This window comes from Mauremys reevesii, linkage group 1 (assembly GCF_016161935.1).
Source record: "Mauremys reevesii isolate NIE-2019 linkage group 1, ASM1616193v1, whole genome shotgun sequence".
NCBI classification, from domain to species: domain Eukaryota; kingdom Metazoa; phylum Chordata; order Testudines; family Geoemydidae; genus Mauremys; species Mauremys reevesii.
In genome coordinates, this window is record NC_052623.1 from 84515997 (window position 1) to 84637892 (window position 121896).

A 121896-nucleotide genomic window follows, 5' to 3' on the forward strand; every position below is an offset into this window, starting at 1 on the left:
TTGGCCTGGGACGGCAAACTGCGGCCAGTGGGAGCCGCAGTCGGCTGAACCTGCCGATGCAGCAGGTAAACAAACCAGCCCGGCCCGCCAGGGCGCTTACCCTGGTGAGCCACAAGGCAAAGGTTGTGGATCCCTGTCTTAAGAGTTTGAACTCCATTACTGAGCAGCCTCAGTATCCACACCAGCAAGCTAAGCATGGAACCACCTAAGCTAGTCCAAAGGAACTAGGTGTGACGTAAGCCCTGCCCCTCAAGGGGCAGCTGGGACTAAGGCATGGGGTTAAGCACCAGGCATTAAGACTTTGGTGGCTGTGCGCATACCCACCAACACAGATTTAGGAGATTATAGGGCCAGGTGGCAGCTGAGCAGGCATCTACATTTTGGACTTGCGTACCTAAAGTGGCAGTTAAGTGCCTAAACCCCTTTGTGGATCTAGCCTCTTGTTTATGTGAGCAAATAAAAGAGAATTTGATTAATTTTATATTTGATTAACTTGACTGAATGGACTATATGCCTGGTTCCCATAGATTAGATGTGAAGGTGGTATTGACATTTAAATTACCATAATTTTGACTCAAGGCTAGAAATCTAGGCTTAGTTGTATTCACCTAGCATGACAAACCCATTGGGACCAATTTATAAACATATCCTTTAATTTTGCAGAACTAAAATGCTAGTATTTGCAAACTTAACTGACTCCTACAAATGAAGAAGGTAAACACTAGCATTTGCATCAAGAAAACTGAGCCTAAATTGAAGCTCTTAAAAAAAAATGGATGAGTCAACCACAGGGATAAATGAAAGCTTAGTGCTTAGTGGACAGTCTGCAGGAATACTCTGACCTGGATGAGATGCTCAACTGCACTCCAGCCCTTTTACTTGGTGAAAAGAAGTTAGAGTGGCATAAAGGGGCCTTAAAAGCCCCTATTTGATAGATTCCCCGACTGCAGACATTGTAGCAGACAGTTGTATGGCTGCCCTTCAAGGACCCCCTCATAAGCCCCGATATAGGGCTAGGCAGCAGAGATATTGAGCAGCACAGGGAGACTACTGTAACTTAGACAGGACCCCAAAGGGAAGCGTAAAAGTAACAAAGCTATTTTAGCCCACCCACTTCTTTGGATGAGAGTTGTATGCTGTGCTGCTTGGGAACACAACATAGAATCTCCCCAACCCTTAGTTAGCATTCCTGGATTGCCATTGTTCCACTTCAGCAAAAAGTTCTATTTTAACAATGCCAGAAACTGACTACAGTCAATATTTTTTCTACTATTATTGCTGTCATAATGAAACACTTTCAAATATCGTGAGGCAGCTGAATCAGATGACTTAGATGTATTTTTATCAAAGAACAGTAGTTTGATTCTTTAAAATCTTCAACAGAGCAGCTAAAAAAAATCCCTTAAATATCCAAATGCTTCACAGTAATGGAAATATTGGATTTTTACTAGCAATTAATGACTAATCTTCCATGAATCAGACAAAATTCACTTCCATTACATTAATGTATGCATTATACAGACATCAGCGGTAGTTAATAAAGTCACTCTTCCATTGGTGCAGCAAAGCTTTTATTGCATTTTTAATGAATCCAAACAAAATTTGTCATGAGATGCTCTCAACACCTTTTCCTCTTTAGAGGTCAGTGTTATATTAGTTACTAATTACATTAATATTGCCTGAATTCCTAATGTTAATATCTCAGCTGGCCAGTTATATTATCTTATCCAAATTAAGCTATTGAATAATCATGGTTTCTTCAAAACTGATGGATGGTGCCTATCACCAAAGTTGGCACCACAATAGTTTCTTAGCATTACTAATCTTTATACACATCATCATGAATGTCCTAAGAGAAACAGCACTATACACATACCATCCCTTGCTCCATGTTTCAGTTTTACAGACTAGTTAGGAAGCTTTGCTGAAGATGTGAACCTAATGCTGTTAAATATAAAGTAAGGGTAATGTCAGCATGCAGATTTTACTCCCGTTAGAGGCAAGGACAGTATAAATAACATGACTAAGTTAGTATCAAAAGAACGAGAATTTAATTTGGTCTGTAACATCTTCCTAGAAGGATGTCTGTATCCAACACTATACAATGTGAAAAAAGGATGAATATATGGCTAATTATCTACATGTATAAAAATATAAACATCCTATCAAACATTTGTTGTAAAGATAACATCTATGACACACATGACTGATAAAAGTATGGTACCTGTGCCTTCATTTCTAATTAAGAGACTGCCTTTAAAAAAAAAAGTTAGTGCTCATTAATAGTATCAGATTTGTATTTATTCACAGAACAGGCAAAGGGTGAGAAACAGTAATTCCAGAAATGTATACAGTGCTCCATTAGCTTACCTCCACATTAACCTGGAGAGGGACTATCTCTAAAGGCAACAACATCCACTCACTCCTTAGGCTCTCAGAGAAACAACAAGAGTCAGTAACTTGTCCAGTGGAAGATTGCCCACTAGGAATTTGACTGCAATTACCAAATCATTTTTTGCATAGACTACCAAAAACTATGGTAGCTATCAAACAGCTAATTATTTTAGGTCACCACCAACCTGTGTCCAGATTAGAACCAGTGACCTTTAAATGAAAGGCTCCATATCTCACTACTAGTCACTGGCTAGTCTTTAATATCACAAACACAAAGATTAGAAAAAAATATTAGTTTGTGTTGATTTTATTACACCTATTCTTTTTTAAAATAATCATATGCACTTTTGGGTCATCTGCTAGCAATTAGACACTGATCAAAATACAAGTATCTTCATTTTAAGGGGGCATCTAGCCAACAGGAAGTTTAGTTATAATTCACATTCAGGCAAATAAGTGTAGACAAACTTAGTTCTACAATTATGTTGATATTCATACTTAGCTTTTTCCATAGAAACAGGTATAGGAAATGGATCAAAACATTACCATAGTATATACAGAGTAATATGCAAGTGTTCAGGCTAGATATACTTTATGAAATATTTAGCACTAAAATGAATAAAAAACTAAATGATTCGTGTAAAATGTTTATATAGTGTATATACACTAAATCTCAAATTCAATTTAATGGTCCTCCATTCATAACTCTTATGATGGATTTATTAAGCAATAGTACAAGTGTCTTTTAAAAAAAAAACTAGCTGGAGCTAATTTAAACACTTACTGAAAACCCATTTTATACAAAGTTTTAAAAAACATACTTCAGAGAAAGTTACTTAACAGAAACTAGAAAAAGACAGTTCTTGACTTAAGAATGACATTGTAAATACTTAGTAGCTATGATCAATATCCTTTCACTTGTGGTATAGATAAAATATTCACAAATAAATCATCTTAGAATAAGGCATAGAACAACCAGCTTTCATTCTGTTTTCTGGTGCACTGGCCTCCCACTACTATGTTATTATTGCTCATCTAATTTGAAATGTATATTTCACTTTTAAAAATATTTTAAAATTATCTACAACTGGACAATGCCTGGTGCTCTCATGTATATTTTCAGCTTAATCACATGAATAAACTCTACCTTAATGTATAAAAAACTAAGTCTGCAAATTATTTTTAGTATTACTTTCATGCATGCTTTTAGTTAAAGATTAGGTGGTGAGAAGAGAGAAAGCACTGAAACTCAATTTGATGAACATTGCTTAAATAAAAAGGTTTCATATTATCTGAAGCTATAGCTTTGTAAAAAGGAAATAAGGTTTAAAAATGAAATCCCAATGTGAAACTCTTTGGTTAGGTTGTAAATGCTAGTAATATTTCTAAATACAATAGTCAGGCCAATCAATTAAACTGCAGCTTTATCTTTGTAACTTCAAACTTTAATATGCACCTTTAAAGTCCTTGAATGTTTAGGATGGTTAAAAAGGTGTAATTTTTGTTGTTGTTGAAGCTTGAATAGAGAACTCATGTTTTAAAATTCAAGAAGTGTAAAGTGCTTTTGTACTCAGATCCTTAGCTGCTTATTAGAAAGGGAGGCTAAACCTTCATTTATTACAAAAGCTTGTGCTTATATAGTATGTTGTTCTTCCACAGAAAGCTATGGCTGCTTCCTCTGGAAGAGAAGCAGTTCTAAACTTGTTAGCTTATATAGACCAAGTTCAGCACTACAGTAAGGAGAGTTAACTCCCATTGAAGGAATGATTGTTGCTCCTGTTTTTGTAGGGGCTGCCTTTAGTTCTGTACCTTTTTTTGAGAAAGTACTTATTATGCCTAGGAAATGTTACTTAGCAGTGTGATTTCTCTGATAATACTGCTACAAAAACCTAAAAATCAGTATTTAATTTGTTAAAGCCATCTGAGGAAGCATTTCGGTCAACTTCAACAATTATATAGTGCTAAAGTGACAACACTGAAAGTAGCAAACAGGATTCACTTGTTTTACTTGGATTTGTAAACTTGTATCACTTCAACATCTAAAAATCTCACTTTCATAGGAAACAGGCACTCTACCTCCTCTCTGACCAGCCTGGTTTATGTCACATCAATCCACTTTAAAGGAGTTTAAGGAACGTGCGATGGATTTTTATGTAGTTCCTGTATATGGTAACTTTATGTGACACTAAGGATTTTACACCACCTATGAAAGTTATGATTCACAAGCACTGTAAGTTTTCAAGAAATTGTTGCTTTATATCTAGTGAGGATAGACATTGTTCTTCCGAGTTGATTTAACTGTTCAAGTGGTTGGTAATCCAGAGTACTTGGTTGGATACTTGTCCTTGGCCATCAGCCTTCTTCACCAGCCACACGCACTTGATCCAGTTCAAGAGCTTCTAAGTTCAGGGCTTTGGGGAAGGATGGAGATGGAGTAGGAAGGGATAAGGAAGTAATTGGTCCTGGAGGATCGATCATTCACAGCCCCCAATCACACTCTTCCTGGAGGAAAATCATGAGCAAGAGGGGTAACCCATCACCACAGATAGCTGTCCCACTCATCATAGTTTGGGTGGGCAGTTGTAAATCTGCCAGGTTGCTGAAGGAGAAGTTAAAACAGGGGGATGGTATCCCTCCGCCTTTCTCAGTGGGGTATGGTGCCCAGTTCGTGGGAAGAGAGTCCCTGGGAGTAAGGGAGAGGGAGCTCCCCTCACCCGCTGGGTCTGAGAGGTGGGGAGGGGACAGGCAGACTTTGAACATCTCCTGTGCGGGGGGTGGGGGAGGAGGGGCTGGCACACAGCCCAGGGATGGGGGAGTGTAGGGAAGAGGCTGATGGAGGGCGCTGTGCGTGAGGGGCCGGGGGCGCACGGGGCGGCCAGCCCCGGCCTGTCTGCCGGCTCAGTCCCTGCAGAACACGTACTCGGTGTAGCTGGTCCAGATCTTGTCGTCGGCGGGGCCGCCCTGCTCGGGGGCGAAGGCGCAGGTGCCGGTGGAGGAGCAGGCGGCCATGCGGAAGCCGGCCTCGGAGAGGCGGTCGAAGGCCTGCTCCAGGAAGTTGAACTTGAGGTAGTAGCGGGCGGTGTAGCGCTCGGGGGGCCGGTCGGGGTCGCGGCTCTCGTTCAGCGTCTCGCCGAACACCTCCTTGGCCAGCGCCGTCTTGCCGCACACGGTGATGCGCGCCACCCGCCGGAACTTGGCGTCGGCCTGCGCCTCCCGCCCGATGGTGTAGGAGCCGCGGTAGCCGATGGTGATGTAGCCCGAGCGCCGCCCCGCCCCGCCGTCCAGGGACTGCGACGGGGTGAGCAGCGGGCCGCCGGAGGGGCTGCGGCTGGAGGTGGGCGACGGGGCCGAGGCGGCGCCGCCAGCCTCGGGCGGCTCCGCCTCCAGGTAGCCGAGCAGGGCCGGGGGCTCGTCGGCGCAGAGGGAGCCGTCGCGGTTGAGGGCGGCGGGGCGCGTCCCCCCGCCGGCCGCCCCCCGGCCCTGCGCCAGGCGGCGCGCCAGCTCGGGCAGCTGGAAGTACTCGGCCTCCCGCTGCAGGCGGCTGCGCTCGGGGAAGTGCTCGGGCAGCACCAGCTGCAGGTCCCGCAGGTAGTCCAGGATGTAGCGGAAGAGGAAGCCGTCGCGGTCGAGGAAGAAGCGGCCTTTGCTGTCCCGGGGCAGCTCGCCGGGCTGCTGCTGCGAGAACATGCGCCAGAGCAGCGAGTCCCGCACCGACACCACCGTGCCGCGCCGCGTCACATACACCTGCCCGCCCACGTTCAGCTCCACGATCTCCGGGAAGGCGGACGAGCCCGCGGCCCCCGAGCCCGGCCCCGCCGCCGGGGACACGCCGCCCCCGTTCGGCAACCCCCGGGCGCTGTCCGCCAGCGCCATCCCGGAGCGAGCCCGCTGCCGCCTCCTGCCCCTACTCCGGCGGGTGGCGGGGTGCAGCCGCCTCTCCTCCCGCCGGCCGTGGGAAGAGCCTCAGCCGCCGCCTCTCGGCCCCCTTCGCCGTCCTCGGCTCCGCGCCGCGCCGCGCTGGCAGAGCCGCTCAGTGCGGGCGCCGGCAGCGTCTCCTCTGGCCCCTTCCCTTCCCTCTCTGCGGGCGCGGGCTGAGCTGCAGCCGCGCCTCACGCCAAGCGCTGAAGGAGCCGCCGCCTCGCCTCGCTTATTTCCCCCGTCCTGGCCGCTGGGCGAGCCTCCTGGGTCGGGCTGAGAGGCGAGTCCCCTGCGCTAGCAGTGGGGCTGTGTTTATGTAGCGCTGCTGCACCTCGCAGGAGGCGTGGGAGGGTGGCTGGGAGGCAGAGCTGAGCGCAGAGACTCTCACTCAGACGGAGCGAAAGGAGGTGGATTTACACTGACGTACCCTCCCTTCCCCAATTACAAGGGAGACGACAGAGCCCCTGTGTCCCTTCCATAATCCACTGCAAAGCCGGATCCCTTTTCCAAATGTGGTTCCGGCCTGAGATTCACTGGGAAAATGTTTGTACTTGGGATCATTTGCTCATCCAGCTAAACATCATCAAAGTAGTTAGCCGCTTACCTTACACAGCGCAGGCAGGAATCAGAATTTAATGGCTGTACAGTACTTTGGATATGTATAGCACAATGTAATGCAAAGTTCCTAAATGTTATGAATAAACTTCAGACATTTATTTTGGGTTGGTACTGCAAATAATGATTCCCACTGGTCACAGCTGTTTCCATACATCCCTATACCCAATGCCTGCATCTTCTCCTGATGAAGGACATCCCTCAGAGTCAAATTTATCTCCTTTTCACACAGTTGGTGTTGTTTCGTTTTAATTTATTTACATCACAAATGCAGAATCGTGAAAATAAAATTAAAAGTGTTAATGACGGTGAAATGATTAATCCCACATCATTCAGGGAGCTTGCTGCACTAGTCTTTTTTAAGCTTTTGTCCAAACTTGTACGGTATCTCCCCCTGGGGCCCTGACACGATGAGAAGTATGTTCCTCAACCACCCACCTTTTTTTTTCTTTTTTTTTTAAGAAAATTTATTTCCGACATGAACATGTAGTCCCTATTTTCATGTATTTTTCTCTAGTCCAATGCATTTCTGTGGAGTTAAAAGACGTCATTTTCATAATAAATGTCTATTGCTCTTTAAAATGGTGGCATCTGTAAAAACACTTACTGTTGTACCATCGGTGCTGAAGCAGGATATAGTCCACAAGTAGTTCACCACATTGCTCAACAAATAAATTCTTTGATAGTTTCTGTATTTTGTCACATTGGTCCTTAATGTCATGCACACAAGTTCCAAGAAGGCCAATACAGAATTTCAGAACTGCAGCATGTTTGTTCTATTCATGAATGGTGGTGACGAACATACAGATACCAAAGGTGCCAGTCTTATGACAGAGGGAACAGAATTTACAATCTTCTTCTCTAATACATAGCACTCTGCCACTTGAATGAATGAAGAATTTCCCTTGGCTGATAGCTATGATGGGATGGGGGTAATCCTCATGTCAGTCCTTGATTCAGTCAGTAGAGAGTGAGACAATATCAAAATGATATACATTTGAGTATGTCTGATATATTCCATCCTGTAGAGGTAGAACACATAAACCAGTACTTTAATTACAAGATGACACATGTAGGGCTGTGTGAATGTATGTGTTTAATCAGGTGATGTTATAGCTCTGATTTAACCTTGATTCATTTGATTAGGTTTTTGTACAAAACATGCATATATATTTTAAATGCATTGGTTGAAGTTTGTTTTTGTTTTTCTTTTGATTGTAAATTACCTCCATTGAATTTCATACATATTGGTTTATGTCATGGGCATTGCAAACAACAGCAGAGATAGTCACTGCTTCCAGCTTCTCAGCTGTTCTCCTCTGGGAGTGAAAGTGCTCTTTCTGTCTTTCAGCAGAGAATAACTGAATAGACATGAAAGTCTGAGGAGTGTTCTAGCAGCAGCCAATACACTCTGTAGGTATCTCAGATGTAAACTTGTTTTGGGCAATCATAGGTTTGGAGATGAGGGGGCGGGGCGGGGCATGGAGAAAGAAGAGACTTTAGAAAGGCTTAAGAGAAAAGAGTGTTTAGGGGGAGGTTAGCTCAAAAGGGAGGCATTTTACAAAGGAAAAGAAAAACAGTTAAGAAACAGGTGGGTATATATAGAAAGAATGGTTAATGGAAAAACTGGCTAGCAAGGAAAATGCTGAAGTGACAAAGAATCAGAAAAGGTATTTTGGACTAAGAAAGGAATCAAGAATAGGCTTGGCAAAACCATCACTTGAAGTGAACATATAGCAAATCTAGTCTGAAGAAAACTGAGATAGGAAATGTTGAGGAAAGAAAAAGTTGAACAAAGAAAACTTTTTTTTAAAGGCAGTCCTATTACTTTTTATTTGGTAAAAAGTTGGCTACCAAAAGGTTGTTAAACCACCAATAAATTTTCATTGTTGTGGGTAACAATGCAAAATGTTTATCTCATTTTATTTTAAAATAAAGAATTTGCTATTGGTTTTTGGTCTGATAGCACTGTCATGGCAAAAGCAGGAAAAAAACCTTGAATTGAACTGATCTGCTACCCATGTAACAGTAAAATGGTTTTGGCATTGTTTTTTACGAGGAAAAAAAGATGAATTGTATTACTTATTGTATCTGTTTGCTAGTTAGAAAGGGTTTTTTCTTGAATTGTATTAGAACCATTTGACCCTGAATATATGTACACTAGATTTTCAGATTATGGTTAACTGGCAACCATTTTAGGGGATGGTTGATGTTGACTCTCCTTCTCTTAAGCTAGTATCTTCCTACAACTGCACCCTCAATGTTTTGAGGTGGCTTTCTAGAGATTCCCACTAATTCATATTTTAAACTAATCTTCCCCAGTGTAGGCAATGTATTGAGAGCCTTGTGATTGAGCTATGCATCCAGAAAGTGAGAACACATAATGCTGGCAAGGTCTATTATTTATAACAGAGCTAACAATAGAATATATAGATTTTCAAATATTTGAATCAGCATAAATGGGTGCTCAGTTTACCTTTCAATAAACTGTGGCTTTCTCCATGTTCAAGTGGGCTTTAAAATATGTTAACAAAAGCATATTGCAGCCTCTTTATTAGGTTAATAGGGCTAGAGCATAACTAATTTATGCTTATTTATCTAGCAGTTGCACAAATTAATAAATTATATTGCTCCCTCACATGCTACCTCTTATAAATGTTCATTGTTTCCAAACCTAGCATCTGCTGGGAAGCAGCATTTGACTGGTTCACTGTATCATTATATAGCACTATTTTGAGTACATGGCACTGCACACTAAGGGACGGAAGTTGTGCCAAACAAATTTATCCATATCCCTGCCACAGAAGGCTAACTGTCTCTGGATACAAGGTACAGTAAAATGTAGTATAAACCAGGACATGTGCAGAGTGTGGTATGATATCTATAAAGTGAAGAAAGAGTCTTCTAAGGGGAAGCCTCTGCTAGTACAGACTGTATCACAAAATACTGGACCATGACACAAGTTGTGTTAGAAGCCTGTCTCGGTGAAATAGCGATCGTTTTATGTGATAAATGTGCTTCACATCATGATATCTAGAGCTATAAACACAATTGTAAAGCAATGTCTGTTCAAAAATATTATACTCCGTGTATTTTCCAAGTGGGATTGCTTTTGGTTGTTCTAATACATCCTGCAAAGAAAGGGACAGTAGCTATTTCAACATTCTCTTCACTAGTTCAAGCTGGTGAACCTTGAGTAGGAATGGAGTATCATCATTTTCCATCTCTTCTCTCCCACTTTGATACATTTCCATGAAATGGAATTGGATTCCACTTCAAATAAGCTATTTTAAAAATGGATAATAAATACATCACATTGATATGGCAGATAAATATTCAGTCACTCGGTTACACAACACCATCATAATCTCAGTGTTTCACACTCATTTCATTTTACGTAGGAGACACAATTAGATTAGTAGATATAACACTCAAAATGCTACATTTGGAACAAAATGTCTTATTAGGAAATATGTATCATAATTTAAAGGAGCTAAATGTGGAGTAATGGACAGCCTGGGTTCTGTAAAGATAAACAAGTCTGTGACCTTCTTTAGTTGTATAGTGACCTGTCATTTCCAAATGAGTAACAGTGACTTGAAAGAAGACCAGCAAGTATTTTTGTTTGTTATTGTCAGTGTCGTATCAGGACTGTCTGTGCATGAATTTGTGCTATTTTAATCTGTGTTCCAATAATTTTACTGGTTACATTAGAGGAAAGATGTAACACTATGTCAAGGGATATTTATTAGTTGGAGTTTTTTAATCCTTGTATCAAAGCTTAGAAGGATGTTTCCATCATGTTTCCCACCAATAATCATTAATAAAAATCAGAAGTCTAATTATATTCAGATAGCACAGGGGAAACTAGGAATCAAGATTAGTTTTTCACTCAAAACAATCTTCTTCATAAAGCAGATTCACCTATGATAGAGAAAGGGTAGCATCTAGTGGTATGAGATTTAAGTTGCAGCCAAAATGGAAGTTGGCTCAAAGGCTCCAAACCATTGACAACAGAACAGCTATAGTAAAGAGAAAATTAAACCTTTTTAATCATAAGAATAGCTGTAAATTAGCTAGTGTAACAACATCCAGAGTTTTCCCCATTAGAATTGACAAAAAAAAATGACCCTCTGCTCCTATACCAATATGAGATTACTGTCTAACGTTTCACAAATAAAGACATGTTGCGTATGATTTTACTGATTTATATTACTTTAATTAGCAGATGGCACCTTTCAACATGCTTAAATTGCTTCTGAAGCAAACTATTTAACTTTTACTAACTACAGAAAATGCCACTAGATGAATAGGGCTATTTACTAAACTGAAGGCTTATCAAGTGTCACTTTTTAAGCTTGACAATGCATGGTTAAAGAATGAAGTGGTGGGGGTGACAATAAGGATTCCTTTATCTCCTGCAGTTCATTCAGTAACTGAAAACATGCACAGTTTAATTCCTAAAGCTTGGGGATTGTTAGAGTTTTGTATTTTGATGGTTCTGACCGTATCTGTGCTCTTGAAATATTTGAAGTTCTGTAGGTTTGACTTTTACAGTCAAAACATCCCATTATCTTCGGTTGACTAGCACATTAACATCATCGTTAGTATTCACAGATGGCCATTAAGTAGGCTGTTCATAAAATCTCTCACATTGTACCCAAGTGTTGGGTATATGGTGGCAAAAAAACTGAAGTATAAGTTATCTGAACAAGAAAAAAACAAAATAGATCACTTCTTGCAAACCCCCTCCGAAACTGCTTTATATGGCTCCACAGCTAACATGGGAGTGTTTATAGATTTCACAGGAGTAGTAGTGGAAGTTATCTGCATATTCATCTCTTGTGTGTCAATACAAAAAAATTGTCTTTATCTGATGGCATGTTGTAAAAAGGCCAGACATTATGAAAAAATATTTGACATAAGTCATGCATTGAACAGACCCCAAATATTTTTGTCACAATTGACAATCACCTAGAACTTAATAGTGGTCTGGAGCTCTACCCTCCGTAGGTAGAGCTCCCACTGCCGATGTGGAGAGGGGATGTCACCTCTGGAACATCAGCTCCTCTCAGAACCCAGTGGCGGGGAGGAGAGGGAAATCAGTAATCTTCAGGGTAGTACCGAGAGCATCCAGCCCCTCTCTGAATCACTGTCCCATACAGACCCACCAGATTTTGTGTGTGAAACTTTAGTCAGCAGTTAACACAGTTCAGAGTTGTATTAACTCCCTCTGAGTACCCTCAGTGACCACCAGACAGAATGGGAACTCCGTTCCCAGGCCCCAGTGAGATTTGCAAACTAGGCATTCCCTCATCTATCTTGCCTTTGGGGCCCAATCTAGCGGATGAGTTATGAGGAGGCCACCTTAAAACCTTTAGCCCAGTGCTTACACCACACTCACCCAGGATGTGGGGGAGATGTCTACACTTCAGCTGGGAGCAAGCCTGCCTCCATCCCTGGGTAGACAGACTTGCGCTAGTGGGGCTCGAATTAGCGTACTAAAATAGCAATCTACATGTTCCAGCTCTGAAGTTCAGCCTCTCAAGCCTAGGGTGTCAGGTGGGCTAGATAGCCAGAGTCTCCACCGTGGTGTTTGTATCACACATCTGTCTGCTGAGAGGCTCACTTCCAGCAGCAGTGTAGATATACTCTAACAAATTCAGGTTGAATTCATTCCTCCACCTGAGGCAAGGAAGGGATTTGAACAGGGATCTCCCACTGCTTATGCAAGTGCGCTAACCACTGGACTACAGACTCACTCAGACTCTTGCTAGCGCAATGCATAATTATTTATGCACAGGGGAACAGTTTCAACAGGACAGACTGATAAACCTGTTAGGTAAAAAAGCAAGTCCTTACTCACCTCTCCAGCACCCGAGTTCGTGCGGAGTTGGTATGGGGTTCACAAATCTGTCAGAGACCAGACAACACTTCGTTGATCAACGGGCTCACACTATCCTTAGCTTAAAAGCCTTCGGAGTAAGTGTGGCAAGTTTATTAGGGGTGAGCATCAATATTTATACACAGAAGTAAACAAAGTGATTAACAGATCATAATGGTCATGCATAATCAAACAAGATTCTACAGGATAAAACAGGTTAAAATGTAAATTAGAAAAGACAAAGGGGGAGATGGCTACTTAAGGGGAGGGGGGTGTCATGAGTAGTTCGCAGGTCAGAGCTTTGATTAAAAGTTTCAGATAGAGACATCAAGTCTGGGTTAAGTTTAAACTCATAAAAAGTTCAGACTCAACATTCCTCCATTTGTAGCTTTGGGATAACTATTTACCAAAAGCTACACCCCATTTTAAGGAGCCAAGGGGCCGCTTGGCAATTTCAGCCTGGGCCAACTCGAAGAGAGTAAGGCCTTTGGCTGAAGTAGGAAAAGAATAAACTGACCTACATGAGTTTATGAGGGAGGGGACACACTGAATACAGCAACACAGTATTATAAGGATTACTATGGCCCCAACAATACCCACCAAGAGTTTTTTAACCCACCCAAATCCAGGCAGCCAATTCCATAAGGCTCCCCACCAATCATAAGGTGGCTGGCCAGAGGAGTAGTTCTTAGCCATTTCCCTTAGATGTTTGGTACGTTGAAAGGTGTCAGGGTAGGTGTCGTTTACAAAAACACAGCATTCTTCATTTATGAGGGTGCAAGTTCCTCCTTGGGCTGCTAACATTATGTCTAAAGCCATTCGGTTTTGCAAAGCTAACTGGCGCAGCTGGGACATTTCCCCGGCCTGAGTCTCAAATAGAGTCGCAGTTTCATTGGTTAAAGATTCTAGTAGTCCCTGTAGACGGATGACACCACCCCTCAAGCTAATAAGACCAGCCCACCGCTGCCACGACAAACCATCACGGATATTAATATCTCTGAAGGTTTCACGGATGTTACGAACGTGGGGAAAATGGGGGGGGGTGAGGGAGATGCGAGAAGGCGGTGTGAGCCACGCTAAATAACATGACCCTGCCCAATCAGGGGAGAGAAAGTAATAAGCTTTGGGCCCGCACACCCAGTATGTTCCATACATTGCGTTTCGGGTATTCCATTTCTCAAAGTAGGAGGTAACCCACCACCCGTTGGACCACTGTTCCCCTGGTAACGCAGAGGGGTCGTTGTGCGAACTGCAGAGGCACAATTTGGTAGTGGTGTTTTCAAAGTGCAGTGTAGTACTGCTTGAGCAGTTGTAGAAGGCAATCGTATATCCCTTAACAATTAGTTGGACACCCTCGTGATCTGAGCAGGGTTTCTTAAAAGCTGGCTCTGAAGGCTTGTGGGGGATCCACATATGGGATAAGTGGGATGCGCAAGGCTTGAAGCCAAGATTTTTACTAAAGGCGGTGCCATTAAAATACATGTTGCATTTACTTGTTCCCACAAAAGTTGACCCCTTTTCTTTAACAAAACACAGTGATCCTGTCTGATTGGTTACCCTGAGATATCTGTTAATCGGCACTCCTGTTTTATCCCATGTAAGATTGTGTTGGACTGGATCTTTTACTCTAGCCGGTGGCATCCAAGTCATATTAGCAGTGGTCAGGGGAATGGGTGTGAAGGGGAGTCCCTGTTCTGCATTTACTGGAAATTGAGTACATACCCAGCAATTACTTCTATTTCCTAAAATACGAGTTTTAACCTCATGGGAATATCTAATAAAAGCATTATCTTCATAAGCAGAAAATAAACTAAAAAGGCATAATAAAAAACATACAGTTGTCAGAATAAAAGGTCCTCTCATTTTTTTCGAGTCAATTTAAGTCTGATGTCTGAAAGAGGTAAGCTGGTCCACTGGTCAGAGGCAGTGTCCTCAGTGGTGGCAAGAGCTGCTGGTCCGTCACTGTGGTCCACTACGGCTGGCTTGACGTGGGAGTGGTGGATCCAGGATTTGCGTCCTTCCAGGAACACTGCAGTCTGGGTTGTTAAAAGAACCTGGTGGGGTCCAGTAAACCTCGGCTGGAGGGTGTCGCCACGAATGAACTTTTTGGCCAGACGAAGTCCCTGGTTGGAGCAGGTGGATCTGTTCTTCTAGTGGCACGGTCTGGGAAAACTGCGAGGCTTTCCAAAGGGTACGGAGGCGAGCCTGTAGGGAGAGAAACTGGCACGCGGTCATATGATCCCCTCCCAATAGTGAAACATCAGCACATGGTAGCGCCCTGCCTTTGAAAGGGGGGGTGTCCATAGAGCAGTTCAAAGGGGGATAATCCCAATACGCGGGTTGGGCGAGTACGAAGGTGAAACAGGACCAAGGGAAGTACCTGAGGCCACTTTAACCCTGTTTCCTGACAGTATTTAGCCAATGTAAGCTTAAGCTCCCTATTCATACGCTCAACTTTCCCGCTAGACTGGGGGTGGTAAGGTGTATGAAAGGAGTGTGAAATGCCCAGTCCTTGTTCTAAACGGCCAAGGACATTACCAGTAAAGTGGGGTCCACGATCTGAGTCAAGTATGAGAGGGATGCCAAAACGGGGTACAATGTCTCTAAGGAGGATCTTCGCCACTGTGGCAGCAGTACAATTAGCAGTAGGAAAAGGTTCGACCCATGAAGTCAGAGGGCAAACCAAAACAAGGAGGTGCTTTTTCCCAAAAGCCTTTGGCATATCTGCAAAGTCAATTTGAAGATGTTGAAATGGAGCAGCAGGCGGAGGTCTTCCACCCTTAATTTTGTTAAGAGGCGGAGCAGGTCCATTACGCTGACATGTGCTGCATGCTTTCACTATTGACAGGCAGTAGGGTTGAATGCCTGGAGCATACCAAAAGCGAGCGATGGTGTCCACAAGGGCATGCGTGCCGTAGTGACCCCCCTTATCATGGTGCCAGCGAACTGCCACGGGGTATGTGGAGCGAGGGAGGCAGGCTCAGCCATCCGGCATAAGCCAGGTCCCTTTGACCAGAGTGGCTCCGAGGCTCTCCCACGACTGTAGTTCAGCAGCAGGTACCGGTACAGGGTAAAAGCATACTTGCTATCAGTAAAAATGGTAACGGTCTTACCAGCGGCCAACTGGCAAGCTCGGGCCAGGGCATAGAGTTCGGCGGCTTGGGCTCCCCAGTTGCCTGGCAGTGAGGCGGCCTCTTGAATGTCCCATTCAGAGGTGACTGCATAACCGGTGAAACGCTTGCCATCAACATAGAAGGAGCTTCCGTCCGAGAAGAGGATGCAATCAGGGTTGTCCAGTGGCACGTCAAACAGGTTGTTCCTTATCTGTAAGATGCTATAAACTACTTCCACACAGTTGTGCTGATCCTGGAGGACTGGCAGGTCAGGAAGCAAGGTAGCTGGATTAAGGGGCCCACACCTTTCAAAAATTAGGTTAGTGTCTTCTAAGAGTTCGGCCTCTAGCTGTTGCTGATGATGGGCCGAAAAGACCTGGGTTGTGCCCCTACGCAGAAGGGCTGACAAGGCATGAGAGGTCCAAACCGTGGTAAAATGACCCAGGGTCAGGCTCTTTGCCTTTGTGATCAGCAGGGCAGCTGCTGCCAGAGTCCGGGTGCAGGATGGGGTTCCCTGAGCGACAGGGTCGATCTGCTGGGAGTAAAAAGCAAGCGGGAAATGGTGGGGCCCGCTCAGTTGGGTAAGGACGCCACTAGCAATTCCGCCCCTCTCGTGGACAAAAAGGTGAAAGGGTTTGTTGTAATTGGGGGGGGCGGAGAGACATGGAGGAGGCCACACTGTCCTTGAGTAACTGAAAGGCTTGGATCATGTCTGGGGACCACTGCAAAGGGTCAGGAGCAAGGTTAGCAGTGAGTCGGTGGAGCGGTTTGCTCAACTCCCCGCAGGACGGCAACCAGGGGCGACAGAAGCCAATTAATCCTAAGAAACCTCGAAGTTGTTTCTTGGTGTTTGGCAGAGGGCAGTTTTGGATAGTCTTTATGCGGACTGGGTCCATTTGTCTCCCCTCTGGGGTTAACAGGAAGCCCAGATATCGGACCTTCTGTGAGACCCACTGAATCTTGTTAGGGTCTACCTTGTGGCCTCTGGTGTGTAGGTATAATAAAAGTGCCTTACCATCGATGCGGAGGGCGGCTTCTTCGCAGTTACCTAGTAGGATGTCATCTACGTATAGGACTAACGTGGATCCCTGCGGACTGGTGAAGCCTTCCAAGTTGTGGCAGAGGCATTGGCTGAAAATCGTGGGGCTGTCTCTGTAGCCTTGAGGAAGTCGTTGCCAGACATAACTTTGTCCCTCCCAGGTGAAACCAAAGAGATACCGAGAGTCTGGGTGCACAGGAATGCTAAAAAAAGCTGATTTTAAGTCAATAACAGTGAACCACTCAGCATCCCAGGGGATTTGGCTGATGATAGTAGCTGGATCAGGAACTACTGCATGAAGAGGGACCACATACTGATTAACAACCCGTAGATCCTGTACAAAGCGCCAACGAATAGGGTCTCCGTCCTTTTTAGGATGCTTTTTGACAGGCAGTATATGGGTGTTACAGGGAGTGCGCTGAGGGCGGACTAACTTTTGTGCAATGAATCCCTCGATAATGGGGCGGATGCCCTCCCGGGCTTCCAGCGACAGGGGGTATTGGGGGACTGACGGGGGGGGGCTAAGGAGGGCTTCACTTGAATCCTTACTGGCTCTGCCGAAAGGAGCAGGCCAACATCAGTGTCAGAAATTCCCCAGAGGGTTAAAGGCAAGTCAGTGAGGTCAGGGAAGAGAGAGGGGGGGGTTTCCCAATTACCCTGAGTTGGGGCTGAATCTCCTAACACTGTCATCAATAATCCTACCCCTTCAGGAGTGCAGGTTAAAGTAGCCTCAAGCTTACAGAGTAAATCCCGGCCCATCAAAGGGATCGGACAAGCTGGGGAAAAAAGAAAACGGTGAGAAAAACATTTATCAGCATAAATAACATTTAGAGGCAAAGTGAGTCCCAGAGACTGTGGGTTGCCCTCCACCCCAGTTGCAGTTTTAACCTCAGAGGATAGCCAGGGAGAGGGGGCATGATTTAAAAGAGAGAAAGTAGCTCCAGTATCAATGAGGAAAGAGACAGGCAGTCCTTGGACTGAAAGGGTTAGACGAGGCTCTTTGCTGGGAGGGGAGAAAGTGAGGAAGGAGCCGGCTAAAGACATTAAGGAAATAAGACCATCACATTGTTTGCCTTCGCCCCCGGGGTACCGTCATTGAGAAGGCTGAGTTTGCTGCAGCTGCTGCTGTTGCCCGTAGTTGATCCAGGCCTGAGGAACGGGCTGGGCTGGTGGTGCAGGGGTGTTTTCGTCCCTGGTGTAAGTATCTGCAGATGCGACCGGACCCTCTGGGCGTCCCCAGGGGCATTCACGTTTAAAGTGACCGGGCTGTCCGCACTGAAAACAATTCCCTGGTGGCTGGGGTTGCCAGGACCCTCTTCCCCGAGCACCCTGAAATCCCCTGCCACGGCCACGGCTTCTGCCTCGAATACCACCGTGAAAAGCTAAAGCCATCAACTTATATTCTTCCTTTTTCTCTTTCTTTTTACTACTTTCCCTTTCTTTCTCCCATGCAAAACTCCTCCCGAGGTGTGCCCCTCCATTTCCTCCTTATCCCTCTGCAGAGATTCCAATCTGGAGTCCTGCAGATTCCCCTCTGCGCTCTGGAGAGAGTCCCCCTGTGGAGGAATAGGGGCAGGTGCAGTGGGGACCAACTGACGAGTTAAAACACGCCATGGTTTACACCCTTCATCGAAATAACATGGAGGGGATTCACTCTCGGGAGAATACCTGACTGTCATAATTTTTAAAGATTTCCACAGCTCTGCTGCTGTGTCCCAACAAAACCAGTAACATAACTGTCCCGGATGGTCTTTTTCGATCTGACTCCTTACTCCTCTTAAGGCAGCCTGTTCGAAAGAGCCATACGAAGGCCACCTCATCTCCGGGTCGGCCAATACCGCGGTATACCCAGTCCAATTTCTTACACACAGTGTGTACAACTTCCTCCTAGACATTCCTGTCTGTACTGGGAGTTTCCCTTCGTTCCATAACTTATTTACAATCCCCAGCGGACTCTCAAGAGGCACGCTAGTCCCTTGACCCATGGTGTCTGACAGGAGCCCTTCCAACTGGCGTTTATCCTGCTGTCCAGTACACGACCCCTCAATATTGAATTGGCTGGGAGAAATCTCCCGTGGCGCCTGCCAATTCGTATATGAGTGGTCTGGCCACTGGACAGAGGCACCGCACCAGAAGCAAATCCCGGACGAGCCCCCAAATTGTTAGGTAAAAAAGCAAGTCCTTACTCACCTCTCCAGCACCCGAGTTCGTGCGGAGTTGGTATGGGGCTCACAAATCTGTCAGAGACCAGACAACACTTCGTTGATCAACGGGCTCACACTATCCTTAGCTTAAAAGCCTTCGGAGTAAGTGTGGCAAGTTTATTAGGGGTGAGCATCAATATTTATACACAGAAGTAAACAAAGTGATTAACAGATCATAATGGTCATGCATAATCAAACAAGATTCTACAGGATAAAACAGGTTAAAATGTAAATTAGAAAAGACAAAGGGGGAGATGGCTACTTAAGGGGAGGGGGGTGTCATGAGTAGTTCGCAGGTCAGAGCTTTGATTAAAAGTTTCAGATAGAGACATCAAGTCTGGGTTAAGTTTAAACTCATAAAAAGTTCAGACTCAACAAACCCATACCAGGATATCCCACCAGTGAGGGGATTCACTCAAGTTCATATCCCTTTTCCACTGCAGGCAGAGAGGGGGAATTAAACTCAAGTCATCTATATTTACAGTGCTGTAAACATTGGGCTACAATTGTTGCTGCTGCTATGGCATTTCTTACAAAAGAACGTCTTAGACTCATAACTCCAGGAGAAGATGCAGATTACGAATCCCAAACAAAGTTAGGCCCCAACACCTCTCATTTCCATTGGCTAGCTAGCACCTGCAAGTTGATGACAAAATTAAGATCACTTGGACATTTAATTATCTGATATGTGGGTTCACTCAGTGAGGCACATAAACTGCCTTAGCTGCACCTGAAAATAGTTGCAGGTGCAAAAAGGGAGGCCAGTTCGAGGCTGGTCTGAAAATCAAGCTATGTCTACACTACAGCTTATGATAACTTATGTCGCCAGGGTTGTGAATAAACAATCCCTTTGAGTGACATAAGTTACAACAACATAAGTGCTCGTGTGCACAGCGCTACATCAGTGGGAGAGCTTCTCCCAACAACATAGCTTCTGTCGTTCACAGAACTGCGATTCACAGAGGAGGTCGGCATACAGTGTCTTCATCAGACATGCTGTAGTGGCACAGCTGCACCGCGTCAGCACTGTATGTGTAGACATGGCCTCAGACTCTTCGTGCCTATATATACATGCACATACTCATGCCTGTGATATGTGCCACAAAATGATGTTTGATTGTATGTCACTGCTACAGTTTATTATTAGCTTGAGGGTGTTCTGTTAAGGGAAAGGCTCTGTTTTATTTTAACTTTAAAATGTTTATGTGAATGTTGTGCTTATGTAAATGCTGACTGACAGCACTGGAGAATGGAATCTTTTATTTAATGTCATTTTAAAAAAAATTATGCTACGCGCACAAATAAAACAAAAAGAGAAATCCATTCTTCTTAAGCCTTGAAACAGACTAGGGACATTAAGTCACACAGAGACAGGATGAGATTGTAGGATGGCTTCTGGTAAAAAGGAAGATTATCTAAAGGGCATAGGCTGTAACTGAAGCCTGCAAGAAAAGTGACAAAAAGCTCAAGGGATAACAAAAGAGCCTCTTCTCAGAGCCAGAAAAAGAAAAGTTAATAACAAAACAGTTGAGAACAAATCTTGTTAGGATGGAGGGAGGAGAAGGGACGAAAAGAAACAAAACATATAAAATAGAAACAGCAGCATAACTGTAGCATGTAGGCTACACACTCCTTAAATACCGGTAGTTAGCAAGCCCTCTAGTGGCTCTCACCATCTTCTATGTTTCAAAAGCCACCAGAACCCTGCCAGAACAACAGTATATGTACATAGACAGGTGTTGCATACTGTATATAGTTAGCAAAGATAGTTATTTCAATCTCATTGTGCTCTTATGGCTGCTTCATATTACTTTTATTGTATAAAGAGCAAGACGCACAAAAATAGCCCAAACACATGACCTCTCTCCTTCACTGTTCCTCTTTAAGGATCAACTTCTGCCCTTATATATGCATATGAAACTTCCCTTGACTTCAACAGGAAGTGAATACGTATGTGAGGGTAGAATTTGGCTCACTGTCTTTGGATAGAACTTACTGTTTTCTTTTGTGAGACACTGTTAGAGACAATACCTCATTGCTTTTATAGTGATAATAGTCTTCCGTCATTTAGAGTAAGCATATGCACTAGCCTATGTATTTATCAATTAAGAATAAGGGATATAATAAGTGATTATAAGAATTCCCATAGAAGGAATGATGGAGGGGGGAGAGGAATGCTGTGTAATGGGTATCAGTTGTTAAAGTACACTAGGTCAGGGGTTCTCAGACTTCATTGCACCATGACCCCCTTCTGACAATAAAAACTACTACATGGCCCCAGGAGGGGGGACCGAAGCCCAAGCCCCGCTGCCCTGAGCGTGGGGGGAGGGGGGCAAAGCCAAAGCCCAAGGGCTTCAGCCCCTGGCAGGGGGTTTGTAACCTGAGCCCCATCACCCAGGGCTGAACCCTTCAGGCTCCAGCTTTGGCCCCGGACCCCAGCAAGTCTAAGCCAACCCTTGCAACCCCATTAAAACAGGGTCAAGACCCACTTTGGGGTCCTGAGACCACTGCACTAGGTCAATTCTTAGGCCTAGTGACCTTGTCTGTAGTAGAGCTGAATGAGGTATGCTTCAGGCAGCCAGAGTAGTAAGGAGCAAGAAAGTCCACAGAAAGAGGAAGAGAGAGCTCCCTAGAGCTAGATGTGAAAGGGAAGTCCTTTAGACAGCTATTCAAAGAAAAAATATATATTTTAATATGTTATTAATAGGAAGAGTTTTGAACTTTTAAAAGTGAGTTCTGCAATGGGTTGGCTGTGTTTCAGTGATGTATAACTTGTATGTCAGTAATAAGTTTGCAGAGCAATTTGAGATCCTTCAGGGTGGTATTATATATAGAAACTATGGTGACTGATTCTATAAGCCACATTTGGTAGCAAAAAGAGCACTATATGGCCTGTTTCCCTAAGCTGAACAGGATTGTTTCTCTCTGTGTAACCCTTTTACCATCCACTGAGCAAAGCCACAGGTTTGCCAGCATTGCACTTCTACAGAACAACATTTTGACTCACTTACCCAAAGCTGAGTAATGTCAATAAGCATATTTAGGGTTTAAACCATATAGATCACCAACTTAAATTAACACTCCTATTTAGTTCTTTTCTGGCACTTCTGTTTGTGTTCCTTATCTTGGGTTTTCCTGCAGGATTTAAACTTTTATTGTACCGTTCAGTATTCAGCCTTTTTGTTGCCCCCAGACACCAATACCTGATGCTATAAACAGTGGCATGCCACTGTAATGAACTTAATTTGAAATTTTCAAAGTCAACTAGGGGATATGGCCCACAACTCCCACCGAAATTAATGGGAGCTACGTAGCTAAATCCACTAATCAGTTTGAAAATCTGAATCTTTAATTGTGTAATGCAGAGATGCCATAGTTACTTATTAAACTCTTGCATAGCATGAGAGTGTAATTAATTAATTTCTACTCCTAGAGCATATGCTTCTGTCACTTGAGCTAAAAGAGAGTCTTCAGTCTGTTAGTGGTCATATGCTCCTTCAAGCTATTCTACTGGAGAGTGAGAGAATAAGATATTCCTAAACACATGAGAGAGCTTGATACATTCTGCCTACTAGTGCTGCACATGCACGTTCAGTAATTTAACAAGCATGACTGGTGTGTTAACTTCCATTCCTCCATCTCTATGCTGCAAGTCTGAATTTCATAGTCGCGTTTCCTATTACCATTTCATCACCTATTCAGTGGTTTCTGGGTTTCTGTTTTGTTTTTTGTTGGGTTTTTTTTGTTTTTTTGGAGGGGTGTTTTGTTTTGTTTTTTTTTCATGTGCATTAGGAGACATGGGCAAGGCCTAGTAATTTTAGCTATATTGAGAGAGTCACATTGTTAGGTTTTTTATTATATTTTTGACTAGCATGAAAGGTTACTAGTGTCACCCGATCATGGGGTGTATATACCCTGTGACAGGTTGTCACCCCTGGGGTGCAGTTTGGGAGCCATAGGAACCACTCTAACCTCCCAGCTGGGCTGGCCTTTCCTACACTGCTCTGTAGGTGACTCACAGCCTTTTCAGGCCCTGTGGTCACCCATCACAACACTGGGCGACACTACAACCCAAATTAAACTACCTGAGTGCCTTACTCAAAGACAGGCAGGTGACAATGACCAATTTCCCAGCTCCTCCACCCTGCACCCTTGCTTGAGTATAAATCCAAAATTGTACCATCTTGCACTGCACAGGGATCTGTACAATGTAAGCTCATAAAGTTCACCCTCCCCTTGATGTGGGAAGGATATGCACCATACGCTTGTGTTAACCAAGCTGAGGCTATGGCTACATTTGCACTTCAAAGCGCTGCCGCGGCAGCGCTTTGAAGCGCTAAGTGTAGTCAAAGCGCCAGCGCTGGGAGAGAGCTCTCCCAGCGCTGTCCGTACTCCACCTCCCCGTGGGGAATAACGTACAGCGCTGGGAGCCGCGCTCCCAGCGCTGGGGCTTTGACCACACTGGCGCTTAGCAGCGCCGCAATTTGCAGCGCTGGAGAGGGTGTGTTTTCACACCCTGCTGCAGCGCTGCAAATTTGCAAGTGTAGCCATAGCCTGAGATTTTTCCCTAGATACTTCACTTAAAGGCATACTGGTTTAGATAAAGCAAAAACAAGTTTATTAATTACAAAAAGATAGATTTTAAGTGATTATAAGTGATAGCAAAGAGGTCAAAGCAGATTACCTACAAATAAACAAAAACACAAACTAAGCCTAAATACTAGAAAGACTGGATACGAATTAGCAATTTCTCACCCTGACTTATGATACAAGCAGGCTTGCAGATTCTTAAGGCACAAGCTGCACTGCTCGTTCACCTACTATAACATGATCTTGATTTTCTTCTGTACTCTCTTCCTTTCTGGCAAAATTACATTTTTCTGGCACTGTCCATGAAATCTTCCTTTGGGGATAATTTTAGCAGTATAAACCATAAGCCTCAATCCTGGGAGGTGTTGAGCATACTCAAATCCCACTGATAGGGTTGAGAGTGCACTGCCCCTTAAAGACTACACATTGCACCAGCAAAAAGTGTTAATGTCTAGGTGCATTTCTAAATGACAAAATAAGAGACAGGGAGCTTGCCCATTTTACTTTTGAAATGTTATAAGGGACTGTCCTGATGTAGAATTTGTCCCAGGATGTTTGGCAATGGGTATAGTTGATATTTATTATAATCATTAAAGTCTGAGAAGGGACTCCTACTGTCTGTGCTGAAGATTGTTTAACTTGCGATTCTCCTGGTAAGAGGGAGACCAATGCTTTTTTAGGACAGTAGGTGGCAGTGTTGTCTCTGTTCCCAAGTGTCAAAGCACTGAACTATCACAGCTCAGAGAAGCCATTTCATGAAATATGCTAGATAGCTAAAGTTCCAGCAATCATAGGTACTTCTGCCCACAAGTAGTGGAAAGATTCACTGGAGTAGCTGTCAACATACCCTCCAAATTCAGAGGGTATATAAATGAACTATATAAATGCTTTTAACCAGTGATACTTATGGTATGTTTTTGCTCCACTATGTAGTGTTTTTGTGTGTTTTTATTATTTGGATGAGAGTAAAAAAGGGATCCTTCAACTTTTAAAAAGGGAAAATATTATAATGCTCTTATTAATTTTATTTTTAATTGTGCTTTTCTTTACTTAAAAAATTAGGACCTTGAACAGCATTAATCATGCTGCTGGCTCCCCTCTCTGGCAACTGGTTAGTTCCAAACTCACATCCCTGGCCTTAAGGTGAAGATCCCTTCTGGAGTCTTTGGGGAGGTAGGAATTAATTCAGGAATCAGTCCAACACACATATGTTACAACACATTTATCAGCATAGATTGAATAATTGCATCCTTAAAAGCAACAGAATTAAATAAGGAAGTTTATCCCTGCTGTAGAATTCTATAGAGTGTTTTTAAAAAAAACTATAGAAAGGGTATAATTTATTAAATATATGAATTTTAAAGTAATGTGTATAGACTTCTATTACATGTCTATAAAACACTATTGGTAATGCATCTACTAAATATGCTATAGGGTAAAAGCCTGGCATCATTGAAGTTTGCCATTTATTTCAGTAGGGCCAGCATTTCACCCTAGGATTTTCCCATAGGGGAGTTGTACAAAGTTTGGTTGTTTATGAAGATAGCTAAACTGGGAGGAGTGGTAGATATGCTGGAGGGTAGGGATAGGATACAGAGGGACCTAGACAAATTAGAGGACTGGGCCAAAAGAAACCTGATGAGGTTCAACAAGGACAAGTGCAGAGTCCTGCACTTAGGACGGAAGAATCCCGTTCACTGTTACAGATTAGGGACCGAATGGCTAGGAAGCAGTTCTGCAGAAAAGGATCTGGGGATTACAGTGGACAAGAAGCTGGATGTGAGTCGACAGTGTGCCCTTGTTGCCAAGAAGGATAATGGCATTTTGAACTGTATAAGTAGGGGCATTGCCAGCAGATCGAGGGACATGATCATTCCCCTCTATTCTGGGTGTGTGGCTGGTCCTTTGGGATCAGGAGAACCTTTTATTTGATGAGACTCATTGTAAAGAACCATTCACCTTTAAATCCATTGTTTTTGGGGGGCGATACAAGGACTGGAATACCTGAGGAAACTGCTTTTCTGACTTCTTGTTAGCCAGTGTGGTGAGACAGAAGTTTACTTTTATTGCTGGCTTGGCTCTTATCTTATTGAAAAATAACTGCCAGTTTTGGGATATAGCTGCCCTATTTCTCGCAGTTTGTCCTGTTTGGTGTTCTCAGTTGTGACCCACAAAGACACGGTTACAGCAACAAATTTTCTTTTTCTCAAATTACTTGAATGTCCCTGGACAGACCACAATGTACAGTGCCTGTAATGCTTTTATGGTGTTAGGCTGTATATTGTGCATGGAGCTGCTTCTGGCATCTCATTGAGAAAATGTTTATGTTCAATAACTGTTGTTGTCCTCAGTGGACCAGAACCTAGAGCATATGTTAAAAGACTGACTTCAGCAATGTACCTACTATTGATACTAGTCAGTGTATTTCTTAAGACTAACAAAGAGTTAGGACTTGATTCAAAGAGAGTTAGGCCTAATTAACATTAATTATCTGCACCTTCTTTAGAGAAGATCAAGAAAAGGCCATATACATAGCTGAAACTGGGGAAGTAATTTATTATGATCAGGTGCAACAGTTTAACTCGGTAAGATTTTCACAGGATTGGGTTGGAATTTCATGGAATTGTGGTGTCACTTTTTGTTGTCAGTCATTGTTCTCTCAAGGCAAGTCATACTGTTCCATAAACACCATTAAATGGGTTCTCTTGTTAGTCCAACAATGCACTCTTTGGCTCACCTCAAACACACCTCTGTTCCTAAGTGAGAACCAGGTATCCAGTTCATGATATCGTCTTAAATCTGCTGAGATTTATTGCTCAGTCCTCTTTGGGCAAGATGCTATGCACAGAATGTTACATCCACATCTAGTTCCCATCTGTAAATTAGCACTGGCTATCTCAGTTAGTGCTAGTTGTAAATTTAAATCCTTTTTGAAAGATGACCTCTTTATACATATGTGCTATTTCTAAAGAGGAAGGAGAAGAACATATCCTGGACTTATTGCACTGACCTCAGTAAACACTTACTGGTATAGGGCCTGGTGATTCTGATATTTGTTTTGAAGAAGTTGGAAATGGGAAACTCAGATGTTGCAAGTAACTTGTAGATTTTGTTTCAGTTGTCTTCAGTTTCACAACTGAGTGAGTAAAAGAGCTACAAGCAGGGGAATTTTCCCTTCAGCATTTTACATGATTTCAAAAGTTAAACATGTCAGGTGGTCCTTTGTGGTGTAATCAGTGCGGGTGCCTCTTTTGCTATTCCCTTCTGCGGTTGTCTGCTTAAGTAGGCTACCTCAGCAGTTTCTCCTTGGCACTACTGTGAAAATGGGAGGCCTGTCTGTGATATGAATTAAAGAATCCAAGGATTTATAGCTGTAAGTTTGTTAACTATAGACTAATACAACTATTTCAGATCATTCACAGAGACTGTACATGAGGAGAAGGCCTAAGTGTGGCAACATTCCTACTCCTACACCATGGGTAAAATGTCCTCGCAAAGCAGTGAGTCCTTCTTTCTCTGGCAGCAAGATTTATTAGCCGCTGCCAAAATGCCACTGAAGACCGTCAGCGACTGAAGGACCTGCTGCCAAATGCCGCCCAAGACACTGACATGCCAGGTGAGTGTAACAATTGAAAAGGCACTCGCCCTGCAGCGGTCCCGATATTTTGGAGTTATCATCTGGTCACCCTATACGTACGTGACCTGGGGCAAAGCAAAATCGACTTGTGTATTTTATGCCAAAAGCATATGTAGCAGGGTGCTGGTGCAAGGGCACCTAATTAGCCCCTGCTCAGACAGCCCCAGTCAGGGGAAATAGATTGGGGCTGGGGAGAAGTCTGGTGCCTGGCCTTTAGAACTGGCTGCACCTGCAGGCCTGAGGGTTGAAGGGCTATAAAGGCTGGCTGGCAGCCAGAAGAAGGGGGAATGACCAGGGGAAGGTCAGTCTCCAGGCTGAGGACAGACTCTGTGTAGGAGAGGAGATTGTCAGGCCTGCAAGCTCTGTATATAGTATATCACCGGTGGTGGGAGAACAGGGTGTAAATAAAGCCACGGGTGCTGCAGAAGGAGAAGCCTCTCTGTGCTTTATTGGGGCAGACAGTGGGCCCCAGGAAGAGGGGCGGGCAGAGGACCCTGTTACAGAATAAGATTCAGGGGCCAGATTCTGCCCTCTATTATCTACATGCAATTCCCACTGACTGTATGTTTTGTAACTGTTAGCATTGTTCAGCCCTAAGTCAGCAGTGGTAAAATGAAGAGTAAGCAGCTTAAGAAAAATATATATTAGTAAGAGACAAGCAACTATGGGACATGGGCAGCCCAAAGCCTCTGTCTATGTAAGCAGAGTCAGGATGAGCTCTACCCTGACATCTGGTGGTAGATTATGGGGAGTGCGGAAAGAAGTTTCAAATATTCGCATTAGCATTTCAGTTATTTGCATGGGCACTCCCACCCCACTTAGCATACCGCAAAGCAGCCTGGGATGGTTATTTTCACAGCTATGGGAGCCCCAATTTTTTTGTTATTGGGGCAGGAGCAATAAAATGTTGTCATCCCGATTAAGTAAATGAGGAACTACAAAACTGTCTTATGATAGAGGGTTTCATTGTCAACTAAATAGCACTTGCTAGACAAGGGACATGGGTTCCAAAACCCATTGAAAAGAGAGAGGGTGGGGACAGAGATCTGTACTTGGTGGTGCAGGCTCCTTGTGTGAGCCAGAAGCACCAGTTCCACCTATGCCTCTCTCCACTGTGGAATGTCAGAGTTAACTTTTGATTCCCTTAAGAATCTAAATGCAGGTTACTGAGCTGAATTCACTGGTACTGGGGCTCCCCTACTAAGAGCTGGAATCACTAAGAACTGAAATCACTGAAGAGCTGGACTTGCTGAGCTCAGAGCACTGAGTACTGTGCTAATGAGTGGGGGAGCCTGAAGCCATACTGTGGAGCAGAGCAGCTGGCAGAGCAGAGTGGAGCAGTTTGTGCAGCCACTGGGTGGGTGGAGCCAAGCAGCTCGCGAGGACGGCTGGAGTGGCTCACAGGACAGCTGGTGGACCGGAGCAGCCCACAGAGCAAGCGGAGCTGAGCTGTTTGCGGAGATGACTAGTGGAAGCAGAACCCCACGAAGAGGCAGGGCAGTTGGCCCTGAAACCACGTAAGGTGCCCCTTTCTACCCAGGCTGGGGAGGGGGACCTCTGCAGAGAGACTCTTGAGCTCTGGGGCTGCACTGACCCGGGACAGAGACTTTTGGATTGTGGGACTTTTGGGATTGTGGGTGATTTGGGGGTTGCTGGACTCAAGGGCCCCGAGAGAAGGACATGGCCCAATTTGCTGGAGTGGGTCTTTGCTCATGGTTTGACCTATGAACTCTAGCTGAGGTATTTTCCCAATTTAATGCTTGTTGTTTGTCATGTAATTAAACCTTTTCTGCTACACCAAGACTCTGCTTGCGAGAGGGGAAGTATTGCCTCTTTGAGGCGCCCAGGGGTGAATGTAAGATTTTCCCAGGTCACTGGGTGGGGGCTCTAGCTGGTTTTGCATTATGTTGTGGGAAAGGGACCCCTATGTATTGAACCCGGCCCTTGCTGCTATCGTTTCGGCCCGGCAGAAGGGTTACATCTATAACAGGGATCGGCAACCTTTCGCACGCAGCCCATCAGGGGAATCCACTGTTGGGCTGTACGGGGGACTTTGGCAAACCAGTAAAGTGCTTGAACCACTATGGCTTATTGTTAAAGATGGCCTAGTCAGCAAGCTGTAGATTGGCCATTCAGCAATCTCAGCTTGACCAAGGCAGGAGGGGAGGGGGTGTTTGGATGTCACCAAAAGGGCAGCTTGACCCCGCGTCCTTCCTGATAAGAATTGTGTTGAAGTTGCTGACACATGCATTTTAAAAGTGTAGGATATGCCCAAGGAATGTCTATTGAGGTCTCAAGGCTGCAAGTTCTGGAAAAACCCACACCTGGTTATTCAATAATCAGAAGGAGCCTCTTGCTTGATCATTGAAACTGCTTACTTAATAAGGTTTCTTTAAGGGACATGTCATTCTATTACTAATGTATAAATAAGGGGACTCATTTGGGGACTCTTCGGGTCTGGTCTCTCCCTCTGGATGCATCTTCTGTTCTCCAGCGGCAGACGGACGGCTGCTGTGTCACTCTAAAGCCACACTCAGCTTTGGTAATTATCAAGGGTTGGGGGTGTTTTACTAATGTTGTTGTGGACGTTTGTAAGTGCTTGAGACTAGTAAAGTTTAGCTTTAAGTGAAAGCACTCTTGTGTTGTCCTGTTTGTGCCAACCATCTATCAGTCGGACGGCTGTGTCTCCCCTGATTTATTTCCTGACCCCTCCTCACATAGAGTAAAAGTTACCAAGAACTTTGGGTTGAAAGAACTCCAGGTAACAGGGCCAGGATGGTTTGTTTCTTTGTGGGAAGCAGAGGCCAGCACATCCCTTGGCCCACGCTGCTTCTCGCAGCCTCCATTGGCCTGGAATGACATACCGCGGCCTGATGGGCAGCATGCCAGAGGTTGCAGATCCCTGGTCTATAATTAGCATGTGACTCATGTATAGCTGTTGAAAGTTGAAATTAAACTAGTGCAGTTTAATTCACTTGTTTGTTCACTTGTTACCAATTTTCAATCAAAACTGCAGAACTGTTTCCTTTATGTCAGATTCCCTTTGTCAAAGAGGTGAGCCTGGTCAGTCTGCAAGTAATTTACTTTTATATAGCACAGTGCCACTTAAGGTTTAAAAGTCCATTTCACATAAATGGCTAAATCTGTTCCTGGTATAACTCCACTGAAGTCATTATTTTCAAAGCGTTGAACAATGTATCCTACCAGTGATCTTACAGAAGGAAGGTAAGTTATATCAGAAATCAGTGTGACTGGAGACCAGTGAAAAAGTTTACCCTGTGCCAGAGGGCCAGCACGAGGCTTATGCTCCACTTAAGTCCCATTTAAACCCTATTTTGAGAGCTTAAGTGGTGTATAGGCCTTGTACAAGCCTCTGCACAGGGAAAATTTCACCCTTTGCCTGAAATGACAGGTGTTTGAAAGTATTGTGCAGTAATATTGCCTTATAGGCTGCAGATTATGATACTTACCTTCCTTTGTAAAATCCTTCTGAGAGTCCATAGAGTTACGCTTAGTATACACCCACAGGCTGGGATTCTGTGCTGTGCTGCCTGGAGACACAACACAGAAGATGCAGCTCACTGGGAAGTGGGGCAATGGTGGCTGACACTCTTACACCATCCCAGTTTGGGACTTTGTTCCCTAGCACAGGGACATGCCCTCAGGGGGCGGGGGGGGGGCAAGGGTTTCTTGGGGAGGGAGGCCATGAAGAAATATCAGACTTTGACCCTTTTAAAAAACAAAAGTGATATTTGTATGTTTCACAGCACTTACTAGTGCCCCTTGCCACCCTTACTTCGGCACTGCTGCCTTCAGAGCTGGGCAGCTGGAGAACAGTGGCTGCTGGCCAGGGCATTCGTGTTGTTTGCGGTACGGGAGGATCATATTTTTTAATCCTGCTCCCATCCTGCCCCACAATACCAGCTCCCACATTGTTTGTTGAAATTTTTACCCTGCTCCCACTATTATGGCAGCAGGTCCTGTGGGATCCCAGTCCCAGAGGGGAAAGGCATGACAAATTCTATCAATGATAACGGGGGGCATGACTGGAAAAGTTTGCACACCACTTCCCTAGCATAAATGAGAACAGTCAGGACTGACTCTACTTTATGGTCTTCTCCTGCCCAGGGCTTCCTATGGACTAGTCATCTGAGTTCAGTATGAAGAATTCCCCTCATGACCAGGGCATGCCCTTGCACTGGAGTCATGAGGAGAGCTGCCCAGTGACTGCACTGGGGAAATTCTCCCCCATGTGGCTGTGAGGTTTTTATTGTTAGTCAACACCCTTTGTGCTGGCACAGGGGCAGAAAGGGGCCATAGTGGAAGCTAGAATTTCACTTAGATCAGACTCTATCCCAGATGGAAAGAATGAAAATGAGATAAGAGCATGGGGATTTAAAATGTCAAAAGGAAAAGAAAGAAAAGAATGACACACATTTAAGGTTAATGACCTTTTTATTTAATTCAAGCTCTTACATTTTATTGTATATTCCTGGCAGGAAAGTGGGAATTGAAAGAGGAAGAAAAGTGTGGATTGTATTAATTTAATCCTCCTAACATCCCCTTTTTCAGTCTTCTGCCATCATGAATAGCTGACAGAATTTCTTTGTTACCATTTGGCTTGATAATTTTTGACAATTTTTGAAAATGAGGCTGGTCCAGTTAGATGAAGTAGGGTGATGTGATTTGCAAGGTACAATGTTAGGACTGTAAGGACCCCTCATCACATTCAGTGGCCCATGGGCAGGGGCGGCTCTAGCTTTTTTGCCACCCCAAGCACGGCAGGCAGGCTGCCTTTGGCGGCGCGCCTGCAGGAGGTCCCCGGTCCCGCGGATTTGGCGGCGCACCTGTGGGAGGGTTGCCAGTCCCGTGGATTCAGCGTACCCACCACCGAATTACCACCGAATCCATGGGACCAGCGGACCTCCCGCAGGCAGGCCGCCAAAGGCGGCCTGAATGCCGCCTTGACAGGGACCAGCAGAGCGCCCCCCGCAGCTTGCCGCCCCAGGCATGCGCTTGGAGCACTGGTGCCTGGAGCTGCCGCTGCCCATGGGACGGTATGAATGACTGTGGTGTACTCTGGTGTGTTTAGCTGATAACTGTTCTGGCTTTTATTTAGTCTACAGAGGCAGCTGTCATTTTGTAGGGCAGAAGTGATGCACTGCATTACAGAGGGGACATACATTGTTGTGACTTTACATGTATTCATTCTTTTGTTTTGTTGTTTCCCTTTTAGCCAAAGGAAAGTCATGTTGTTCTTTATATACGGAGAGAAAAAAAAAGGCTGTCAATTAATCACAGTTATCTCAAACAATTAACAGAAAACAAATTAACTCAATTAAAAAATTAATCACAATTCATCACAGTTTTAATCGCACTGTTAAATAATACTAGAATTACAAGTAAAATGTATTATAAATATTTTAGATGTTTTTCTACATTTTCAACTATATTGATTTCAATTACAATACAGACTAAAAAGTGAACAGTGCTCACTTTATATTATTTTTATTATGAAAATAATGTAATAAAGATAAACACTGTAATAAAGATAAACAAAAGAGAGTATTTTCAATTCACCTAATACAAGTACTGTAATGCAATTTCTTTATCATGAAAGTGCAACTTAAAAATGTAGAATTTTTTTATATATATAACTGCACTGAAAAACAAAACAGTGTAAAACTTTAGAGCCTACAAGTCCACTCAGTCCTACTTCTTGTTCCGCCAATTGCTAAGACAAACAAGTTTGTTTACATTTACAGGCGATAATGCTGCCTGCTTCTTATTTACAATGTCACCTGAAAGTGAGAATAGGTGTTCGCATGGCACTGTTGTAGCCAGCGTTGCAAGGTACTTACACGCCAGATATGCTAAACATTCATATGCCCCTTCATGCTTCGACTTGTAGATAGCACTATATTTTGTTTATCTTTTTTTACAGTGAAAATATTTTTAACGGTGTAATTAAAGCTGTGATTAATTGCAATTAATTTTTTAATCGTTTGGAGCCCTAAAAAAAAATACTAACAAACTATATTCCTTCATCAAACACACTGCTGTTACTTAGAAAAATGCAGTCCCAGATTTTCAACTCACCTTGCACATGAAGCATAAGTTAGGACTCCAAGCAAAACTTGCTACATTTTTCTAAGAATATTGTGATGGGGTCTGCTTACCCCACACTAGCCCAGACAGGGTTAAGCTCATATTATTGACAGCAAAAGTCCCTACTCCCTGGCGAGACTGGGCATGATCCAAATGCTCTAGCAGTATAAAGGGAGGGATCCCAGCTCATTCTGAGCAGGAGGCCGCAGGGGAAGGACTTGTCTGGGAAGCTCCTGCGAAGGGTCAGCCACAGCCCTTGACTGCACTGGGAATCAGAGCTGCTGTGGGCCCACCTGCACCCTGGCGACTGGAGGAGCCATCAGAGGCGACCGGCCCTGCTGACCACAGAAAACCCGACATCTCATGGGAGACCCTAACGCAGACTCTGGTAAGAAGTGACCCAGGGAAGGTGATGGAGTAGTACCTCCCACCCAGGAAAACTCAGTGTATTTCGGTAGGACCCCCCCTGCTGAGACAGTGGCAAGTTGTTATCCCACTGTTAGAGCCCTGGGTTGGGGCCAGGAGGAGTTGGGTGGGTCCGGGCCCCCCTACCAGGGCTGCCACACCTCTTGGTGGGCACCCCAACTTTATAGACTCTGGCTACCAGGCCACACTGCCCTGCACCAAAGGGCTACTTTATGGACTCTAGCTGCCAGGCCACGCTGCCCTGCACCGAAGGGCTGCTTTACAGACTCTGGCTGTTATGCCATGCTGCCCTGACCGTAGGGGCATGGACTGTCACAAATATATTCATCAGTCCTACATGTATGAGCCCAGCAATGGTTCATATATATCAGTCAAGACTCCACTTTAAATTTCCTATACTTTTAATTAGTAGAAATAAGGGTTTTGTTTATGAAAGAGTCTAGTCTTCATTTTGTTCAGAAATTATTTGTAACCATATTTGTTTCAATTAAGTGTCACCATTCAGTATTTTGTTGCTTTTTTTTAATGATTTCTAGTAATTTATAATACTGTGTTATAGCTCAGCATCGTACATTTGTAATGTATCAGAGGGGTAGCCGTGTTAGTCTGGATCTGTAAAAGCAACAAAGAATCCTGTGGCACCTTATAGACTAACAGACGTTTTGCAGCATGAGCTTTCGTGGGTGAATACCCACTTCTTCAGACTTGCATCTGAAGAAGTGGGTATTCACCCACGAAAGCTCATGCTGCAAAACGTCTGTTAGTCTATAAGGTGCCACAGGATTCTTTGTTGCTTTTACATTTGTAATGTAATAAAAAGTGTCCTGGGGTATTCACCTTAATTACTTTATAAAACCTTTTTAACTTGCAATGCCACATCATATCAAGTACCCCATATAAAACAAATTGTATTCCACTGTGGTTCAGGTTTTCTGACTCCACTTGAAGCAAGGATGGTCTGAAAACTTCTGCTTCATAAACTGTAATAACACTGGACATTATAACGAATACTGCAGTAAATAAATGCCACACACGGACATTATAATGAATGCTGCAGTAAATAAATGCTGCAGTCAAATGTTGGATCCCCAATGGCAGGAAGCCACTGGACAAGATTTGCAGGAGGAGAAGGTGCCAGCAGCCATCCTCTTTCACTTGTATTGAACCAGCCAGTGCAGCCTAGAAAGTCAGCAAGACTGGTAGGTTTGGCCAGGGCAGCCAAGAGATGCCTTTATTTAAGCCATCTTCTGAACAGCCTTGACTAGCAGGACTCCTGTAGAAACTTGGAGGCCCCTACCCAGGTTGAACCTATGAAGGGGGTGATGTCAGGAATGGTCTAGTTAATACTTAAATGCCTTAAATGCAGGGGACTGGACTAGAGGACCTACTGAGGTCCCTTCCAATCCTATACCTCTATGAATCTATGGAATTAACAATGCCTGCCCTTACCTGGGGAGAGGAATCCTTGTCTGGGGTGCAGCAGCCCACTTGGGTGCAAGGGGGTAATACCCATCCCCACTGCACTCACTGTGATGACTCAATCTGCAAAAGGGTAGTTTAAATGCAAACAGCTGTCTTAATCCAACATTCTGGTTGAGCTTCTAATTGCACAAAGCTCAGAGTACTAAGTTACATAAAGTACAAAGACAGAGGAATATAGTAGGACAAAACATTACATGATTATGTAAGTTATGACTGTGCCACACACAGGACCTGATTCTCCTCTCACATGTTTGACAGTAATGTAACTGCACTACTTTCAAGTTGAGTTACTCATGATTTATGCTGGTGGAAGTGATAGCAGGATAAGGCCGACACACATTAACTGATATCTGCAATGGGCTCTAAGTGTAAATCACCACAGTTTATACTCTTATGCCCATATAACAATGTAACATATGCCAATTTGCACATGACGTATGAACTTGCCCCACACAGTGCTGTAACCAGGAGTCTCAGCAATTTATGGTGTGGAGGAAGTTAGTCAAGGAAGGCTGGAGGTTATGAAAGAGGGAAATTTCTGGGTAGAGAAGGAAGGGGGTGGGTCATGGTGACAAGTACAGAAGCCCAGAGCTGCTTATATAGAGAGAGAGCTTCCTACTAGCTTCCCCATTGCCATTCCTTTGATAGCTTCACTGCAGGGACTAGTTGTCATCCATTGCAACATGTGGGCAAAGGTATTGCTTTGTTTTTCTGCATTTTAAGTCTGTGTCTTCATTTTAACCTTTTGTATCTTTACTGTACATTCTTCAGTAGGCTGTTGTGGGGCCTGTAGTTCATCTGCTTTTGGTTTCTTATGTTCTTTAACAAAGAAAAGAAAAGATGGAGAAAATCACACCGATTTGATACACAAAAGTGTATTCCTTCTTTGTTCCATCAATATATTAGCCAGAGTGAATCCTGTTATTCTGAGACATGGATTTCTGAAAAGACCGTGGGTAAGAGGAGTAATCAGGGAGCTGCGGCTGTTGAGGGATTTTGCTTTGTTGGTGTATTGGGGAATTCTGCTCAACTGAATGATTTAATCATTGTGATGTGAATTAGACCCATCTTGGAAAACAAGGAACCCAAATCAGAACTATTTTTTGCAGAATTATATTTCACCTTTCCTTTTAAAAGTATTTTTAGTGACCATAACTCTTGGGGAAGGTACCAGGTTGGGGAAGGTACCAGCCCCAGCGAATGAAGTATGCTATTTATTCTCAAAACATCAGGTCCCCACAAACAGCAGCAATGGAAGCCCATCCACAACACCCGCACAATATCAGTCCTTTTCTGGAAAGAACACCTTAAGGGTTGAAAAGTGTCTGTGCATTTTATCACTGGCCTTTTCTACTAAGACCGACCAACAGGGTCTCAGTTCCTACCAACTGTCATGATGGTTTCTGTGATACAGACAATTGGCCTCCAAGATCTGGACTGATACCACCAAACTAGTTTCACATCTATCTGGTAGTTATAGCCTCCGTTGCCAGAGTATCTGAGCACCTCACTGTCTTTAATGCATTTATCGTCACAACACCCTTGTGAGGTAAGGAAGTGCTATTCATCCCAATTTACAGATGGGGAACTGAAGCACAGAGAGACTAAGGGCCAGATTTTTCAAGGTATTGAGATGTTGCTCTGCTCAGCATTACAAGGTCCGAGTGACTTAGGGTCTGTCTATACTGCAGCCAGCATTGTAAATTCTAATTCAGGCAGCCATGAGTGCACTAGCTTCCATTGCACTCTATCTGTGGCAGTGTAGGCAGCTGGGTATAGGAGGAACCATGAAGAGCATCGGTCCCTCCGATAAAGTGCATTTTTTCAGAACTATCGATCCTGCTATGAAAAGTATACATCGTAATGTGAGAATTTCTGTCTGAAGTACTGAAATAGCATTGAGATGCTTTTGATCAAGTGGCTCATGATGGGCAGCTGCACCTCCATGCCAAGACCTCCTGTATCACCCGAGGTTCTATCCTCACCCCCAATCCAAGTTAACACTGGGGGGAGATTGTGAAGTGTCACTGATTTCAGTGCCAACAATACCTGGATGAAGCCAATCTCTGCTTGGGACGTTGAAGGAAATGCAAACAACTCCTACCTCTCCCAGTGCTAGAACCAGATTAAGACTGAAATTAAACCTGGGCAAGATAGAGATGATGGGCTGGAAGCTCCACTCTGCTTATGCAGTGCAAAGTGAACTTAGACACCCCAGAGAAACCCTCTGGAGAATTCACTAGGTGTAGGGAGACCCTCCAGCTGGTATAAAGCAGGCAGAGGGGGCTTTGCTGTCTCCTGCACAGGATCCACCACCCACTAATGACACTTCCTCCACCAAAGCTGCATTGTCTGGCATAAATGGAGGAGGGGCCATGTTGTGGGCAGGAGAGGTGTTGTTGGCTGAGGGCAGGTAAGGTGTAGGTCAAAGGGGACAAAGGGGCCAGGTGAGGAGATATGCTGGAGTGAGGTACTGTTGCACCTGATTCTCTGTTAAAGTTACTCCCCCTGCAGCCTAAAGTTATGCCAAGGTAGGACAGAGCAAAATCAGGATGCTGACATCAGATCCCTGTCAGCCCCCCACAGTCTGCCCTGCACCTGAGCTTTGCTTGGGCACAGAGGAGAACTGAACCAATTTCTGGGATGTGGGGGGGAACCAGCCAACATCATAATCTCACCCTCAACTGAAAGGTCTGCCCTAAAGATGGCACGCAGGCTTACAGACTCTCTGTTCTTAGATGCACAAAGACCAACAACTACTAGAAAATTCTCTCCTTCCATCTAAAGTTGGCCAAGCAACTATGTTTTAGTTTGACAGATCCAGACTTGACCACAATGATTTATGCAATCACAACTGGTTCTCTTAACCACTATGGCACACTGAGAATGAAAGCAGGGGCCTCATCTCCTCAAGGATTACATTTCTATTGCTTCTCCATAACTTCCTCACAATAAAACCCATCACCTAATAAAAATAACTAACTAAAGGATATGAAAGGGACAAGGTGGGTGAAGTATTATCTTTTATTTGGCCAACTTCTGTTGGTGGAAGAGATGAGCTTTTGAGCTCCACAGAGCTCCGCAAAACTTTCACAAACAGAAGTTGATCTAACAAAAGATATTACCTCCCCCAACCTTGTCTCTATTATCCTGGACATACATGCCTACAACAACACTGCAAACATACACTGAAGTTTGACAATGAGCGAAAGAAAGAAGCAAGAGTGGGTGTTGGAAGGAGATGGAGAAAAAGAAATAAACACATTCCCATATGCTCACTGGAAAAGAGGGGAAGTGAATCAAAGCTCAGCTAACTTAAACCTTTGGTTGACTTTATGTAATTTGTGTAAGTCAGTCATCTACACAGTGATGGAGGCAATATAAATTACTGGTGAGTAAAGCCAGAACATTAAAAGTGCCATATTTTAGACTTGAAAGAATAAAAGCAAAACAATTTAGTAGAAATAAAATGTTGGAGATTTTTAATGTTTTCTTTTAAATTAAGACCTCTATTTTTTCCCCAGACCGTCACTGAAAATTTTGCTAATGTTATCCATGGTTTGAATGCGAGCCACCTGACAGATCTAGTCATTCAGAGAAGCAAACGGATGATCCTGGATACTCTGGGAGTGGGGCTGCTGGGTACCAGCACGGAGGTCTTCCACAAAGTTATACAATACAGTAAAGTAAGATGCTTGAACTTCACATTATAGAAAAGTTGTGGCTAAAAGAAAATTGAGGAAAAAGTAAATTTAAGATATTAAGGAAAAATTCCCAGTGGTGAGCTCTATTAGATGGTGGTAGAGAAGCTCCATTGCTTGAGTTACTTAAACTTATGCTGGACAAAGCACTAGAAAGTATGCTATATGGTAAATCCCTGCACAGCAAGAAGAGCATAGACTAGATAACCTACCAGGTCCTTTCTCTCACATCTGAGATAGCAAAACAAACAATATTAAGAATATTCTAAAATGTTATAATGCACAGGATACAGGAATATTAAATACACAACATGATTAAAGTCATTTCTATTACATAATATTCTGCTGTATAGAAACTTTGGCTCTGGTTCCCCTCCAATCTCCTTTCACTTACACAAGGGAAACTCTGCACTTCACTTCCTAGCATAAATGAGAGGTGGTTCGGACCTATTGTTTTATTTTAGAAGACCATGGTGGGTTAGGATTGTGTTCCAGAAGTCTGTGTGCAGAAAGGACCTTCCCAAGCTGACTGGCGCTTAGCTGCCTCTCTGGCACTTTGTCCTTTCCTTGAATCCCATGGAGGTCTCTCTGGTGGTTCAGGGATCCATGTAGGGGGAGGGACAGGGGCTTGATGGGCCAAGGGTGGTGCAAGTTGTCCAGAAGCAGGAGGCCACACATTGTTCACCCCAGCATCCAGGGGAGATTGCAAGGAAAAGCCTGAGTCTCTCATTTTTTCCCAGAGACTCTTTGCATGGGGGAATGTCTTTCAAGGGGATGGGGAAAGACCATGGGAGTTGTGGGCAGTGGAGCTTGATGGAGGAGATACCAATGACTAGAGACACTATGGAGGCACAGAATTTACATACTGATGGCTCTAGCCTCCTGCTGATCCCCTGAGATCTACAGGGTAGAGGGGTCGGTCCCACTGTTTAGTTTGCAGGACAGCAAACTTTCTCACCACATCTCCTGATTGCCTCATTGACTCCACTACAGTGTTCAATGTTCTTGGGGCTTTTCTCTCCCATGAGAGGGTGCAAATTCAGTCCCAAAAGGTCAGATTCTGATATTAGTTACAGCAGCATGGATGCAGATTAACTACATTACTAAAACTAACTCCATTACCAAAAAAACCTCTTATCTTCAAGGAAATTACTCTGCGTGTACCCTAGGGTTACTGTGATCAAAATCTGGCCCTGTTTCTGCACCCTTTGGTTATTCTGATTATTCCACGGATTTAATCTCAACAGCTGGTAAAGATAATTGCCTTGTAAATAATGAAAACAGTAAAAGTGAGGCACAATGTATTGTCTTATGCTTGAGTTCAGTATTTTGCAGTAAATGATATCAAATTACTCCCAGATCTACAATTCAGATGCATCCAGCACAGTTTGGGGTCACTCGGATTTCAGACTTCCTCCTCTGTATGCAGCTTTTGTGAACGGAGTAGCTGTAAGAAACATCTTCTTTCTCTATTCTACATCTGCTTTTATATGCTATATGCAGTGATATTTTACATTTATTTTCACTACGTTTGTTAATTTACTTCATCCTTGTGGCTGATGCCAGATTTACAGCCACTGTAAAACTCCCCTAGACTGTCCTACCAATGTGCCTCAACTTTATTCCAGGGACCAATTTTTAAGGGTGAAATAAGATACCTCATTGTCCATCTTATGACACTTGTATTGTGGTAGTATGTAGGGACCATAATCAAAGGTGAGGACCCCATTGTGCTAGGCACTGTACTTACATGTCACACACAAAAAATCTAGCTCCCATTGATTTCAATGAGATCCAGATTTCACACATAGCAGGCAATAATATAGAAATATATTATACACACACACACAGAATCATAGCAAGCACAAATATATACAAGAAAACATTCTAATCTTTAGTCACACATGTTGAGAAAAACTATATATTTTGTACATACTTCATTTTATAAATAAGTAATGATTGGTTCCTCAGAAATTTAGCCCAAATTCAGGCCCAATCTGATGTTAATGACATTTCACTTATACCAGATTTGAATTAGACCTATTTTGAATTATGCAAAGCTAGTGAAGGTGCCAATCTGGGGAAATGGTATATTAGGAATGCCCAAACTAGTGTGACAATGAGGTCATAAGTCAAATCAGATCTCTCATTTGAAATGGAGGAAAAATTATTTTTGAAATGACACTTAGCACCCCTAATGGTCTAGAAGGTATTCAAGTCTGACAGTGAATACATTCAGAATGTCCAAATCCTATATATGATAATTCCTTCATTCATCAAGGTCATAGGTCAAACATAAGACCTCACTGAACATCAAAGGGAAATTGCTTTACCAGTAGCATAAGGCATAACCTTCAGCTCCCATTAGGACAGGATGTTTTCATAGCTGACCTCAAAACTCTTCAGGGCAGGAACAGTGTCTACTTCTGTTTGTACAGCATGTAACCCAACAAGGACCTGACAGGCTCTCTGTGTTACCATAATGATAGGGGGCACTGGTAGTGACCCCTGTATTTGGATTGCCTGACATATTCCATTATAAAAGATTCTTGCCACCTTTCTTGAGATGGGCTAATACAGCCTTTGTCTGCAGCAGGCCTTTAGAATGTGGCAAGGTAACAGCCCGCAAGCAAGAAAAGTGTCTCTTGTCCCTTAAATTCCATCCAGGTTTTGCTGAGATATAAATTATTAAAAACATCCTTTCTATGTGTGGCTGAAGTTCCTGAGGGAAAACTTTGGCAGCCTGCCAGAATAACAACTGATGACACAAACATTCTAAAGTACAGGACTCATGTTGCTGCTAAAGCAGCAGCAGCACAAACTGTACCTGGGAACACCTGTGAGCTGCCAGGGCAGCTGGAGTGGGGTTGAGGAACCAGGCCAGACTGTGTTGGACCCTCCCCAGCCCCAAATGCCCCATGTAGGCAGCACATGACCTTACGGGGCCAGTGGCCCATCCTAACTCTGGGTTAACAGCCTTCTCCTGATACCAGCTGTTGCTCAAGTGGTTGAAATCTGTTGTGAGGGGCTGAAATCCCACTGATGATACAAGTTGGGGAGGCTGCTACAGTTACACATAACAGGTTTTTTTTTTACCTTTTCCCAAAACCTAAGCAATTGCATAGAAAAAGCTACATTGTTTAGAATGCAAAGCTAAGCATTCGTGAGCTAGGAGATGCCAGATTTACAGCTGCCCATGCCATTTTAATTCTAGCCTTTGTTCATAAACATGATATAGTCTTTCAGTGCATGGTCACGTACTATTCTGCTACCAGAACACTGCCTCCTTCAGTGCACAGAATGAATTCACAAGGGACAGAAATAGGATTGCACAGGCAACTGTAAATCTGACATTTCCTAACTTTCAAGTGTTTTGAAACGGAAATAATATTATTTTGGTATGTAATATAAATATTACATAAATAATGTCTGCATTCATAAGCCTACTTCTGTTGTCACTTAGGGCTGGTCTACACTAGAAACATTTTACCAGCATAGCTATGTCAGTTAGGGTTGTGAGTTTTTATAGATATACCAGTATGAGCTCTAGTGTGCAGGCAGTTATATGTGGAGCCCATCCCTATACCGATATAGCTTATTTCACTTCCTGAACCAAAATAAGCTATGCCAGTATAAGTAATTTATAACTATGCCCTCACAAAGATTTTTTTTTCTGCTTAAATTATACCCATATATTTAAACCAGCAAAGCTTTCTAAAGTAGACAAGCCTTTAGAGTTATATTGCTTTAAAGCTGGTGAAATCAAGCCCCCTTCTCCACAAAGTATAATTATGTTATAATATTCTCATTTTTCATTATCATTTTTGTGCATAGCTCAATAAAAAGAAAGCATAAGTAAAAATAAGTTGTCCTGAAAGAAAATTAAATTCTTCAATGTTTATTTATATTTAGTTAAAATCTTTTCATTTGGGATTAGTTGATCTTGTCAAGGCAGACAGTGAATCTCTGATTACAAATCAAGGCCTCTCTCTTTCCCACAAGGTTCACTCAATGGATTTTGATGATACATGGCATCCAGCCACACACCCATCTGGGGCTGTGCTTCCTGCTCTGCTTGCTCTATCAGAAGTCCTGCCTCAAAAGCAAAAATTCTCTGGCCTTGACCTGCTCTTAGCTTTCAATGTAGGGATTGAAGTACAAGGCAGATTGATGCGCTTTTCCAATGAAGCCAGCTATGTTCCAAAAAGGTACGTAAAGGATATTTGATATATAGTATTTGGGTTAAGTGGAGATGCTGTATTTATTTATTTTTTAATATAATTAAGATTAAGAGGTGAAAGCAATGCTCATTTCCAATCTCCAATTACTCTATCAAAAACCTCTCCCGAACTGCCTTTTTGTGACACTTTTGTCAAAGTCTGAATAAATTAATTTATTTCATAGCTAGAGCCAACTGGTCACTATCATCTTTTCCACTTCAGGATTCAAAGTCATGAAAGTTGCACAGCTAATCTCATTTTCTATGCGGTTCCATCCAGAAATTCAAAAAACAAGAACTGAAGCCAACCTTTAAAAACAAAACAAAACAAAACCACTCTATTGTCATTTTTGCCTTTTAGAAGCACAATAAATGGCACTGTCTTTTTAGTGTGGGGGCACTGTTTACTGTGCAGTCAGTGTGACATTTGAAAAGACTCCATTAGCCTTCATATTGATTCAAAATAGTGAAAAAAGAACGATGCTAGGGGGAAAAATCTCAGTCTGTCAGTTTTAATCGGACATGGGAATGCATCTGATCAGGTCTTAATATGCAAACAGAAGACCATCTCTTGCTCCCACAAATGAGGATTCATCTCTCCCTAGGACCAACCTTGGGCTCAGTATAATCCCAGAGTAAACAGGCTATAGACTGAAGATGGCCTCAAAGCAGTTCAGGAACAAAAAATTCCCTTCCACGAGGATGTACGCTTTGCTGTTGCTACCACAGCTTTAGAGTTCTCTTGCTGCTCTGCTGCTCACTACACATGGAGTAGGGGAGTTAGTGGTGTATGATAAAGCAGTCACAAAGGGCCACATTCATGCAGGTACTTAGGTGTTGGCCCTATGCACTGGGCTGTTGATATTCTGGACATAGATGGACACACTTTTTCGTGAGAGATCCAAGCCCGTAGGCATGTTCTGAGAATGCCTACAGAATTGGACCCCATTGGCAAGATTGGATGGGGGGACAGACCTGGTTTGAGAAGTCTGCTTCAGGGCCTTCTGCTTGCACTAGGGCTCCATAAAGCTAATTAGCTGTTGGTGGTGTCAGGACTTAGTTGGCTTTTCACATGCCTGCCAGTGGAAATTCAGATGCCTGCAAGGTCAGTTGGCATCTGAGCAGAGGTTTTTTTGAGAATGCCAGTGGTCCTCAATTTTGGTTAGATGCCTAAAGAGGCAGCTAGCCACCTCAGTACCTTGGTGAATCTAGTCCAAAGCCATTAAGTCTGCCCTAAAGACTTTGTGTTCTTCCGCCCCACAACAGAACTGCACTCCTTCCACTGTGTTTGAAGGTTCTGAAGAGCTTTGCCTCTGCATTAATAATAATACACAGCATTTTCGTTCAACGTCTAGGCAAAATAGGAGCTTCTCTGGAGTTAGACTTCCGGACTGGACGCTGAGCTTTTAAATATATGTTGATTTATGGTCTGATCCAACTCTTACTGATGTTAGTGGGAGTTGGGTGAGGCGCTTACAGTGAGTTATTTCCTAAAATTCATGTCTCTCCATCTGAAATCTGGTAACGAAGAGATGTTTTTTTGTTTTCTCAGGTTTCATCCACCATCTGTGGTTGGTACCATAGGGAGTGCGGCAGCTACTGCTAAATTGTTAGCACTTGATCAGTTTAAATGTAAAGCAGCTTTGGCTGTTGCTGCTTCTTATGCGGGTGCCCCAATGGCCAATGCAGCAACACAAACCAAACCCCTCCACATTGGCAATGCAGCTAGGCATGGCCTGGAAGCAACTTGCTTAGCGTCACTGGGCCTTCAAGGAAACAAACAGATCTTGGACATGGAGTCAGGGTTGGGTGCCTTTTATACAGACTATGCCCCCCGGTTTCTGCCAACTTTACAATCTTATTCCTGGCTCTTGGATCAACAAGATGTGGCCATCAAGCGCTTTCCTGCTCATCTTGGAACACACTGGGTGGCAGATGCAGTCTCTTCACTGAGGAGGTACCTTGTGGAGAGTGATGACTCAGTCCCCATTAGTAGAATTAAGAGAATTGTTGTCAAAGTCCCAGATGTTAGATACGTGAACAGACCTTTCCCTAACTCTGAACATGAAGCCCGGCATTCTTTCCAGTTTGCTGCATGCACTGCTCTGCTGGATGGCAGTATCTCCATTCAGTCATTCAGGGATCAGAACATTTCTAGGCCGGAGTTAAAGGAGCTGCTCAGCAAAACCAAGCTAGAGGATCCTGCCGATAACAAGCCTAGCTTTGATAACCTTTATTGTGAGGTGAATGTCACTCTTCAGGATGGCAAGGTGTTTAGTGAACGCTGCGATACATTCTATGGACATTGGAGGAAACCCTTGAGTACAGAAGATCTGAAGAAAAAGTTTCACTCCAATGCTTCCAGCGTGCTCTCAGTGGAAGCTACAGAAGGCATTATAGAGACTGTGGATAATTTAGAAAAAGTAGAAGACTGTTTTGTGTTAAGCGCATTTCTAAAAGGGACACAGTCAACCAAAGTACTTTCAAAAATGTGCTTACCTTGAAAAATAATTGACATTTATTGACATATATCCTCATAGTTACTCCTATGCGCTTAAAACAAATCAGGAATAGCGAACTCCTATCATATTGCACTCCTGTAACATAAGCAGCATTTTAAGTCCAGTATTGTGGCCATAGTTACAAAGATTATGTCTTGCTGTAGCTGTGCCTTGCCACAGGCTGGAAGGAAGATCCTGTGCTAGCAGTGTCCCCCTTGATTATCCTTATGCCATTAGTAGAAAAGTGCTGTCTGCAGGCTCCACAAAGTACCACTGCTGCTGTGGGATTCCTGCTACCAAGTTCTCTGCTATCCTGGTGCCAGAAACAAAAGCCTCTTCCTAAATATCTTGCTTCTATTAGAGGATTGGTAGTGCAGACCTGAATTTTGGAGGGATAGGGCAGTCACTGCTTCTGGGAGGGCAGCAGTTGATAAAAGGTCAGGTAGAGAATAAGCAATTTATAGCTAAAATATATAAAAATTCTATCTATGCCAAAAAAAAAAAAAAAGACACCAAAGTTGTGCTTGGTATTCTCCAAGAAACATCACAATTTCCCCATCAAACCTGGTCTTGTATAAGCCAGGCTGACAATCACATCACAGGTAAACAATAAGATACCCCTTTAGTTTCCATATTTGGCTGCTCTAAAAACATAAGGACTCACTCTTGACAATCTGTTTCTTACTGTAGCCGAAAATTACACTCCTGTTTCGCAGTTGTGTGGCACTGGCTCTTTGTAACTCTGAGGTTGCTTTCTCTATACCTTCCCTAACATCAGTCAAGTCACATTCCTCCAGCCACAGTGTAACTGACCAGACTTGTTAAGGAATGTATCCTTAGGAGGCTTCCCTTGTCATTACACAAGACTTGCATCATTGACAGGGACTTACAGGAAAGTTTTAAAAGTGAAAACCCCCTCTAAAAGGACACAATCAAGATTTAAATATTTTTAAATTAACGTAACACTGCTACTAATACATCCTTGCACATTTTATACTGAAGTCTATCAAATCAGATTTGTCTTTCTCCCATATAGAAATGTATATTTTAAGTCAGTAATCGTGACAATACAGGCAGATGGATAATATCTTGGTTCATGTGCTTAATGGAGCTTGTGCTTTACTGTGGAAGTCATGAGCACCGTTTATTTTCTGCTTTAAGGGACTAATTTGCATATTTGAGAATCTAAAAATAGGCATCTAGAGCCATATTTAGGCACCTGTAATAGCATTTGAGTCTAGATTGCATATTTAGGTATCTACATTTTAAAATCAGCCTAGTTTAGGAGGAATGTTTGATGCGCTCTTCACGTTACTGTTACATCTTGAAAAGGTGTGGATGTTAATGTGTCTGTAGTAATACAACTTTTAAAATCTGTAACTATTTGTATGATTTTACTAAATATAACAACATTTTCTGTGATGTTTCAGTTTTGTATATGAGCTATTTCTTCATAGGGGCAGATCTCTTCCACCCCTCAACCACTTTCATATCCAGCCTGCACTGATCACTCACAATGTTATGCCTTTTGGAATTAAAGCCTGTGTTTAAGTAGATTTTGTTACGGTAGACAGAGGCCTTTCAGCATAGCTACCACCAAATTAGAATCTAATCACTTACTATACTGAAAGAATGACTAGCTTCAGCGTATCTACAGTCGGCTCAGCTAGATGAGTGACTTCTGCAGGGCACCATACAAATGGCTATTAGAGCGCACATAACTAGTTACATAAGCCTGGATCCACAAAGGGACTTAGGCATTGCAACACTGAGTGTTGTGGCACCTTTTAGGCACCTAGAAAAAAAAATCACAGGAACACCACAGTGATCCACAAAGCCCAAGCTGGGCACCTAAGCTCCCTGTACAATGAATCGAGGGAGAGGGGAACCTTAGAATGCGAGCCTTAAAAGCCAGCACACTAGGCCGGGAGCTGCCTAAACTAGGCAAGATGGCAATGAAAGGTATGACCTAAGCCCCTCCTCTCTCTGAGGGAAGCATCTATCTCTGCTTAGTAACCCACACACAGGAACCTGGCTCTGGAATAGGGTGGCTTTGGTGCTTAAGCGGTTTCTTGAAGGAATGAGAGAGGTGCCTGCTTTGCTGGAGGAGGCAGCAGTAGCATCTCCCACCTTATAACTCAGTGGTTAGAGCACTTACCTGGGATGTGGGAGAGCCTGGTTCAACTGCCCCCTCTCTGCCATGGGGAAAAAGGATTTGAACACTGGTATCCCACTTTCCAATACAGTGCTCTAAGCATCCAAGGTGTCGTATATTCTGCTGTGGGGCTACTGTTACAGCTTCAGGGTAACTGCACTTGTGTGACCCCTCTGTCTCTGGAAGGCACCCACATAAGGTTTCCAGCTCCAGCTGTCACCTCTCTCCAGCCTGGTCATGGTTTTAAGGTTGCACAGCTCCCTATCTCATACCATGATGTGCCCAACAAGCCACTCTGCTTAAGGGACAGTGCCTCTGTGTTGCTTTCTCTGAGGGCTAGGAACAGGGTGGTGCCAGACAGTTACAAGTGACCACACTGCTCCTTCTAAGCAAGCACCTTTGTTCTTAAGGGAGAAGCATTACAGAGAAAATTATTAAACAAAAGACGTTTCTATACACATGCTAAAAGCTTACTACAGGTTACCAGTCTGTCTTATGGGTGCTTGGAAGGCCAAAGGCCTTCCAACCCTTCTGCAAAGGTTGGGACCCTTGGATGGAAGGTCCTGTCCATTTGCTGGATCAGAAAGAAGGTTCTGAGTTTGCCTAAGCAAGGCCTTTTTAAAGGAAAAGGCCCTTTCTTCAAATTTCCTAGTCTCTGGGAACCCAGCTTGAACAAGTATCTGTGAACCTCTACTAGGAGGTACTACCTTCTGGGGTGTCTACAATGTGAGTGATTCACCTTAATCTCCCCCTCCAACACACACTCTCTCTGTCTCTGAGGGAGCTGCAGTAACCCTCCTCCCAGACAGTGAAACACACTCAAATAATCCCTGGCCCACAGTACTACAATATACAACCACCTTCCCCCAAAGATACTGCATGTGGTTGCAATACTTGTCACTGGGATCCTTCAATCTCTTGGTGAAGCTGTTCCTCTGTGGATAATGAATAATTGCGGCAGAGAGCCTAGATCCTGGCTCTCCCATGGCCCAGCTGGGTACCCCTACCTCCAGGCTTACAAAGTCATTCTGTCTCTTCTTCTGTGGCCCAATGACTTTTCCCCTGTAGATAAATACTTTATTATTGTATTTATCCACAGAGGAAAAGTCACTGGAGCAGAAAGAGGGGTGGTTAGGGTTAGGGCACCCACATGGGACGTGGGCAACCCAGCGTCCAGTCCCCCTTGTCCAATCACTCTCTCATTATTTATCCAAAACAGCTTTAACTTGAGATTGAGGGAGAGCAACATCAGACTAGCTCAGTGATTAGAGCACTCTCCTGTTCAAATACTTTCTTCCTGTCAGGCACAGGGGGAAATTGAATTTTTGTCTCCCATATCCCAAGCAAGTGTTTTAACCACTGGGTTAAAAAGTATAAAGCGGGCACTGCCATCTCCTCCAGCCAGATTGTGAAAGGTGCTGATCTGGTAGGTGGCCTCTCACCACATCTGTCTTGGCCCCGCCCATGAGATAGGCATCCTCTGCTAATCTTCCCCAATTAGTGGGTTGCTCTAGGGCTTAGGCTAGAGATAGAGGTCCAGATACCTAGAGTTAGTTAGCGTGCATGCTCAGAGACTGAAACTTAGGTGTCAAGGGAACTTTCAACAAAAAAAACTTGGGTGCTGGAGGAAATTAGGCACCGACAGGGTTTGACAGCAGTTTTGTAGATTGCAGCAGAACCTAAACATGAGACTGAGGCACTTAAGTAGCCGTTGTGGATTGGGGCCATGGAACCCAATCCTGTCAAGTTTTTAGTACCCTCAACTCCTACTGAAGTTAACATCTCTTGAAGGATTGTGCCTATAAGAAATGCTGACTTCTGCCCCCACATCTTAGATGAAAACAGATGGTTTTGAGTTTGTATAATCCACTTGGTTGAGTAAGTCTTACCATTGCAATTTGTGTGTGAAAACATCTTATAACTGAATTAATTCCTCCTAACTGAATCCTTCACTATTTCATTTAAAAGCAGCAAAGACAGTGTAACGACTATAAAAAAGATGATTTTCAACAAAATAAATGGTGTTAAATTGCAAACAAACCAAACCATCGATGCACGAAGCTAGCTTGTCTAGCTCAGGGGTTCTCAAACTTCATTGCACGCCACCCCCTTCCGACAACAATTACTATACAACCCCAGGAGGAGGGACCAAGACCTGAGCCTGCCCAGCCCACCGTCCCAGGCAGGGGGCCCAAAGCCAAAGCCCCACTTTCCTGGGTGAAGGGGGCCAAAGCTGAAGCCCAAGGGCTTCAGCCCCAGGCACGGGGCCTGTAATCTCAGCCCCGCCACCCAGGGCTGAAGCCCTCTGGCTTTGGTCCTGGCACTGGGAGGTGAGGCTCGGGCTGCAGCCCTGGGCCCCAACAAGTCTAATGCCAGCCTTGGCGATCCTATTAATATGGGGTCGTGACCCACTTCGGAGTCCCGACTCACAGTCTGAGAACCGCTGGTCTAACTGGTGTGACAAATATTAGCTTTAGGCTTGTTTAAAGAGTCACAGGAACACAAATCCCAGATTATTTCCCTGTTTTTGCTATACTGATTTAATTCCTCTCCCTGATTTAAATCTGTCTGTCACACTTTCAACCTAGATGAGTAATTCACTCATCTTTTCTGCTGTCACATTTTACTATACTTGGGTATTACAAAAACCCATTTAGGCAAGGAGGATTCCTACCCAAGTCTCTGAGCACATTTAGACTCTCAATAAAACTCAAGAGATGCTGCTTATATTTCAAATAAAGGGAGAAAAAGAAGTGATAAAAGTTGTAGAGATGGTGGTGTGTGTGATGTAGGACTTAAAAAACAGACAAGCTCACTAACTGCATTATTTTATTAATATAGTTAAGTGCAGGTAAATGTTTTATATTTACTGGTAGTCATTTCACTGCAGGGGATAGCAGACATCAGAGTACCCTCAGCTGAGTTTCAGGACTTCTGCCACCATTGTTCCAATTCCATCAAAGATTTCATGCAAAGGAGCTTTGCACATGAAAGCACAAGTAGTGACTATTTTGTTGGTGGCATCCACATGGGATTCAGTTACATCTTTACAAATGTGCTTGCATCCAAGTTCTACTATAGCAGATGCTGTTTCAGCATCAGGAAACCTGTTAACAGTAAACAGAAAAACATTGTAGCCATATGATTTTGGCAACCCTAATAGTGAGAGAGTTACAGAAACAGTCAAACCACTTCTAGCAGTGATAACTTAGGCTACAATTTAGTCACGGAGGTCATGGAATCCATGACTTCAGCCCGTGGCATTTGGGAAATGCAAGGTTCCCCACTGCTGGGGGGGGGGGGGGGGGAAGAGAGAAGTGGGAGGGCAGGGAGCTGCAGGGTACCCCTGCTGCCTGGTGGCTCCCAGAGCTCCAAGCTACTGCAGGCAGTGAGAGTGCACTGCAGCTCCTGGCTGCCACAAGGGTACCCCTGGAGCTGCAGACAGCAGGGGTACCCTGCAGCCCCCCACCGCTGCAAGCGGCAGAGGGCCCAGCAGCTCCCAGTCTTGGGTGGCAGGGGACCATGGAACTCTGACACTCGAGCCACGGTGGGGGCCTCCGGAGCTCCTAGCCACCACACAGCTGCCCCGTTGCAGTGTGGGGAGCTGCAGATCCCCATTTCATCAGATATTTTTAGTAAAAGTCACAGACAGGTCACTGCTTCCATGACTTTTTCCTTTATTGCCCGTGACCTGTCCATGACTTTTACTAAAAATATCCATGACAAAAATCTTAGCCTTAGTGATGACATGAAGGGATCTTGGGCAGTGAGATCTGAGATTTAGAGAGGCTTCAGCAAAGAAAAGTACTCCCTCCCCACACCCTATTTACCACTGATCTGATCTATTGCCGAATCAAGATTTTTGCCATCTACAGTACAAATACATGATCTGAATAACTGCAAAACTTTAACAACAATCTTTTGATGAATTTATGAGGAGGTGCCAATCATAACAACGTTTAGCACTCAGAAGTACGTTCTCCTGAGGGGCCTGGAGGAAACGGTAGGCTCCCAGTAACTTTAGATCCTCTTCTGGGCTCTTCTAGTCTAGAAGACCTTCCACCACATCTGCGGGGAACTGATTTTGTTCGAAGGAGAGGGGTGAAACAGCTGGTTTGCCCGTCATCACTCATGGCTGGCTCTATAGAATTCCATTTTGATATCCTATCCATAGTTAACATTACCTGAAGATGCATTAACTCCTGCTAGGTTTCCTTCTCAGCTGCTACCTGCCCATGCCTTAAAACCATCCAACCAGAAAGAGCAATTCCATTCAAACAATGGGAGCAAGGAGAATGGTAAAGGCATGACATGGGCCTAAGATTAGTGTTATCATTTGGATGTCTGCCAGCAGCCAAGTTTAACATCCTGAAAACAGAACCGCCATACCGAATCAGACCAATGGTCATCTAATCCAGCAGTGACCCAGTAGCAGATGCTTTAGTGAAGACACAAAGGACAATACAAACTGGACAATTCTGGAATACCATGCCAAGAGGGGAAGCTGCTGTCTTACCATAGGCACCTGAGTGTGCTCTGAAGCATAAATCCCTTAGACAGAATTAAAAGCAACAAAAAAACACCACCACAAAAAAAAACACACAAAAAAAGCCACAGTGTAATGCAACTATGGATGTCGTTAGCAGACAAGTACTGGGCCAGTGTATTTCTTTGTTGGGGTAAATTACTATTCCCCCTCAAGTGCATAACAAGCCAACCAGCCTCACACATTCAGCCCTCTTCCTCCAAATGTGCGTTTCCTACCACTATTATGAAATGGACAGCGTAAAATCAGAAAGGATGTGAATAGTGCATTCTCTGAGGAATGCTGACATCATAGGCCTGTGGTTTTTTTGTGCACATAACAAAATAAAGTGTCTTTAACCTTTTCTTACCTTCCATCTACATTTTTATCATGGCCAACTGTGACTTCACAACCTGGGAAGACTTTAGCTGCCAGCACAGGGGATATACAGCACAAACCAATGGGTTTCTTAGCACTATGGAAAGCCTGAAGAGTGGACTTCACAAGCTCATTGACAGTACAGTTCTTTCCATCCACTGCCCAGGAACACAGATTCTTTGCTACACCAAATCCACCTTGGGGGAAAAAAAGGGCATACCTTCACATTTAAGGCAGTCTGAAGAGCAGTTAGCTAGCTGCTACAGCACCAGAAGGACACTGTACCCCCCCCACCCTTTTTTTTTTTTTAAGCCAAAGCAGAGTTTTTAATCGTAGGCTATCTACATTTTTTTAAGTTAGTGGGCTGTAACCACTCAGCGTGCAAAACATGATTGATTTACATTAACAATTGAAATCCTTGACTGTATAGGCAGCAGACGTGCAAGCATTCCCACATGTCCCAGGCAGGAGGCTCAACCCTCTTCAGGAGGTGAGAGAACAATTTAATCTTCAGACCCACCCAACAGAGGCCTCCCACCACTAGGTTTTATTACTTGATCTGCACCTACCAACACACAAGAAGGATCTAAAAAACAAAAGTGATGATACATTAAACCAAGAATTAGACAATACTTGTGTAGCTCATGAGTGTAGGGGGAAAAAAAAAAAAAATCAAGCCTTCATTCAGCTTATAAATATGATTAAGCATTCTTGTTGTGGGCTAGGCTCCTTTATAAAGCAGGAATCCTCTGTCCCATTCCCTGCTGCTTTTCTTTGGTACAAGAAGCATGAGTCTTCTAGACATTCCAGATGAAGAAAATGCAGATTGATGAAGCCAATATATTTCCTCCCCCAGAGTAATTTCTTTTGGAAGTTTTAGTTCAAGATATAAACAAATTATAAAAAATATGTTTTTCTTTGAACTCTTTTTGGCCTTTATCGTTTTTATTGAGATAACCCAGTATGTCTCACTTTTTTAAAGACACTGCAGTACTAGGAGCTTTTGGCTGTATCTCTTGTGAATTATAAAGCAATTTGCTATAAAAAAAAGTGCATCTTTGGAGATGCGCTATAATAAGCAACCCTGTGTCTGCACTTAATCCTCATTTCTTGGTAGAAACAGATTAAATTTTACTGCAATTTCATTTGCTGGATTTACACTAGTTTAATTTATCAAAGTAATAAAAAGTTATTACCAAGTGTAATCAGCCAATGATATTTGATTCCTTGTGGAATGCACACAACCACTGGCATTCCTATAATAAATGATGATAGTGCTGCAAGAACTATTTTAAGGGACAACATTTTAATTTCTTGCTTTTAGCCTATTCCCATTACTCACTGTTTTGAATATTATCTTGGAAGTTCCAAAATAAGATTTTAATCTTAAAGTTTACATTCTTCTCAGCCCCCTCCACCAGGTTTCTAATGGAGCAATAACTTCATATGGAATTTGTTAACTTGCCTATGCACCTGCAGCAGTGATGATGTTACCAACTCACCACAGCCCTGGGAAATGGGTTTATTAATACAGTAGAAGCTGTTTTGTCTAGCATGTTGGGGGATTGGGGTGGGGGGTGCCGGAAAGTGAAAAATGCCAGTGAACTAAGAGGGAGGGAGTTGGGTGCAGGAGGGAGTGCAGGGCTGGGGCACAAGCTCTGGGAGGGGGTTCAGGGTAGCAGGTTGGGGTGCAGGATCTGTGGTTCACTCACGTATGCAGAGGCGTGGCAGGCGGTTCTGTGTGCTGCCTCTGCCTGCAGGTGCTGCCCCCACAGCTCCCATTGGCCATGGTTCCCAGCCAATGGGAGCTGCGGAACTAGCACCCGAGGCGGGGCAGGGGCAGCGCACAGATCTGCCTGCCGCGCCTCTAGCTCGGAGCAGCCGGGAGCCACCCAGAGGTGAGTGCCCCAGGATCCGGCACCCCCTCCCACGCCCCAACCCGCTACCCTGAGCCCCCTCCCAGAGCTTGCGCCCCAGCCCGCACTCCCCCTGCACCCAAACTTCTTCCCGCTTAGTTCATCAGCATTTTTCACTTACCAGCACCCCCCCATTCTCCCAACATGCCAGAGCCCGCACTCTGTGCCCCCCTCCTGCACCCCAACCCACTGCTGGCCCACTGCCAACTGGACTATAAACCAGAATTTCAATGAAGATCAGAAATGCCGGTTTATAGAGCTTTCTTCTTGGTGAAATACCAGATAAAACAGCTTTTCCTGTACTGTGTTATACTTGTGCTCCCTCTACTGGCTCTACTGCAGAAAACGCTATCATGATTTAAAAATAAATGCTGCTAATGGCCAATTGAAGTGCTAGCACTTTAAATTTTGTAGAACGATTCTGGAAAGTGATCTTGAGCAAGTCACATAGTATTTGTGTGGTTTGATTTCCCCACCTGTAAAATGAAAATAATAATTACCCATATTTGTAAAGCATCTTAAGATCAATGAATGAAAGATGTTATACAAGTGCTAAGTGTTGCTATGTCAGCAGCAAAGTGGAGCTATAATTTCAACAAAATGTCAGACAGGGAATGTCATCCAGCTCGCAATCACAGACACTCTAGTGACTAAAATGGTTGCCAAAGTACAGCAAGTGATGTATAATGGCAAGTTCTATCATTGCTCTGCTCTTCCTCTATTCTTGTCTGTAGGTAGGGAATTGGGAGTTTACAAGACTTTTAGGGAGAAGGAAGGAACAATGTGACATGTATGCTAACATTAAACCCAGCATCCTGGCACCTATACATTGGGATAACAATACTTGCTTAACAATGAGGGCTATATGGAGTAATTTTTATTTAAAAGTATTTTGAGACCATCTTCAAAATTCATGTTTATAAGAAAGATTCTCAAGTTGGACAGCTCCAGAATGTCCTTTATTTAAAGGGTTTTGTAAAAACATTAGCTACAGAAAGTTAAAATAGTTACTTGTAATTACAGTGTATGGAGGTGGGGCATTTTCTGTTTATTTATTTATTTATTTTTAAACTCACCTGGAAAAATGACTGCATCAAATTCACCAACTTTCAGTTCAGCCAGATCTTCAATGTTGCCTCTTGCTAGCCTGGCACTTTCAACTAACACATTTCTCTTCTCTTCTGTTGGACTTCCTCTGAAATGATCCACTACATGCATCTGCTCTATGTTGGGTGCAAATATCCTTACCTAAAATACAGATACAGAACAAAATAGGTTGTATATAGAAACAAATTAAGACTAGGAAAACATAATATAGCTGCAAAGCCACAGGGATCATATCAATCCAATAACTTCATTAACAAACTAGAGACACTTACCCAAGAATGTTGGATTGGGAGAGAGGGGTGTCTGAGAATTGGACCACAAAAGCCAGCATGCTAGGTGGGGAAACACCTAAAATAGCCAATGGGTGATCCGAGGACAGGGGTGTGTCTAAAGTCCCAACCCTTTCACAGAGTTAGGTACCTAACTCTGGGCTTCAGGGAGCTGTCTCTCTCTGTTTGTGATTCACAGTTGGGAACCCTTTCCCAGAGGCAGCTTAGGTGCCTGTCTCACTCCACACCAAATGGCAGGAGGAGAAGTGGTCATGCTGCCCAATTTAGAACTTTTAACCCAGTGACTAGAGCAGTCACCTGTCATGGGGCCACAGAGAATGGCTCTACAGCCAAGTGGTTAGGGAACCCACCTCTAGGAACTGGGGGACCCAGAGTCTAGTCTAGTCTTTGCACCACTTCCCACAGCTTCCACTGGCCAGGAACGGCGAACCGCGGCCACTGGGAACTGCGGGGGGCCATGCCTGCAGACAATCAACATAAACAAAATGTCTCATGGCCCGCCCACAGATTACTCTGATGGGCTGTGCCCCGAAGGTTGCCAATCCCTGTATTGGAGAAAACTTTTAAAAAATATTTCTAAAATGAGTAATTTTATTGGCTGATATTTTTCTGCTTTTCTCTGTCTGAAAATGTGCTTTCTACTTCAGTCATAGCTCACTGCCATGGGAATTGCATTTTCATCCAGCAAGCTATCTTTTTGTTGAAAGATTAAAGAGGAAGAACAAAATGGTTTTAAAAGAACACATTTCTTCAACAAGCCTTTAGAAGTCAACATGAAAAACCACAAAGCCTCAAAAAAAAAAAAAGCGGCACAGTTGATATTTTTACATAACTGTTACGGAACTGCTATGGAACATGCTTTTCACACGTCTAGTTACACCTTTCATCGGTTGCATTTATTGCATTTTGTACAACTGTGGCAAATATCTATTTTTTTAGTCCATTAGTAAGTCTCAAATCTGTACCCAGGCCCCTGATTGTGATGGGCTCCCAGTGCTGTTGCCTAGACCAGGCACTTTATCATCTGTTATGCACAACGGAGATGGGACCAGTCTCTGCTATCTGAATACAGTGGTGGGGCCTAGGCCCAAAATCTGCATCAGGTTCAAATGTGTCCCAATAAATCTGACTTAGCCAAAAATACAGGCTAGCAGCAAAAATTGGATCTGGATCTAGATCCAAAGTTGGGGGGGAAGGAGGTATTTGGATCAGAGTTTCTAAACGCAGGCCCACTTCTACTTTTCACTCTTTCTGTCCCTGGGCTGGGAAGGGGGCCATTAGAGAAGGAGGCAGGTGGCAGGCAGGGTGACTTTCACTGCAGTCCCCTGGCTCACCACAGCTGAGCGTCTGCAGCGTGCAGGGAAGGGTCCCCGTGCCAAAGGCCCCAGCCAGCGGTCACTTTGGACTGAGACACGGAAGGGCCCACCCACGGCCCCAGGGCTGCCGTGGGGATCAGGCCCCGCCAAGGGGCGGCGGCCGTTCCGACGTAGCGGCCTGCAGCGCGGCCTCCCCCGCTGCGGGGCTGCTCCGGAGTCGGGGGCTGCCCCGTGCGGCGCGGCTCCGCTCTCACCTGCGCTCCGCCCCTGCTGAGGTGAACCAGGGCGGCCGAGGCCTCGTGCACCTCGCTGCCATCGAGCACCCCGCAGCCGGCCAGCACCAGGGCCACCCGCTTCCCCATGCCTCGCTCGGGCAGAGCTGCCGGGCCGCGCCGCTTCGGAGGACACGCCCCACGGTGCAGGCAGCAGGGCCCCGGACGCCGCCGTGTACACACGCTGCTGCCGCCCAGCGGCCCTTGTGCTGAGCGCTGCAGGGGCCCCCTCCAATCGGAGCCTCGGGGGCTGCGGGGACGGGCAGGGAGCAGCGGGGATTTGTTGATTTGGAGTCAAGTCAATAACAAAAGACCAACTATAATGTCCGTAACGGGAATATGGCTGTAAAGTGCTTCACCCGCTTCTGATTAGAATCACATTATCGTTTGTGTTCCTGAAGCAGCGAGCAACGCCAAAGAGCAGGGCCCCATCGTGCCGGGTGCTGCGCAGAAAAGTAGCAAAGAAGCTGGTCCCTTACCCTAGAGAGCTTATCATCTATCCGTCATGCAGTGCTCAACAGGTGGTCCTTAACGGTGTTATGGGCACTGTACGGTCTCTGTCTCATGCTACACAAACTTGTTCCCTGAGACAAATTTTGAGTATCCAGCTGCAGTTGATGCTCAGTAAATATGCATAAGCCAAATTTTTTCAAAGGGCTTCCAGTTTCCATGCACATACAATCCATGTTCACATTATGGCCCTGATCCTGCTGAGATTTATGCTCATACTGAGTTCAATGAGACTACAGAGTGCTTAAAATTAAGCACTACAGGAAACTTTACAGGTTTAGGGCCTATATGTGCAAAACTAGATCTTTCCAGTTATAAATCAGGTATCTGACTGCCTGATCTGCTACACCACAAATGGGTTTTGCATGTGAAAGAGTGAGTTTTGTAAATGAGAAATCCTTTACAAATCTGCTCCCAAAGTTCTTTTCCTGGTTACAAAATTAGAATTAAGGCAGGATGCAACCTAGTTTATAGTCTTTAACCCTGAGCCCCCATGGTGCTGGTGTCTGACATGACATCACTTTTCATTAAGATTATGCTGGTGGATTGAAATATTATACCTTTAATTACAGACTTTGTAGACAAATGAAATTTCCATTCTACACATGGCAACAAATAATTCTTACCATATGATTTTTCCACCTGCTGTGATGAGTGAGAATAGAGAATGAATCTAGCTTTTTGTAAGAAAAAAATAAATTATGCTCTTTTCCATTGCATTTATGTTCACACTTATAGAATAACTATCAGTATGATAAACTATTACCTGAATCAACTTAAATATATGACTGGAAGGAGGTAATTAAACTCATAAAAGGATTTATCAGTATTGTCAATTTATGAGTTCTTTTTGTAGCCTATATAACAGGGGTCGGCAACCTCTGGCATGCAGCTCGCCAGGGTAAGTACCCTGGCGGGCCGAGCCAGTTTGTTTACCTGTCGCATCGTCAGATTCAGCCGATCGCAGCTCCCACTTGCCGCGGTTCCATCCCAGGCCAATGTGGGCAGCAGGAAGCGACGCAGGCGAGGGATGTGCTGGCCGCAGCTTCCCGCCACCCCCGTTGGCCTGGGAGGGTGAACTGCGGCCAATGGGAGCCGCGATGGCCGAACCTGCTGACGCGGCAAGTAAACAAACTGGACCGGCCTGCCAGGATGCTTACCCTGGCGAGCCGTGTGCCAGAGGTTGCCAACCCCTACTATATATTGAGTAGGGAATTTGCCTATAAATTAAATCATCTTTCTTTGGCAGACATACTCTTCATGGTAAATCAACACACTTGCTCAAACCGTTCTAATCCTCCTGACCATGTTCAGTATAATATTGAATAAAACTATGTATATAATAATGTGCATGATTCATGCACTGTAAATATACCTCATTTTTTTTCTTTTCTTTCTTTGTTTGGCTTATCACAATATACACAAAAGGCTAAAGGATTTGTATTTTGATTAGCATGAGCAGTTTACATTACTACAATATGTACATACTCAAGTGCTTTCCAGTGTGGCTCCACTACCAAAAACATAGATTCCTAATTTCAGTTCAGTTTGAGTTAATATAAAATGTCACTGGCAACTAGGACTGAATAGCTCCGGAATACCAGTTCCTTTGGTTCTATATGAGAAACACTTCCATCCTTATTTATTCTGCATTCCTTGTCCAACCTTCGCAATATAGTGGGGTGGTAGCACCACCAGAGTTAAGGCTGAGTACTTTTAACAATTTTTAGCCAGTTTTCCTAGGTTCTGTAAAATCCATATTATTATTTGGATTGTCTTGAAATTGTGATGCATCTTGAGGTCTGGGGTAGGGTTAGTGGCCCAAATTAGAGCCACTAACAGAAATAAGAAATTATCTTATTTCTGAGATACAGCTCCAAGGTAAAACAAATTTAAACCTCTCAAAACCAGGAATTACACAACAACCCCATGCCATAATCTTAACTCTGCTCTGCTAGAGCAATGCCCCAACCTGCCCCTGTCAGACATCCTTCTAGATATGAAGCACTGTGCAGACATAACACATAGGTACAGGAGGAGAAACTGTCAGACTGTGCCCTCACTAAGGCAAAAGTTGTCTGTAGAGTGGGTTTTGCAAACACCAGCTGGATATGCATATGCAAATACTGAATTCCGTAGTTCAGTAAAATAGGGTCACCCCAAACTGTATGCACATTTAGAGGCTAGGTACTGAAAACGTAGCCCACAGCAAAGTGCTAGGATTTTGGATCAGCAGCAAGAAGCTGTCAAGACTCTGGCATGAAGTGCAGACACCATAGAAAATGTGAGAGACTGGGAAAATGCAGAATGTGTATTATAGTGACGAACAGTGAAATTTTGTTTTAGCCTAAAATTGTGTGCCCTGAGCATGCAAACATGGAGCCTTCTTTTGACAACGTGCTTTCTATGCTTTCCATGTTCTCTCATTTCTTTACAAACTATTTATTTATTTAGGAAGTAATAACAGGTTTTATAAATCATTGCCATGTAACTATCAGAAATTAAACAATAATCATCACAAGAGCGACTCTTATCTTTTTGTTTCAAGAAACATGATTTGGTAATATAATCATCTAATCTATTTAATGAGGTGTAACCATATTACAAAGTGAGCCTCTTTACCCCATGCATGATGTGTTGTTTCTGCTGATTCTATTAAACCAAGTGAAACTATTGACTCCACTCATATGTATCAAATCAGGCATGTCTATCAAAAGTTAATATTAAAAAAAGTTGGACAGTTGTGCTGGTTTTTTTTGAAGGAAAATGTACTTTTAGTACTGAATAAATGGTAAACACATATCTAAGCATCTATTTGTCCTCTATTTTGCTGGGTATGTAACCACTGCAATAGTTTTTCTATAACAACCACCTCACATATGTTTTGGAACCATTCTTCTAGTTTTGGACTATTTATTTCCAATGAAAGCCTGTCACAAGTGCTCTAATTTCTTTTATATGGCTACTTGAAGTCTCAGTCCTTCATTAAATTACTCACTTGGGAATAGTAATAACAAGCTCCAAATGCAAACAAGCACATCTTATTTCCTCTGCTATATTACTTCAGTATTATAAGTGACAATGTGTTGTAATCTGCATGGTGCATGGAGTCTTAGATCTGCTTTTATATAGCTGTAGAAGCTGTTGTGTATTTTCCAAAATGAATCCAACTGAGCTTTGAATTAACTCCCATGGGTGGCAAGTTTGTAGAAATTTTGGTGGTGCCCAGAACCCGCCCTCCAATTCCGCCCCCCCCAAACTCCGCTCCCACCTGCCTAAGGCTCTAGGAGGAGACTTGGGGGGGGGGGGTCTGGGCTGCAGGTCCTGGGCTGGAGATTAGGGTGCAGGAAGGGTGCAGGCTTTGGGATGGAGTTTGGGTGCTGGGTGCAGGCTCTGGGCTGGGGGTGGGGGCATAGGAAGGGGTGAGGGGTGCAGACTCTGGGAGGGAGTTTGGGGGTGGGAAGGGGTATGTGGGAAGGGGGAGGGGTGCACGCTCTGGGAGGGAGTTTGGGGATAGGAGGGAGTGCAGGGGTGAGGGCTGTGGGGCTGAAGATGAGGGATTCATGATGCAGGAGGGGGTTCATGGTTGGGGCAGAGGATTAGGGTCTGAGGGGATGAGGGTTCTGGCTGGGGCTGGGGGATGAGGGGTTCATGATGCAGGAGGGGGCTCAGGACTAGGGCAGAGGGTTGGGGTGTGGGGTAAGGGCTGTGGGGCTGGGGATGAGGGATTCATGATGTGGGGGGCTCAGGGCTGGAGCAGAGGATTAGGGTGTGAGGGGATGAGGTCTCTGGCTGGGGATGAGGGTTTGGGGCGTTGGAGAGGCTCAGGGCTAGGGCAGAAGGGCAGGGTAAGGGCAGCCTGCCTTGCCATTAGTCAATGGCGGGCGCTAGGACCCTGGGGCAGCAGACAGCAGTTCTGCCCAGAGCCGTTCTATTCCAGCAGCACAAGCAGGCAGGGGAGAGGCGCCGCGCTGCTTTCTGTCAGGCAGGGACGCGGCGCGGCGGGCGGGGGGACACGCGGTGTGTGTGTGTGTCAGGTGGGAGCTGGGACTTGCTCCAGGCAGAGATGCAGCGGGACGGAGGGGGGAGGCCTGCGGGGGCCGGGGCCCGATCCAGGCAGGGCCGGAGGAGAGACCCAGCTCCAAATATTGCTGGAGCAGGGCACCCGGCCCTGAATATTCCTTGGGCCCGAGCACCGCAAATGTATATAACCTGCCGCCTATGCTCCCATGGAACAATCTCTAAATAGGTCACTGTTTCAGTATAAGATGATGGGAGCAGTCAAACTAGTGTATATCAGATTCATCAGCTGCGATCCAGCTACACTCATAACTTTCTGATTGGATGGCATATTGTCTGTTTATATGCTGACAAATATGTGCTTGAACATAAGTACCATGCAGAGATGTTTTCGCAAAGGCAGTTTTAATAACATAGCAGCTGTTGCTTCCTTATCAAGAGTCTCTTCTCTGCGATTATTAGTGCATTTTTTTCCCTGCGGCTTTATACAGTCACACCTCACCTAAGGATTCAGTTGCTGCAGAAGTTCTATCTTGCCTCTTTCTTTCTTTTTATTCCTTATAGCCTCTGGCCCTCTGTCATGCAGAAATAGGAAAGGTGCTGGTCTGTATTGATAAGTCACAGAGCATCAATTAGAATTTCTTCAACAAAATTTTTTAAATTGTATAGACACTTCCAGAGACTGAGGCCTGGTCTACACTAGGGGGGGTGTCGAACTAAGGTATGCAAGTTCAGCTACGGGAATAGTGTAGCTGAACTCGAACTACCTTAGTTCGAACTACTCACCCGTCCAGACGCCGCGGGATTGAAGTCCGCGGCTCCAAGGTCAACTCCACCACCGCCGTTTGCAGTGGTGGAGTTCCGGAGTCGACCGGAGCGCGCGGGGAGTTCGAACTATCGCGTCTAGATTAGACGCGATAGTTCGAACTCCGAGAAGTCGAACTCACCACGTCGACCCGCGCGGTAAGTGTAGACATACCCTTAGATCAAAAGAGCAGTCGAACTAGCTCCCAGAAGCTGATCTCTATAGCTGCTTCCAGGTCTTCTGCATTGCTTGTCTGCTGACAGAGGACCTGATTCCACTCCATTTAAGTCAAGGGGAGTTGCATGGGGCCCTCAGTTAGGTTCAGACTAATTAACTAGACTCCGCTGCAGACTCAGAAATAGCCATGGACATTTATTCCAGAATTCATTAACTTTGTAGTTCTTGGATTAAAATATTGTGTAAAGTACATACATGAAAAGGGAGAGCATATAATTGTCAATGTTGTCTTGGACCTGACTTCAATGCATTCTGTGCAACAGTCCTGCTGCTGGGTAAGACGTTCAGTAGTCTTGCCATCTTACAGTTGTTTTTTAAGAACACCTTTAGGAGCCATGTCTTTACTTAATTTTAATGTTACACTTGGTTATTATTTTGATTTGTAGACAATCCATGCTCACTTACTGTAGGGCAGTATGGTCTAGTAGATAAAGCAATGGAGACTAGTTTTTTCAATCAGGAGACTAGTTTTTTTTTCCCCTCATTTCTAGCTCTGCCAATGACCCATTGTATGAGCTTGGGCATGTCACTTCACCTCTGTGTCTCAGTTTACCCATCTGCAAAATGGGGTGATGATGCCTACACCTTCCTTTGTAAAGCACATTGAGATCTACAGATGAAAAGTGCTATACAAAAGCTAGGAATTAGTACATTCAATAAAAATACATGCCTTTCTGGACAAAGGAGTTAACATTCAATATTACAATACTAAATGCAAGGTAGGAAACAAATCTGAATAAAAGAACAGTTTATTTATAGGATAACAGGAGCTCCACAATAAAACACATAAAGATATAAGGATTAAAAACATAAGATTAAAACACTAACAGTAAAATTGGTATCAACCTAAATATGTCTGTATAAAACTATAAATAAAATCAATGTGCCATGATGACATCCTTCTGAAATCTGAACATTTTATAGAGGCACAAGATCAATCTGGGGACCAGTTATAGGATACAGACCCTTTCACCTATAATTTGCTGATTTAAATTTATCCCAAATTAGTAGCCACTCTAAATTGTCACCATCTGATGGCTCTTTGGTGGTCTATGTGAAGAGATTTGGTGGTGTCCTTGTGGGTCCTCATAGACAAGGGTCCATTTTACAACACCACTGCAAGCAGCACCAAATTGACAGTTTTACTAAAGAAGCCAAGGACTGAAATGGCCTGGCCACTGGACTCAGGCTCATGAGGCTTGCAGTTCACCCAGCCATTTCTGCAGACTGTAGAATGGGCAAAGCTAGAGTCACTGTGGGCTTGTCTACACTACGCAGCTTTTAGCAACAAGGCTATGTTGCAGGGGCAGTTGGTGGCCCTGGCTGGGGCAGTTTGGGGGGCATGGGAGTCTGGCTGGTGAAGTGGGATGGAGGAAGCACATGGGGCCCTGGCTGGGGCAGTTTGGGGTGGGGTGCACAGGGGCCTTGTCTGGGACAGTGGGGATGGGGGAAACACATGGGATCCCAGGCTGGGGCAGTTGGGGTTGGGGGAAGTGCACGGAGGCCCTGGCTTGAGCAGTGGGGTGGGGGAGGCAACGGGGGCCCTGGCTAGGGCAATTGGGAGGGGAGGTGCATGAGGGCCCTGGCTGGGGCAGTTGGCGTAGGGGAGGTGCTCACAGGGGCCCTGGCTGGGGCAGTTGAGGGGAAGGCACATACAGGGGCCCTGGTTTGAGCAGTTGGGGATGGGGGAAGCATACGGTGGGCAGCTGGGTATGAGGAAAGCATACGGGGGCTCTGGCTGGGGCAGTTGGCATGGGGGAGGCGCACGGGGGTCCTGGCGGGGGCAGTTGGGGGGGGAGGTGTGCACAGGAGCCCTGGCTGGGGCAGTTGGAGGTACGGGGAGTGCATGTCTTTTGTTTTTATTTTTTCACCATCAATGCTGGTTCATACAGTGCCCCACCACCGACGAGCACTTAATCCTGATGAGGGCTAGTCTACACTGGCAATGTTAAAGTGCTGCCATGGCAGCGCTTTAATGTGGCTTGTATGGTCGCGGCAGAGCGCTGGGGGAGAGCTCACCCGGTGCTCAAAAACACCCACCTCCATGAAAGGCGTAGCTACCAGCGCTGGGAGCATGGCCTACACTGGCACTCTACAGCACTGAAACTTGCTGCGCTCAGGGGTGTGTTTTTTTCACACCCCTGAGCAAGAAAGTTGCAGCGCTGTAAATTGCCAGTGTAGACACTTGTCTGCCTGGCTCGGACTGGGGTGGTAGGCCAGGGGCATCGCCGGTGAGGGTCAACAAGCTGTTTGCATGTGATCTGCGCCAGGTGCAGCATCGCCTCGTCTCTGCGGGTGTCTCTTCCCGACGCCCGTTCAGAGTCTGCCTCCTGTGAGCAGCCCCAGGCGAGTTAGGAGCCTGAGCCAAGCAGCTGGAGCTGGAAGTACTGGGGCAGAGCAAGCCTGCAGGTGCATTTGGGCTCTTGGCCTCTTCCGACCAGGAAACCATCCTCAGCCTTTTGCATGAAAGAGAGAATCACTATTGCTTTGCAGTCCCACATTGGCTCTGTGCCACTGCTGCTGCTTTGCTGATATGCACCCTTCAAAGTGAATTTTTAGCTATTTAATGGAGGGCAAAATCCGGCCAACCCTGCTCTCTGTTATTCTGCGCTGCTTGCTATTTTGGACACTTCATTTGCTATTGAGCCCCATGCGCCTTCACCCCAACTGCCCTGGCCAGGGCCCCACATGCCTCCTCCAACCAACATCCCCCACCATACCCCCATGTCCCCCAACTGCTCCAGCCAGGGCCCCATGTGCCTCCTCCACCCCACTTTCCCAGCCAGACCCCCATGTCCCCCCAACTGAGGGCTCTAACTCAGGGTGCGGGCTCCAGGGTGGGACCAGAAATGAGGGCTTCAGGATGCGGGAAGGGACTCCAGGCTGTGGTAGGGGTGGTGAGGGCTCTGTCTGGGAGTGCCGGCTCTGGGGTAGAGCCAGGGACGAAGGGTTTGGGGTGCAGGAGGGGGCTCCAGGATGGGGTGGGGAAGGTTTCAGGTTGTGGGCGGGTGCTCTGGGTTTGAAGGGGCTCAGGGCTGGGGCAGGAGTGCAGGTGGCGCAGCAGGGGGGCTAAGGCAGGCTTCCTGCCTATCCTGACTCCGCACTGTGCCTGGAAGCAGCCAGCCGGTCCAGCTCCTAGCCGGAGGGGCACAGGCCGCTCTGTGCGCTGCTCTCCCGCTCAGGCACCACCACCATGGTTCATGGCCAATGGGAGTGTGGAGCCAGTGCTCGGGGCCTGTGGCCCCCTGCGTAGGAGCTGGACCTGCTGCTGGCAGCTTCCAGGGCGCAGCGCAGAGCCAGGACCGGTAGAAACTAGCTTGCCTTTGCGCTGCAGCACCACTGACTGGACTTTAAACAGCCCACCATCCCGGCCAGGGCCACCATAAACCCCCCAATGCCCAGCCAGACCCCCCACAGGTAATCCCCGCAGTCCTCTGCACTGTCCATCCCCCCCCCATTGCCTCAAAATGGAGATACCCCACCTACAACCTTCATTAGACCAAGAGTCTGCCCCCCCCCCCATTTCAGACTCTCCCAATGAAACAGGATCCTTTAGCCTCTCCCCTGGGATTTCCCCCATTACATTGCTCGGGTGGGGGGGCAGGACCCCTCTCAGTCCTCCTCATTCTGCCGCCATATCCCCTCCCCCGCCCCCCCCACTCTGAGGTCCCCCTCAGGCGACACCTCTCAGTGCCCCTCCCCCCCACAACCCCCCCAAGTCTCCCCCCTCGCAGTCCCCGCTGGTGCACGTGCACCACCACCAGAGATGCACCCCAACACCAAGAAGGAGGGAGCCACACACAGCTGAGCTTTTAATAAAATACAAAATAAATAATAAAACAATAAATAATAATAATAATAATAATAAATTGGCGCCCGGCCGACGCAAGGTACAGCCACAACACAACCCGACCCCCCTCCCCCCGGCTGGCGCACCACACCACCAGCCTGGAGGAGGCCCAAAGACTGACCCACAAGTTGGCAGGGGCTCGGTGCCCCCGCCCCCAGTCTGCTCCCTCCCCTCCCAGTCCCCAAACCACAGCCCCTCCCCCCGACTCCCTGAGCCGGCCGCGCGGCGGAGACGAGCAGCGGGCGCCGGGCAGGCGCAGCGGGAGCCCGGGGGAAGGAAGGAGCCCGAAAGCGAAAGGAAAATCGAGGCAGCAGCATCCCCCCGCCCTTGCCCGGGCCGAGTCACGGAGCCCATGTGACGGGCAGGCTCCAGTCAGCTGCTTCAGCCCCACCCGGGACCGCTCGCTGCGGTCAGGCGTGTGGAGCAGCGGCCGGGGCCTGCCGGCGGGGGCTGCGCCGAGGGATGAGGGTCGGTTGGCACCGGGAGCTGCTGCTGCTGCTGCTGCTAGTGGTTGGGCTGCCTGCCTCCCTTGCAGGATCCCAGCCCCAGCAGCAGCGCACGTGGCCTGTGCCTTACAGGTGAGTGGGTAGTCTGCACAGGAAGCAAGGCTGGCTCACCGTGTGTGTAGCACTCCCACTTTGGGGTTTTAGACACTTAATTCGGAGCCTCTTTCCCTCTCCTCTTTGGGTGAGTGTGTGTAAACCAGACAATTTAAAGCTTCCTTGTTCAGGGGGATCACATGGTTAAAAAGGCCTAGGTTGAGTGTCAGCCTGCAGCACTACAGTGACCCCCCGGGTTTGATTGCAGACGTTGCTAATCCCAGGAGAAGTCTCTGTTTATCCACGTAGCTCTTTTTGAAATCAAAGGGCTGACTTGTATCAGTTGGGATTATACAAGTGAGTAACATTTTGCAAGTTGCAGTTTTGGTCAAAGCCTTAAAAAAAACTGAAGAATGGCCATACTGGGTCAGACCAATGGTCCATCTAGCCCAGCATCCTGTCCTCTAAAAGTGGCTGGTGTCAAATGCTTCAGAGGGAATGAGCTAGTTGGGCTAGATGGACCATTGGTCTGATCCAGTGTGGCCATTCTTATGTACAACACATTATAAATCAAGCCATCTCTGAACTGTTTAAGCATAGAAACTGCAACTGCTTCCCTTTTTCTGCCTGTAAAAGGTAGATTCTTAAACAAATACAAAAAAAAAGGGGCAGTCTCTGAAAACAGGTTTCATAACTCCAGGAAGTCATTGGGCTTCACTGGTTTGAGTTGGCAAAAAGTTTTGTGAAATATTGTGTAACTAATTAAGATGGCTTTTTTGGTTTTTGCTTTCAAAATTCCAGTCTAGATTGAGGAATTTTGTATTGAGTCAAGAGCAAGCCTGAAAACTGCAGATTGCTGAAAGATGTTGAGGTCACCATTGATTTCTTTTCTACAGTGATTTTCCATCTTCTAAGGGTGTTGTTTAAGTGCCCTAAAAATTGGAGCATCTGTGTCAGGACTCGAACCATTTTAGTAATTTTTTACTAGTTCTAGTACATTAATAAATCTAGTTTGCCAACGGACTGTTTAAGTGAGACACCTTTTTTCTGATACCTGTTTTAGTTTGGTAGAATCCATCCTTGCATTTCATTATTGTACATAATGAGGTGTTAATAGTGATATAGTTAAAGCACCTGACATGCTTTCCATTTAAAACTCAGATTTCCAGAGAGACTATAAATCTGTACTAACGATTCCCTACTGGCTGCAACTGAACCTTTTTAAAAATAAATAAATAAAAAAATTAAAGTTTGGGACTTCTTTTTTAAGTCATTCAGAGTAATTCCTTCTTTGTCAGTGGCATCATATCAAATTCTTAATTTACAAGTAAGAGAATAGGTCCTGTAGACTTGACCTGGAATCTGAAAATCAAGCTGTGTTCTTTCTAACTGGTGGATTTTGGCCACAAACAGTAATAAGTGCCCTAATTTTTAGTGATACTTATAATTTTATTCTTATTGTTGTAAGCAGGAGCTGCAGGTGACTGAGGCCTCAGAAAATCAGGTCAAAATATTTTGTAATTGTAACTTAGTTAACAATCGTTATTGATGCATCAACTGATATAGAATCCTGCTCACTGTTCTGTGGTTGTATAGAATCTTCAGTGCTAACAGAAGTTAATTGTACCATAGAATTTTTTTCTTTAATTTAAATTAAATATTCAGTGTTATAAAGTGAGAAGATAAGATTCTGAATATACACAGGGAGCTGATCTGTTGAAGGTGATATTTTTGCATAGCCATTTTTTGTTTTTCCTACGTTGTCCTTTGAGCATCTGCAGCTGTTTTTGGTGAACCAAATATGTTAAATATTTTCACACACATGCTCTCTCTCTCTCTAATGCATGTGAGCTAATTAACTTTATTAAAGGTAGATACATAAGATTCCAGTCCTGCAAACACACATGCTTAACTTTAATGCCAGGAGTTGTTTCACTGATTTAATTTTATTAAGCTATATGCAGTCCACAGAACAAATTTTAATCTGGTTGATTATTTTTTTATTTTAAATTAACAAATACAAAAGCTCCAAAGAAACTCAGCAATCAAAATTACAATGGAAGAATATTTAGGATTCAATTCTGTATTTCTTTCCTCTCCTCTATAGCTGGAGCTTACTACTGAACACAGATGAAATTCTATGTCTGGTAGGAAGTTTCAAGCCTGCTCCATAGCCTGTACATTTAATAAACAAATGGAATTGTGTATGTGATTGTAGGAGGATTTTGGGAGAAGGGATAGTAATACGTGTAGAAGTTTTGTCTGACTTATGTGGGGAAGGACTTGTGGGAGGGGGTAGAGTGGGGTGTTAACTATTACATCTAGTGAGTGTATGGGGGATGGGGGGCGGCAGTGTGTTTCTAGTATCAAAGACTGATTACTGAATACTAGAAAGGAAACAAAACACATAGTAACTGTGGGATTGTTCCTCCATCCACTGAAGTCAGTGGGGAGGTTGCCGTTGACTTCAGTGGGTGCAGAATTAGGCCCTATAATTTCAAACTTGTTGAAGTAAAACCAACCCTTATGAAGCACTGTGCTGCCCACGGCTTCCAGCCGCCCCCATTGGTTTGGAGCGGCAAACCGCAGCCAGTGGGAGCCGCGATCGACCGAACCTGCGGACGCGGCAGGCTTACTCTGGCGAGCCGCATGCCAGAGGTTGCCGACCCCTGATGTAGAGTCTGTTTTTCAGTTATTGTGAGAACAAGGTATGATTACCTAGAATGAGGTTTAATGGGAGAGCTGAAAATCTCTGGAAGAAATGTGTGGATTTCAGATTCTTAGGCCTTCTTTATATGGGGGAAATTGACTGGCATCATTATTCCAGAATAGCTGTTGAGGTATAATTTAGCTATTCCAAAATAACTCCCTTTTGTTGACACTCTGTTTCAGAATAAAAGTGATCTCATTTCTGAATAATTACTCCACTTAGTGAGGAGAGTAATTATTTTGGAGTAAAGTCACTTTTATTCCAGAATAGTGTCTACAGGGGTGCTATTCTGGATTACTTATTGCTGAATGGTTATTCCAGAATAGCTATTTCCTGTGTAGAAAAGCCCTTGTGACCAAATTTTGAAACAGATCTTAAACCAACCTCTAATCTTGTGGCCACAGTGTAGTGTGTGCAAGTACATTACAGTGCAATTAACATTGTTTCCCACATTAGACGTCTAAATTTTATTATTTGCACTCACATATTGGAGATGCAATTTTAAGCCTTAGTCCTACAAACGTGCACCTGAGTAATCCTATGAACTCATTTGTATATTTTTTTGGGGGTTGGGGTCTTATGACTTTTAAAGGTGCTGCACACCCATAGCTCCCATTGATTTTAAGGGGAGCTCCAGGTATTCAGAACTTCTAAAAATCAGGCCATTAGAGGCTGTTTTGAAAAGTGGCTTTTAAAATAAGTGTCTTTGTGGCATGCTACCTTTCCTTTGAAGCTACACTGAAAGTTTTCCATGCTTTTGTTTTTAAACGTAGGCGTTTTGATTACCGGCCGAAAACAGATCCCTATTGTCAAGCTCGTTACACTTTCTGTCCTACTGGCTGTCCCATTCCAGGAATGAAGGATGAGGATGTCATTGAAGTCTATCGATTACAAGCTCCAGTGTGGGAATTCAAATATGGGGATCTGCTTGGACATTTGGTAGGGTGATGTTTTCATTTAACAAAAATGTATTAGTTTCAAATCAGTTACATTCAGCAGCAAATGTCAACAGTAGGACTTCATTCATTATAATATTTCAGCATAGTTGTGTGGAGTATTGGAGGCTATGGGCTAGAAAACTGCTAACCTGGAAACAAGAGTTATGGGAGTAATTCAAGACAGATTAGGAAAAGAACACAATGTGGTATTTTTGCCCTTACATACCAAGGATTGGAAATGTATTGTGTGTGCGTTAACTTGTATTTATTTGCATTTTTGCATTGACTTTAACATCACTTACAAAGAACACTTTGAATTGGTCCTTTATGACAAAATATCTGGCTAGTTTGTAGGAAAGATCTTGTTAATCTTATACATCTACAGCTTTGTTTTTTTAAATGAAGAAGTAAGATCTCACAGTAAACAAAGTCTGATTTGAATTAAATTTTGTATGAACATAGATACCTGTCTGATCTGAATAACCAGCTGCAGTCTGCCCTGTGGATCACTCGCTAACAGTGTTGCCAACTCTTTCGACTTCTATTACAAGTCTCACAATATATGGTGTTTCTCTTAAAGCCTCAGCTCCTGGAATCATGTGAATGCAACAGAACCTCAGCTGCCTTTTTTTAAAGTAAATTTCTAGCTGTTATGGTTGCAGAGGGAAGCTTAAATATGTGTACTCTAGAGCAGTGGTTCTCAAACTAGGGCTGCCGCTTGTTCAGGGAAAGCCCCTGGCGGGCCGGGCCGGTTTGTTTACCTGCTGCGTCCACAGGTTTGGCCGATTGTGGCTCCCACTGGCTGCAGTTCGCCGCTGCAGAAAGCAGTGCGGGCCGAGGGATGTGCTGGCCACCCTTCCCACAGCCGCCATTGGCCTAGAGCGACGAACTGTGGCCAGTGGGAGTTGCGATTGACCGAACCTGCGGACGTGGCAGGTAAACAAACTGGCCCAGCCTGCCAGGGGCTTTCCTTGAACAAGCGGCGGCCCTAGTTTGAGAACCACTGCTCTAGAGAGTAAAAAATGAGAAGGCAAATAAACTGAATCCAACACTTATTGTTAACAGCATGAATTTTAAGGTAATTCCATGATCTTGGGGCCTGACTCATGATTTTTGAATGCTTGTAGATGGCAACACTGAGGTTTTCAAATGGTTTACATTACTTTGTACAGGATTGGGTCCACAAAAGGATCTTCATTTGTTGATCTTTGGTCCACAATTTGGGGTATGGGGGGGAGGGGGGATATGCAGAGATAAGAGGAAGTTTGATGCCTAACTCCGATTGAATGGCTAACTCGTAATTACCACTACTACAGGCTGCAAATGAGCAAGTGCAGGATACAGACAAGTATGATGTGAATCAGTATTTGTGTAATTTAGTGTGGTACATCCCATTTTACAGAACCCTATTTTCTAAACTATTGTACAGTAGGTAAGTAATGGAAAGTGAAGTTGGCACTACAAAACTGTTTTTCTTTGTGTTTATGACCTTTCCTCAGAATATTATGCATGATGCTGTTGGCTTCAAGAGCTCTCTAACTGGCAAAAACTACACAATGGAATGGTATGAACTCTTCCAGCTCGGGAACTGCACATTTCCGCATCTCCGGCCTGACATGGATGCACCGTTCTGGTGTAATCAGGGAGCTGCCTGCTTTTATGAAGGAATAGATGATGTTCACTGGAAGGAAAATGGGACCTTGGTTCTGGTGACCACTATATCAGGTAGATTTCAGAATCCTGTGGTGACACTAATACCATACTATATTAAGACAGGCTCACATTCATGTCAGACAGTATCTTTCCACTCACTTTTTGTGAGTCATTTGCAGTGTAGGGTGATTAAAGCTGTTAATTTGAAATTGAAATAATACTCTTCTAGTTTTCTTAATATAGGAAGTGATATGGTAATACTGTCCTTTGAACAAGCTATGCTAAAAAGATGCTGTTAAGTGAGAATTGCTTGGTATGTCACGTGAGCACCTCTGCAAGAATAGTGGAGTCTTTTGAATGTAAAAATAGCAAAACAGCTGAACCATTCTGGCCTCTTTTCATATACTTGTGCTGGAACACAACCTCCTGCTGTGAAGTGGCAGATGAATTTTTAAATGGAAAAATTGAGAGAATTGTGTTTTGCTCTTGAACCAATAAGTAGGACATAAAAGGAAATGCTCTCAAGAACAGCTACAGTCACTCATCTCTTTTTTTCCCCAACTGTTGTATCATAAAACTGCAAATAATCCCAGTAGCAGTAACAGGCCTATCTATCACATATTGCAGGACAAGTGGTGTATTTATTATACTTAGTCTTTTTGTATAGCTCACCAAAATAGCTTCTTGGTTCAGTCTACGTTATGGGCTCATCACTGCTCCTCAATGTGAAACTGAAAGGCTAGGATAAAAATAACACTCTCCTTAACAAATACTAAACAAATTGCATGCAAAGATCATACAAGAATCTGCTGCCTTTTAAATAAAATGTATAGAAGTATTCAGTATATTCACCTAGCCTGCTAAGTCTCTGGCACACTCTACAGGCTGCTTTTCTGTCAAAGCAGCGAAAATCAGATTAAAACTACACACCTATGTGTTTCAAACGCTAACGTGATGTGTTATTTTACCTAAGTTCCCTTCCATTTTCATCAGTTTGGCACCTCAACCTTGGAGTCTGCAGATTCCATCTGACTGATGCTGCTAAATAAAAAGCAGCCCATATAATGTGACAGAGCCTTAATTTATTAAATACATGGGCCTCCTCCATATTGATTAGACGTCTACACCAGTTCTTTCATATCTGTTGGTAGCCTCTGGTACTGTTGATTGTAATGTATTTTTGACCTTTCCTGTGGGTCCTAGCAGGAGTGGTTAGAGTATCACTTGTGAGGTACTTTCCTCTTGGGGAGATGCTATAGTGTCGTTTTGGCAGGTTGCTCATTTTCCCAAGGGACTTTTGTGAAGGGTAATCCTTGACTCCATTCCATTTTCCCTGTTCTCTGGCACATATGTGAATCTGCTTGGGGAGAAAGTCAGATGGTTTGGGTTGTACTGCTGCAGCATGTTGATGACACTCATACATCTTTGACCTGAATCTCTGTTACCATGTATCTTGTATAATCGTATGTACATGTGCAAATTGGGTGTACATAGGACTTGCCAGACTGGATCAGGTCCATGGTCCATCTACTCCAATTTCCTATCTCTGACAATGGTCAGCAACAGGTGCTTCAGAAGCAGGTGCAAAAAAACTACAGTAGGGAGATGTGGGATAATCTGACCCCCCTGATTGCTTCCTACTTCTTAATTAGAGATTGGCTTAAGCCCCAAAGCATGAGGTTTTATATCCCTTCCAAAAATGTTTAGCATTGATTGTTATAACACTGGATGTTCTTGTTATCCTTGTAAATGCCTAATCCCTCTTTTAATTCTTGTTAAATTCTTCATCTTGGTGACATCCAGTGGCAATGAGTTCCACAGTTTAATTATTCATTGTATGCAAAAGTATTTCATCAGTTGTGAATTTGGTACTTCTCAGTTTCATTGACTGTCCCCTTGTTCTTGTATTGTAAGACATGGAGAATGAAATTCCTGATCAACCTTCTCTAGATCTTTTGTTATCTTATACACATGTATCAGATCCCCTCTTACCTTCCTTCCTGAGGTAAACAATCCCAATCTTTTCAATCTCTCTTCATGAGAATTTTTCTTCACCCATAATCATTCTTGTCAGCATCCTCTGAACCCACTCCAATTTTGCAATGCCCTGTTTTAGGTGGGGTAACCAGTATTGCATATGGTATTCCAAATGAGGATGCACCAGTGTTTAATAGTGGTATAGTATTTCTTACACATCCTAAAACCTTATTTGCTTTTTGGAACACAGCTGCATATTGAGCAGTGGTTTTCATGAATCTGTCTACGTTGATGCTATTTCCTGCGGCCTACCTCCAGGCCAGGGGTGGCCAAACTACAGCTGCAGGATTGCCCCCCTCGAGCCCCACGCCACTCCCTGAAGCGGCTGGCATCATGTCCCTGTGGCCAGGGTGTGTGGCGGGGAGCAGAGGGCTCCATCCGTGTGTTGCCCTTGCTTCCAGGCACCGCCCCCCCGCAGCTCCCATTGGCCGGGAACGGGGAACTGTGGCCAATGGGAGCTTCGGGGGAGGTACCTGGAGGTGTGGCAAGCAGTGTGCGGAGCCCTGCGTCCCTCCTTCCCCAGGGGCTACAAGGACGTGGTTCCAGCTACTTCCCGGAGCAGAGCGGGGCCAGGGCTGGCAGCCTGCCTTGGCCCCGGTGTGCGCCGCTGCCACCCCGGAGCCCGAAGCCCTCCTGCACCCCGCCCCCCAGCTCCCTGCCCTGAGCCCCCTGCTGCACCCTACACCCCAACCCCGGGCCCTGAGACCCCTGCTGCATCCCACACCCCTTCTGCACCCCAGTTCCCTGCCCTGAGCCCCCTGCCTGCACCCCAACCCCCTGCTGCACCCCAACCCCCTGCCCTGAACCCCCTGTCTGAATCTCAACCCCCTGCTGCACCCCAACTCCCTTCCCTGAGCCCCCTGCTGCACTCCACACCCCAGCCCCCTGCCCTGAGCCCCCTGCTGCATCACACACCCCTTCTGCACTCTGAGCCCCCTGCCTGCACTGCAACCCCCTGCTGTACCTCAACTCCCTGCCCTGAGCCCCCACGACACCCCTCATGCCCCCTCTGGGGGCAGGGAGGGGGTGGAGTTGGGGTGGGGACTTCAGGAAAGGGGTTGGAATAGGGGCAGGGAAGGGGTGCAAAGAGGTGGGGCCTCATGGAAGGAATGGAGTGGGGGCAGGGCCGGGGGCAGCAAGGGGGGGTGTCAGTGATGTGGCCCTCGGACCAATTAACTAGCCCTCATGTGGCCCTCGTGGTCATTTGCGTTTGAAACCCCTGAGGTAGTTCAATTTCCCCGCCTTCAATTTGCATTACTTTGGATGTACCAACACTGACCTTCGTCTGCAGTTGTACTTTCCATTTATTTATCTTGGTCTATCACAGTCATCTCTGGATGTGACTAACTCTATAACGTCTCCAAATTTTGCTACCTCACTACTTGCATCCTTTCCAGATTGTTAATGTAGTAAACATCACTGGACCTAGCACAGAACCTTGAGGTACCCCACTGTTAACCTTGTGCCATGATGAAACTTGACCATTTATGTCTACTTCTTGTTTCTGTATGCTAACCAGTTTTGATCCATGACACTAATTTGCTTCTCACCCCAGGGCTAATTAGCTTCTTTAGTAGATTCTTGTTAGGGACCTTCTTGAAAGGCTGTTAAAGTCAATAATTTATGTCAGTTGTTTCTCCTTTGCCCGCTACTTTATTGACCTATTCAAAGAATGTTAAGAGATTATTGAGACAACTTCCCTCTGCAGAAACGTTGTGATTAGGCCTCATTGTATCATGATCTTCCAGGTGTTTTGTTATTTGGTTTTTAATTATCGTTTCAATCAAGTACAGCTGTTAGGTTTACTGGTGTGTAATTCCCTGGGTCAGCCTTGGAGCCTTCTTAAAACATAGATCAGGGGTCGGCCACCTCTGGCACGCGGCTTGCCAGGGTAAGCAGGGCCGGGGACAACACCCTAGTAAGCTCCCTGGCGGGCCGGGCCAGTTTGTTTACCTGCCGTGTCGGCAGGTTCGGCGGATTGCAACTCCCACGCGCCACGGTTCACTGTCCCAGGCCAATGGGGGCGGTGGGAAGTGGCGCGGGCGAGGGATGTGCTGGCGGCGGCTTCCTGCCACCCCCTTGGCCTGGGACAGTGAACTGCGGTCAGTGGGAACTGCGGTTGGCCGAACCTGCCGACGTGGCAGGTAAACAAACTGGCCCGGCCCGCCAGGGAGCTTACCCTGGCGAGCCGAGTGCCAGAGGTTGCCAACCCCTGATATAGATATCACCTTTCTGTCCAAAGTATACTAGCTGTTTTTTAATGATTGTGTGTTTTTAGTAGCCAGTGTGCCACTTCATACATAAGTTTCTTCAGCACTCTTGGACATACATTGGGCCTGGTGACAAGGTGCTTTATAAATTATCAGTTTGCTCCATCACCTTGTCTTCTGACACCTCAATGTCTAGTAGTACCTCTTGTGTATTACCAGAAAAGAGCAAGTTTGAGGTAACTGTCTCCCTGGCATCCTCTATGGTGATGACTGAGACAAAGGAATCATTTGTTCTCTCAGCAGTGTCCCTCCTTAATTGCTCCCTTTCATTCCTCTGACTCAGTAGACCACCAGTTCTTTTGCAGGCTTCTGACTTCTAATAGACTTACAAAATTTCAGTTTGTTTTTATACCTTTTTAGCTGTTTGCTTTTCAGAATCCATGTTAGCCTCTCTAATTTCCATTTTACATACTGCTTGCTGTAATTTGTGTGTGTTTATTGGTTTCATTGGGATTAGATTTCAAATCTAGAAAGATCTATTTGGCTCAAATAACCTCTCTAACCTGGCCATTTAGCCAGACTGATTGCCTTTTACTTTCCTTGTTCCTTTTTGTTCAGAGGTATACATGCCTTCTGAGACTCTGCTATTGTTTCCTTATGCCATATCTAAGGATTTAACTGCCTTTACTTTTGACTTTAGGGCATTTTTGACTAGTCTCCTCCTTTTTTTATTGAAATATTCTTGTCATAAATATACAGATAAGGGTAGCATCAAATCCCTCTTTTACCTGTAAAGGGTTAAGAAGCTCAGATAACCTGGGTCCTGACCAAAAGGACCAATAAGGAGAGAAGATACTTTCAAATCTGTGGGGGAAGGTTTTGGCGTGTCTCTCTCGGAGCCAGCCAAGAAACCAGGAAGGGAAATTACATGTTCTTAAGTATATCTGAACTAAGCATCTAGTCTTGCAGAAATAGTAAGTAATAGCAGAAAAGAAATGCGTTAGATTACCTTTTGGTTTAACTTGTGAATTTTCCCTGTGCTAAGAGGGAGGTTTATCCCTGTTTTTGTAACTTCAGGGTTTTTCCTAGAGGGGAAATCCTCTGTATTCTTGAGTCTTTTGTTGTTCTTTAAAGTACTTACCATCCTGATTTTACAGAGATGATTCTTTTACCCTTTTTTTAATTAAAATTCTTCTTTTAAGAACCTGATTAATTTTTCATTGTTCTTAAGATGCAAGGGTTTGGGTCTGTGTTCACCTGTACCAATTGGTTAGGTTATTATTCTCAAGCCTCCCCAGAAAAAGGGTGTAGATATTTGGGGAAGGTAGGGCTCCAAGTGGCCCTCCCTAAGTGTTTTTTTTAAATCACGTGGTGGTGGCAGCGATACTAAGGCTAGAAAGGAATCTTGTGGCTTGGGAAAGTTTTTAACCTAAGCTGGTAAAAATAAGCTTAGGGGGTCTTTCATGCGGGTCCCCACATCTGTACTCCAGAGTTCAGAGTGGGGAAGGAACCCTGACAATTCCTTTCTAGGATGTTGAATCTAATTGTATTGTGGTCATTACTACTTAGTGCAGGGGAGGGCAAACCACAGCCCGCGGTCCGGATGCAGCCCGTCAGGGCTTTCAGTCTGGCCTGCGGGATTGCCAGCCCTGTGGCGCAGCGAGGCTAAGCCAGGCTCCCTGTCTGCCCTGGCCCTGGAAGTGGCTGACACCATGTCCCTGCGGCCCCTGGAGGAGCGGGGGCAGAGGGCTCTGTGCGCAGGCACTGCCCCCTGCAGCTCCCATTGGCCGGGAACGGGGAACTGTGGCCAAAGGGAGCTTTGGGGGTGGTACCTGCAGGCGAGGGCAGTGTGCGGTGAAGCCCCACCCCCAGGAGTGATATAGTATAATCTCCAGATCCTTGTCTGCTGTATTGTTGCCTACCCAGTTATTCTCCATTTTTGTATTTGTGAATTTGAGTTGTGAAGTTTAGTACTTTGCACTTGTCTTTTAGATAATTTCATTTTATTGATTTCAAACCAATTTATCAGTATCATTTTTGAATTCTAATCCAGTCCTCCAAAGTGTTTACAACCCCTCCTCCTTGGTGCCAGCCACAAATTTTATAAGCATAATCTCTGCTCCATCATCCAAATCATTAATGAAAATATTGAACAGTGTCAGATCCAGGACAGACCTCTGTAGGACCTTCTTGTAGGTTTTGGTCCTGATGACCTTGGGGCCCAATCTTGCAAAAACTAAGCAAATCAGCACTACCAAGAGTCTGCAGTTTTGGGCTCCTAACACCACAGAATTTCTTGTGCAATTGTGGCTTTCTGGTATTTTCACTGTGATAGGAGAATGCTCTGGAAATCACTTTCTTCATTGCTCGGACGACGGAGTGTGTTGACCTTCAGAAAATACTGTATGGCACTTTTACTCCCTCAGACCTTAACTTAGTAAGAAATGTGTGTGGGCTGAATTTCTTCAGCGGGTAGGTTTGAACATTTTTTGGGTAGCTTCTGCCAGTTTTGAGATTTACATTTTGTAATATTTGAACATCACTTTAAAGGGGCACAGAGTTGCTAGTAAGGGCATGTGTTTTGAAACATTAAAAAAGTAAAGAAGATAATTTTATAATTTCAGTTGCATGCCCAGTTCATGCATAATCTTTTACTAAGTTTGTTGCGGGCAGTGCTTTTTATTTAACGATAAAAATCCCAGCCTTGTGAAGAGAGGGAAACACCATCCCACGATATACACTGCAGTACACCCCAAGAATATGAAGTGTAATTAAAATTCCTCTGTGTGCAGCATACAATGGCAGGGTGGCTGTTAATACAGGATTTATGACTTGCTGTAGTATGAACCTGAATCTTAGGCAGTTCCAAAATTTCAACCAACAGTGATAAAAGAATTGGGTGGTTGTTGTTGTTTGTATTGCAGCTATGGAGCCCCAGTTATGGCCCAGGAGGACCCCATTTTGCTGTAGGTGCTGTACAAACACAGAACAAAAAGACAGTTCCTGCCCCAAAGAGCTTCCAGTCTAAGTACAAACAGGAGAAAACAGGTGGATTCAGACGGACAGGGGAGTACAAGGAAACACTGAGACAATATTGGTCAGTATGACAGGCAGTGGTCTCAGCAAACCGTTGTCAAGTGTTTTGTGGGCTTTGAGGCAAAGGGGCTTTTTTAAAGGAAGGATTTGAAGGAGAACAATGAAGTGGCTTTCTGAGTGTGTATGGGGTGCCCCTCTGAAACAGTGAGGGGCAGCATGGGAGAAAGCACAGGTGCTTATTTGAAAATTTAATAAGTAAGTGATGGATGCTGGCATCATGGGTCAATTAGAGGCTAGTGAATGAGAGATGGCTAGGTAGAGTAGGGATAGGCAGTTAAAGGCTTTACAAGTGAAAATCAGCAGCTTATATTTGATGCAATAGAGAAAGGGGATGCAGGGGTGGGATGGAAGAGAGCAGTGATGTGGTCAAGGAACAGGCTAGGAAAAGGGTCTTTGCAAGAGCATTCTGAATAGATATGAGAAGGGCAAGACTGCAGCGGCAGCCGATTTAGCACGGTAGTGAAGACAAGCCCTTAGAGTTGTGTAAGGCATGTGACTTGGCACCATGTGACATTTCGATTAAAAACTAGAATGATATAAAATTAACGTGGCACACATTAAATTATTAGAAACTGTCTAGTTGATAGGTCTCAAAATATAATTGTAAACAGGAAATCATCATCGAGTGGGTGTGTTCCACAGGGACAGGTTCATGGCCCTACACTATTTAATATTTTTATCACTTACCTGGAAGAAAACATAAAATCATCACTGATAAAGTTTGTAGATGATACAAAAATAGCAAGAGTGATAAATAATGAAGACAGACCACTGATTCAGACTGATCTGAATTGCTTAATAAAGTGTATGCAAGCAAACAATGTGTGTTTTAATATGGCTAAATGTAAATGTGTACATCTAGGAACAAAGAATGTAGGCCATACTTACATGATGTGGGACTCTATCCTGGGAAGCGATGACACCAGAAAAGATTTGGGGTCATGGTGGATAAACAGCTGAATATGAGCTTCCGTGTGATGCTGTGGCCAAAAGAGCTAATGCAATCCTCAAATGCATAAATAGTGGAACCTCTGTTTTTATAACCCTATATTTTACCTCTGTCTGTATCCCTGTATTTGGCACTGGTGTGATCACTACTGGAATACTGTGTTCAGTTCTGGCATCCACAATTCAAGAAGGATGTCGACAAATTGGAGAGTTCAGAGAAGAGCCATGAGAATGTTTAAAGGATTAGAAAACGTGCCTGATAGTAATAGACTCAAAAAGGTCAATGTCTTTAGCTTAACAAAGAGAAAGTTAAGGGATGACATGGGGAATAAATGTTTAATAATGGGCTCTTCAGTCTAGCAGAGAAAGGTATAACATGATCCAATGGCTGGAAGTCAAAGTTAGACAAATTCAGAGTGGAAATAAGGTGTAAATTTTTAACAGTGAGGGTAATTAATAAGGCTAAGATTTTGTCATGAACATTTTTAGTAAAACTTACAGACAGGTCAGGGGCAATAAAGACAAATTCACAGAAGCCCATGATCTGTCCCTGACTGTTACTAAAAATATCCATAATAAAATGGGAAGGGGCTGGGCAACTGCAGGGTGGCTAGGAGCTCTGGGACCCCACCACCTGTGGGGCAGAGAGCTGCAGGGTCCCCCTTCACCCTCCCTGGCAGCAGGAAGCTGCGGGGTCCCCCTGTTGCCCACAGCAGCTGGGAGTTGCAGGGTACCCCTGCTGCCCATCGCGGCTCAGAGTTTGGGGACCCACTGCCTCAGGTGGTGAGAGTACCTCACAGCTCCCCGCTGTTGCAGGAGGCGGCAGGACCCTGCAGCTCCCAGCTGACGGGGCTGAAGTCACGGAGGTCTTTGGAAGTGAAGGATTCCATCACTTCTGCGACCTCCATGACGAAATCATAGCCTTAGTAATTAACCACTGGAACAATTTACTAAGGGTTGTGGTGGGTGTTTGGATGTTTATCTAAAAGGCATGCTCATCGTGAATTATTTTGTGGACGTTCTATGGCCTGTGTTATACACAGGGTCAAACTAGATGATCACAATGGTCCCTTCTAGCCTTGTAATCTATGAATTGTATGCATTTGTCAGTATTGTTTTCATAATGCTTATGGACATTTCTTATTTTTATGTTTTACAGGAACAATGTTTAACCAAATGGCAAAATGGGTACAATGTGACAACGAAACTGGGATATACTATGAAACCTGGACAGTTCGAGCAAGTCCTGACAAGCATGCGGTAGTGTGGTTTGAATCTTATGAATGCTCGAAATTTATATTAAGAACATACCAGAAGTTGGCCGATTTAGGGGCTGTATTTAAAAAGATACAAACAAATTACACCAGCATTACTTTGTTTACTGGAGAACCCATTTATCTGGGGAATGCAACATCTATTTTTGGACCTCTAGGAAACAAGACAGTGGCTGCAGCCATAAGAGATTTCTACTATTCATTCAAACCTCCTCAGTCTGTTGAAGAGTTCTTCTTGAATGTCTTAAAAATAGTAGATCAGGTTGTCTTGAACCACCAGTTTTACCTCTTTTACAACTTAGACTACTGGCTTTTACCTATAAAGTCCCCTTACTTCAAAATAACTTATGAAGAGATCCCTTTACCTAATGAAGATAATACACGGGCTGGTTTGTAATTATTTCATGAGGTGTAGGTTCTATGGATATTCAGTGACTGTTCTGCCCTGCCTGGGGTGAAGAAAGAGTCCCCTTTCTTGCTAGCTGCATTACAGCCCCAGAATTCTCAAGGGGTTTGGACCTGTCATTGGCCACATGGTTGCAAGTCATCTTCTGCTTCGTAAAGAGGGGAGTCTACAGGAGCTGGTTACCAGCATCACAGTGGGTTGCTAGCTTGACTCCATCAAAAATCTACCTTATACTCGTTGGAACGCTGTACGTTTCATATTTGAAAGGATGGAACTGGGACCAGTTGTCCTGGAACATGAGGAAGTCAGCAGACATGGAAATAGGTTCAGAGCTGGTGGTAGATTACAGCTGTATGCTGATGACTCCTTTGTTAGAAGGTGGTGGTGGTTTGCTTTTGGACAGCCTGACACCTTACCAGAATTGCTAAAGAAAGCATAGATAAGGCTGGCTCCCCTCAGATCCAACCTAAGTCTCTTACACAAATGAAAGTAGTATTGGAACTGACTAGCCAACACAAATCATGCTAGGGTCCATATGCTGTGGGGAGTGAGGAGGGCCAGCGAGGCCATAACCTAACCACTTTTGGCCAGACCAAACGTGAGTGGCCAAGTCCCAACTTCACTTGCTCATGATGGACAGGTAGCTGGGCTTAACGTGAGTGGTGCTGTGACTTTACACACAGGCTTTCAATGCTATTCACTCAGATTGGACAGGGTGGGGATCATGGGTAAGTGTGATAGGCATGGGGGGCGGGGGGAAGTAGGGAGAGGGGCACCTGGGCAGGGGGAAATCTCTGGAAGCCCCCCCATACACACTTTAAGTAGTACACCATGGGCCCTGCTAGGGCCTTCACCATCAAAGGGCTACAGTAATGATTATTTTCTTCTCACCTTAACTCAAAGTAAATGAGATTTTTCAGGTCAGTGCTTGAGATTTGTTTCCACTTAAGCTTGCTGTTTGTGAAGGAATTTGGCTAGCTGTGCTGCCTTCAAAAATTCATATTCACAGAGTTGAAGGAATATGAAACAAAAGAGCATTAATTCATTTTTATAAAAGAACCCACACCACCTTCAAGAGTAGGTACAGAGTGGCTGTCAGAGTACTGCTAGAAGTCTTGATGCATCATCTTACTACTTAAATTCCAACATACCTCTTTAAAAAAAGCCTGATTTAGGCATAAATAAGATCAATATCAATGTACCATAGTCCTAAGGACCACAGCACTTGTATGGCTTTTTAAAAAGTATTATACTTCAGTATTTTTCATATGCAAGAGATGGATTCTCTTGTAAAGAATTGTAGGAGCCAGATTTAGTAAAAATATTAATAATCTTAATTATTTAACATTTTTAAAAGCATTAAAGTTATTAGTGCTTTTTAATAGCCTGCTTAATATGCATGTCACTGACTACACAGGCTGCAGTGGACAGATATCTGCATTAAAGGTACCATTCCAGTTAGAGCAGTGAAGTATTAAGTAGGAACAGATCATTACTTTGGGATATCCAGCAGTAGGTCCTCTGCAGCTCTGAATTTGCAAGTGACTGTAGAGAAGCTTTTAGTGATGCTTTTTCAGCTGTAATTCTTTAATAGCTAGGGCACTATTTCCAGTCTAACACCTCGCAGCTACATCATCTTTTTTAAGTGTGCAAAATCTGACTATGGTTCTAGGGAGTTAGCATCTGAACACTTGGCTATTGGTAACCTGCTGAGGTGATAAGTATTGATGGAAGAGGAATAATCACATCTAATTTGAGTTTGCAGTCTGTTTGTGTAGTACTAGGATTTTATGGTTGTATTTTGTATAATTTAGAATGAAGAATAAAGCATGTATTATATGTATTGATGTATGATATGATTTGACCATATTCTGCCACCCACCCTTTCTGAAACCAGAAAGGAGTGGCCTAGTGTGCCATTGGTAAAGATGCATCAGCCAGAATCTTGTGTCTGAAGCTGATTTCAAGGCAGTAAGAGACATTTAGGGTCACCACTTTGTTGTAGGTTTAAAATTAGCATTTTTGAAATAATGCAATGATTGTTTTCTCCTGCATTGCAATTTGATGTTCCTGTTCAAATGTTCTATGTAAATCAATCCTGTTTTGTGTGTGAATGAGGAAAGTGTGTGTTAGAAGATAAGTGTGAAGGCCATCACCGGACCAGATGTTCTTGGGAGGAACCAAGAACAGATGTAAAGATGCCAGGAGATTGTAACATGCCCCTATTCAGATGTCAAAGGAGGGCAGATTGATAACTCTAAAGATGAAGCAGGCACCTATCAATCGGGACAAGATAGCTGAGATCAAAACCAGCATGGGGTAACTCCCCGAGAGACTGATGAAGGAACCAAGATAAAGATCAGAACAATTTAAGAACACAAGCACTTGTCAAACAGCAATTGAATACAGCATGATAAGGCAAAAAACTCATTGGTCCTAATGAAGAAATATTACTATATAAACAGGGTGCTTTGCCATGAAACTTTGGGGTCATCCTGCCAAGACTTCCCCAGAGGATTGTGTCGTGACCAACAGAACCCAGCTCCTCCCTACCCGTGATCAACCTAGCTGGCCATTAGGTTGCTCCAGACTCTGGACTGGTAACGATAACATCAACTGGTGTGGGTGTGTGTGCGCGCGCTAATTGTTGTATCTCCAATAAACACAGCGTATTACTTTTTCCCCTGAAAAAGGTTGTGGGTGCTTTTTATAAGCATAACATTTGGAACAAGTGACTGGTTACAGAAGCAACATCAAAACTTGTAAATTGTTAATAAATACTTGGTCTAATAACAGTGGGTAGCATTATTCCTTTCATGTAAATGAACACTCTGCTATAGAATATGCTAACATAGCAGTGGTGGTAGAGCTGCCAAGGTTTGATTATAAAAGCCCATGTTAGACCTGAGTTATACAGCACCGTCTCCCTCTTACTGCTACAATTACTACACTTTCCCCTAACATTCAGTATATTTTACATTGTAGAAGACCTAACAAATTTAAGGCAGTCAGTTAGTGAAATGTATTACAGAACTTGCCAAGTAAAAGCTAGAGACTGATAGCTAGAATTTTTGACCCATAGGAGGAGGGCTCAAGGTAGTTGATGTTTGGTACATGGAAGCACTACAGTTTTTTTTTTTTTTGGGCAGGTTTGGAGCAGGGCATGTTGATTCCGAAGTAGCTGCTTCACTCAGTATCTGCCACTGCCTCCAACAAACAGTACAGTTAGCTTGATGATTCTACTCCAGAAACTAGCAAATAAAAGTTAGTGTTGCCAACTATGTTCAGTAGACTCTAGCATGAATAGGAGCAATTCACACATTTTAGAGCTATTGTCTAAAGCTATACATAGAAATAATTACATTGGGTAACATTTTGAAGGTTATCTTTTAAACTATAAGATTGTGGCCTTCATGCCGCAATTTGAAAACACTATCAGGTGGGCCATCACTTGGTTTAAAGTAGCTGTATCCAGTCCATTGTCCACTGAGGGTGACAGTTTAAGAAGAAAATACGTATTTAAGGATGAATTTAAAGTGTGTTCCTTGAGCAGTACACTATTACTTTTAAACTCTTGTATTTAAATCAGGTGTGTTACTATGGGGAGGAACAGTGGCCATCTCTCCTCACTTCCCTGGAGCAGCAGTTCTGGCTGCTGCATTGCTTACCAGCCTATAGGAGCCTCAAGGAGAACAGGTTGACTGGCTCTGCCTGAGCTTAAGGGAACTTTAGCAAAGGATGGCTTCCTTCTGTATGGAACTGCCCAGGAGAGGGGACAAGGTTGAGAACCAACAACCAGTTATAGATGACTCCCACATTATCCACCCCTGCCTTTCCTCTCCTTTGATCTTTCAATTTGTCTCCTTTGTTTAGGCTTTAGGGGTGATTATCACTAATTTCACCAATATAGGAACAGAAATATAGTTGCCAGACTAGTGGTCCACCTCATCCAGTATTCTGTCACTTTAAAGGCTAGTCCCAGATGCTTCAGAGACACCCTACGGCAGGCAGCTATAGGATAACCAGCTTCCTGGAAAAATCATTCTCACCCTGAGAGGCCTAAAGCATGAGGGTTTAAGATCCTTGATAAAACAGTTGCATTTACTGTAACTACTCTGCATATTTCCGTGAGCCACATAAATCCTGATCCTGTGTCGAACAAGCAGTGTTGCATCAATGCAAAACCCTATTGTGGATAAAGGCCCAGATTTAAAAAAAACAAAACAAAAAAAACCTGGGAGCCTAAACATAGGCTTCTAAACAACAAATATGCTTTTCAGCCAGGCTAAGCACAGTGTTCCTCCGCCGCACATCAATTAAACAAAAGCCAACAACATACTTGGCCAAGGAAAGCTTGAATTGTGGGGGTATGTTCTGCCAGTGAAGATAATGGGTTTGTTATAGTAAGTAGCAGCAGCAGCACAGCTACACCAGTTATTGAAATTAGGCTAGATAAGACCTTATGTTTAGTGAACTGAATCTTTAGTGAATACTTCTTTTGTTTGTAGACAAACACCAGGAATTCACTAGTTTGAAACTCTACTTTTGCCTCCCTGCCTTTCATTAAGTACAGTTTGAGCAGGTTAGGTTGGGAACATGAGAATTTCCCTTGGAGTAAGGAGGGCCACAGATCCGTGATTGAGGGGGTCCTCTGCTTTAGGCAGCTTTGGAGGAATATCTGACTGTTCTCAGCTGGTAGGTTTTACACTGCCACTGACTGATGTTTCCACAGCCTAGACACTATCTAACCACTCTATATCGGGCCATGTCTGCACTACAAACTTTGGTTGATACAAGTTACATTTGTGTATAGCTGCCAAAGTTAGTCTGGCGCTTGTTGGTGTGCATGCTTGGGTCTGCACAGTATGTACTTACTAGGAGTGCTTGTGTCAATGCAAACTGTGATGCATGGTGGGTAGGTAGCCCAGCGTGTCACATGCCACCATTTGGCACAATGCATGGCACTCGCACTCTGGAAGTTTTTAACACTGGCTTGCTTTACTGAGATTAGTCCAAAATGACCAAAGCTTTGCTTCACTTCATTAACTAGACCTACCGAAAATACAAAGAGGGCAAGTTTAATGCTATTAATTCCAGCAAAGTAAGTGGAGTTGATGAATTTAGCTAACATGTCCAAAACCTTCAACTTACAGATTGTCATATCACTAAGTAAGACATTTTAGTGTTACTACAAATTGACCTAGATTATGTTAGCATTTGAGTATATGCAACTTGTTTGTAAATTAAACATGTTTGAAGTATTTAAGTCAACTCCTACAAAAAGTAAACTTGAAGCAGAAGTTTGAAGTAGTCACATACACTTTGAAAGTAGCAGAAAATGAGCCTCAATATTTCTTAAAGCAGATTATAAACATCTTCCACTAGAAATATCACTATTGATTTTATATTGACTTCCTGGGAGACAAGCCTACTCCCTTTGAGGTATGGTGTTTTTTTGTTTTTAAATGAGGTGATGTTTCAGGTGGGTGTGTTTTTGGGGTAGAAGTGTGGGTAAATATGCGACTTTCATACTTATGGGGGAAAAGACTCTTTCATTTTAAAAAGAGTTAGTATTTCCTGAAGACAACCAAACTGATGTGCCTGATCCTCTTTAAATGTCTGAGCCACATCTGGCTCCCCGAAACTGAGAATGCTTTGTCACCACTCACTGGGGACTGAACAGTTGCAATGGAAGGTGGAAGGCCTTGTCTACTTCAAAGTGTTTCCCTTTTTCGACCAACATTGCTTTAAGGTTGATACTATTCATCATTTTTATACCAATACTGTTTCATTTTTGATTGAGATAGGACACTACCTGGAGTGGTTTTTGTATGCATTGTTTTATCCACCTTCATTTAACCCCCCCACCCCCCAAATTTCACACTTCTCTTTATAATTGCATAGGATGAAAAATTAACTCCGCTTGGGGGCAATTCACTTTTAATTATACTTATGGAGCCTCCCTCTACTTCGGCGTGGGCAAACTTTTTGGCCCGAGGGCCACATTGGGGTTGCAAAACTGTATGGAAGGCCAGGTAAGGAAGGCTGTGCCCCTCAAACAGCCTGGCCCCCAACCCCTCCCCTAGCTGCCCCCCTCAGGACCCCCGAACCATCTAACACCCCCCCCGCTCCTTGTCCCCTACTCCCTACCCACCCGCCCCGATTGCTCTGACCCCTGTCCATACCCCTGGCCCTTGACAGGCCCCCCCCAGGACTCCCATGCTTATCCAACCCCCCCATCCCTTGACTGCCCCATCTCCCTGACCCCCCCAACCCTTATCCAACCCCCCCAGCCCTCTTAGCATGCTGCTCACAGCAGCATATCTGGCAGCCGTGCTGCCCAGACGGAGCCAGCCACACTGCCAGGCAGGAGCGCACAACCCCACAGCCCAGAGCGCTGCCCATGCAGCGGTGAAGCTGTGGGGGCAGAAGGGACAGCGGGGGAGGGGGCCAGGAGCTCAAGAGCCAGGCAGGACGGTCCTGCCAGGCGGATGTGGCCCGCGGGCCATAGTTTGCCTACCTCTGCTCTACTTGCATCTTTTCTCCTCAAGATTCAATAGTCAACAGCATGTATGAAGCAGAATGAAGAAGCTCAAATGGATAAATTCCTAGTGATGAGGCAACAATTTGAGGTGACTAGGGTGTAAGTTAATTGCTTTACTTTCCATACACAGGTATTCTCAACCAATGCAGTAAGTAGTGGCCAGTACTGCTTACCATAGTCATACAATACCAGTGGGATTTGGCCCTACTCCTGCATCGCTCACCTCTCCAAACAAGGCTTTAGTCACATTACTGGAAGAGATTCTGCCACATGCATGCTTGAAGTAATCACTAGTAACAATTATTCCCTAGAAAATCTTGTAATGGCATTCTAGTATCACCGTTCAGACTGTGACCATGTGAAGTACCAGTATCAAAGTCCATTTACACAAATAAAGGCCAAGAAATATCGAAGTATTTAAACACCAAACTTAGTCTTTGTAAAAGAAAATGTTACGTATATTGACACCTTTGTACAAATAAAAGCAATTTTAGTGCTATATTTTAACAAATTCTAATACAAAAAAATTGCCTACTCAATAGAATGATTCTTAATCACAAACCTCTACAGAAACATATAGCTTTACTGTTAAGATGTCAGTCCACTGAGTAATGCTTGCTCAAAAACATTATAAAGTTAAATATGCCCATATTATAAATTTTACAGTTTATCCTCAAACTATACATTTGGAGCAAAATGAACATTAGAAGTAAACAAAATCTACTTAATTTATTACAAGAGCTAACTGTACAACCCAAAAATGGAAAGCATGCCACCAGCAAAGTTCACTGTAGGCTAACATTTTCTTTGATCAAAACAATTTATAAATTGTACTTTTGTGAAATTGTACATCTAATTTCTGCATATTGCTCTATTTCACACAGGTTTGATGCTCTGAGTTTTAAATATGAAATGATCTGAAACTAGTTGAAATAAAGGAATACAAAAAATGGATAGCTATCAAACAGTCACTTCATATATGAACATTTCTGAAGCTAGATTTACAGAATAGCAATTTATATAGTTTAGGCAATTTAGTTACAAAGCCATTTTTCTCTTAAATTTGCAAGCAGTTAATGGGTCTTCCAAGATGGTTTTTTTGGGGGGGTCAAATGGCTCCTTAGACTCCTTTTAAAGTTCAGTGTTCACTCTGCTCTATTCTCTTTACTTAAACAGCCATTACATTTAAACGTTTCTCTGCATGTTTTTAAGCTTCCTCTTATCTAGAAATATATGCAGTACTCCAGCTAATCAAATGCTGCAAGACTGATTTTAACTTTTGAGAAAAGCCTGTCAGTTCCAACTAGTGTCAAAATATGGTATATCTACAATTTCTTCCAGAATACTTCAGCTTTCTGAGCTATAACTAATATTTTAAAACAAGTTTAGAAATGGCTCTGAAGACCCTAGAAATGTCAAGTTTACATTAGAAAAATGCATAGAGGAAAAAAAGCTTTTGGTAACCCTCATCTATAAAATACATTGTTTGCAAATTACTCATCAGAAATTAAACAAGTAGCAAATTTAATATTTTTAAAGTGTCTAAACAATACTTTTGTTGTCTTGCCTCTTAATTTACTACTATGTAATGTATGAGTTTCATAGCCTACTAAATGCTCCATATAATCTTAAAATTCTGTAGTTCAGGCAGTTCATGTAATTTAAACACTAGGTAACTGCTATAGTCTGCAGTAAAAGCATTCAATCTCACCTCCCTTTTTAAGTCAATACAAATCTGTCTGTTCACTATTAGTATCTATATCAAAGTAACAGATAAAATATTGTAATTCATAGCTAATATTTTGCAACCACAACTTTTAAATTTGTCAATGTTTTCAAATGTTATTTACATAAATTTAGGGTCATTGTCAATGGCAAAGTGAGAACCTAAAAACAGACTAATTTTATTAGAATGAAAGTGTTTTCTGGAATATCCAGGTTTAAGCATAGAAAATGTGGATTTTAGAAATTAGTGCTAAACATGACATCAATTTTCTAATCAAAGCAGTGACATTACAATAAAAATTATAATATTAAATAAGACTGTGGTAAATTGCAATATGGTATTCTCAAAAGTAAGGTGCTATTTCACATGCCCTAAAGTCTTTAAGGACTTTACCATGTGGGCATCATGTCTGGGAACCAGACTCTACCAAGATGCTTTGACACTTCCCAATGAATCTGCTCCAAGCTGTACTTCTGATCAGGAATCAAGACTTCTTCCATTATAGACAGCTGAGAGAGGCGGCCACCACACATCTTCACAAACTCAACAAAGGCACTGCACGAAACTTCACACTCCCCTAGGCCAATAGCTGACAGATTCTTACAGCGTTCTGCAATACGAATAAGCTCTTCATCTAGTGGCCGTAATCCATTGGCGCACACAACCAGTTCAACTAATCGAGGACATGTCATTCCAACACGACCAAGTACATCTTTGCTTACTGACCTCCCAAAGTAAAGGTGGGTGACAGGGGTTTCATAACGGAAGAATGGGTCAAACTCCTCTTCGTATAAGAAAAAGTACATGACTAAGTTTACTTTGGGAGAATGCTTGATGAAAGCATCCCAGCTGCTCTTCTGAATTGTGTGGAAGTGAGTCTGTCCAGGATTCTCACTGACTACATCAATGCGCAAATGTTCTAATCTGACGTGTTTCTCAGAAGATAAAGCAAGCAGAAGCTCATCACTCAAGAGATGGTAGTTCAGTGCCAACTCACGTAAACCATGACAATGGTCAGCCACGCAAAGGATACCTTGAAAAAAACATCAAAGTGTTAATTCGTATTCAGGGAAAATATCTTATAAATCAAAGCGAGTTTTCTTGAATGTAACCTCAAACAAAAATTAGCTTTTGCGTGTCAAACAGAAGCAGGAGTTCTGAAGTGCAAAACCCAGAGTAACCTAGAATATCTATATTATGAGTTACAGACACTGAAATAAAATTATCTTAGATAGGATGCTTATCAGCATCCTTGTGAGTAATTCATTAATCTCAAACTCCAGCCATAAAACCTTGTCATGACTGTACTATAATGTATTCTCTGTACATACACAGTAAGGCATATATGCACTAATGACTGAACATTTGTTTTCTTTTACACTTGCAAATCCATTCTTTACTACACCAAGTTGTATGTTTTGTTGTAGCATGCAATTTCAGGGTGTCCAATGCATTCATATTATGCACTGATGTTTGTTCTATGCAGTGTCAAAAGTTCAAGTAAAAAATGGTACTGTAAGTCTGAACAGATGGATCATCAAGACTAAAATGATGTCCACAGCTGCATAACGTGCTCTGAAATGACTACTGCACTTCTCCCTGGCCTCTGACATCTCAAGTAGTAACACATTTCTACATGGAACTTGACTTTGTCCTGCCAAATTGCTGTATGTTGTAGGAAGGAGGGTGGAGGAAGCACTGAGATCATTGTATTCACCCCTAATGCCCTCAGTGGAGGTGGGGGAAAATAAAGAATCTTTCCAGGCAGACAGATGTTAACCAGGAAAGAACTTTAAAGACATCAACACGACAGGAGAAAACAATTCTCCCTATTAGGGTATGGCTACACTTACAAATCTGCAGCGCTGGTAGTTGCAGCGCTGGTCGTCCAGCTGTGCAGGGCCAGCGCTGGTGTGTGGCCACACTCACAGCTACCAGCGCTGCAGTGTGGCCACATTTGTAGCATTTGCAGCGCTGTTGGGAGTGATGAATTATGGGCAGCTATCCCAGCATTCAAGTGGCAGCAACGTGCTTTTCAAAAGAGGGGGGTGTGGGGCAGTGTGACAGGGAGCGGGGGGGAGAGAGAGAGAGTGGATTTTTGGAACCGACACTGTGCAAAATCAGAAAATTTTCCCACCCCCTTACTGTTAACTGCAAACAACCTGCATCCAACATACTCTTTCCCCCCTCTGCCCCCTCCCCCTGTTTCTCTCAAGCAAAGCAAACACTCAACCCCTGCAGGGGTTATCTCATTTCATTGTTGACAGTAGTTACAGATTAATGACAGCAAACAGGAGCTATGTTTGAAGCAGCTCCGGTGCGGTGCACGGAGCCCGGAGCTCCGAATTGACAACAAAACAAAGAGAGGCTGCATAACAAAACAAAGGGAATAATTTAGTTAAAAGCATTCTGGGATACTCCTTATACCCTGGAGGCCAATAACAGCGCTGGTGAGTGTCCACACTTGATGACCAGCGCTGCAGAACCAGCGCTGCAACCCTTATACCCCAAGCAGACCTGGGTGTACGGCCAGCGCTGCAGCCAGGGAGTTGCAGCGCTGGTTGTGCCCTGCAAGTGTGGACAGGGTGTAATTGCAGCGCTGGAAAGCCTCTACCAGCGCTGCAACTTGCAAGTGTAGCCAAGCCCTTAGTTTACACAGTTGTCAGCCAGGTAACAGGTGATTGTTGGCTGAAGAGTCTCTCCTATCACCTCCAGCAATCACTGAGTGTTTTGGGATAGTTTCCTAAACAAAGACAATGGTAATATGGAGCTCACAACCAGCTTTAGAAAGACAATTAGGAGGCATGAAGTCTGCTTTCTGCAGGATTTGGGGTGAGAGTATCAGGTGATTTTTTTTTCAGTGCAAGCCACCTGTTTCACACACTGTCCACTAAGGACATAATAAATAAATAATAATACTTTATTATTATTAAAGTTAATGTTTAAAATCAAATTTACACAAAAGTTAAGAGGAAAGGTACTGTATATCTTGTCAGGCTTGGGTTATGGGGGATTGCAAGTATCAGTTACAAGTTTCATGAGGTACATACATATCACATAACCAGCATAGATCCTGATTGGGGTGTGGGAGTTTTTAAAAGCATCAGTGGATAAGTGGGCTCGGGTACGCCACCCATGGAATGCATTAAAAGTCAATATTGGTGTAGAGAATAAGTACATGGGTGGGGTGCGTCCCTCGGTTTGTCAGGGAAGGAAGTGGGTTATTTCCCTGGTCGGTGTTCTCAGTTACTCAACCTGGTACTGGCGGTGTCCTGTGATGTTCTGTGTCCTGATGGTGTCAGACACCATGAGCTGTCTCATGAGCCGGGCATAGCCTTGACTGACTTTGCACGCTCTCAGTACTGGCTCGTTGGGAGCCCTGGGCGTATGGGACCCCCACAAGACCAGGGCCTGTGTCTGGACCTCGTAGCCCTGGGCTCTCAGGGTGTCGGCCAGCGGGGTGCACTTCAGTACCTTCCATGCTCGGGCCTCGTGGAAGGCTGGTGACCTGTTTTCAAATAGCACCATGACATCTACCATGAGGACCACCTTCTTTTCCGCGTCTGTCACAACGATGTCAGGTTGCAGTCGGCTGTCTGTCCCGGGGATGGTGGAGTTGACGGTGATTTTCCCCAGGGACAGCAGGATGGCTTTCACCAGCCAGTTCTGGATGGCATTGTGGTGGTGCCTCCAGGCTCCGGAGTGTTGTTTGCATCCATAAAGAACGTGGGACAGGGTCTTGTTGGTGTAGCCACACTTCCTGCAGCGCTTGTCCCGGTTGCCGTGGTGGACTGCTCCGTTGAGGGGAACACAGTTGAGTCGGCCCCGGTGGACGAACCACCAGTTGGTGAACCTTGTGAAGCTGCCCCCGGGGAGGAAGTGGTTGCTGGCATCCCACTTGCTGGACACCTCGAACACCTTGCCCTGGTCCAGCTTCTGCTTGAGGTTCTTGGCATAGTGGCAGCAGATGGCGTCTTTCAGGGTCCTTTCCAGCATCGTTCTGGTGGTCGGGGTGACGATGGCGTGGTCCAGTATTCCCAGCTCCTGACGCTCCTTGCACCACTTCCAGCGGCAGTTGATCCTCTTTTCTAGGGGTTTCGAGGTGTTGCAGGTGCGGGACCAGAGAGAGAACAGGTCTCTCCCTTCTCTCCCGAACTCAGCCTCCAGAGAGCCACTGAGGTAAATAGCAACGTCCTGCTCGGAGGGGGTCCTGGCGATGAGTTTTCTGACCACTTTCTATACGGCTTCCTCTGCAATGTTCCTCACCAATCAGGTCCAGACACATCAGGAGGTGGAAGGCGTGGGTCATCACTGCCACGTTGCACAGGTCGCCCATCCGAGGTACGCTAGTACTGCCCTGCCTGTGGGAGATCTAGATGATGCTGGTGCTGGCCCATTGCGGAAGATAGGGCCATTTCTTCACTAGCTGCCTGATGGCGAAATCGGCCTTGTTCAGGGGCACCTTGGCTATGGCCGATCCCCTGAGGGCAAAGGAGATGCAGGGGGATCAGGAAGGTATTGAGGGCATTGATCTTTTGCCAGGGGGGCGAGCAGGGAGGAGTCAATTTGGCCTGCGCCCCACAGGATCTCTGCAATTGTGTCTCCGGGGGTCTGTCTGACGTGGACTCCTGTGAGCATGCCCAGGTGTTGGTATACCTCTCCCTCCTCGAGGGAGGTCATGGGCTCGCCCTGGATCAGGAACTGTGTCAACCAGACCAGAGCCCTGGCACCACCTTCAACGTGGAGGGAGGTGCATTTTTGGGCGTTGAAGTGAAGGCTCATCCACTTGGCGGCTCTGCTGGCGACGTCGAGCATCCACTGGATGCTTTCCGAGCGGTTGGCGACCAGGGCCAGATCGTCCGCATAGGCCAGGATGCTGATTCTCTTGCCATGCAGGTCGAAGCTGGTCGGCTGCTGGAGATGGGTCGGATGAGCGGTTTCATGGCCAGGATGAAGATGGAGTTGAGGAGGCAGCCGTTTCACACTGCAGCAGATGGGGATGGCATCTGTCTCTCCATCCGTGACATGGATGGTGGTAGTGCAGTCCTTGTCGAGGTCCCAGAGGATCTGGATGAAGGTCTCTGGCATCCGGAATTCTCCCTGGGTGGTGAAGATGTGACAGTGGGGTATGGACCCGAAGGCGTTGGTCAGGTCGAGCTATGCTACTGCGCACTGCCTCTTGGACCTCCTGACTGCCTGGATGGCTGTCTGAAGAAGGAAGTTGTGCTCGTAGCATCCCTCACAGGACATGAAGTCCTTCTGCACTGAGCTGACGGCGCCCCCACACACTGAGCAGTCCGTGATCCTTGCCGTGAGGCAGCTAGCATACAGCTTGTAGAGGGTGGAGCAGAGGGAGATGGGCCTCCAGTTGCCGGGGTTGTCTCGTTCGCTTTTTTGTGGATGAGCATGGTCACTGATGTTTTCCAGGAGCAGGGGGTGTGGCGGAACTGCTTGCATTTGTTGGAGATGGCAGCAAGCATCAAGCAGCCGGGGTCTTGCTTCTTCAGCAGGTGGTAGCGGATGCCATCTTTTCCAGGGGCAGTGTTTTTGGTCCTCATTAGCCTCGCCAGCACCTCCTGTGGGAAGAAATCTCACTCCAGGTCCTCTACGAGGTTGATCCGGGGTAGCAGGGGAAGGCCCTCTGGGCGTTGCACATTGATCTGGGCCTCGCGATCGAACACGTCCTTGAAGTAGGAGTAGAGCCTCTCAGGTTGGATGGCACAGTAGGGTGAGGGCCCATTGAGGATCTCCCACATGGCTTTTGGGCGGGTCATCCCGTATAGTTTCTGGATGCGGCTGCCAGATTGTAGCGGCGGCCGGCATCCCTTCTCCTGCCTTCTCTGGCAGTGTTGTTTTGGCTTGGCGCAGGGAATCTGCAAGTGGTCCGTGTGGTCTCCTGGGGTTCCCTCCTTCCAGCTGCGATTTCCGCAGATAGTTCTGTGGTCAGTCTGTCCATCAGGGTGTCGAAGTTCTCGAAGTTGTCAGCCTTTGCCAGCTCCTCCGTCCAAGCTGATTGCCATGGCGTGGCAACCCTCTCTCACGGCCGCCGCTCCTCCTGCTGCATTGTCTCCACAGGTTCAGGTGCTGCGGGGATGGTCTGTGGTCTTGTCATCTCTCAGACTGGGGAGTGCTGTTCAGGTGGATCTTGAGATGGGGTGCTGGGGCGGTGGGCAGCTCTCGGTATCTCCAGGGCAGTGCTGGATCTTCCAGGAGGGAGTGGGGTTCTGGAAGCACCGGTGCTGGACCTTGGGGGGATGCAGTCATGTCTGGAAGTGCTGGGGACGGTTCTCATTCTCCTGTGGGTGGTATCTGTTTGGGAGCGTCCTTGGTGGGGCACGAGATTTTTGGCGGTCAGGATCTTGCTGGGCAACCCTGGAGGAGGTGTAGCAGTGTAGAGTAGGGAACTGAAAATTGGAGCCAGCAACTTCTAGAGTAGCTGTTTTACTGTTTGTTTTGTTTTTGGGGGTGGGGTGGGGGTGCCTGCAGAGTTCTCACTTCTTCCTATAAAGCAGCAGCCTTGCCTAGTGGTTAAATAGCATGCAGACAGTGCCAATAAAAAACATCTTTATCACCAACCCATGATATATATACTTTGTATTTGCTGTCCCATTCTATGGTAAATTTAAACTACTACAGTTGGTAAGGGTTATTATTTTTTTTTTTATTCCCACTATATACAGCCTTCTGGGTTTTGCATGCCGCAGAATGCAGCCTAAAGTTTAGGCTGGGTATGGTCCAATTTTGTTTACCTACAGGAAACAAAACATTTGATTTAGAACTGAAAATTTCAGCTGAAAAATTAAGCCACAAATTTGCAATAACTGGGAAAAAAATGTCAAACATCTAAAAAATTTTCACTTAAGCTCTACTTACTCAAAACATTGATCCTAAAAATGTAATGATTTCTTCAACAAAACTACAAACACTTAAAAGTGTTTTCTACCTCAGGATCAGAAACATTAAATGTAAAACTGTTTTCATTATATCAATAATATTCTCCAATCTGTCACTTTAATACTGCATTTAGTGTATACCAGTTACATTCATTTCAATATCCTACCATTTAATTCTTTGTGTTGCATAACTAATGTGTCTTTTCTATTTAATTTCCTGTAAAAATAATGTAAATATGAACATTGTCTTTATTCTCAAAATCAATTTTAAGATTAAACTTGAGTGAAATTCTTCAGCTTCATAAAGACTGGAGTATAAAGTAAAGAAACCCAAAAGCTTAGTTACTGAATCCCAGAATATTATGCAATTTACACACCGAAATAGAGGTGTCAGCTGTCCTCTTCCCCAGTAACCCTGTGGAAAAACTAAAGTGATACATACAGAGATACTGCAAGACTCGGGAGTAAGAATTGTTCATAGTAACATTACAAATGTTCATATTTTTGTTAAAAAAGGAAAATGTTTCCTAAAACAGCACTCAGTGAAATGTAATCCTTTCTGAAGTATTATTTTTGAAAGGAAAATATGAAAATCATAATAAAAACTCTAGGTGACTGGTAACTATGATGGTAAAGTGACTCACTGTAATTCAAACAATATAAACTGCAGAACTCAATTGAAGAGCTGTGACTGGTGCCTCCATAATAAATCACAGAGGAAGGAATGTCCAGGGGCTAGAGCACTAGCCTGCAACGTAGGAGATCCCTACTCTGCCACAAACATCCTGTGTGATTCTAGGCAAGTCACTTAGGATTGAATGCTCAAAAAGAATTAGGCACTGTGAATTCAAGTTTTTTCAACTGTTTATAGCAATCTGATAAGTGGAACACTTCCATGCAAAAACAAAAAAAACCCAACCAACCACACAAAAAAAGTGGTAAGCCTGAGTACTCAAAGTTTCCTTATTTTCTTCCAGATATTCTTGCTTCTATTATAGTTTCCTTGCTTTGGAGTTCAAACATAACATGAAGCCAACTGTCTACATCAGTGGTCTCCAACCTTTTTTTTGTCTAGCAGGTGCCAGATGAAGGACCGTGGCGGTGGTTGAGCATCCGCCGAAATTGGGTAGCATTTCGGCAGCGATGCCTATGGATGATGCCGCTTGTCGGCAGCAAGCAGCATCATCCAGAGGCGTCGCTGCCGAAATGCCGCCCAATTTCGGCATAATTCAAGTCATAGTCATAATGAAATGCTCTGGAGAAACTTACATTCTGAAATACCTGAGAATGTATTCTACTTCCAGTGAAGCACAAGAGAGTTGTCAACCCATTTTAAGTCATCAAATTGGATTCAGCCTTTTAAAAGGATTCCTACCCTCACCCCCACCCAGCCTCCTCCAGGGTGGACTGATTTAAATCAACAAGTAGAAAACTTTGATTTAAATCACTGGTTTTAATTTTGTTGTGTATTTATACTTGTTATTTTCCTAAAGAAAATTTTATTCTCATTAGTTGGTAGGCATTAAAACATGTTGATTTGCAACTATATAAAAACTTTACAATGAATTTGGTACTTTTGATGATCAGGAGGATCACTATAGCTATGCACATTTATTTCAGCAATTATATAGCATATATGATTCTTAATTTTTACTTTATGTTAGAAAATGGTGAATGATGCACTTATTTACTAGATGATTCACTTTTTATTTGTATCATGCTCTATTTAGATGGAAATTGGAATTTATTTTAAAAATGCACTAAAACAGCATTTTAAATTTGTATTGGTTAAATGAAACTGCCTTTAATGTGATGGATACACAAATAGTTAAATGCAAAATATTTTTGATAAAAACTGATTTATTAAACAAAAAGGATGCATCATCTGTAGTTAACGAACTAAATTGATTGACTAATTCTAAAATTTTAAAAGACATGGTGACCAGAAACAATCTCATTCTCTCAAACCTTGTTTTTATTCTTAGACTAGAAAAGGAAAACAATTCTGGTTTTTTTTCCAACTCTGAATGAGCTAATCATTGAACTGAACAAACTGGAACAAAAACAATATTCTGCACTTGCAAAAGAGGATACCGCTGTCAAAAGCTAGTTTAGCACTTCAACACACTCTGGTTTTAGGTGCTTAGACAGTTTAACTTTTTTTAAAGCTGTAGCAGCAAACAGATACTGCTTATGTTTAAAAAAAATTTAAATCAATTTTCATCCCCCCCGCTCAAAATTTGTCCATGATGGTCAAATACTATGTTTCAGTACTAGTCAAAATAATTCTAGGCATACAGTTTTAATATTCTTAAGAAACAAAAACAATGGAACAAGTATTAAAATGTCAGAGGCTGTAAATATTAGCCAACCCCCCCCAATTTTTCAGAAGCTTGCTGGAAAGTTCACACTGTGAAACCAAAAAAACTCACAAACACACACACCCACCACACATTTTTAAACACACACAGGGTAGCTCACCTGCAGGAGAAACATGAGGACAACTGCTCATTTTTAACAGCTTAAGCGTATCACTGTTGTTAGCCACTAGTACTTTGAGGGACGGATCATCTACTGGCGTATCATCTATTTTAAGTGAAGAGAGGGATTTGGAGTTTACAAACACCACTGTCAGTGCAGAGATAAAATGTGACTGCAGAAAGGAGAAAAACAATAACAGTGAAACAGGGATGTGAAATATTCCAAATATATTTTCAAAACCAATGTTTCCTTACATCTTCACATATAGATAGTCTACACCAGGGATCGGCAACCTTTGGCACACAGCTTGCCAGGGTAGGCACCTTGGTGGGCCAGGCCCGTTTGTTTACCTGCTGTGTCCCCAGGTTTGGCCGATTGCGGCTCCCACTGGCCGCAGTTCGCCGCCCCAGGCCAATGGGGGTGGCAGGAAGCGGCGGCCAGCACATCCCTCAGTCCGTGTCACTTCCCGCCGCCCCAATTCACCTGGAGCGGCAAACCGCGGCCAGTGGGAGCCACGATTGTCCGAACCTGCAGACGCGGCAGGTAAACAAACCGGCCTGGCCCACCAAGGTGCTTACCCTGGTGAGCCATGTGCCAAAGGTTGCCGATCCCTGGTCTACACCTTCCTTTAGTCTAACACCTACTGCAATAGTTAACATTACTGCATCCATTTTATCTCAGCTAGATAGTAAAACATTTGACCCAGTTTTTATTTTATTTATTTTTTTAAAAAGCAAAGATCAAGTATTTAGTTTTTGTTATAAATCCTTGTCTATGGTCGGTCATTGATAATATCCAACATTAACAGAAACTCAGGAACTGGGACAAAAATATGCAGTGCTCTAACATTCAAAATATCCTATACAAGTGCACAAATTGACTAGTGAACCTAAAAGTAAGCTCTGAAGATTACTTGCAAAGTGCACTTCTAAGGCAACATCCTCCAGATTCAGACATGAGGGTAAACTGCAATATGTAAAATCTGTTCTTTATCTATATACAAAGACTAAGTTTAGCAAAAAATGAAAGTCTGAAATTTAATCAAAATTATTAAAATAAGATGCCAAAGTTTAAGACCAGAAGAGAACACCAGGTCACAGTCTGACCTCCTGTGCATCACAGGCCACTCTTATAATTGTGAAGGCAGTCTTACAAAATGTGTAAAAAAAAGAGAGTTAACCTGTTTTGTAACTGTTCTTTGAAATGTGTTTCACAAATCCATTCCACTTCAGGTGCATGTGCACCTAGTGTGCCAGAGCCAGATATGTTCTTCCCATAGTGATACTCACTGAGGTGGCACATGCACCCTTGACACTCTTATGCTGCCAGCCAATGGTCTAAAGGGGGTGGATTTGGCCCTCCTCAGTTCCTTCTTATTGGATAACACACTGATAGAGAGGAAAAGGAGGGTGGGTCATGGAATGGACCCACCTTGAAGTACAATAGTTACAGAACAGGTTAGTAATGGTTTTTGATTCTTAAAAGGGATTTTCCACTTCTAGTTAGTCACAAACAATTCAGCCCAGAAAAGGGTTTCAGAGTCTACCTGAACAATGACTGTAAAACTACACGTCTGAATTTGGCATCAACCCTTTAATGCTGAAAGTATAAATGTTTTGTGAGAGTATGTATCGATCACTAGGTTGCAGCTTTACAGATTTCCTTTATTGATATGACTCAAATGCAGCTGAAGCCTCTTGAGCTCTTGTAGAGGGCACTAAAACTGCTCAGCATAGGGACTTTGGCAATGTCATAGCATATGCAAATAGAAGATGAAATCCTAAAGGAAGGCCCTTCATCCTGTCAGCAAAGGAAACAGCTAAGGAGATCTCCTAAAGAGGCTGGTTCTGTCCAAACGGAAAACACTTTAACATCCAATGTATGCAGTGTCTCTTCCTCCTTATGGGAATGTGGCTTCGGAAGAGAGGAAGGCAAATAGATACCTTAATTAAGGGGAAAAAGTCAGTTAAGTTTAGTCAGGAATTTACAGTGAGAGTGTAAATAGTCCTTGTCCTTATAAAACATACTGTATTTGGGGGTGGTGGCAGCAACCAACACGGTCAATGCCTTTATCCTCCCAGCTGAGGAAACAGCTACCAAGAACACTGGTGCTGGCAATTCTAATGGGAGCCAAATTAAATCCCAGAGAAGCGAAAGCTCTGTGACATGTGAATATAGCCTGTCCAAACCTTCCAAAAATGGATAATCATAGGGTTAAAAGAAAAACAAAAACAAAACTAGACCATCCCCTCTAGAGGGCAGAAAGCATGGCTGCCAGGTGATCTCTTTCTAGGTAAAGAGCCCAGAATACACTGGATGGAAGAATGCAAAAGTTAAATAAATGTGCTGAGACCACACTGAAAAATGCTTCCACTTCATCAGTGGAGTATCTAGTGGACAGTTTTCTGCTATTTAAAGGATGTTTTGAACCCAGACAGAACTCTGCTTCCTGAGACATTAACCACTGAGCATCCATGCTCTCACATATGGAATAGATGGGTTGGGATGCAACATCCAACTTTGACTTTGAGATATTAAGTCAGATTCCTGAGGTATTATCATTTTCTTGACAGAAGGGTTCAATATTTCTGAGGACCAATGTTGACAAGGGCAGCTTGGCACTATGAACCTTGCGTGGGCATGATCCTGTCTGAGCTTGTATAGCACCTTTGGAATCAGGGGGTAGGCCTACAGTAGCTTGCTCCTCCAAGACAGAAGGAAAACATCTGTCAAGGAGCTCACACTTGTACACAAATAGGTGGCACTTTCTGGTCAGTCCAGTGGTGAAGAGCTCTAACTCTGGTAACCTCACCCCAACAGTCTGAAAGATGAATTTGATGACATCCAGTCTGAGACCATTTGGGATTTTTGCTGAAAGAAAGATCAGCTGAGAAACCGGCTGGCAGATCTGAACACCTGGGAGGTAGGAGGCTTTGAATGTTAATGCATTGCCGATACAAAAGTCCCAGAGATCCACAGCTTCTTGGCAAAGGCAATCTGACCTGGCGCCACTCTGTCTGTTCAAACAGAATATCACAGCTGTATTGTCTGTGAGGACTTAAACCATGCTTCTTTTGATGTGCTACAGGAAAGCCTAACACCAGGTGAATTACCCACAATTCCCAGACATTTATGTGGAGAGAAAGATTTTTGGTCTGCTCACAGGTCCTGAATCTGTAGAGGTTCCCCATGTGTGCTTCCCAACCAAGATGAAGCAGCTGTAAATAAAGTCACTGAGGGTAAAGATGGGGAGAAGGGGACTCCTGTGCATACATTGGCAGGATCCATCCTCCAGTCCAGGGAGAATATAAAGTCCTTGCAGGTACATGAGTCAAGATGTCCAGTGGATGATGAGAGAGCATAAAAAACTTCAGCCACCACTGCAGCTTCCTGAGGTGAAGTCTGGCATGCTAAGTCATGTACATGCACAATGCTAGGTGTCCTAAAAGTCTTCATCAATTTCTTACTTTTGTGCAAGGATATGCCTTGAGATCCATGGAGAGATCCCAAATTTCTTTGAATCTCAGCGGAGGCAGGGCTGCCCTTGACACTGTACAGTGAGTACAACTCCTAGGAACTCTATTTTCTGAACAGGACCAAGAACTGACTTGTCCTTGTTGATTAACAGGCCCAAGGAATGAAAGACTGAACCCTGACCAAACTGATGTCCAGTCATTTTTGGAGTGACTATGGATCTGCCAGTCATCCAGATATGGGAACACCTCTACATCTGCTTTCCTGAGAAAAATATACTACCACCACCATGCACTTTATGAAGACTTCTGGGGCTTCAGACAGGTCAAATGGCAGGACTGCAAACTGATAAGGGACCATGGTCACAAGTCTTAGAATCTACCTGTGGTTCTGATGGATGGCCATGCGGAAGTAAACAGCCTTAGGGTAGTGTACCAATTGCCAAGCTCTAGGGAAGGAATGACGGAGGCCAGAGTGACCATACTTAAAGAACAGAAAATGTGTGTATTTGTTTAGGTTTTGCAGGTCCGGAATAGGTCTGAGTCTCCCTTTTGACTTGGAACCAGAAGATAATTGGAATAAAAACTCTTCCCCCCTATAAGGAGGAAGAGGAGGAACCTCTTCTGTGGCTCCCAGTTGTTTAAGAGATTGTACCTCTTGTAGAAGAGTAGCCTCATAAGAATGGACCCTGAAGAGGGATGAGGAAGGTAAGTGGGAGGGAGGGAAAGAAGGAAATTGCAGGGTGTATCTCAGTTCCACGGTGCTTAGAATCCAGTGATCAGCTGTAATATGGGTCTAAGCAAAATCGGGAAATCGCAAGCCCAAGCAGCGGCGCGCGCGCTGCCGCCCCCTTCCCCGGGGCGGGTCCCCTCTTCCCGGCTCGGTTGAGCTCCTGCCCGGCATGCCTGCGGCAGTGGGTCTAAGCATCTAAGAAGTGGGATTCCCAAAAGGTTAAGATAGATACACAGCTGCATCTGTCTTCCCTGAAAACAACATAGGGCCTGAATTCTGTGCTGCCATCTCTGGAAGAAACACAAATGCCTAACTCTAGCTGCAGAGTCAGTCCCATCTAGGGCAGCTTGAATTTCCTCATTTATTAAAGGAGCCTTTTCAGAGGGCCCTGCTGTGTTCAAGATGCCCACTGATCAAATCAAAATGGTTCAGGGGAGTTTGCGTAGAATATCAAGAGAGCTAACTACTCTAACAAGGAGGAGGAGAAGAGAAGGATGATGTACACACATTACCAGTCAGAAAGTAGTACTTTCTGTGCCAAAAGTAAGTAGGAAGGAATTACCAAAGTTAAACATTTAACATGTAAGAAAAGATAACTTTTCTTTGACATAAGAGTTTTAAAAAGATTTGGCTGAGAAGCTCCAACTCATTGATGCTGATATTTAACAAGTCTTGAAACTCTTGCAAAATTCCAGAGGAACTGAGACAAGCTAGTCTAATGCCAGTATTTTATAAAAATGTGCACAGGATGGATGGCTCCGGTAAAAAAAAAATATATATATATATATATATACACACACACACACACACACACACACACCAGTTAGTCCTGGGCAAAGTCACAGAAAGCCTGATGAAGTACATAATCAGAGAATTAAAAGGATGATTGCATAATAAATGCCAAACTTTTTTTTTTTTTTTTAAACTAAAAGTTACTTTTGTTAAATTTAATACCACTTGATATTAGAAATTTGGTTGATAAAGTTGGCATAACATATTTAGACTTCTGTAAAGTCACACACGACATTCCAATTAAAAAAAAGTTAGTACTACTACTGCAACCCATATATACTGGATTAAAAAAATGGCTGATAGATCAAGTAGTAACTGTATATGGAGAATCATCTGCCAATGGGGCTATTTCTCGCGATGTCCCACAAAGATCTGTAGTTGGCCCATGCTATTCTATAGCAATCAACAGTTTGGAAAATTTATAAAACCATTGCTGGTGAAGTTCGCAAGTAACAAAAATTAGTGTGGGAGGGTAAATAATAAGGACAGGTTGGTTCTATATAGTTATCTGGACTGAGTGGTAAACTGGGCTCATTTGAACAACAGGTGTTTTAATACAGCCAAATGTAAGGTTATACATCTAGGAACAAAAGATTGTAGGTCCCAAAGATGGGGGATTGTATCTAGGTAATGAATGAGACTGAATGGTGCCAACACAAGCTCCCGGTAAAAATAGGTGATCTGTGAATGTATAAGCAGGAGAATAAAGAGTGGATGAAAGGACAAGTTATTATCACTATATATGGCATTAATAAGGCTGCGAGTCTGCGATGGAGGTCATGGATGCCGTGACTTCCATGGCTGCAGCAGCTGGTACAGCTGACCCCAGGACCAGTCCAGCACTAGCTGCTGTTCAGGCCCCACAGAGGCAGTGGCACCTTAGTCGGGGTATTTATAGTAAAAGTCATGGACAGGTCATGGGCCGTGAATTTGCATTTATTGCCTGTAACCTGTCCATAAGTTTTACTAAAAATACCCATGACTAAATCTTAGCCTTAAGTATTAGTGACACCATTACTGCAATACTATGGCCACTTCTTCTGGTGTTCACCCTTCAAAAAGGGTGCTGAAAATCTGGAAAGGGGTCAGAAAAGAGCCATAAAAATGATTCAAGGTCTGGAAAATCCACTTTATAGTGACATACTAAAGAGTTTCTCTCAGAGGCCAAGATGTGACTCTGACCACTGTCTATGACAGGGGTGAGCAAACTTTTTGGCCCAAGGGCCACATCTGGGTGGGGAAATTGTATGCAGGGCCAGGAATTTAGGGCTAGGGCAGAGGGTTGGGGTGCGGGAGGGAGTGCAGGAAGAGGCTCAGGGCAAGGGGTTGTGTGTAAGAGGGGTGTGTGGGGGGCAGGGGCTCAGGGTTCCCCATTCCCAGCCAATGGGAGCTGTGGGGGGGGGTGCCTGCAGGCAAGGGCAGTGCACAGAACCCTCCGCCCGCCCACCCCCACCCAGGGCCGCAGGGATGTGGTGCTGGCCACTTCTGGGAGCGGCGCAGGACCAGGGCAGGCAGGGAGCTTGCCTTAGCCCCGCTGCACCATTAGGCTGACAATACCGTGGACTGGACTGAAAGCCCTGACGGGCCCTATCTGGCCTGCAGGCCGTAGTTTGCCCTCCCTCGTCTCCCTATGGATGGGGAGATTTCCGATAATGGAAGTTCTTTAATCTAGCAGAGGCACAACAAAATCCAATAGCTGGAAACTGAAGCTAGACCAAGTCACACTAGAAATAAGGTGCAAAGTTTTAACAGCGATGGCCATTAATCATTGGAACAACTTACTTAGGGATGCAATGGATTCTCCATTGTTTCAAGTTATGACATCAAAAATCAGATCTACGGTATTTCTACAAAGTATGTTCTAGCTCAACCAGAAGTTATTGGCTTGATGCAGGAATTACTGGGTGAAATTCTATGTCCCGTATTATGCAGATGGTCAAACTAGATGATCAGAATGCTCCTTGCTGGTCTTAGATCTATTTTATATACAGACTGTGCACACACGCGCGCACACACACTATTTCACAGATTTTTACACTGGAGCCAATGTATGTTGGGAAAAGATCTGGGAAGTTAAACAAATACTGTAAACACCCACATGATGCAGATATAATCAATAAAGTTCTAGCCAAATTTGAGTACTGAGTCTCAGTGCCTGCATTTTAAGAGCTCCCAGGAACAGATGAAGCCTACAGAGAACCTACTGCTTTAAATCTACATACTTTCTAAATTATATCAGTAATATACTTACCACTACAATCATTCAATAAATAGAACAAAACATGCACAAGCTACCTTAGGTAAATCCATGAAGCTTGGTCGAGCGGTTGAAATTAGTCCAAGTGTTTTTAAAGAGCAATTCACAAGTTGTGATAAAATATCACAAGCTGCTTCTGCTGATTCCTTGCTGCTATCCACCTTAAATGGAAACAAACCATTTATTAGTCCAGGAAAATACCACACCAAGCCAATAAACTTTGCAATAAAGAGGTCAAACAGAACAGCTTTCCTTTAATTGCAATTCTACTCTGAAAAGTGTGAAAATCTCAGTGTGGGGTCCCATGTGTGTCTCACTAATTCTACATTGAATGTTCTCAATTTCTTAAAAAAGGTGCTTATCAAAAGTTCAGTCATAGAATCATAAGACTGGAAGGGACCTCGAGAAGTTATCTAGTCCAGTCCCCTGCACTTATGGGAGGGGGACTGGACTAGTGGCAGGGCTAAGTATTATCAGACCATCTCTGACAGGTGTTTGTCTAACCTGCTCTTAAAAATCTCCAATGATGGAGATTTCACAACCTCCCTAGGCAATGTATTCTAGTGCTTAACCACCCTGACAGTTACGAAGTTTTTCCTAACGCCCAACCTAAACCTCCCTTGCTGCAAGTTACGCCCATTGTTTCTTGTCCTATCCTCAGAGATTAAGAGGAATAATTCTTCTCTCTCCTCCTTGTAACAAGTTTTTATGTACTTGAAAACTTATGTCCCCTCTCAGCCTTCTCTTTTCCAGACTAAACAAGCCCAATTTTTTCAATCTTCCCTCATAGATCGTGTTTTCTAGAGCTTTAAATCATTTTTGTTGCTCTTCTCTGGACTTTCTCCAATTTGTCCACATCTTTCCTGAAATGTGACGCCCAGAACTGGACACAATACTCCAGTTGAGACTTAATCAGCGTGGAATAAGCAGAATAATTACTTCTCGTGTCTTGATTACAACACTCCTGCTAATACATCCCAGAACAGGATTTCTCAAACAGGGGTCGCCGCTTCCGTAGGTAAAGCACCTGGCGGGCCGGGCTGTTTACCTGCCCCGTCCGCAGGTCCGGCCGATCGCGGCTCCCACTGGCCGCAGATTGCTGCTCCAGGCCAATGGGAGAAGTTGCTGAATGCGACGGCAGTAAGTCCCTCAGCCCGTGCCACTTCCAGCAGCTCCCATTGGCCTGGAGCAGTGATCCGCGGCCAGTGGGAGCCGCGATTGGCCGGACCTGTGGATAGGGCAGGTAAACACACTGGCCCGGCCCGCCAGGGGCTTTCCCTACAGAAGCGGCAACCCCTGTTTGAGAAACCCTGTCCCAGAATGATGTTTGCTTTTTTTGGCAACAGTATTACATTGACGACTCATATTTAGCTTGTGGTCCACTATGACCCCCAGATCCCTTTCCGCAGTAGTACTTCCTAGGTAGTCATTTCCCATTTTCTATGTGTGCAACTGATTGTTCCATCCTAAGTGGAGTACTTTGCATTTGTCCTTATTGAATTTCATCCTATTTACTTCAGATCATTTGTCCAGATGATTTTGAATGATAATCCTATGCTCCAAAGCACTTGCAACCCCTCCCAGCTTGGTATCATTTGCAAACTTTATAAAAGTGTACTCTCTATGATATCATCTAAATCATTGATGAAGATATTGAATAGAACAGGACCCAGAACTGATTCCTGTGGGACCCCACTCCTTATGCCCTTCCAGCATGACTGAACCACTGATCATCACTTGCCATCACTTAAAAATTACATACAAAGTTACTCAATACAATAAAGCACCCCAGCCAGTCCATTCTCTTACAAAATCCAACTTGCATCAAGTAATAAACAAGCCAATACCCATATAGCCTCAAATCCTATCCCATTTCCTTTATAGTCTCCTCCTCATGGAAATTCCTGGAAAACATATGCACCTGACAGCATGCCACAGAGTCCAACAGATGTGGGCTATTTCAGAACCAGGGATTAGAGCCACAAAAAAGGGAAAATAATTACAAACCTGAAGGTGTGCCTCATTGTGAATATCCTACTGGTAGCTCTCTCCCATGATTACAAAAGGAGAGTCAGTCCGAGCACCTCTGCTGATCTCATCTGTGGGAGTACTGCTTTGGGAAAAGGCTTCCTTTCAATTGGGCAGATATCAGGGTCAGTTAGGACCTTGCAGGATGAAATCCAACAACTAAATTATACTTGAAAGTCAGCTAGCAAGTAGTGTGGATAATACTGGTCAAATCCTCCTGCCAACACCACCATTCAGTAAGTGGGTAGTTGTATTCTGAGACAGTTTCATCTCCCAAAGGAGACTTCTATTGCAGTGGTTTTTGAACTTTTTTTCCTGGAGATAACTGTTGATACCCATGACCCAACGGAGATGGGGATAAGGAGTTCGGGGTGTGGGAGGGGGCTCTGGGCTGAGTCAGGGGGTTGGGGTACAGGAGGGGGTGAGGGCTGCGGGGTGGGGGTGCGGGCTCTAGCATGGGGCCAGGGATGAGGGGCTTGGGGTGGACTCAGGGCTGGGGCAGGGGATTGGGGCACAGACTTACCTCTGGCGGCTCCCGGTCAGTGGCGCAGAGGCAGGCTTTCTGCCTGTCCTGACAGCTCGGACTGTGCTGTGCCTGAAGTGGCCAGCACCAGGTCTGGCGCCTAGGTGGAAGTGCACAAGTGGCTCCGTGCGTCTCTTGCCTGCAAGCACTGCCCCCCAGCTCCCATGGGCTGGGAACCGGCCAATGGGAGCGTAGAGCTGGTGTTCGGGGTGGGGGCAGCGTGTGGAACCCCATGGCCCCCCTACCTAGACGCCGGACCTGCTGCTGGCTTCTTCCGGGGCACAGCGCAGTGTCGGAACAGGTAGGCACTAGCCTGGCTTAGCTGGGCAGCACCACCAACGGGACTTTTAACGTCCCAGTTGGAGATGATGACCAGAGCGACCCAGTGCCTTACATGCCGCGACCCAGTACTGGGTCGTGACCCAAACTTTGAAAAACACTGTTATATTGTAAGACCAATCTAGAGACCACTACAGTAATCTTACTTCCAAGTGACAGACAGAATATCAAGAACTGCATGTGAAAGAAGAGTGGATCCTCTGATCAAGTGTACATAGGAAAAAGCTCTCCTGGCCACAACTGCTACTTGATCATCTAAATGCAGCTGCTGTTCTCACCAAATTCTTAAAATTAAGAATTCGGAAAACAATGGGCACACATCCTCAAATTAAACAAGCTGATAAGACTATAGCTATAGCTTTCATTTTTTCCTCCCCCAACCTATCCACATCAGTATCTTATCTGAATTAGTCCCACTTTGTTCTTATGCATGCCATCAGACACTGGGTAAGAGACTCAGTCCCCTTCATCTGAGATCAAGCAAGATGGAGACAAAGTTGAGTATAAACACTAACCCATACCTTAGCGTCTCAACAGCCCTATATATATATTTTTTTTTAATACACACACACTTTAAAAAAGAGTGGTAGCAAGATAATACTGTGGCACCTCTGGTGAGAGGACCCTCATACATTTACCCAATACAACCACCTGGGACCTCTCAGCCATGAAGGAACCAAGCCAAACAAGTGCTGACCTATCCATCCCTGCATGTTGCCTGAGCTAAGTCAGCTACACCCACCAAGCAATAGTATCAAAGAAGTAATTACATCAGACACATGTTCATTATCCATAGTTAGGAGAATATAGAATCAGGGAAAGGACAATTCATTTAGTCTACCTGCCTCAGCTGAGGCAGGATCAAGTATACCTAGACTGTTCCAGACAGATGTTTGTCTAAACTGTTCTTAAAAACCTCTGAAGACAGAGACTTCACCCCATGTAACCTGTTGCAATGCTTAACTATTCTTATAGTTGGTTTTTCCTAACATCCAGCCTAAATCTCCCTTACTGCACCCTAGACCAGGTTGGGCAAACTTTTTGGCCTGAGGGCCACATCGGGGTTGCACAACTGTATGTAGGGCCGGGTAGGGAAGGCTGTGCCTCCCCAAACAGCCTGGCCCCTGCCCCCTCCTACTTCCTGCCCCCTGACTGCCTCTCTCAGAACCTCCAACCCATCCCTGCTTCTTGTCCCGGGACCCCCATCCCCTATCCAACCCCTGTCCCCTGACTGCCCCAATCCCTGTCCACACCCCTGCCTTAAAATGCCCAGTTCTCTCTCAACTTTTCCTCAGATGTTCTTAACTTCTTATTTTTGGACTCTTCAGTTTGTTCACTTTTCTTACAGCGTGGTGTCAAAAACTGGACATAGTACTCCACCTGAATCCTCACTAGTGCCAAGCAGAGTGGCAACAATTGCCTCTGTCTTACATAAAACATTCCTGTTAATACATCTCAGAATTAAACTAGGTTTTTTGGAATGATTTGTTCTTGACAAATCCATGTTGGCTATTCCCTATCACTTTATTATGCTCTAGTTTTGAGCAAAGACGGTCAACAAATATATACATACATACTTGTTATCTTTATTTGCATACCAGGGCACCAACCTACATGGCAGTTTACAAAGCACATTAAACAAGTTAAAAGACACAGTCCTTGCCCCAAAGAGCTTGCAATTTAAACTGACTAGAAAAACATACAGAAACACAGAAAGATGAGGAGGGTTCCCACTCATTGAGCCTCTCCCCCAATACAAAAAGAGAAGAGATGCGGACACAGCAGGTAAACAAACCGGCCTGGCCCACCAAGGGGCTTACCCTGGCAAGCTGTGTGCCAAAGGTTGCCGATCCCGGGTGTAGATGAAGAAGAGAAGAGATGCAATGCATAACCATTAACCCTCTCCCTTAATAAACAAAGATTTCAGATACAGGTTATGTCTACAGTTCAGTCAACTTAATTCGATCATCCACTACTGTAATTAAACTACTTTTGTATGTCCACACAATGCTCCTTGTGATGGCAGAGCACATCCACCGTTGGCGCCCTTGCATCGAGAGAGCAGTGCACTGTTGGTAGCTATCCCATTGCGCAATTCACCACCATCTGCTGTTGGATGCTCTGGGAAGGGATCATAGTGCCTCATGGGGGCAGGCTTACCATCCTGTGATGTAGTTTTCTACATCCCATCATTCTATGGGCGTCTATGTTTTGCGCTGTTTTTCAACAGCCCCAGTAAATTGCGTGCCCATTATTTGTCTGAAAGCATGGATCCCGCACAGCTCTCCTATCTTGTGATGAGCGTTATGAACACAACGCAGCTGATCCTGCATTATTTCATGAGCTGCAAATCTGATGACGATGACACAGTGGTGTCTGCCTTGCTGCATGCAGTGGAAAGAAACAATTCAAGGAGCAGATGAACATGGTGGACCATTGGTATGGGGCTTGGAAAATAAGCTCTGAGTAGTGGGATTGCATCATAATGTAGGTATGGGATGATTAGCAGTGGCTGCAGAACTTTCAGATGCGCAAAACTACCTTCCGGGAACCGTATGCCGAGCTCACCCCTGCCCTCTGGCCCAAGGACACCAAAATGAGAGCTGCCCTCACTGTGGAGAAGCAAGTGGCAATCACTGTGTGGAAGCTGGCAACTCCAGACTGTTACTGATCACTCGAAGTCCACCATGAGGGTTGCAGTGATGCAAGTATGCAGGGCCATTAATTGCCTCCTGCTATGAAGGACTGTGATTCTGAGCAATGTACAGAAAATAGTGGATTGCTTTGTGGCAATGGGATTCCCTAACTGCAGGAAGGCAATAGATGGCACACAGATCCCCATTTTGGCCCCAGACCACCTTGCTACACAGAAGGAGCTACTTTTCTATGATATTGCAAGCGCTGGTGGATGACCATGGTCATTTTGCTGACATCAATGCGGGGTGGTCAGGGAAGATGCACAACACACACATCTTCAGGAATACTGGCCCGTACAGAAAGCTGCACGCAGGAACTTTCCAGACCAAAAGATTCCAATTATGATGCTGTGAGACTCAGTCTACCCCTTGCTACCATGGCTCATGAAGCCTTACATCAGAAACCTTGACTGCAACAAGCAGCACTTCAACAACAGGCTCAGCAGGTACAGAATGACCGTTGAATGGGCCTTTTGCAGACTAAAGGGTCACTGGTGCTGCCTTTTTGACAGGTTAGACCTCAATAAGGAATATAGTCCCATGGTCACAGCAGCCTGTTACATAACATTTGTGAAGCTAAGGGGGAAAAAAGTTTCATGGGGTGGAGTGTCAAGGTAGATTGGTTAGCAGCTACTTTTGAGCAGATAGATCCCACGGCTGTTAGTGGGCCTCAACAGGGGGCTATTCGAATCAGAGAGGCTTTGAAGAAGCATTCTGACAATGATCCCCAGTAACGTGTCTTTCTATAATGCATTAATCCAGGCATTCCCCTTTCTTGCACTGTAGTACGACCCTTGTAATGACTGCTGTATGTGTGTTAATTTTACTCTGCAAATGCACCGATTGCTACTGAAATTCATATACAGTGGCAACCACCATGTGCAAGAGACAAAGATTCATTTTCTTTTTATAAGTTAATAAAAATGTAACAGCTATACAATTATTTCTATTTTCTACAAGGGACATGAAAATGAAGAGCATTTTTTTGAAATGAGGGTCTCACAGCTGGGTATATGTCCAGTTGTAATTCTGAAATGTGTCCCCAAGGGTGGAGTGCATGGGGTACTGCAACAGCCCTAAAATATGCAAGTAGTATGTGTGGGGATTTGGGGAGGGCATGGAAAGCAGTTCCGCATGGGCTGCAAAGGGAGGGGTGAGCAAAGATTGTGCTGCAGGTAGAACACATCAAGGAAAACTCGTCCAGGTGTTTGTTTTTCTTAATGTCAGTGTAGCAGGAGTGTTAAATCAACAGTAGAAGCATTGCAGTACACCTTCACTGTTTTGTCAAAACTGTGTAGTGTAGACACGGCCATAGACCATTCTATATCTGATCTCTCAGTCCTCATTCTCAAAAGGACAGACAAGCCTGGGAGCTTAAATTCATAACTTTGTCTCTATTCAGTCCATGATTTTTAGTGTCTAACATTGTTGTAGTAAGCCATAAATCCCATCTACAAACTACTACTAATCCCCAACCTGTCTTCTCTCTCCTCCCTATGACTGGAGGAGTGTTACTTTTATTTTTGCCGATTGTTAACTGCACTTCCTGCCAGGATGCTAATACACGACACTCAGAAGAACTCCTGTATATGGTCTGGGAAAGACCATATAAGAAGTGTTTACCAGTAACCATAAAACTGATATTTAACCAATAGCACAGCAACATGTAAACAGAGGGAAGGGGGAAGAAGAGGGAGACCTGAATATTTTTTGGTAATGTTATTCAGTTCAATACAATAACCTTGTAAAAATAGCTAGGGAAGCAAAAAAAAAAAGCTCTTACTAGCTTTTGATAAGAATATTCTAATGAAATGAGCATGTGCTATTTAAAGGTTGTCTATTACATTCAGTACTTTTTAAATATTGGCTCAAGTTTCTTGAAATTGACTAATGTCCCTTTAACTCAGCATGACTGATTAGCTACTTCTAAATTGGAGAAGCGTAGCAAAGATATAGCTGGGTTGCCAGACAAGATTGATACACAATGGAAAACTAAGCAGGAATTGCCTACTCCCCCCCCCCTTTTTTTTTCAAGTCTATTGAAAATGCAACTACTCTAATCACCAGTTGTCTAGTTTTCCAACTAATCTCACATTTTTGTTTTTTGGAATATCACTTAGATGACCCATCTGCATTCACTGTTTGACTATTAGTGGTCTTTACCTAAGCTACCACCACAGCTTCAAACACACTCCAACAAGGGGAGGGATAGCTCAGTGGTTTGAGCACTGGCCTGCTAAACCCAGGGTTGTGAGTTCAATCCTTGAGGGGGCCACTTAGGGATCTGGGGCAAAAATTGGTCCTGCTAGTGAAGGCAGGGGGCTGGACTTGATGACCTTTCAGTTCTAGGAGATTGGTATATTTCCTATTATTAGGTACAGTGCGTGTGGCTAGCTAGTCTTCCTTAATTCTCCTTAGCCTTATTTAGAAGGAATGCAGGCAGGCAAGAAAAACAGCATCTCCCATGGATTCAGAGCTTGGGCTCTCACAAGATAAAATCATCATGGACTACATTAGTGGCGCAAGTTAAAAACACTGGCTGTTGCTTTTGCCCACTTAAATTAAACTCAAATACGAGGGGCTGTTAATTGTCATTTTGGTGACAAACTATAGACCAAATATGTAGTGATAAGTTTATTATACAGGCTAGAGCAGGGATACATAGACAAAGTTTGAGCAAGTTTCCTCCTGGTACTCTGCCAATACATCACAATTTGACTTGGAACCATGCTATGTTCCAATTCATATACCACAGCAGAAACTGCAAATATTGAACTGAGCCGAGTTGGGTGTTTTGGTTACTACCCCAATCTAGGTCAAAATTTACTCAGTGCCAAAGTTTTTAATTTTATTTGTTTGGACAGAAGGAGAACTACACACAAACACATCCACCAATAATTCTGATAAATCCACCAATCACTCCTTGCCAATTCTCCACACCGAATAATCTCCTCTCTGTAATACCACTACAGAAAATACACCTTTCATTTGACAAGTCAGTATGTACTTTATATTATTAATCCCTTTCCACTCATTATGTTCCTTTCTTCAGAACGTTTCCTTGTGATTTTTATATGTCTGTTCTACTACTCCTCATATCACCTTATACTGACAATATTAATGATTAGGATGGTCTTTTAACTTTGCACTTACAGGCACTTAAAAGAGCAGCTTCTATTTTAAGTGAATTAGGAAACATCATTATGCTAAAATGCTTTGTTCACAACTATCTATATATTGTTCACTTAATAAGGCTAAGTTTTTTCAATTACTGCTCCTTGGATAAATGAAATCTCTTACAACTCATGTTATAAAATTTATCTGGATAACTATGAAAGCTATCAAGAATGTGAAATCTTGGAGTATTAAAGAAATACTACTTTGTTATCTTCAGCCATGTCAAAAATAAAAAGGAGTTTTAAGAATGCTTTAAATTAAACAGAACTGCAGTAAACTTGTTCAATGTCAAAACTTATTTGAAATGCAAATCTATTTTTTTTTAAATTACTCATTTTCAAAGATAAGAATGTAAAAGATGTTACCTTGAAGCTAACATACTGTAGATGATTGGAATGCCTTTTAATAATCTGATTGATAAGCTCAGGATGCGTAGCCCTCAAGTAAGATGTAGCTGGTTGATTCAGTTCAAACTCAAAACATCTCCAGAGATCAGGCATATGAAACACCTGATTCCATCTTCGGCAGACTTGTGATGCATGAGCACGATCAAGAAGAGGCAAGTACTGAAACACCTGCAGGATAATGTCTGGAAGGAGGTTACCCCAATCAGGACTCAGAGAGATTTCAGTGGATTCTTCATCTGTAATCTTCTGTTTCTTAGATTCTCCTCCAACCTCCTCCTCTGATGAACTATTGTTGGCCTCACTATTCTTCCTTCCTCGTTTCATTCTATCAAAATAAGAAAAACGTATTACCCTACATACAGCCACAGAATATAAAGACATTAAGTACTTACAGCACAATGGGGTCCTAGTCCCAGGCACCATGAAAACACAAATCACAGGATATAATTTTCACAAGAGAATAGTCTCCTCCTACATCAATGCCAAGACAAAACTGAAAAATGTGGAAAATGCTAAGGTGAAACTGATTTTTTTTCAAAATAGGTGCTATCAATCCTGTGACAGCTTATTTCTATGCTCTTCTTTTGTAAGTCTGAAAGAAGTCATCTTGGATATTATCTTACCATATGAAAGCATTGTACCTTCTACTGTTATAAGTAAAATTTAAGAGTAACGAAAAGATTAGAGAAAAAAAGCTTTTCAAAGTGTTTAATTCTGGGTTTGATAGCCAATTTCCCTATTCTGTGACAGATCAGTGGCGCTTTCTGTCTCACTACTAGTATAAAGACATGTGCGCACTCTTCCTCAGATCCTACAAGAGACACTTTATCAGCAAGAGCTGTTGCTCTTGCTATTGCAGATCCCCTCCCACATCAATGAGTCTCAATCCTGACTTCACCATCACATTTTAGGGTGAAAAAAGAAAAAAAAAGTTCTGGTTCCAGGTCCATACAATTGGCACCTTCTTTGCTGAGACTAAGAAGGGTGACAATTAGTGCTAACTTCTAAACTGCTAAATAGCTACATTTCGTGAATACTAGTGAAGTTTAATTCTTGGGCTAAACATCTGGATGAGCATCACAGTTTACATTCTAATTAGATCCTCAAAATGTTATTCTATTAAGTTGAATAAATGTGATATGGCAAACAGGTACCCAATTCTCAACAGTATGCATTTCTTCTAAAACATGGTGTTATGCAAGTTCTATTTTGCTTTGCCTATTATGGGGGGAAAATAATAAATTAAGAAAATAAGTTGTTATGGACAGAGATAAAATTCAGGGTCAGATTTTAAAATGAAGATAACATTTAGGATGTTTCTATGAGTTAGAGATGTCAGCATCAAAACCAAAATTAAAACTGTTTGTTCCCATAAATCCTTTACTTTTACTTTAGTGCTCTGATGTATTAAGGTAGCATAACGAAGTTTCAGGGGAAAAAGACGCACACCAAGCATTTGTCACAAACATCAAGTCCTGACTTCAGCAGTCTTTCAAAGACTTGGAACATGAGATCACAGTAAACTGACACGGCCTCGTATAATATCTCATTCCGAGTCCTACAGGAAGAACTTGGTATTGATAACCTAAAAAAAACCCAAACCCAAAACTTTCTGTAAAAAGACAAACATCTTCATTCAGAAAATGAATATTCAGGTAGTATGGTTAAGGTCAATAATATATTGTCAGTTTGAAGCTTGGAAAGTTACTTGTGCAATTCCCGACACACTTTCATTTGCTAAATGTTTCACCAAACTGCATTATAGAAGAGCATTATAGCTGACAAAAAAAGTGAAACATTTATCTCACATAGTTGCTAGATGCCATATTTTACTTTATGAATCCTTTTGTTCTATGGAATATTCATCACTCCCTTAACTACATTTCCTAGCTAATCTCCCCTCCCCATCACAACCCTATTATTCATATAGTTATTTTTGAGCATGAAACAAAGTAACAGAGAGAAAGTATGGTCAGACACACTGTTTGTAATATGAAATAATCAAATTTGAACACATACTGACAAGTAGCGTTTCCACGTCCTTATCCTTTCAATGTCCCTGTTCTAGCACAGAACTGGCAGCATTCACAGCACAAGCTTATTTTGATAAAGCATCGCTGCATGAGAATGTTGTGTGTACTTATTTAATTTATCCATAATGATCCATAAACTCAAGAACATAAGTGTGCAGAAAGTCATTACTATTATGCTGCAATAGGCTATTCACCTGAAATGTCTGACCAAGCTGCAGATGGCTTTTTATTTGTACAGAAGGAAGCAAAGGGACCAGCATAGTAATGAATAATGTATTGGCATCCAATCCACTGTGAGTTTTTGCTCCCCTTTCTGCAACTGTATAGGCAGGTTCATTAAAATTCAGGTCCAATCAAGGTTAGATTAACTGCCACAGAAGCATCACATAGTTAACAGGGCACTTCCACTAGATTGCCCGAAGTGTCTCTATATAGAGAATGTGGTTGAGTGCCAGTCTGCTCACTGGAGGGGCTGATGGTGCTCTGGTTCTCTATTTTCCAGCCACAAGTGTATCCTTGAATCTATATGCCACAGACAGGAGTGGCGGAAGGAAACAAAAGTTAAATTATGAAAACTTTCAATTACTGAAATCTATGGTGCACACAGAACTGAACATAGACAGCAATCATGATTTTGCACTTGAGCACACATGTTCATTCAAAGAATATTTTTTGAAACAGAATGTAGGAACAGATATAATTTTCATTTTACACATGATTAAGATATCAGGACTTTTTAAAAAAAAAAGTAAGTGTAGGCTGCAATATTGAGACCAGTTCCAACAATAAATTAGTTTAAAAAAAAAAAACAAAAACACAACCCCCCCCCCCATCATTTGTCCACAAAATAGATCCAAAGCCAGAGAGGATGCTATTAAAGAAAATGAGGCCATTCTTCCTGCAGACTAAATTTAAGAAAAAAAATTAGAACAGTCAGGTAATTAACCAAACTCAGCCTTGTGTTTCTGAAATACCAAACATTCCACCATATTGAATCCGGACACAGTTACAGACAACAGCAAACAGTGAAAGGCAACACAGGACACAGCGGACAACATTTTCACAATGAAAAAAAAAATCACAATATGGGTGTCACCATTTGAGTAGACATTAATAGATGAACATTTTCCATATGCTTAAAGTAGCAAACCCTACTACTAATACTCTCCAGCTTGCCTAGGACACAATATGTCACTGACAAGTACTTTCCAAATCATAGCCTGTAATGAACTTGGCTGAAAAAGATATATAGTATAAAACCAGCCATAACAAAGTGCAGCTATAGACGAGATTTAGCTTCATTTAATACTTTCTGCTTATCTGATTCATCAAGATATTTTCTCAAGAGATTTCTTAATACAGATTAATTTGGCACCCGCGATTTTCCCAAAACGTCAAATTTGGGCGTATCCTACAATGACTTGCTTGCAATGCAAGCAAATGCAAACCAATTATGCAGTTCAGTCATTAATTCAGATGAGAAATAAGTTGATGTTTAACTTTCACGTTTTGAACGTTGGGAAAGGCACGGACACAATACAAGCCCACCAATGATAGTTAACATTTTACATGCACGACTACTTCTTTCATACGAACAAACCGAGCAGATGCTGAGCTGACTGTTTTGCCTGCATTTGGGATGAAGCATTAAGGGTGCGCGGAAGAGAAACGGAACAAGGGCTGGCGTGCTAACGCGCGACAAGCCACCAGGGCTTCACCTCTCAGAGCACCTGCAACTACAGGTGAGGAAGTTTATTGTTGTTCTTCAATAGGAAGCAACATCAGCGTGCGGGAGCCTTTGCAAATAAGCAGAAAAGGGGCCCCGCCTCTTCTCGCTTATAACAGCTTCAAGCCGGGCTGGCCGCCCACAGGTGCCCGTGTGCCTCACCGGGACGCGCCTGGGTACGGCCAAGCACCCCGCGCAGTCCCTCTGGCTGAAGGCAGGACGGACGGACGGGAGCCCCAGGGGGAAAGGGGGTCCAAGCTACGCTGCGCCAAGCGCCGCACCTCCGCTCTGTGCGGACTCACATTGCCCGGCCCCGCGGGGAAGAGGCAGCTGCTGCCGGCACCGAGGTCTGGCTCGCCCTACCCCCTTCGCTGCCCCGGGCAGCGAGGAGAAAAGCCCGCTCCATCACCCCTCCCCCATCGCCAGCCCGCCCCTCACCTGGCAGCGGCGGCTCCCTGCTGCGTTTCACGCTAACCCGGGCCCGGGCCACACTGGCGCCCCCGCTCCCACCACATCGGCGGCTCCGGCAAGCAGCGTCCCCCCACCGAACAGGCTTCCCGCGGCGGCTCCCACTCCGTCCTTTCGCTCCCTCCGCCCCCTTGTTTATTTCACGGCAGCGGAAGCCGCTCCGCACGGACACCCAAAATGGCGGCGGCTTTGCCCTGGTTGCCCTGCGCGGCCTCGCGAGCGCGCCTGGCAACAAGCCCCGCCCCCTGGGGTGCTGTGAGGGAGCGAGCAAGAGAGTAACCGCGCGGCTGTCGCTCGGTGGGCGCGGAGGGAGGGGGCGTCACTCCCTCCCAACGGCCCCCGACGAGCCGTTGCCCCGGAAGCGGTGTGACTTTGGTGTGGCTGCCAGCCCCTTGGAGGAGGAGGCGGCCGGCTTGGCCAGGGGCTGAGCTGGGGCCTCCCCTATAATGACCCCTTGGGGTTTATAACCAACCCCCCGTGCAGGCCGCCAGAAGCTGGGCCCGGAAGCCACGGGGGATTGGATTATGCTGCAGTTTTTGCTCTGGCCCTTATTATTTGAACCACTTATCCTGGGTGT

The 121896-nt window shown here is 44.2% G+C and overlaps 5 protein-coding genes across 17 annotated transcripts; 2 read left to right on the forward strand and 3 right to left on the reverse strand.

Moving 5' to 3' along the window:
- Positions 1-1554: 1554 nt before the first annotated feature.
- Positions 1555-6701, reverse strand: KCTD12 (potassium channel tetramerization domain containing 12). The gene has a single exon (XM_039519904.1). It carries the CDS (start codon positions 6265-6267, stop codon positions 5293-5295), a length of 975 nt encoding a protein of 324 aa, XP_039375838.1. The 5' UTR covers positions 6268-6701; the 3' UTR covers positions 1555-5292.
- Positions 6702-24910: 18209 nt separating this feature from the next.
- On the forward strand, positions 24911-47236 carry ACOD1 (aconitate decarboxylase 1). 5 transcript variants are annotated; one of them, XM_039514608.1, is made up of 6 exons: positions 24911-24930; positions 27169-27373; positions 38935-39096; positions 40471-40560; positions 43114-43319; positions 44883-47236. In XM_039514608.1, exons 2-6 carry the CDS (start codon positions 27347-27349, stop codon positions 45832-45834), a joined length of 1437 nt encoding a protein of 478 aa, XP_039370542.1. In that variant the 5' UTR covers positions 24911-24930; positions 27169-27346; the 3' UTR covers positions 45835-47236. The 5 variants fall into 5 exon arrangements, with proteins under 5 accessions (XP_039370542.1, XP_039370559.1, XP_039370550.1 ...); XM_039514616.1 differs by lacking the exons at positions 24911-24930; positions 27169-27373 and adding an exon at positions 36041-36105; XM_039514625.1 differs by lacking the exons at positions 24911-24930; positions 40471-40560 and having other exon boundaries at positions 27038-27373.
- A 3562-nt stretch (positions 47237-50798) lies between these two features.
- LOC120371973 (glutamine amidotransferase-like class 1 domain-containing protein 3A, mitochondrial) lies at positions 50799-57978 on the reverse strand. Its single transcript, XM_039488565.1, has 4 exons — positions 57773-57978; positions 55882-56053; positions 52882-53086; positions 50799-51093 (listed from the first exon to the last, which is right to left on the reverse strand). The coding sequence occupies exons 1-4, from the start codon at positions 57878-57880 to the stop codon at positions 50901-50903; spliced, it is 678 nt and encodes a 225-aa protein (XP_039344499.1). The 5' UTR covers positions 57881-57978; the 3' UTR covers positions 50799-50900.
- A 9440-nt stretch (positions 57979-67418) lies between these two features.
- On the forward strand, positions 67419-85160 carry CLN5 (CLN5 intracellular trafficking protein). Of its 5 annotated transcripts, none has more exons than XM_039520141.1 (5): positions 67720-67790; positions 69859-69898; positions 71235-71400; positions 72899-73124; positions 82503-85160. In XM_039520141.1, the coding sequence occupies exons 2-5, from the start codon at positions 69882-69884 to the stop codon at positions 83012-83014; spliced, it is 921 nt and encodes a 306-aa protein (XP_039376075.1). In that variant the 5' UTR covers positions 67720-67790; positions 69859-69881; the 3' UTR covers positions 83015-85160. The 5 variants fall into 5 exon arrangements, with proteins under 5 accessions (XP_039376074.1, XP_039376075.1, XP_039376077.1 ...); XM_039520142.1 differs by lacking the exon at positions 67720-67790 and adding an exon at positions 67928-68108; XM_039520140.1 differs by lacking the exon at positions 69859-69898 and having other exon boundaries at positions 67419-67790.
- Positions 85161-89667: 4507 nt separating this feature from the next.
- Positions 89668-121528, reverse strand: FBXL3 (F-box and leucine rich repeat protein 3). 5 transcript variants are annotated; one of them, XM_039481759.1, is made up of 6 exons: positions 121290-121528; positions 119320-119647; positions 117051-117417; positions 107958-108083; positions 100668-100839; positions 89668-92326 (listed from the first exon to the last, which is right to left on the reverse strand). In XM_039481759.1, the coding sequence occupies exons 3-6, from the start codon at positions 117414-117416 to the stop codon at positions 91683-91685; spliced, it is 1308 nt and encodes a 435-aa protein (XP_039337693.1). In that variant the 5' UTR covers position 117417; positions 119320-119647; positions 121290-121528; the 3' UTR covers positions 89668-91682. The 5 variants fall into 5 exon arrangements, with proteins under 5 accessions (XP_039337693.1, XP_039337700.1, XP_039337686.1 ...); XM_039481766.1 differs by lacking the exon at positions 121290-121528 and adding an exon at positions 120726-120828; XM_039481752.1 differs by lacking the exon at positions 119320-119647 and having other exon boundaries at positions 121290-121526.
- Positions 121529-121896: the final 368 nt, after the last annotated feature.

Excerpts from the sequence above, each read along its gene's own strand:
- KCTD12 (XM_039519904.1), bottom strand. The coding sequence starts at position 6,267 with ATGGCGCTGGCGGACAGCGCCCGGGGGTTGCCGAACGGGGGCGGCGTG.
- ACOD1 (XM_039514608.1), top strand. The coding sequence starts at position 27,347 with ATGCCGCCCAAGACACTGACATGCCAG. Across the intron at positions 40,561-43,113 it reads CTTTTGTGAACGGAGTAGCT|GTTCACTCAATGGATTTTGA; the intron begins GTAAGAAACATC and ends CTTTCCCACAAG. Across the intron at positions 43,320-44,882 it reads GCCAGCTATGTTCCAAAAAG|GTTTCATCCACCATCTGTGG; the intron begins GTACGTAAAGGA and ends TTGTTTTCTCAG.
- LOC120371973 (XM_039488565.1), bottom strand. The coding sequence starts at position 57,880 with ATGGGGAAGCGGGTGGCCCTGGTGCTGGCCGGCTGCGGGGTGCTCGAT. Across the intron at positions 53,087-55,881 it reads TGATGCAGTCATTTTTCCAG|GTGGATTTGGTGTAGCAAAG; the intron begins GTGAGTTTAAAA and ends TTTTCCCCCAAG. Across the intron at positions 51,094-52,881 it reads GATAAAAATGTAGATGGAAG|GTTTCCTGATGCTGAAACAG; the intron begins GTAAGAAAAGGT and ends TACTGTTAACAG.
- CLN5 (XM_039520140.1), top strand. The coding sequence starts at position 67,675 with ATGAGGGTCGGTTGGCACCGGGAGCTGCTGCTGCTGCTGCTGCTAGTG. Across the intron at positions 71,401-72,898 it reads GGGATCTGCTTGGACATTTG|AATATTATGCATGATGCTGT; the intron begins GTAGGGTGATGT and ends ACCTTTCCTCAG. Across the intron at positions 73,125-82,502 it reads TCTGGTGACCACTATATCAG|GAACAATGTTTAACCAAATG; the intron begins GTAGATTTCAGA and ends TATGTTTTACAG.
- FBXL3 (XM_039481759.1), bottom strand. The coding sequence starts at position 117,416 with ATGAAACGAGGAAGGAAGAATAGTGAGGCCAACAATAGTTCATCAGAG. Across the intron at positions 100,840-107,957 it reads TCATGGATTTACCTAAGGTA|TCACATTTTATCTCTGCACT; the intron begins GCTTGTGCATGT and ends TCCTTTCTGCAG. Across the intron at positions 92,327-100,667 it reads TCCTCATGTTTCTCCTGCAG|GTATCCTTTGCGTGGCTGAC; the intron begins GTGAGCTACCCT and ends GTTTTTTTCAAG.